Source organism: Salminus brasiliensis, chromosome 19 (assembly GCF_030463535.1).
Source record: "Salminus brasiliensis chromosome 19, fSalBra1.hap2, whole genome shotgun sequence".
In the NCBI taxonomy this organism is placed as follows: Eukaryota; Metazoa; Chordata; class Actinopteri; order Characiformes; family Bryconidae; genus Salminus; species Salminus brasiliensis.
In genome coordinates this window covers 2447930-2580270 of record NC_132896.1, presented here as the reverse complement: position 1 = coordinate 2580270, position 132341 = coordinate 2447930, and the positions used below count along the sequence as shown (strand labels likewise).

At 42.3% G+C, this 132341-nt stretch overlaps 9 protein-coding genes and 1 long non-coding RNA gene across 11 annotated transcripts in view; 4 read left to right on the top strand and 6 right to left on the bottom strand.

Moving 5' to 3' along the window:
* The window catches only part of LOC140541519 (uncharacterized), a 34904-nt gene extending 27115 nt beyond the window's left edge, over positions 1 to 7789 (top strand). The window contains exon 6 of the mRNA XM_072664192.1: positions 7082 to 7789. Coding sequence (XP_072520293.1) covers positions 7082 to 7208 — 127 coding nt within the window. The 3' untranslated portion in view covers positions 7209 to 7789. The remainder of the gene's footprint in view (positions 1 to 7081) is intronic.
* A 5858-nt stretch (positions 7790 to 13647) lies between these two features.
* septin15 (septin 15) lies at positions 13648 to 61605 on the top strand. Of its 2 annotated transcripts, none has more exons than XM_072664132.1 (13): positions 13648 to 13998; positions 24701 to 24797; positions 36420 to 36526; positions 41425 to 41525; positions 41725 to 41859; positions 45297 to 45414; positions 45509 to 45601; positions 47481 to 47577; positions 54106 to 54157; positions 54272 to 54397; positions 54614 to 54749; positions 55325 to 55470; positions 57052 to 61605. In XM_072664132.1, the coding sequence occupies exons 1-13, from the start codon at positions 13960 to 13962 to the stop codon at positions 57089 to 57091; spliced, it is 1287 nt and encodes a 428-aa protein (XP_072520233.1). In that variant the 5' UTR covers positions 13648 to 13959; the 3' UTR covers positions 57092 to 61605. The 2 variants fall into 2 exon arrangements, with proteins under 2 accessions (XP_072520233.1, XP_072520232.1); XM_072664131.1 differs by having other exon boundaries at positions 24698 to 24797.
* Positions 61606 to 61711: 106 nt separating this feature from the next.
* LOC140541259 (C-C motif chemokine 14-like) lies at positions 61712 to 62620 on the bottom strand. Its single transcript, XM_072663831.1, has 3 exons — positions 62457 to 62620; positions 62060 to 62177; positions 61712 to 61908 (listed from the first exon to the last, which is right to left on the bottom strand). The coding sequence occupies exons 1-3, from the start codon at positions 62524 to 62526 to the stop codon at positions 61851 to 61853; spliced, it is 246 nt and encodes an 81-aa protein (XP_072519932.1). The 5' UTR covers positions 62527 to 62620; the 3' UTR covers positions 61712 to 61850.
* A 1198-nt stretch (positions 62621 to 63818) lies between these two features.
* On the bottom strand, positions 63819 to 64332 carry LOC140541483 (uncharacterized). The gene is made up of 2 exons (XR_011977929.1): positions 64220 to 64332; positions 63819 to 64047 (listed from the first exon to the last, which is right to left on the bottom strand). It is a non-coding gene; the product is annotated as an uncharacterized lncRNA (long non-coding RNA).
* Positions 64333 to 65885: 1553 nt separating this feature from the next.
* On the bottom strand, positions 65886 to 66776 carry LOC140541260 (C-C motif chemokine 14-like). The gene is made up of 3 exons (XM_072663832.1): positions 66637 to 66776; positions 66234 to 66351; positions 65886 to 66082 (listed from the first exon to the last, which is right to left on the bottom strand). Exons 1-3 carry the CDS (start codon positions 66704 to 66706, stop codon positions 66025 to 66027), a joined length of 246 nt encoding a protein of 81 aa, XP_072519933.1. The 5' UTR covers positions 66707 to 66776; the 3' UTR covers positions 65886 to 66024.
* Positions 66777 to 70281: 3505 nt separating this feature from the next.
* On the bottom strand, positions 70282 to 71178 carry LOC140541198 (C-C motif chemokine 24-like). The gene is made up of 3 exons (XM_072663756.1): positions 71021 to 71178; positions 70630 to 70747; positions 70282 to 70478 (listed from the first exon to the last, which is right to left on the bottom strand). The coding sequence occupies exons 1-3, from the start codon at positions 71088 to 71090 to the stop codon at positions 70421 to 70423; spliced, it is 246 nt and encodes an 81-aa protein (XP_072519857.1). The 5' UTR covers positions 71091 to 71178; the 3' UTR covers positions 70282 to 70420.
* Positions 71179 to 72412: 1234 nt separating this feature from the next.
* LOC140541321 (C-C motif chemokine 14-like) lies at positions 72413 to 73995 on the bottom strand. Its single transcript, XM_072663904.1, has 3 exons — positions 73846 to 73995; positions 72790 to 72907; positions 72413 to 72617 (listed from the first exon to the last, which is right to left on the bottom strand). Exons 1-3 carry the CDS (start codon positions 73922 to 73924, stop codon positions 72575 to 72577), a joined length of 240 nt encoding a protein of 79 aa, XP_072520005.1. The 5' UTR covers positions 73925 to 73995; the 3' UTR covers positions 72413 to 72574.
* Positions 73996 to 80699: 6704 nt separating this feature from the next.
* LOC140541012 (regakine-1-like) lies at positions 80700 to 84182 on the bottom strand. The gene is made up of 3 exons (XM_072663517.1): positions 84018 to 84182; positions 83117 to 83234; positions 80700 to 81037 (listed from the first exon to the last, which is right to left on the bottom strand). The coding sequence occupies exons 1-3, from the start codon at positions 84094 to 84096 to the stop codon at positions 80983 to 80985; spliced, it is 252 nt and encodes an 83-aa protein (XP_072519618.1). The 5' UTR covers positions 84097 to 84182; the 3' UTR covers positions 80700 to 80982.
* A 6052-nt stretch (positions 84183 to 90234) lies between these two features.
* Positions 90235 to 104636, top strand: uba2 (ubiquitin-like modifier activating enzyme 2). Its single transcript, XM_072663172.1, has 17 exons — positions 90235 to 90435; positions 92563 to 92646; positions 92736 to 92806; positions 93216 to 93280; positions 93388 to 93488; positions 94032 to 94153; positions 94876 to 94943; positions 95191 to 95312; positions 95460 to 95559; positions 96404 to 96555; positions 97594 to 97687; positions 98810 to 98922; positions 100029 to 100184; positions 100551 to 100647; positions 101496 to 101601; positions 101711 to 101850; positions 104046 to 104636. Exons 1-17 carry the CDS (start codon positions 90295 to 90297, stop codon positions 104240 to 104242), a joined length of 1929 nt encoding a protein of 642 aa, XP_072519273.1. The 5' UTR covers positions 90235 to 90294; the 3' UTR covers positions 104243 to 104636.
* A 3333-nt stretch (positions 104637 to 107969) lies between these two features.
* ca5a (carbonic anhydrase Va) lies at positions 107970 to 124901 on the top strand. The gene is made up of 7 exons (XM_072663058.1): positions 107970 to 108260; positions 112474 to 112671; positions 113501 to 113619; positions 119490 to 119585; positions 121089 to 121151; positions 122623 to 122781; positions 124038 to 124901. Exons 1-7 carry the CDS (start codon positions 108101 to 108103, stop codon positions 124197 to 124199), a joined length of 957 nt encoding a protein of 318 aa, XP_072519159.1. The 5' UTR covers positions 107970 to 108100; the 3' UTR covers positions 124200 to 124901.
* The last annotated feature ends 7440 nt before the right edge of the window (positions 124902 to 132341 follow it).

The window sequence follows — 132341 nt, the reverse complement described above, 5'->3', positions numbered from 1 at the left end:
CTAATCTACTCTATATACTCTATAACTTTATAACTACTCTACTTTATATACTCTATAACTTTATAACTAATCTACTCTATATACTCTATAACTTTATAATTACTCTACTCTATATACTCTATAACTTTATAACTACTCTTCTCTATATACTCTATAACTTTATAACTACTCTACTCTATATACTCTATAATTTTATAACTACTCTTCTCTATATACTCTATAACTTTATAACTACTCTTCTCTATATACTCTATAACTTTATAACTACTCTACTCTATATACTCTATAACTTTATAACTACTCTTCTCTATATACTCTATAACTTTATAACTACTCTACTCTTTATACTCTATAACTTTATAACTACTCTTCTCTATATACTCTATAACTTTATAACTACTCTACTCTATATACTCTATAACTTTATAACTACTCTACTCTATATACTCTATAACTTTATAACTACTCTTCTCTATATACTCTATAACTTTATAACTACTCTACTCTTTATACTCTATAACTTTATAACTACTCTTCTCTATATACTCTATAACTTTATAACTACTCTACTCTTTATACTCTATAACTTTATAACTACTCTTCTCTATATACTCTATAACTTTATAACTACTCTTCTCTATATACTCTATAACTTTATAACTACTCTTCTCTATATACACTATAACTTTATAACTACTCTACTCTATATACTCTATAACTTTATAACTACTCTACTCTATATACTCTATAACTTTATAACTAATCTACTCTATATACTCTATAACTTTATAACTACTCTACTCTATATACTCTATAACTTTATAACTAATCTACTCTATATACTCTATAACTTTATAACTACTCTACTCTATATACTCTATAACTTTATAACTACTCTACTCTATGTACTCTATAACTTTATAACTAATCTACTCTATATACTCTATAACTTTATAACTTTATAACTACTCTACTCTATATACTCTATAATTTATAACTACTCTACTCTATATACTCTATAACTTTATAACTACTCTTCTCTATATACTCTATAACTTTATAACTACTCTACTCTATATACTCTATAACTTTATAACTACTCTTCTCTATATACTCTATAACTTTATAACTACTCTACTCTATATACTCTATAACTTTATAACTTTATAACTACTCTACTCTATATACTCTATAATTTTATAACTACTCTACTCTATATACTCTATAACTTTATAACTACTCTTCTCTATATACTCTATAATTTTATAACTACTCTACTCTATATACTCTATAACTTTATAACTACTCTTCTCTATATACTCTATAACTTTATAACTACTCTTCTCTATATACTCTATAACTTTAGAACTACTCTTCTCTATATACTCTATAACTTTGTAACTACTCTACTCTATATACTCTATAACTTTATAACTACTCTACTCTATATACTCTATATCTTTATAACTACTCTTCTCTATATACTCTATAACATTATAACTACTCTACTCTATATACTCTATAACTTTATAACTACTCTACTCTATATACTCTATATCTTTATAACTACTCTTCTCTATATACTCTATAACATTATAACTACTCTACTCTATATACTCTATAACTTTATAACTAATCTACTCTATATACTCTATAACTTTATAACTAATCTACTCTATATACTCTATAACTTTATAACTAATCTACTCTATATACTCTATAACTTTTTAACTACTCTACTCTATATACTCTATAACTTTATAACTAATCTACTCTATATACTCTATAACTTTATAACTACTCTTCTCTATATACTCTATAACTTTATAACTACTCTATTCTATATACTCTATAACATTATAACTAATCTACCTTATATACTCTATAACTTTATAACTACTCTACTCTATATACTCTATAACTTTATAACTAATCTACTCTATATACTCTATAACTTTATAACTAATCTACTCTATATACTCTATAACTTTATAACTACTCTACTCTATATACTCTATAATTTTATAACTACTCTACTCTATATACTCTATAACTTTATAACTAATCTACTCTATATACTCTATAACTTTTTAACTACTCTACTCTATATACTCTATAACTTTATAACTAATCTACTCTATATACTCTATAACTTTATAACTACTCTTCTCTATATACTCTATAACTTTATAACTACTCTACTCTATATACTCTATAATTTTATAACTACTCTACTCTATATACTCTATATTTTATAACTACTCTACTCTATATACTCTATAACTTTATAACTAATCTACTCTATATACTCTATAACTTTATAACTACTCCACTCTATATACTCTATAACTTTATAACTACTGCACTGTATATACTTTATAACTTTTGATAAACTCTACATACATCTGTTCTTTCACCTCTGAAACATAATTCAGTTGAACTATTAGCTCTGTGAAAGTGCTGGAATCTCTTTCTGTGGTGTTGTGAAGTTCTTTGGGTCTGAAACTCTGTCTGTTGACTCCTCTTAGCTACTCACGGCATTAACCGCCCGGCAGGATGCTGTGTTAAACTGAATACAGTGCCGATTCCCTTAGGATGCATCAGATCCTACATAAGGACCAGTAGCAGTTGCGCCTTAAAAGCTGTTGTGTGAGTATCAGCTGCTCAAAGAGGCTAAAAAACATCTGCAGTCAGACTGACCGACTCAGACTCAGCAGTGCAGTGATGGATTCATGACCTTTTCTATTAAACCTTTAGTCTAATGCTGTTTAGGCCACAACAAGCTTTGGTACCTGTTGGCCATGTAGGCTGTAAACTGTCTGTAAATGTAAATGTAGCTCTGAGGATTTCTGTACCGGAGGATAAGTTCTGAAGATTTTAGAGCACTATTTCTATTCATTCAATTAATCTGTTATATAAAATTTGTCATAATCAGATTTTATATTTTATTGTGTCTGGTATTTTAAAATCTACAAATAAACTGTAATAATGAGCAGTAAAATATGCAGATGTGATCTTTGAACTTAGAACATCATTAAAATCTGTATATTGATCAACTTTTTATACAAGACTGTAAAATTCTGTACATTTATTAGTTCATTTTCTGTATTAATGGATTTATTATTGTGCATTTGTCTTTTTCAGAATTCATACAGTTCATGGAAATCAGTTCTGCGTGGACCCGACTGCTGATTGGGTCCAGAAACACATGAAAGCAGTGGACCAAGGGAAAAATAAAAGAGGAAAATGCTCCAAAAAACCAAAAGCCTAGAGCTGACCACGAGGAAGCTGTTAATACAGTATAAATGTACATTAGTGCTGCACACTTACACACATCACTGTCGTATATTTTCATATATCATATATTATTAACTGAGAGAATCTCCAGGGTTTTCTTTTTTTCTTTTTTCTGACCTCCTAAGCTGAGACCATGGCATTTAAGTTTATCTGTAGGAGTCCTATTCTATTGTCAATACTTTTTAAGTCCTGTAAGGGTTTCATTAGAAGGGGTGTCCACAAACATTTGGACATATAGTGTAGAATTTATAGAAGCGCAATGTCTCTTATCTTTGTTATAAATGTATAAACAAATAAGAGATGGTATACTGTTGCAATTATTGAGATAAACAATTGTACATACAGTTGAAACTAAAGTACTGTAATCACCTGTAACCATGGATACATCACCATTGTTATTACAAGGATTGTTCATGTGTAACTACATAGTTAATAAAACATGGAATGAAGAATCAAATACAAGAGGGTTGTTTTTGAGAAGATAATGTGTGTATATATATATATACTCTTAACACTGCCACTTAACACTCTATACCTCTTTTGGCCCGTCGATGGGACATAGGCTGTTTAAAGGATTAAGGGTGTAGATTGTGGAACAAGCATGCTTATTGATTAACAATTGCTAATACCATCCATGTATTGAAAGCTGTTAACTTAATGACCTCTGCTTTGACACTTGACACTACTGGAGTCATTTATTAATACCAGTTATCTAAGGCCTAAGGTACTGTACCAGTGACGTTACCCTGTGGTTCTTTGGGAATGTATGTGTGGAGTATACCAACATGTAAAGTATATTTTAGTTATTTTAGTTTTCTTCAGAAAAAAACTTCCTGTAAGTAGATCAGAGTCAGCGGGTAATAGAAGCGGGGCCATCTAACAGAATCTGAATTCAACTCATGCAAAAAAGAAGATAATTGACCTCTTTTAAAACTCATTTAATAATCAATTTCCCTCTGAAAACTCAAATATCATACAACTTTCAGTGCATTTAACTGTTTGCATTTCTATAACATTTTAAACTACAGGTTTAATCTAAAACTAAATCACAGTCTTTTTCTGATCTAATAAAAGTGCATGATTTACAAGATACCCACTGGCTCATGTTACCCCCCTCTCCCCTACTTGTAGGCTTATGCAGCAACAACAGTCCAGACATGCAAGGGTTAAAGTAACTGTTCTCAGTAACCAATCCCAGCCAAGCTTACTGCAGGGGGAGACAGACAGACAGACAGACAGACTGTGGCGTAGTTTGGAGAGAGCACTTCCATTGTTTTCTTCGTGAAACAGCTCGTAGCCGGTCCAGTATCTGAGAGCACCAGCCTAAGAAACCTCTAAGGACTCGTTTAGCTGAATCCAGCGGAGAGTCGACCCAAAGAACCGGCTCAGGAGAAGCTTTAGTCACAGTGTAGTGTGTGTCGTCATGGGCTGAGAAAGTGGCTGTGTAGTCTTTACTGTAGAGCTGTGCACTTCTGCAGTCATCATGAACATTTAAGTGAACAACCATGAACAAGTAAGTGTATTTCTCAAACCAGCTCGAACAAACAGCAACATACACTGCATTTCCAGCCATAAATAAATAAATAAATAAATAAATAAATAAATAAATAAAGAGCTTAAAATCTTTAGTTTTGTCCTAAGTTAGTCAGGCCCGGAATCTAGAGGTGTCTTACTGATGGTTTTGGGCTGGTCAGACTTCCTCCTCACCTCCCTGCAGGACTTCATCATCATCATCCACCTCACATTTTCATCTTTTTTGCCTTGATGCCACATTTACCTTTTTATACCTTTTCTACTCACAAGCCATCAGGTTCCTGAACAAGCTGTGAATCTTTCACCAACACCAACACTGCAGTCGGACACTGTATTATTAATACTGTATATATCACTGCTATATTGATGCTCAGCTCTCTCTCAGACTACACCTGTCTCATAAATGTACATATCAGAGAATTTCTACAGATCCCTCCTGTCTTTGTATATTCTGTATTTTATGTGTACTTTGTATTTATTTAATAAAATTTTTATATAACTTTATTTTAATATGTTTAGTATGTATACTGTTTGTCCTCCTGTAGAGCATCAAGCTGAGCCTCACCACAAGCATTTCAATGCATAAATGTCCTGACATGTTGTGCAAATGACAACAAATAAACCTGAAACTATTTTTCTTAATTCAGTTTTAGTTTTTTTGTTGTTTTTATACCAATTTTGCTTTTATTATTATTATTATTATTATTATTATCGGGTGTCGACCTGAGGAGGATGGGGTTCTTCCTCTCGACCCGAGGGAGTTTTTTTCCACTGTTGCCACTGGCTGCTCAAAAGAGGCTCGGACCCGGATCTCTGTAGAGTTGCTTTGTGACAACATTTGTTGTTAAAAGCCTAAAGAAATCAAATTAAATTTAATTAAATTGAAATTCCATTTAAAAAAGGGTCTCAAATTAAACCCAAAGTAGTTTGGCAATGTGTTTTCAGATGTCTGAGGAGTGCTGAGTGGAGAAGACTGTCTCTTCTTTCTGAAAAATGGTCAGTAGTCACAGATAGATGGGAAAACATCCCATAATAAGGTATTTAATTCTTAGCACTCAGTGACCACTGCAATTCCTCCCAAAACCCCACAGCATTAATGCAGTTGGTCCTGGCACGATTTCATTTCCTATTGTTTTCCTACAGTGCACATGCAGAAGTACTACTTTTGCAAAATGTGAAATGGACTGTGAACTGTATCGTGAAATCTGTGTGTGTGTGTTCATGTCTGCTGTGACTGAGGAACATCAGGGGTCAACAAACTCGGACATGCCAGGCAGACTAGAGGTCAACATAACAACGCGTGCTGCTGTTTTAGATAATGGTTAATCTAAATCACCATGTTCCAAGCATTAGAGAGAGCATTTCTGTTTGTTCAGAGTGAATGAGAAACGGTAATATGAGAGGTGTCTGCTCCCTCTCTGTATAATGATGGCATGCTGGTCACTCATCCAGCACTCTCCCCCTGTCTCTATTTCTCTAAGGACTCTGTCTGCTCTGCTGGTGGTGCTGCTGCTGCTCGGCTCTCTCCAGCTGACCTGTAGAGGTGAGTGTCCATTTCCATACAATACAATAGAGTCTGGAGTCTGTGCTTTCCGTGGTGCTGTGATGTTCTGTGGGTCTGAAACTCTGTCTGTTGACTCCTCTTAGCTACTAACATCATCAACCGCCCGGCAGGATGCTGTGTTAAACTGAATACAGTGCAGATTCCCTTAGGATGCATCAGATCCTACATAAGGACCAGTAGCAGCTGCCCCTTAAAAGCTGTTGTGTGAGTATCAGCTGCTCAAAGAGGCTAAAAAACATCTGCAGTCAGACTGACCGACTCAGACTCAGCACTGCAGTGATGGATTCATGACCTTTTCTATTAAACCTTTAGTCTAATGCTGTTTAGGCCACAACAAGCTTTGGTACCTGTTGGCCATGTAGGCTGTAAACTGTCTGTAAATGTAAATGTAGCTCTGAGGATTTCTGTACATGAGGATTAGCTCTGAAGATTTTAGAGCACTGTTATATAATCTGTTATATAAAATTTGCCATAATCAAGTTTTATATTTTATTGTGTCTGGTATTTAAAATCTACAAATAAACAGTAATAATGAGCAGTAAAATATGCAGATGTGATCTTTGAACTTAGAACATAATTAAAATCTGTATATTGATCAACTTTTTACACAAGACTGTAAAATTCTGTACATTTATTTGTTCATTTTCTGTATTAATGGATTTATTATTGTGTCTTTGTCTTTTTCAGATTTCATACAGTTCATAAAAAGCAAATCTGCGTGGACCCGACTGCTGATTGGGTCCAGAAACACATGAAAGCAATGGATCAAGGGATAAATAAAAGAGGAAAATGCCCCCCAAAACCAAAAGCCTAGAGCTGACCATGAGGAAGCTGTTAATACAGTATAAATGTACATTAGTGCTGCACACTTACACACATCACTGTCGTATATTTTCATACATCAGATATTATTAACTGAGAGAATCTCCAGGGTTTCCTTTTTTCCTCAGCCCATTCTGACCTCCTAAGCTGATGTTGCTGAGACCATAGTTAGCTTTTAGAAGGCCACATTTGGACATCATCTATAACAGTATCTTCTTCAGCAGAGTTGGCAATAGTGGTTTAAAGACCAGGCTCATTTGGATGGGTCAGCAGGACTATCATCCTGGTCAACAGGAACAGTGACAGGTTTGCTTCCATAGTTCTGCAGATGTTTTCCATCACTGGGAAATCTTAAATCAGGCCTTTTTGATGGTTCATTCCTCTTCCATCAACTGAAGAGTGTCTTTGAGCTCCAGATCTTCAGCCACAAATGGAGGTCCATGTTTGTGGAAGAAACCTTGGGAGAAACCAAAACTCATCCTCCTCTGGTCAGAGTGAACGTTTGAATAATGAACGTAATGATGGTTAATGGTTGTAATAATAATCCTAATAAACTTGTTGGCTGTCTTTCCATCCATGATTCTGGTGTGTGATTGGATAAAACCACGCTCACTCTAAAGAACAGAGGCTCTGCAAAGGGTTCTTTGAGCAATACCATTGAAGAACCATCCATTGTTTCCTCTGAAATCAAGGGTATTAAAAGAGCTGATCCTGCTTCTGTTGGAGTGACTGTCTCTACTGTCCAGAGAAGAAGACTTTCTACTAGATTTTGGAGCAGGAGCATTGCTGTGAGGATTTGACTGCATTCAGCAACAAGAGTGTTAATGAGGTCAGGATGTTGGATGATGGTCACTACCACACCTCATCATCCCAAACTCCCCAACTCCTCACGTATTGGATGGAGCTCCACCACCATCAGCAGTTCTTCAACTGCTCCACAGCTCCTCAATGCTGGGGGGCTTTATACCCCTCTATAAGCCCACGCCTGGCATTAGGCAGCATTGAGCCAATAGGTTCATGATGTTGATCTGCTGCAGAGAGTCCTATTCTATTGGCAGTACTTCTTCTCTACAGGGACTAGACAAGCTGTGTGTGTGTGCATTTGCACATCTGTGTCAGCAATGGGTGCAACTTAAAGTAGTTGAATGCGTTCATTAGAAGGACAATCTCCAACATTGATGGAAGGCAGGAGTCCCCAACACCGCTCACCAAGTGCTGGAGTGGGCTGAGAACTGAGGACGTTCAGGTGATGTCATAATGTCCAACCACTGTAAGACGTGTGTGGGCAGCGACGATTTTGAGATTTCTACTGGATGTACTGCACCCTATACACTGTATGGACAAAAGTATTGGGACACCTGCTCATTCATTGATTCTTTTGAAGTCAAGGCTACTAAAAATAGTTTATTCTGCTTTCACTGAAGTAACTGTCTCTACTGTCCAGGGAAGACAGCTTTCCACTACATTGCATTCAGCCACAACAAGAGCATCAGGATGTTGAATGATGATCACCACCCCACCTCATCATCTCCTGCCAACCCCCCAACTCATCCCAAAAGTACTGGATGGAGCACCACCATCCATCACTCCAGAGAGTACAGTTCTTCAACTGCTCCACAGCTCAATGCCCCCTTTTTTCTCTACACGGACTAGACAAGCCGTGTGTGTAATGAATGGAACTTAAAGTGGATGAAGGCATTCAATATAAGGGGTGTCCACAAACATTTGGACATAAGTAGTGTGTATAGTGAGTGAAGATAGATGCTGGGATAGATGTGTGTGGTAGGGATAATATGCTGAATAGGGTTTACCCTAGAAAAGGGTAGTGGAGGTTCCTGTATGTGTGTGTGTGTGTGTGTGTGTGTGTGTGTGTGTGTGTGTGTGTGTGTGTGTGTGTGTGTGTGACCAGTTTTACAATGTTGCACTGGAGTAAAAGCCGGAAATTCTGAAATGATGACATGAGATTTGGTCATTGAAGCTATAATTGAAGTTTTGCTCAGACGCTTCAGATGAAGACATCGCTGTAGATCAAACACTAGATCAAAGGAAGCACTCTTCACAGTTTGGGACGCTGCTGGAGCTTCATCCTGCTGTTCGTCTAGACGTTCATTCTATACACTGGTGTGTGTGTCCCATCACGGATGGGATAAAAGTGATTCTGCCAATAAATACATGCTTAGGGTCCCTGTCAGTCACAGGCCCCTAGACCCATTTAGGCAGTGGTCAGTTCCTACCATGGAAGGACAATTGGACTGGCGACAGGGTTATGGGCACCCAAGGCCCATAAGACCACCTTCAGAGGTCTTGTGGAGCCCATGGACTTCAAAGGTCTTGTGGAGCCCATGGACTGGCGACAGGGTTATGGGCACCCAAGGCCCATAAGACCACCTTCAGAGGTCTTGTGGAGCCCATGCCTCGACAGGTCAGGGCTGTTTTGGCAGCACAAGGCCACAGGCCCTCACAGGCCCTTAGACCCATTTAGGCAGTGGTCAGTTCCTACCATGGAAGGACAATTGAACCGGCAACAGGGTTATGGTCACCCTGTTTTGGCAGCCTGAGGAGGGCCCACACGATAGGAGGCATGTGGTTTTAATGTTACGGCTGCTCGTGTGCGTGTTTTGGTGAGGGACGTGTCATTTTCAGGAAAGTCCCTGTTCAAGTTAAAGTTAACGGCAGCTGACGCTGCAGCATTGATCTCCGCCTCTAAAAATAAGCAGAGCAAAAACACACAGGGGAACTTTTCAACGAACAGTTTCATCGAATACCGGTTCACATGTGGTGTACCAGACAGTGGAGGAAGGAGGAAGTGATCTCATCAGCAGGGCGGCACATGTTCTGAGAAAGACATCGCCTCTGCTCTCGACTCCAGAGACACGGTGGACTTCTCTAATGATCTGTCCCTCCAGGACCAGACCAGGATCTCCCCGTACCTCCCATTTTAGGGGGAGTGTAGAGCTCTGAACCCAGCTTTCCGTAAAGGTGAAGTTCAGATGTGTCCAAAAGTTTGTGGACACCCCTTCTAACGAATGAATTCAGCTGCTTTATGTTGCACCCATTGCTACAAAAATGTGCACACACACACACACACAGCTTGTCTAGTTGCTGTAGAGAAGTACTGCCAATAGAATAGGACTCTCTGGAGCAGATGAATAATCATGAGCCTATTGGCAAGAACTGTGTTCTCTGGAATGATGGATGGTGGAGGAGCTCCATCCAGTACTTTTGGATGGGATGAGTTGGGGAGTTAGGGATGATGAGGTGGGGTGGTGATCATCATCCAACATCCTGACCTCACTAATCTCTTGTCATTGCATGCAATCAAATCCTCACAGCAATCCACCTCCAAAATCTAGTAGAAAGTCTTTTTCTCTGGATGGTAGAGACAGTTATTGATCTCTGATTTATTTGATGTTGATGCAGTTTACCATCATTTCTTAACCACAGCAAAAGGAGAGTGCTGTGCACAGATTTCAGCTGTTCCAAAAATTAATATGCTTTATAAATGCTGTATTACACATCTGAGACACTTTCTAATTGCTGTATTACACATCTGAGACGCTTTATAAATGCTTTATTACATATCCGAGATGCTTTATAAATGCTTTATTACGTATCCAAAATACTTTATAAATGCTTTATTATATATCTGAGATACGTTATAAATGCTTTATTACATATCTGCGATGCTTCATAAATGTAATATTCCATATCCAAAATGCTTTATAAATACTTTATTACATATCCAAAATACATTACAAATGCTTTATTACATATCCGCGATGCTTCATAAATGTAGTATTACATATCCAAAATGCTTTATAAATGCTTTTGTGAGTATCCAAAATACTGTATAAATGCTTTATTGCATATCTGAGATGCTTTATAAATGCTGTATTACATATCCAAAATACTTTATAAATGCAGTATTACATATCCAAAATGCTTTATAAATGCTTTATTACATATCTGAGATGCTTTATAAATTCTGTATTACGTATACAAAATGCTTTATAAATGCTTTATTACATATCTGAGATGCTTTATAAATGCTTTATTACATATCTAAGATGCTTTATAAATGCTTTATTACATATCTGAGATGCTTTATAAATTCTGTATTACATATCTGAGATGCTTTATAAATGCTTTATTATATATCTGAGACACTTTATGAATGCTTTATTACATATCTGCGATGCTTCATAAATGTAGTATTACATATCCAAAATGCTTTATAAATACTTTATTACGTATCCAAAATACGTTATAAATGCTTTATTACATATCCGCGATGCTTCATAAATGTAGTATTACATATCCAAAATGCTTTATAAATGCTTTTTTGAGTATCCAAAATACTTTATAAATGCTTTATTGCATATCTGAGATGCTTTATAAATGCTGTATTACATATCCAAAATACTTTATAAATGCAGTATTACATATCCAAAATGCTTTATAAATGCTTTATTACATATCTGAGATGCTTTATAAATTCTGTATTACGTATACAAAATGCTTTATAAATGCTTTATTACATATCTGAGATGCTTTATAAATGCTTTATTACATATCTAAGATGCTTTATAAATGCTTTATTACATATCTGAGATGCTTTATAAATTCTGTATTACATATCTGAGATGCTTTATAAATGCTTTATTATATATCTGAGACACTTTATGAATGCTTTATTACATATCTGCGATGCTTCATAAATGTAGTATTACATATCCAAAATGCTTTATAAATACTTTATTACGTATCCAAAATACGTTATAAATGCTTTATTACATATCCGCGATGCTTCATAAATGTAGTATTACATATCCAAAATGCTTTATAAATGCTTTTTTGAGTATCCAAAATACTTTATAAATGCTTTATTGCATATCTGAGATGCTTTATAAATGCTGTATTACATATCCAAAATACTTTATAAATGCAGTATTACATATCCAAAATGCTTTATAAATGCTTTATTACATATCTGAGATGCTTTATAAATTCTGTATTACGTATACAAAATGCTTTATAAATGCTTTATTACATATCTGAGATGCTTTATAAATTCTGTATTACGTATACAAAATGCTTTATAAATGCTTTATTACATATCTGAGATGCTTTATAAATGCTGAATTAGTATCTGTATCTGTATAAATGGCATGTCCTCGAGTACTCACAAGACCAGGCCACTGGAGGGCGCTCGTACACAAATGCTCTGCTGTTTTTCATCGGTTTGAAGCTTAAAAGATTAAAAGACTCGTTTGTGTTTAAAGATTTTCTTTTGATCTGATCTGTGTTAAATTCAGACTGGTTTGAACTGGTGTTTCAGCCCAAAGTCTAAGAAAAGGCCAATATACATTTCCCGTCTCGTGCACGTTACCGCACTGTCGGTTAAAAACTTCAACAACCACAATGCTTTGCTGTAGCTTTAAGCCAATCCGGACGCGCAGGCGGTGTACGCCCACATGACGCAATTCAAGTCGGTTCCCAATGAGCGCTTAGCTTCGCAGTTTCTCCTCCACCCGTTTTCGGGTAAAGCCCCGCCCACTGTAGGGAGAGAAGCTCGCTGATTGGACAGTCAAGCGGCTAAAATGGCCGGAGCAGAAAATAATAATAATAATAGAGATGTTCTGTTCATATTATTAAAATAGATACAATGAGTTATAATAATAATAATAATAATAATTATTATTATTATTATTATTATTATTATCATTATTATTATTATTATTGTTATCATTATTCTTATTATTATTATTGTTGTTGTTGTTATAATTATAATAATAATAAAATAATAATAATAATAATAATGATTATGTTAAGAATTAATAATACTAATCTATTTATTATAATATATTATTTTGTTTTGTTTAAATATCATGTATTTATTTAATTAATTGTATGTTTTATATCCTATTGGACTAGGTAATAATTGCTATTATAAAGCGACACGAGGCATTAAGAATAGTGCTATACCGGTGAAATTCCTACATTATTATTTTTAATAATAATAATATTAATAATAATAACGTCTAAATGACTATTACCTGTACTGTTAAAAAATACATCCATATTCATACAATATACATAAATATATTATTGTTTACAAAAGTCGAATACGAGTAAATATATATATGTATTATTTATTTAAGAATTTTGTATAATAATGTATAATTTTCTGCACATTACGGTAATTAAAGTATTACAATTAAAGTAATATTACACCTAAAAATAAATATAAACCAACCTGTAAAGATAACGGTATTATAACGTGGGCGGGATTGTGGAGGGGAACTGTCCAATCCCCTGCTCTCATTGCTCTAGAGCTCGCAGTCCCATCCAATGGTGGTGGAGGAGGCGGTGCTTGCCTGAAAACAGGTGGGAAATAAACCACCCTCACAATCCCGCCCACAGTCCGGCGGCCTTTAGTGCGGCGCTGCTGATCGCCCCCGCGGGCTGCATGGCATTCATACCGTCCTGCCGTCCACAGCGAGCGGTGTAGTGGAGCAGGCCCGTCCGGAGGCAGCACTGCACGGAACGGCTCGGCTCGTCTCGTCTCAGCTCGTCTCGTCTCAGCTCGGCTCGGCTCGTCTCGTCTCAGCTCGGGTCGGCTCGGCTCGGCTCGGCTCGGCTCGGCTCGGCTCCAGTGGTGGAGATCCGCCTGTTTCTCGCCGAGGCTCTGGCTGTTCTGCGCCTGATCTGTTCGCGTTGAGGCTGGGCGGAGACACGGCACGATGATCGAGAGACCCGAACCCGCGGTTTCCAGCGTTGCGGTGAGTCTCGCTCTGATATTCCGTAGCTGCACACATCCGAACCGGTACCTCCATTCATTCCTCGCGCGTTTGGATGCTGCAGTAGTGCGCTGGACGCCTCCCTGGATCTCATGGAGCTTGAACTAATCAGCCTTTATAAGCTGCTTGGTCCTGTTTACTAACACTACTGCTGGGACAGGCTGGGCAGTCCTGGCTGGCAGGGCTTCAGCATCCAGATCTGGTGAGATCCTGCATGTCCTGCTGAATGAGCTGCCTATACCTCTACCTTACATGTTTTCCTATAGGCAGATGCAGGCTGGCTGGGGGTCTGGGGTATGTGGCCCTGAGAGGGGTGGTGGGCAGCCTTGCACTCTGCTGTGGCTAATGAGGATGACAGGCAGGCCTGCAGAGGAGTGGGGATGCATATCAATGGGGGGATGAGGAAGGAAGGAGGAAAGAAAGGGAGCAGCCAGCAGCGAAGACCGAGCACAGTGGGAAGAACCGTAAGGTACATAGTAAAACACCCACAGAGTTGACACCGGCCCATCTGAGCACCACACATGAGCACCACAACCCTGCAACTCAACAACTATGCTCTAGAGCCAAGAGTCTTACCCAGGGACTCTTATTGTGTAGTGCGGTGGGCTTGCCTGGCCTAGGAACTGAAGCACAGTCTGCCAGGGGTCGGGGAGTGGTGTTATCCACTACACTGTGCCACCAGTTCTAAGGTTAATGCAATGCTATTTTACGAATTTGCAGTATTATATATGCGTATTTATGATAATTGTACAATCTAGGCCAGTAAACATCTCGAAAACGGCTTCCTTGGAGCCAAAGATACGTTTTTATCAATGTTCGACAACAGTAAGCTGATATTTTATGCAAATCTGCTATCTAACAAAACCCAAAACATGCAGATATCATATTTTCGCTCCAGAGCTCCCCCTGCAGTTGTGGAGAGTGAAATTTCCTTTTACTCCACTGCTGGAAATACAAATCACGCTTCAGACGCCCCCTCGTGGACAAGCTGAGAGCTGCAGAAGCTTGATCTGAAGGTAGAGAAGCATGTGGGCTGAGGCGGTAGAGAAATACTACTGCTGAAAAGCCCAGCTGAAGGCCAGCATTTGCTGGACCACCCTTAACAGGGTGCTTCAAAGGGTCATTTGAGGCATGCCATAGAAGACCCACTTTAGGATTCCGAATAGAACCATGTTTATAAGAGATGTGAGTGTGAAGAACCAGTGAGAACAAATATGGTTCTTCATGGAACCAAAAGTGGTTCTTCGATGGTATCACCTAAAGAACACTCGAGGCCTTTATTATGAAGAGTGTGGCTGTTTTCAGATGGTCTCAGCTGGACTTTGATGGTTGAGGTGGTTAAAAAGCTGGTGTGCTCAGTGGTCTACCAGCTTGACCAGTCATGGTGGTTGTCAAACTGGTGGAACTGGTTGGCTAGATGGTCTACAGATTTGGTCATGCTAGTCACACCTGTCCATTAGCTTGGTCAGTTTGGTCATGCTGGACAATCTGGTGGTCTAGCTTGGTCAGTTTGGTCATGCTGGACAATCTGGTGGTCTAGCTTGGTAAGGTTGGTCATGTTGGTAGACCACCTGAACCATAAACATACCCTTGGTCAGCATGGTCATGTTGTAGACCACCTGAACCATAAACATACCCTTGGTCAGCATGGTCATGTTGTAGACCACCTTAACCATAAACATACCCTTGGTCAGCATGGTCATGCTGGACAAGCTGGTGGTCCAGCTCTGTCAAGTTGGTCATGCTGGACAAGCTGGTGGTCCAGCTCTGTCAAGTTGGTCATTCTGGACAATCTGGTGGTCTAGCTTGGTCAGGTTGTTCATGCTGGACAAGCTGGTGGTCCAGCTTGGTAAGGTTGGTCATGTCGGTAGACCACCTTAACCATTAACACCTTAACCTTGGTCAGCTTGGTCATGCTGGACCAGCTGGTGGTCCATCTCTGTCAGGTTGGTTATGCTTGTAGACCACCTTAACCATTAACATACCCTTGGTCAGCTTGGTCATGCTGGCTAACCAGTTTGACCATCTTGAGCCAACCAGGTTGTTGTGGTGTAGGAGGTCTAGATTTCAGGTGACGCTGTGTGCAGCTCTGTATAAATCAGAAGCTTGATCCAGTCCCACACTAAAAATAGCTCGCTTCCTAGCGCACACTGAGTCACTAAACAAAAGGATGTCATAACTGGCATTATGGGAATGAAGACGATGCCGCTGCAGGAACTAATTCAGCATGGTAAGAGAGAGGCCGGTGCTGTAGGTGCTCAGTGTTTGCTGTGTATTGCCTTGGGCAGTGTATTGGGTGTAAACAGTAATCTGAATTTAGAACCCAGTGTAAAGCTAAAAGAACAATATCGATTTGTTATTATTATGCAAAATATGCTTTTCTGAGCATCTGCTGGACATAATCAGTACAGACAAATCACTGACCAACTGTTTATTTCATTATTAAGAGCACGGCAACGCAAAATAATATCAATAATGCGCTACATGTCCAAATACTTATGGACACTCTTCAAATTAAGGCATTCAGCCACTTAACGCTGCAGCCATTGCTGACACAGATCTGCAAATGCATGTGCACCCACACACAGAGTCTGTCTAGTCCCTGTAGAGAAGTACTGCCAATAGAATAGGACTCCCATCTAGAACCTATTGGCACCATGCTGCCTAATGCCAGGCGTGGGCTAGAGGGTGGGATGGGGTAGGAAGGACTTTGTTCTCTGGAATGATGGATACGTTTGACTGGGATGAGTTGGGGACATGAGGATGAGGTAGGGTGGTGATCATCATCATCATCATCCAGCATCCAGCATCTTAAAGACCTCACTGGACAGTAGAGACAGTAGAGTTACTCTAACAAGAGCAGGATCAGCTCTTTTTAATAGGCTTATTTTCAGAGGAAATGAGCAGGTGTCCAAATACTTTTCTTTTTTTTTTTGCTGTGTTACCTGGTGTAAATCGGAGTGCACACTAAACAAAAGGACGTCATAACTGGTGCTATGGGAATGAGTATGACGCCCATCACTTCAGTGCTCCTGTTGGGTTTATTCGGTGATGGGGGTGGGGGTGTTTTTATGGCCCTCTTGCCGTTAGGCGTGTGTTGGCAAGTCTGTCACTAACCATGAATCTGAAGTGGCTCTAAACCTTCCTCAGCCGAACAAAAGGCCTTTGTAGCTCATGTTATGGGAATGAGGGTAATATCAGGGTCAATTCAGCACTGGTAAGGGTTAATTCAGTGCTGTGGGTGTTAATCTGACACTGTGCATGTCCCGGTCCAGCGCCGGATTCAAGCCTGAACCTCGACCTGAATCTCAATCCAAATTGATGTCTGGAACCAGAAGAAGCTCTAATAACAGCTCCCTCCCAGAAGGTTCCTCCACCTAATGGTGATGAAGGCACTGCCAGATGCCTGAAACCCTGTTCTACCAGAGTTCTGAGAATATCTCCATGGCAGGGGGGGGGCGGTGGTGGATGTGGTGGTAAGGATGATGATGATGTCATCCAGGATGTGCTCGCTCGCTCTCTCTCTCTCTCTCTCTCTCTCTCTCTCTCTCTCTCTCTCTCTCTCTCCTGGTCTCTCCTGGTCTCTCCTGGTCAGAGGTGGATATGGAGTGGCCCAGTTCCCAGTGGGAAGTGCATGGTGGTATCGGTGTGTGTGTGCAGACATGCATCAGCTGCCCTGCATTAGTAATCACAGAGGTGCCAAAAAGGGGGTATTACAGTGTTCTAGAGGAGGTTCAAAACTTTAACATGGAACAGAGGCCAACAGTTAGATATTAAATACAATAAAGAAAGCATAGAAAATTCTGTAGGACATGACTGGGGCTGTAAATAATAATTATAATAATACAAATATAAATGAGATTGTGATGGATTGATGGGTTACTTTATTATTTTATATATGATTTATTTTATTTATATATGTATATATATATTATCGACTTTATTATTATAGACTTTATTATTAATAATAATATAAATATCAATAATAACAATAATAGTATTATTTATAATACCATAACAATGTATATAATAATTTAATAATTGATTTATATAATTGATGGGTTACTTTATTATTATTATTATTATTATTATTATTATAGATATAGATAATTTATATATATTATGCATTATGTTTATATACTTTATTATTTGTGGTTGGTGTGGCACAACAGATAAAACCACTAGCAGCTAGTGAGCTGTTACACCATGTGGGAGACCAGGGTTCGATTCCCAGTCTGGGTGACTATCCTGTGCTACACCAATAAGAGTCCCTGGGCAAGACTCCTAACACTACAGTTACCTTGTAAGTCGCTCTGGATAAGAGCGTCTGCTAAATGCTGTAAATGTAAATGTTATTATTATTATAGACTGTATTAATAATAACAATATCAATTATAACAGTAATAGTATTGTTAATAATACCTTAATAATTTATATAATAATTATAATTTATTTTTAATATCGATGTTACTTTATTATTTTATATATATACTTATATATACTTTATTATTATAGACTGTATTAATAATGATATCAACATCAGTAATAACAATAATAGTATTGTTATTAATAGTATATATATAATTTATATAATAAAGAACCACTTTTTGCTTCCCAAACAACCCCTTTCGATCAAAAAAGAACCATGTTTATAAACAAAACTTGTGTGGGCCATTCCTGTCCTTTATCGTAAGACATAAGTATTTGGACAGCGACAATTTCTGTTATTTAGCCTCTGTACACCACATCAATGGATTTGAAATCTAGGTCAGTGTAGATATGATTGCCGTTCACACGTTTGTAGAGGGCTTGGATCCATCAGTCTAATCTGTCTAGGGCCTTTCTGTTCCTGAGTGCTGCAGTGCTGCAGGGGAGCTCGGTGCTTTCTACTTCATCAAGCCGTCTCTTGACCGTAGACTTGAACAGCGCTGTACCCGGCGTCTCCAGAGTGTTCTCCACTTCACCAGATCTAGTGATCAAGCTTCTCAAGCGTTCTGCAGTCGTCTGCAGTGCGTTCCTTCTGTATGCGAGTGCTGTTTTGGCCACTCCTGCAGTTTCTGCTCTATTGGATTGGTCTGTTTTGGTTTCACAGATGAATAATACCTCCTTCACTCGCGCCGTCACCTCTCTGGACCGCATATCGACAGTTTCCGTGAAAAGTCAACTCTTGGAGTCAACTCTAGATCTTTTATCTTCATCTTGGCTCAGACGAACAAAGGAACAGGCCACAGCCGGTCATGGAGCTGCTTATCGGATAATTGCTCAATTACTTCTGGGCCTGTGAAAACGGAGGGACTGTGTCACTGCCATATTTCTGTGGAAGCCGCAGGTCTGCTCTGCCGCCGCAGCTCCGTTTAGATCCACTGTGGTGATGAACAGAGGCGAAATTACAAAAACCTATGTCGCTGTCCAAATACTTATGGACCTGGCTGTACGCGGCTTGTGCCATGGCCTCGGGGGTTGGAAGCGATGCAGTGAAGTCGATGTAGGGGCATCGATGTTGGTGTTATGTAAGAGCGCTGTGCGGAGGGAGAGTGTGGAAAGTGCCCTGGGCAGTGTGGAGAACGGGGCCAGGGCTATGAATAGGCCGCTCCATAGGCCACCCCCCCACCTCCCTCGCTCCATAGCCTGCACTCTCTATAGATCAGGGTATAAAACTGCTTTGTGTTTGGGAACCAATGCTTTGTTGATGTTTGCTTCTGTGGTTTACTTTCCATAGATCAGATTTGGTCAGTAGCCAAATAAGCTTTTCTGTAACAGATAACATATGTCTATTGTTAGAAAATAAGAAAATAATTGAAATTAATAATTTAAGTCATTTAAAGTAACTTTAAGAAACTTTTTAATTCAACTTTTGTCTCCAGATCAGATCAGAATTCGTCGGCTTTCCTTGCAAATAATTCTTGAAAAATAAGTAATACATTAAATTACAATTAAATAGAAGTGTCAAATGAATCATTTTAATTATGTACACATATCTGACATTTGCTCGTAGCTCTACCAGTGTGTACCAGGGCATCATTAACCTGAAATGCTCTGCAGAAGCTGTGTTTTAAGGGGAGCTCCACTGATTCATTCAGCGTGGGTTTGGTGGTGAACGGAAGCAGACGCCCAGACCTCTAACCAAAAGCTCCTCACAGAAAGTTCTTCACCTAATGGTGATGAAGACGCTGCCTGATGCCTGAGACACTGTTCTACCAGAGTTCTGAGAAGAGTTCGGCTCTAGAACCTGCTTTTAGAACCAGATCATTAAAATGGTGGAGGGATACATGCTGCAGGGTGTAGTGCAGCTACAGAAAGTAGTCCCTAAAGAGAACTGCATTAGTTCAGATTCTCTATTCACTGTTTTACCATCATCATCATCATCATCATCATCATTCCATATAAAACTCAGAAGACTCGAGTAGCTTCACTGGTGGGTTTGGATAGTTTGGATAAAATATGGGCTGTATCAGTGTCGTTGTCGTGGCGACCGACGCCTGGTTCTATTCAGCGCCACTGTAAAGAAGTCAGAATCGGGGAGTTTCTCTGCCGTGAAGCTCAATTTCACACCATAATAATATAATAATAATAATTCTCATCATCATCATAATAATAAACTATATTTGTGTCGCTGCTTTCATACATAAATGCAGCTCAAACAGCTTCACAGAGTGAAGGACAATATTCCCACAGATGAACGCATGCGTGTAAAAATCTGCCACTATGCAACACAATTTAGAGAAGCTGTGAAAGGAGCCGGAGTCGGAGGGAGCACAGCTGGCCTTGCACTCTCAGGGGTGGGCTGATGGCACTTCCTCCCCACAGCACAGGCGTCTGTCAGCTGCAAGGGGCCGATCCATTTTTACGGAACCGTCAGTATTCTAGGCTTCATAACTCAGAATCAGAGTAACCTACAGACATCATATATATATATATATATATATATATATATATATATATATATATATATATATATAAAATTATGTAAAATAATTATATATTTATATATTAGTGACAAATAAATAGTGTCAAATAAACAAATATATGTGTTTATTCATAACATATTGGGGTATATATAAATATGTGAAATATATTATAATTATATATTTATACATTAGCGACAAATAAACAGAAATTGGGTTCATTTATATCTGTGGTTATTTGTTATAGTTTAGTTAGTTAGTAAAGTAATGATTACATCAGTCCTGATGCCTTAAGTCTCTCCCACATGGTGAGATATATGTGATGTAGTAATTCAACGATGGTATCGGATGGGTATCGGGTATCAGCTGATATGCAAAGTTCATGTATTGGTATCTGTATCGGAACAGAAAAAGATGGATCGGGGCAGCGCTAGAAGCCAGTAGGCAGATGTGGAGGCAGAATTTGGGCCGGCAGGTTTCCTGATCTTCTCTAAGCCCTGATATCAGAGTTCAGCTTCATCGGCGCTGGACCTGTGTGACCTAACAAGCGGTGGAGAAGTTGCTGGTGGAGTTGCTGGTGGAGGTGGAGTTGCGCCTCCTGGATGAGGCTGTAACGTTCACAGAGGTCTTCCATCGCCGATATTCAGTCCGGCGTTTGTGCACTGGAGTGAAATACTGTCCGATCCAATCAGAGCCGAAGGGCTTAATTGGCAATCCGATGCCCCCCTCCCTCCTCTCAGCGTATCTCTCTCTCTCTCTCTCTCTCTCTCTCTCTTTCTCTCTCTGAATGATCACTGCTGGTTAGTTCGTTAGTTTGCCGTCGGGCCCGTGCGCACTGGCACTGCGGTCAGTGCAGAGTTGGGCGGCCGGTCGGTCTCGGTTGCATCTCCAGCTTTAGGGATGAGGTTAGAGGAGGATGAGAAGGAGGGAGAGGAGGAGGACGAGAAGGAGGCGGAGCTAAGGCGCTGTGAGAAGTTGGAGAAGGAGAGCATGCAGCTGGGCAAGGCGCTCGCGGTCATCTGGAGCGAAATCCACTGTCTCCATGACGACATCGACTTCATCATGGACTTGATACGAAATGTAAATACTGAAGACCATCAATAGCAGCTGCTTTAACCCTGTAGTCAGTCTGTCTGCCTCCCTCTCTCTCTCTCTCTACCTCACTCTCTCTCTCCTCCCCCCAAACCAACCCCACCCCCCAAATCTTCCCTCCTTCACTGTTATCTTAGCCGGCTAACTCCTCCTCCAGGGTTCAGAGGTCTATCTGTGCAGGCTTTTCAGTGTGTGTACTTTGGTGGATTCTCAAGCTCCAGATCCGAATGCTTGGTCCTGTCCCACGTTCCCCTCTCCCACGTTCCCCTGTCCCACGTTCCCCTGTCCCACGTTCTCCTATCCCCAATTAATTGAGGTGGTTCCAGAAATAATTGCAATAAACAGTAATATTGTAATGTAATTTTTCATATTTGAGCTTGACCGCATACATTATATGGACAAAAGTATTGGGACACCTGCTCATTCATATTTGTTTCTGAAATTAAGGGTATAAAAAGAGCTGATCCTGCTTCTGTTGGAGTAACTGTCTCTACTGTCCAGAGAAGAAGACTTTCTACTAGATTTTGGAGGAGGATTACTGCTGTGAGGATTTAATTGCATTCAGCAATAAGAGCGTTAGTGAGGTCAGGATGTTGGATGATGTTGATCACCACCCCACCTCATCATCATCCCCAACTTATCCCAACTCATCTCAAAAGTACTGGATGGAGCTCCAGCACCATCATTCCAGAGAACACAGTTCTTCCACTGCTCCAAAGCTCAATGATGGGGGGCTTTATGAATACCCCTCTAGCCCACACCTGGAATTATTAGGCAGCATGGTGCCAATAGCTGCTCCAGAGAGTTCTATTCTATTGGCAGTACTTCTTCTCTACAGGAACTAGACAAGCTGTGTTTGTGTGTGCCTTCACACATCTGTGTCAGCATCAATGGGTGCAGCTGAAAGCAGCTGAATGCATTCTTTAGAAGGGGTGTCCACAAATATTTGGACGTCTAGTGTTTCTGCAGTGGTCTTTCACCATAAGGCTGGAATGGCACTTTGGGAGATGTATGGTTTAGGAAACTGCACCCATACATAGATGGCGCTGCTGCGCACATGCTCGAGCCCCGCCTCCACTCGAGAGCAGCCGAGCCGAGAGAACGGAACAGTTAAGCAGGACGGAAATATTGGTGACGTTCGTTCTTATGTAAACAATCAGGCAAGTGGTCGATGACTGGGTCAGCGAATCTGATGGAGGTCATGTCTGTATTTTGTACAGTGAGTCAATCATGTAATCACAGGGACCGGCCTAGATAGAGGAACCACTTTTGATTTAGTAGAACCAAGTTCAGCCATGTTCAGCTGCCCAGCTCATCAGATTCAGACCCCTGACTCTGGCCTACAAAGCCAAGACTGGACCAGCCAGCCCCTCCGTACTTGATGGCGATGGTCAAAAGCCGATCTGCACCGAGAGCCCTTCCAGCTTCAAGTACGGCTCGGCTCGACCCGCCATCCTTTAAGATCCACAGAAGACGAGCGTCCAGACTTTTTACTGTCCTGCACCGAAGTGGAGGAACAAACTTCCCCTGGGTGTCCGAACAGCAGAGTCCAACACTCACTGTCTTCAAACCCAGACTGAAGACCCTCCTCCTCTTCTGAGAGAACTTGGGTGCACAGTGTAGAGTGTGTGGAGTACTGTGTCTCCAGACTGACCTCTGTATTTAGTAGAGTCTAAGATTAGAGGATCTTCTGGGTTCTAGCTAATACTGTACTAGCTAAGGGTGTTTATTGTCTGAGTGACAGTGAAGCTCTGCTGTGAGTCGCTCTGGAGAAGAGCCTCTGCTAAAGGCCTTCAGTGTCAATGTAAATGTACGATGCCTGGGCTAGAGAGGTGGGCTTGGGAGCAGACGGTCACTGGTCACTAGTGTGTGTGTGTGTGGCCAGTGAGTGGAAGCACAGGGTGGGTGTAAATATGGTGGGGTAAGTGGGTGGGGGATTAATGCCTTTGAAGGTTTAAGGAGAGGTGTAAAGCTGTGTCTTTGTTTGAGAGGCTAATAGGCTCTCAGGCTTTTTGGGGAGGGGTAGCTGCTGGGGGAGGGGCTTGTAGGAGTACGGCTGTTTTGTATGGACGCTCCTGTCTGAGGGAGGAAGTGGGCAGTGCTGTGTGACATTAAAAAAATACACCATTTATTTACTAATTTGGAGCGCTGTACTAATACTGTGTACTAGGGATGGGCGATATTGGTACAAATACTACATTGTGATATTTAAATATATAATTAATATCCATTTTTCACAATTACATGTAATTACAGACTAAATACATCAGTAGCGACTCTCTCTCTCTCCTGTACTGAATACAGTGATCTATACTCTTCATCTAATTAAAGCGGACTAATTACACTGTTAGTAATTAAAACCCTGACCCTAATAACTGGGGTTACTCATAGGGCCCGGCCCAGCTCAGCCCAGTCCGTTCCCCTCACCCTACTGCGCCCTACACTAGTGCACTAGGGGCAATGAGAGCACACACACACAGAGAGCGGTGGGCAGCCAACTCCAGCACCTGGTGAGCAGAGAGGAGAGAGGGTGAAGGGTCTTGCTCAAGGGCCCAACAGTGGCAGCTTGCCGGGTATCGAACCCACAACCCCCAGTCATCAGTAGCGTGAGTGTGTAGTGCTGTATTAGAGAGTGTGTTTCTGTGTGATGGAGTGTGTTTAATGATCTGATTGGTGTGTTCCAGCAGAGGAATCTGGAGGGATATGTGGGCTTTGCCAACCTGCCCAACCAGGTGTACCGCAAATCCGTCAAGAGGGGCTTCGAGTTCACACTCATGGTTGTTGGTAAGTCACACACCTGTCTGTCTGACTGTCTGTGTGTGTGTGTGTAGGGGATGGGGAGGGGGGGGGGGGGGGGGGGGGGGGGTGCACAGGTGTCCATGATTGAGTGACGCATTCTTGAAGTTTCTGTGTGTGTGTGTGTGTGTGTGTGTGTGTGTGTGTGTGTGAAAGCCTCTGTGTGTTCTGGGCTAAGGGGGTTTGTTTGTGTTCAGATCTTCAGTGTTGATGTTTGTCGGATGCAGCTGCTCTGTTAGGGTTCTAAAAGCAGCCGTGTCGGTTCTAGAGTGTGTGTTCTTCACCCTTCACATCTGCCTGTCTTGTTTTAGAGAGGCAGGCAGAGGCCGGACACGTCTACACTCCTCAGAATAGAGGTTCTAAAGGGGGTCTTTGGGCCAACGGCTCTAAATAAGCACTTTCGGTTTGAGGGTTCTTTAAGGAACCCATTTTATACATGAGAACCTTTTTCCCCCCTCACAGCAATGTTCCAACATCTACTGTAAAGCCGGCCCTGTAGAGCAGAGGCTGTTACTTCTCTGGGATGATGATGGAGCTCCATCCAATACCTCTGGAATGAGCTGGAGTGATAGCGATACACAAACCATCTGACATCAGAACCCGACCTCAGGGATGCTCTCATGAGGCTGAATGCAATCAAATCCCGCTCACAGCAATGTTCATCTCCATAATCAAACCCACTGTTTCTGTTACTGCGCCTTTAAGACTGATCTCCGCTCTGATTGGCTGTCCTCAACTGCGCCTCATTCAGAAAGCAGTCCAGGCTGCGATGCCCCTTATAGCCTCGGTGTGGGTGTGGGCGGGGCTAAACCGAACTAAGTTTGTGGACATCTGCTCATCCAGTGGTTCTGCGGATGTTTGCTGAAGCCTCTACTGCGCTGGAAGGCTTTACACCAGCAGTCGGAACATTGCTGTGAGGGGGATTTGATTGCATTTAGCCTCATGAGAGCATCCCTGAGGTCGGGTTCTGATGTCGGATGGTTTGTGTTTCGCTATCACTCCAGCTCATTCCAGAGGTATTGGATGGAGCTCCGTCATCATCCCAGAGAAGTAACAGCCTCTGCTCTCTGCTCGGCTTTACAGTAGATGTTGGAACATTGCTGTGAGGGGGATTTGATTGCATTCAGACGCGTAAGAGAACCAATGAGGTCAGGTATTGATGTTACATCCAAAAAAGTACTGGATGGAGCTCCTCCACCATCATTCCAGAGAACACAGTTCTTCCACTGCTCCACAGCTCCTCAATGCTGGGGGGCTTTATACCCCTCTATAGCCCACGCCTGGCGTTATTAGGCAGCATGGTGGCCTTAGGCTTAGCTTGTGTAGAAAGAGCAGGAAGCATCAGGCGACGGTCTCATGGAACTGGATAAAAGTTTACAGGGTTTAACACACACACACACACACACTCACACACACATTGTGGGCATATGGTGGGCTGCAGTGTCCTCGTTCACTATGATTAGTGTGAAAATACAGATCAGACCTCACCATAGTAACGAGAGAGGCTCCTCTTCTCTACAGCCTCCGTTTTGGAGTTCACACTCATTTTAGCTCGGCCTAACCCACATCTTGCCTGCGTCTGTCAGAAAAGCTGCACTAACACACACTCTCTCTTACACACACACACACACACACACACACACACATTGCTGTACTCTTTTTGACACTGTGTGGAGTGTGCTATTTTAACACTCCCACAAAGCTTTTGAAATGTGCTTCCACCCCCATTTCTCTCTCTCTCTCTCTCTCTCTCTCTCTCTCGCTCGTTCGTTCTTCCACACTCACACACTACTCTCTATTTTTTGGTGTCTTTCAACACACACCCCCTCCCACACACTCACCCACCCACACACTGTATGAGGAGTGTGTAATGAGAGACAGCAGGGTTCGCTCCAGCAGCTCCGTTGGAGTAGGCTGTTGGAGACTTCACAAGACCTCTGAAGGCGTCCTGCTGTGGTCTCTGGCACCAAGACTAACGTCAGCAGCAGATCCATTAGTCCTGTAAGATGTGAGGTGGGCGGAGCCTCCATGCGGATCAAAGACTAACCTTGGGTGCCCATGGTCCTGTCGCCGGTTCACCGGTTGTTCTTCCTTGGAGCACTTGTGGTAGGTACTGACCACTGCATACCAGCAGGGAACACCCCACAAGACCTGCTTCCTGATGTTCTGGAGATGTTCTGATGACCCAGTCGTCTATCTAGAACATCACAGTCTGGTTCTTGACAAAGATGTGGCTCAGATTCTTACGCTTGTTCATTTGTCCTGCTTCATCACCTTCATCAACTTGATGCCTAATATGTAGATCCACCCCTTGATAGGAGACACTGTAGATGAAGATAACATTAGTAGTGGTGCTTATGTTATGGCTGATTAGTGTTTGGGTACACCATATAATTTAATTGGATAAATAGGGTGCATTATTATTATTATTATTATTATTATTATTATTTATTAATCAATTACTTCATTAATACTTAATTAAATGTTGCACTTCTGAAATCTGGTGATTTTTTATTTTTTATTTTATTAAATAAAATGTATTACATTATTATAAAATCTTTTTTTTTTTTTACTTTTTTTTTATTATTATTTTATTATATATATAAATTTTAGTATTGTGCAGCCTCAGAGCTAACCAAATAATCATTTTTCACTTCTATTGATTAGACACGGCACAAGAGCACTGTTATCAGAGGTTCATGATGAACTGACCAGTAGAAATGCTCCACAATGACTTGGATTACAACGTTTCACATTGACCTCAATTAAAAGTGACGAATCTTTTCTCCTCCTGTTAAGCTGCTGTTCTGGAGATACAAGGTTTTTGCGCAACCACATGTGTGACAGTGTACAGAGGAGTGCAGGGGAGTGTTTGGAGGCCTTGTTGACCCCGGAGCAGAGGGAATGCCGTCTCTCAGAGCTGGAGGAGCCGGTGTTCACACTGTTCTGGAGTGGGCGAGGGTCCCGCTGTCGCTCACGGAGACGGACGCCGCAGCTTTTTGGCTCCGTTACATTTTTTCCCTCCGAAACTACAGAGAGGGGGAAAAATCTGTTTCCTGTCCCCTCTCTCTCTCCCTCTCTCTCTCTCTCTCTCCCTCTCTTCTCTCTCCTCTCTCTCCCTCTCTCTCTTTTTTTTTTTTTTGTTCCTCCCAAGCATTTCCGTTCCTTGGTTTTTCTATCTCCCCCCTCCTGCCAGCTGGCCCGGGCTGCGTTCGGGAGACTGGTGTGGAAAAATGTGCCGGGTTTATTGAGCCGAGCGATCAGCGCTGTACTCTCAGTCGAGCTAAAGGAGAGAAGCGCCCTCTCACAAACATCGCAACTAATGTGATGGAGGGACGCCTGGCCAGAAATCAAACCTTCCCCCAAATGAAGGCAGTCAGCCAAGACATGTTGAGCGTCTGAAGTTCAGCTCTTTTAGTTTTACGCTGGAGCTCCGAGGCTTATGGACAAAAGTATTTGGACACCCACTCTGGGTGCATTGATCCCTGAAATCTGAAATCAAGGCTATCAAAAAGAGCTGATCCTGCTTATGCTGGAGTAACTGTCTCTACTGTCCAGAGAAGAAGACTTTGGAGTAGGAGCATTGCTGTAAGGATTTGATTGCATTCAGCCAACTCCCTAACTCATCTCAAAAGTACTGGATGGAGCTCCACCATCCATTATTCCAGAGAACACAGATCTTCCACTGCTCCACAGCTCCTCAATGCTGGGGGGCTTTATAATACCCCTCTAGCCCACACTGGCATTAGGCAGCATGGAGCCAATAGCTTCATGATGTTTATCTGCTGCAGAGGGTCCTATTCTATTGGCAGTACTTCTTCTCTACAGGGACTAGACAAGCTGTGTGTGCCTTTGCACATCGTGTCAGCAATGTGTGCAGCTTAAAGTAGCAGAATGCATTCATTAGAAGAGATGTCCTTAAACTTAAAGGGGTGTGTCTGTGTGTGTGTGTATGTGTGTGTATGTGTGTGTATGTGTGTGTGTGTGTGTGTGTGTGTGTGTTATTGAATCTGATATAAAGATATGCAGGTATGCCTGAGGTGCTCACACCTGCTGCACTGAGGTGTGTGTGTGTGACTCAGCTGTTTGTTTTGAAAGGATCTGATAACAAGAAGTGGTCTCAACTTCTCAAGAAAAAGTTTTCCCCGATGTACACACACACACACACACACACACATTGACTTTCTGGTTCTTAAGCTTTCAGAAATCAATGTGAACAATGCAGACTATGCAGACGATCCTTCATGCAGACAAAAATCTGAAAAGGAGAAAAGAACAGTACTGTCAGCAGCTGAGGAAGTGTGTGTGTGTGTGTGTGTGTGTGTGTACATCGGGGAAAACCTTTTCTTGAGAGGTTGTGCATGCAACATTAGAGAGGTGGTCATAATGTTTTGGCTCAGAAAAGCATTGTATCACAATACCCTTAAATATCAAATAAAGTCCAGCCCCCGATCTGAATGGGACGTTACACACAGCGTTACAGCGTTTTACAGCGGTACACAGCTTCACTGTGTTACACACCTTTACAGTGTTACACAGCTTCACAGTGTTACACAGCTTCACAGTGTTACACACCTTCACAGTGTTACACACCTTTACAGTGTTACACAGCTTCACAGTGTTACACAGCTTCACAGTGTTACACACCTTTACAGTGTTACACACCTTTACAGTGTACACAGCTTGTTACAGCATTACAGCGTTACACAGCTTCACGGCGTTACAGCGTTACACATCGTTACACATCGTTATACAGTGTTGCACAGTGCTACAAAGCACAATTAAAATCTTTTTGATTTAGTCACGTTTTTTTTTGTCATTATTTACTGTCCTTTTTTAAACTCATAATTTTATGTTATAATATATCTTTGTTATATCTGTCTTTATTATATATATTAAACATTTGTTATTGTCATATTATTATTAATATTGTATTATCTGTTATTTTTATTTTATTTTCTTAAACTTTCCGCCTGTAGTGTGTGTTTGTGTGTTTGTGTGTATCCGATTATTGTGTCTGACTGGCTTAGCCTCCATGCCCTGGCCAGGTTGCCTGGTGACCTGTTGTCCAGGAGGGAAGCTTCGGCTCAGTAATCCACTAGATTAAAGTGTGGTGTGTGTGTGTGTGTGTGTGTGTGTGTGTGTGTGTGTGTGTGTGTGCTGTTCCCTCCATTCAGGCAGTGTTTAAACCCACTCTACTGTGAACTGCATCCTGTATAGACAGTGGTGTGAGATGGTTAGCTGTGTGTTTCTTCCTGTGTTTGAGTGTTTTGAGGTTCAGTAGAAAACACTTTTCTATTTAATTTAATTATTTTTGTGCATTTTGATGAAGCTTCCAGTCAAAAAAACACTGGCCCTGGGGCTATACATACCTGCAGGGTGTGTGATGGGGTTCTTAGATGGAGAAGAGAGCGGTGCAGTGCAGTGAGGGGTCTGGTTGGATGCAGGAAAATGGGTCACAAAGCAGATACAGTTCATGATTGGCTAAAAGGAGTGACTGCGTTTGGGCGTGGCCAAAGACCATAGTGTGAAGGAAGGAGCTGAATCTGCAGGGTGTGTGGAAGCTTACGGTCATACTGGTCTACCAGCAGTGGCAGAAATCCCAGCCAACAGGAGATTCACTAAATTGATGTGATATAAAATGTGGTGTGTATAAAAAAATATTCGGGAAAGGGGCGGGGTCACAGCGACCTGATTGGCAGCAGGGGCTCAGAGATGACACTAACACAGGGCTCAAGTGACGCACAGCTCACTCCCACCTCCTCATCGCCACAATATATATATAAATATATAAACAGCACTTATTTTGTTCTTCCACATAAATTCAATGTGTTCAATTAGAACAGGGGGTGTCCAAACTTTTGCGCACAGTTCCAATAGAAGAAAACTCATTCTACTGGGTGAACATCAACCTCTCTATGTGAGTGTGTGTGAGTGTGAGAGTGTGTGTGTGCTGTCATGCGTGCTGATTGTATCAGATGGTGGTTTGACTTGTCGCTTCCTAAGAGAACTGGTAAATGGCTCACTTTCCCAGCATGCCTTTCAGCGGTGTGTGGTTGTTTGTCCTCTGATCCCAAGCTTAATTAGAACAGATCGAAGGTGGTGGGTGTGTGTGTGTGGGGGGGGGCTGTATCTGGTGGCCATTAAAGGATAACCTGTGGACCCCGTGAGCACTTTCCATACAATGAGGCTTTTCACAACTACAAACTCTCCTCTCTCTCTCTCTCTCATCTCTCTCTCTCTCCTCCGATCCCATCTCTCTCTCTCTCTCTCTCTCTCTCTATCCTTCTCTCTCTCTCTCTCTCTCTCTCTCTCTGTCTTTCTCTCTCTCTTTCTCTCTCTCTCTGTCTCCTACTCCTCTCTCTCTTGTATTTGCCAAAGCTACAGGTTACAGGAAGTTGTGAAATGTGAACAGATGAAACATGACGGAACAGAGTTGAACTTTACATTTAAAAAAAAAAAATATTTTTTTCCCTGAGAACATTGCTGGAAGATTTGCATTGCTTTCAGAAACCACCTCATCCATCTCTCTCTCTCTCTCTCTCTCTCTCTCTCTCTCTCTCTCTCTTCCTTTTCTCTCTCTTTTCTCCTATCCACTCTCTCCTCACTCTCTGTCTCTCTTCTCTCTCTCTCTCTCTCATCATCTCTCTCTCTCTCTCTATGTCTCTCTCTCTCTCCTCTCTCTCTTGTCTCTCTCTCTCTCTCCTCTCTCTCTCTCTTCTCTCTCTCTCTCTCTCTTTCTCTCTCTCTCCTCTCTCTCTCTCTCTCTCTCTCTCTATCCTTCTCTCTCTCGCACTCTCTCTCTCTCTCTCTCTCTATCCTTCTCTCTCTCTCTCTCTCTCTCTCTATCCTTCTCTCTCTCTCTCTCTCTCTTTCTTTGTCTCTCTCTCTCTCTATCCTTCTCTCTCTCTCTCTCTCTCTTTTTGTCTCTCTCTCTCGCGCACTCTCTCTATCCTTCTCTCCTCTCTCTCTCTCTCTCTATCCTTCTCTCTCTCTCTCTCTCTCTCTTTGTCTCTCTCTCATCTCTCTCTCTCTATCCTTCTCTCTCTCGCACTCTCTCTCTCTCTCTATCCTCTCTCTCTCTCTCTCTCTATCCTTCTCTCTCTCTCTCTCTCTCTCTCTTTGTCTCTCTCTCTCTATCCTTCTCTCTCTCTCTCTCTCTCTCTCTCTCTTTGTCTCTCTCTCTCTCTCTCTCTCTATCCTTCTCTCTCTCGCACTCTCTCTCTCTCTCTCTCTCTATCCTTCTCTCTCGCACTCTCTCTATCCTTCTCTCTCTCTCTCTCTCTCTATCCTTCTCTCTCTCTCTCTCTCTCTCTCTTTGTCTCTCTCTCTCTCTCTCTCTATCCTTCTCTCTCTCTCTCTCTCTCTCTCTCTCTCTCTCGTCCATATACACTTGTATATTTAATGTCAACAGCTGAAAGGCCACTCGTTCATACACACACACACACACACACACACACACACTCAGTCTTTGATAATGCAGTGATATTCCGGGTGGATGGACTGCTGGTGAAACTCCATGTTCAGCATATTTGCAGAATTCACAGTCAGTTTCCTGTTTTCTCAGCAGACGAGGTGAGCTGGAGTTTCTCTCCCAGCTTCAGCTGTGTCTCTGTCTCTCTCTCTCTCTCTCTCTCTCTCTCTCTCTCTCTCTCTCTCTCTCTCTCTCTCTCTCTGTCTCTCTCTCTGTCTCTCTCTCTCTCTCTCTCTCTCTCTCTGTCTCTCTCTCTGTCTCTCTCTCTCTCTCTCTCTCTCTGTCTCTCTCTCTCTCTCTCTCTGTCTCTCTCTCTCTAAAAGTTTTGGGACACCTGCTCTGAAGTTCATCCTGCTTTTGTTGGAGTAACCGTCTCTACTGTCCAGGGAAATAGACTTTCTACTAGAATTTGGTGGAGGAACATTGCTGCTTTCAGCAACCACCTCATCATCCACAACTTATCCCAAAAAAATATTGGATAGAGCTCCACCATGCCCACGCCTGACATTATTAGGCAGCATGGTGTCAATAGGTTCATGATGTGGATCTGCTCCAGAGGGTCCTATTCTATTGGCAGTACTTCTTCTCTACAAGGACTAGACAAGCTGTGTGTGTGCATTTGTACATCTGTGTCAGCAATGGGTGCAGTTTAAAGTAGCTGAATGCGTTCATTAGAAGGGGCGTCCACAAACTTTTTAGTATTGAACTACTGGATTTCTCGGGATCACTGAGCCCCTTATTCACCAATATTATCTTAAGAACTTCTTAAGACTGATCTGCTCTTACAACGATGGATCTCCCTGTCCTCGTAAACTGGACAAATCCCCAAATAAGAACATCTTGGTGATGTCGGACTTCTTAGAGACTGCCTTGTCTGCTGACAGCTGAGGTTTGGCCTAGGCTTTGGGCTTTCCCTGTGTTTTGCACCCTCCATCAGTCCTTTTAAAAGGTGTGTGTGTGTGTGTGGCAGTAGGACAGGTCGGGGGGTGTTTAGGCCTGGCTCTGGTTCCTGCCCCTGCCCCCAAGTGATATCCATTAGCATGTAGACAGGAAGAAAAGGAAGAGGAGATAAAAAGGCAGGAATGTTTGGAATTCCTCGTGAAAGGAACGTGTCCATTTATCTCTCACTCTGCTCTTCATCTGCTCAGCTGTGTGTCCGACCCTGTCTCACACACACTCCTCGCCCATCTGCCCTGCCCCCTATTTTTCACTGTATGACTGTTCACACTCTCCAGCTGCAGGTCTTTCTTTCCTAACACTGATAACAGTACCGAAACCTGAGGCAGTGTGATCTGAGTGAGTCTACTAAATAAGCTTTTTCTTATGGACAAAAGTATTGGGACACCTACACATCACACCTACAGGAGCTTTCATGACCTTCCATTCTAAACCCAGCAGCAGCAGCAGCAGGTCTGGAGCTCTGCTGCAGTTACTGAGTTACTTTTCTGCACTCTGCTCTGAGCTCAGCACTCGGCCCTGACCCCGCTCTGTAACTTTACGTGGTCTGACAGACACTCGGTGGCTGAGCTGCTCTCTGTGAGCTGTTCCTCCTAAACTCTTCCACTGTTCAATAATAACACCACTCACAGCTGATGGAGGAAGATCTAGGAGGAAGGTCTAAATTTCACCAGCTGACTTGTTGTAGTTGGTGCAGCGGTGTCTCCTATTACATACAGAACCACGCTGGAGTCTGTTGGACTATATTTAAATTGAATGGGAAAGGATGAGGATAGCTAAATATACACACATTATATGGACAAAAGTATTTGGACACCTTCATATTCATTGCTTATTCTGAAATCAAGGGTATTAAAAAGAGCTGATCCTGCTTTTGTTGGAGTAACTGTCTCTACTGTCCAGAGAAGAAGACTTTCTACTAGATTTTGGGGCTGGAACATTGCTGTGAGGATTTGATTGCATTCAGAAACAAGAACATTAGTGTGGTCAGGATGTTGGATAATGATGATGATGATGATGATCACCACCCCAATTCATCCACCCCAACTTTTCACCCCTCTAGCCTATGCCAGTGTTCCCTACAGACACTAGACAAACTTGTCTAGTGTCTGTAGGTAACACTGGCATAGGCTAGATCAGTGTGTGCATAAACTAGCCTTATGTATTCATTTGAGGGGGGTGTCCACAAACATTTGGCCATATAGTGTATAAATACATCCAGTTCGGTCATTTTAGGTACTGATTTTAGGTCTTGAGAAATTAGTTTTACTGGATGCTTTAAGCTCTTGTTGTTGTTGTTGTTGTTGTTGTTGACGACAGTGTTGCATAAATTACAGACACTTTATAAATGAATATTCTGACAGTAATAAGAGGCTGTTTACCAGACGATGAGAAACGCTGCAACATGCTTACAGCTGTTTCTAACTAGGAGACTGAGCCCCCCACTCCACACACACAAACACACACACTCACACTCTCTCCTCCCCATCGTGACCCCCCTGCTGATACCCCCTAAGGGTTGAGAGTGACCCGATTAGCCTCATCCTCTCTTTTAATTAAATATCAACCCACGTGATCTCTCCAAACGACCCATACTCCGATCATCACCCTGAATAAACAACACGCTGAACTGCTTCACAGTGGCCGGTCCGTCCTGAACCAGCGCAGACGCACTGTCCGGTCCGGTCAGGTCCGGTCTGTTCTCCGTCTCCACAGATCAGACTGCTCTGTTCTCCCTCTCTCTTTCTCGCTCACTCAGCAAAGTCAGGATCACCGCTGTTCGACCTTAAGCCCGATCATCTGGAGGAGCTGAAAGGGCTCTCAGTGGGAGCAGCTGGGTTGTAAATTGTGGAAAGTCTTCCATCATAGAGAAGATCCAATCAACCCCTCGAAGGTTCTTTGAGTTGCTGAGTTGTAGATCTATACAGAACCAATACCAGTACCCAATGCACTGGTCCAGATTACAGCCACAGTGCTGATAACCACACAGTGGGTAGTGTAATAGCGACCCTCTATCCTCTGTGCATTTGCACATCTGTATCAGCAATGGGTGCAATCTGAAGTAGCTGAATGCATTCATTACAAGGGGTGTCCAGAAATATTTGGACATGTAGTGTAACTTACTTCACAGTGGTGTAAAACAGGTGTTTTTGTATGTGTACGTTTCTAGGAGCATTAATTACAGTAGTAAATGCATTGATGTTATGTGGACGTCTTAAGGACCACAGGGCTGGTCAGTAGGCCAGTCCAGCACAGTGTGAGGGTGTCGACGAGCAGCAGAGCGTAAAACTGTGTGGTGTGTTTAACCAGAGAGTTCATCAGAAGGTTGTATACTCAGGACATATGAGATTAATATACACACACACACACACACACACACACACAGACACACACACACAGACAAACCGCCGTCAGTCCTCTGTTTAGTCAGCAGATAACACACAGACATAAAACCCTCCCACTGTCTACTGAGTAAACGTAAACCTCCTCACACCCCCTCACACACACCCCCCTCTGGCTGAGGGGGGCCTACCAAAACACACAGGGGTGAGAGGTGTGTGTGTGTATGTGTGTGTGTCACTAACTGGCCTCGGGGAGAAAGACAGACATAGAGAAAGAGAAGTGAGGAAAGGGAGAGAGAGATGTAAAGTGAGATAGGTGAGGGAGGTGGCTGCGAACGCTCCCTCCTCCTCTCTGCAAAGGTTAAAACGTGTGTGTGTGTGTGTGTGTGTGTGTTTGCAATACTGCTATCACTGAAGACTATAATATGTAAATGAACTGAGAGAGTGTTGAATGAATCCATCTCACAGGATTGATTGACTGATGCTGTTTTAATATACGCTATATGGACAAAAGTATTGGGACGCCTGCTTTGTTCCTTGTTTTTTCCTCAACTGATCCTCTTCAAAAGTACTGGATGGAGCACCACCATCGTTCCAGAGAACGATGAGATCAGAGAGCTCAGTGCTGGGGGGCTTTATACCCCTCTAGCCTTTGTGCATTTGCACATCTGTGTCAGCAAATGTAGTTGAATGCATATACTGGAAGAGGCGTCCACAAACATTTGGACATGTAGTGTGAATTCACAGCGGTGTAAAACAGGTGTTGGTGTATGTGTACGGTTCTAGGTTTGAGGGTGTCAGTGGTTTAACTCTCTGATTGGTTGTTTCCTCTTCTAGGTGAGTCTGGATTGGGTAAGTCCACGCTCATCAACTCCCTCTTCCTGACGGACCTGTACTCCAAAGACTATCCCGGCCCCTCCCAGAGGATCAAAAAGACAGTGCAGGTATGCTCCCTCCCTCCGCCTCTCTCTCTCACAAAATCATTTAGAATAAATAAATATGATTAAATATGTAAATTAGAGTAAATTTAGAAGTACCCTCATAGCTGCATTGTTTGTTCTGAGACCTCCCCCTGTGATTGGTCCCAATCAACATATTATTTGTTCTGAGGCTCCTCCCTCTGGCTGTGATTGGTCCTAATCAACATATTGTTTGTTCTAAGGCTCCACCCCTGACTTTGATTGGTCCTAATCACCCCCTTGTTTGCGCTGGGACCTCCCTCTGACTTTGATTGGTCCTAATCATCCCCTTGTTTGTTCTAAGGCTCCTCCCTCTGACTGTGATTGGTCCTAATCAACATATTGTTTGTTCTAAGGCTCCTCCCTCTGACTTTGATTGGTCCTAATCAACATATTGTTTGTTCTAAGGCTCCTCCCTCTGACTGTGATTGGTCCTAATCAACATATTGTTTGTTCTAAGGCTCCTCCCTCTGACTTTGATTGGTCCTAATCAACATATTGTTTGTTCTAAGGCTCCTCCCTCTGACTGTGATTGGTCCTAATCAACATATTGTTTGTTCTAAGGCTCCTCCCTCTGACTTTGATTGGTCCTAATCATCTCCTCGTTTGCTCTGGGACCTCCCCATCACTGTGATATGAGAAGAAAGTGCTATCTACCCACCCTGGAGAGAGCAAGGCCAACTGTGCTCTCTCTGGGCCCTGGCAGCATGACCAGGACTAAACTAAGCGATCCTCTGGTCATAGTGGCCGCGCCTTATTCTGCTGGACCCTTTCGTGGCCCCATTGTTTGGGTTTTTTTGATGGTCACCCATGTGTGAGCAGTGGTTTATCAGCAGCTTTAAGTAGGAGAACCATTCAGAGGCCTGCAAGGCCAAAGATATCATGTGACTCTTGGCGATCATGATGGATGATGGAGGGTTTTACTGTCAGTCCTATAAAACCAGTCACAGCTGGCACTTGGAGCCTTCAGCCAGGCCTGATCAAACTCTCCCAGAGCTCCTGCTGCTGCCTGAGGAGCACAGGCCAGAGCAAACGCTCACAGACTCGGGAATGGAGAGGGACCGAGTTTTGCCCATATAAGGAGATGGTAAACATAGAGGACGGATTCTGGAGGAATCCCAGGGTTTTGAGGGGGGTCACTAGCTGGGAGTTTGAAGGAGAGTTGAGAGGTTTTGTCGTTTGCGTGCTTTTGAGGAAGATGGGGAGGGGGTGACGGAGTTGACATTCCAGCAGTGGCCAGCGGGGTTCGGTGAGAGGTCAGGAATGTTCCCACGAAACCCAACACCCAGCGACGACCACTATCCCAGCTTTCCCAGCACAGTGAGGGAGCCCAGCCCAGCTGGCGGTCCTTGCGATCGCCCTGTGACCTCCTCTGGTCGGATGGGTGAGGGTGGCAGTCAGACACGCCCCGTACGGAGAACAGCCGCCGGTGGTTTAGAGGTTGGAGTTCACTATGGTTCCTGTTGGAGACCATTGCCACCTTCTTCTGGGCTGTGGGCTTTATAGTGACCGCGCCTCATTCTGCAGGACCACTCTGGGCCCAATCGGTCACTTAGGTATGAGTAGATGAACCAATTAGATGTTCAGAGTCGACCTACACACCACTCTTAACTCCTCTGGAGGACCATTTACACCAGCATACACTCGCTCCAGCACCAGCAGTGGTGCCTTCAAGTACCGTGATGTTGTGTTTCTAGCTGCATCACCCACCTCTGTCCGTCTGTCTCTGTACAAGTGTCTGTCTGAGTCTCTGAGTGTGTGTGTGTGTGTGTGCAGACAGCAGCCAGTGTATTTTTACTCCCAAACAATCTCTTGAGTTTGTCAAAACAGCCGCGCTGTGGCCGCTGGGATGGCCGCGGATGGAAGGCGGACATTTTTGTGGTGTTTTCGTTGCTGGCGTGAGTCAAACGCGCAGTTAGACATGGCCCATAACCGTGGAGCGAGGCTGGGAGGAGGGGGCGAGTGTACTTAAGGTTGTTTATTGCTCTCGCGCTCTCTCTCTTTCTCTCTCGCGCCCTCTCCTTTCAACGTGTCCTGTCCTACATTTTGTCCCCTGAGGTCCAGTTATGACATTAGTGCGGCTTTAAGTCAGACATCGAAGACTGATACACACCATGTCCAAAAGTTTGTGGACACCCCTTCTAATCAGTGCATTTAGCTAGTGTAAGTACACACACGCACAGCTTGTCTAGTCCCTGTAGAGAAAGAAGTACTGCCAATAGAATAGGACTCTCTGGAGCAGATAAACTGGATGAACCTATTGGCACCATGCTAATTGAATTCCGCCTTGTTAGAAACCAGACTGTGCTGGAAATGCTCTGTTCTACCAGCGAGAGAACTGGGCTCCTTTCTTCGGTTCTAAACCAGCTCTGAACAGCATATTCAGAACCCAGGAGGAGGCTTATGCTAATGCTAATAATAATGCACACACACACACACACACACTAAGTGATCAGACTGCAGAGCTGTAGCGAAAGGAGCTGGGAGCTGAATGGTCAGGTAGGTCGGACAGTCAGACTAGACTGTAAGAATACTGTATAGCATTGCTGTGAGGATTTGATTGCATTCAGCAACAAGAACATTAGTGAGGTCAGGATGTTGGAGGATGATCCCCACTCCACCACCTCATCATCCCCAACTTCCCCCATTCTTCAGAAAAGCACTGGATGGAGCTCCACCACCATAATTCCAGAGAACACAGTTCCTCCACTGCTCCTCAATGCTGGGGGGCTTTATACCCCTCTACTAGCCCACGCCTGGCATTAGGCAGCATGGTGCCAATAGGTTAATGATGTTTGGAGGTTGGAGTTTACATGGTTCCTGTTGGACACTGTTCCTACCTTCTTCTGGGCTGTGGGCTCTTCTGAGTAAGCCTGAATATTATATTATATATAATAGAAACTGATATTCATGATTTTACTGCTGTTTACTGTTGACTAGCCTATCTAAAATCTGGGGCTGTATTAGTTACAGAAACTTTATTTACAGAGAATTAAGAGGCTCCATTTGGATCAACAGAAATCAGAAAGTCCCTGAAATCATGCTTTCCATGATTTGGGCCTTTTAACACTGTGTGTCAGCATTGTTTATCTGTATGTCTGCGATGTCTGTTGGTCAGATAACATTATTGTTGTTGCATGTCAGTGTGTGAGAGAGAGAAAAACAGCGAGCGCGAGAGTAAGAGAGAGACCGAAAGTGAGTCTGTGCCATAGAGGGTCAGCCAAAAATAACTGTGCCTGTGAGAGCGTAGTGTTGGAGAGAGAGCAGCTGAAATAACTGCAGGAAATGATGCAGCTGAGGTTTTACTATGAGGAACCAGAGATAACCATCTCGCCCTCAGGCCTGCACTCCAGCTTTTGACTTTTCGGTCACTTCGAGCAGACACACACACACACACACACACACACACAAAAACACAGGCAGACACGTACACACACTCACTATGTGTCCAAAAAGTTTGCGGACGCCCCTTCAAATGAATACATTCAGGTGCACCTATTGTTGAGACAGATGTGCAAATGCACACACACAGCTTGTCTAGTCCCTTTAGAGAAGAAGTACTGCCAATAGAATAGGACTCTCCGGGTCAGATATTAATTTATGAAGTAGGGTGGTGATCATCATCCAACGACATCCTGACCTCGCTAACGCTCATGTCCCTGAATGCAATCAAATCCTCACAGCAATGCTCCTCCAAAATCTAGTACAAAGCCCTTGCACAGTTACAGAGACCGTTACTCCAACAGAAGCAGGAGAACCTTGTGTTAATGCGCTTGATTTCAAAAGAAATGATGAATAATGAGCAGGTGTCCCAATACTTTTGTCCTTTGATGTACATACACATACACAAATACGCACCAGAGGCCCTCTGACCTTAATGCTTCTCCGTGCTATGAAACACTCTGCGGTTTTGTCAGACAGGCTGAGTTCTGAGGTGTTGGCAGTCGTTCTGTCTGCTCTGCTGGCTGTCAGTCTCTTAGATGTCTGGTGCAGTGCTTCCCACAGGAAACGCGACCAACCTCTGGGGTGCACCTTGGTTTATTTGAATATAAGGATATCCTTTAACATTAACATTAAAACCACTGGCAGCTGAGGAGAAGAACATGGATCGCCTGGGTCCAGGGGTGTGGATCTACATATTAGGCAGCGACAGTTTGTAACAGTCAGTTCTTGAAGGTGATGAAGGAGCTGAAGCAGTAGAAATAGACAAGCGTAAGAATCTGAGACACATCTTTGACAAGAACCAGACTGTGATGTTCTAGATAGACAATGACTGGGTCATCAGAACATCTCCAGAACAGCAGGAAGCAGGTCTTGTGGGGTGTTCCCTCACGGTATGCAGTGGTCAGTACCTACCAAATGTGCTCCAAGAAAGGCTCAGCGGTTAGAGCTCAGGACTATTGATGAAAGGGTTGTGGGTTCGATACCCGGGCTCGGCAAGCTGCCACTATTGGGTCCTTGAGCAAGACCCTTCACCCTCTCTGCTCTCCGGGCGCAACTCTTTTTAATACCCTTGATTTCAGAGTAAACAATGAATAATGAGCAGGTGTCCCAATACTTTTGTCCTTATGGCGTACATACGCATATGCTTCTTCATGCTATATGCTGGAGTTGGCTGCCTACTGCTCTGGGTGTGTCTGTGTGTGTGTGTGTGTTTACTACCACAGATGGGTCAAATGCGGAGGACAAATACGTGCACCTTTACCTTCTGTAACCCTACACACAATATTAGGCAGGTGGTTTTAATGTTATGGCTGATCTGTCTATGAGATGTTGAACCTCTTTATCTGGCGTGGCGGTGCGAGGCCATTTCACCCTGAACCTGGATGAAGCCTGTGTGGTAAATTTAGCATCATATCCTACTATTCTGATTGGTTCTTCAGGTGGAGCAATCCAAAGTGCTAATCAAAGAGGGTGGAGTCCAGCTCACACTGACCATTGTGGACACGCCAGGGTTTGGTGATGCCGTGGACAACAGTAACTGGTGAGTTGCACTGGGCCTTGTGGGGTTGGGGATTATTCTAAGGACCTTGTGGAGTTTCTGGGATGGTTGGAAACCTACTTAAAAAATCAGATAGTGAGACGGTCAGACGGTATGAGTTTGTTAGGACGTGCCACGATACCGGCCAGCGTCCAAACTCTGGAGCGGCTAACAAATGTCCCTCTCTCTCTCCCTCCTCCAGCTGGCAGCCAGTCATCAACTACATCGACAGTAAGTGCGAGGATTTCCTGAACGCTGAATCTCGGGTGAACCGAAGACAAATGCCAGACAACCGGGTGCACTGCTGCCTGTACTTCATCGCCCCCTCTGGCCATGGGTGGGTACTGCAGAGTGACAATCATCCACCTACTCCATGACACTGAGCTGCATTTAACACCAAACTGCGAAACGGCGACAATCAGCAGCCCTAAATCCAATAAATACAGGATAGATAGATTTAATAAAGCAGTGAACAGTAGACTAGACAACAAGGAGGTGGGGGTGGAGGTATACAGATAGTGGAGATGAGATGAGACAGTAGGTGAAGAAACAGTCAATTCTTGAAGGTGGTAAAGGTGAAGCATAAGAATCTGAGCCACATCTTTGACAAGAACCAGACTGTGATGTTCTAGATAGACGACTGGGTCATCAGAACATCTCCAGAACATCAGGAAGCAGGTCTTGTGGGGCGTTCCCTCTTGGTATGCAGTGGTCAGTACCTACCAAAAGTAAACCGGCATCAAGAATCATGGGCACCCAAGGCTCTCATTGATGCTCATTGAGGCCCCGCCCACCTCACAACTTCCAGGATCTGCTGCTAATGTTAGTCTTGGTGCCAGAGACCACAGCAGGACATCTTCAGAGGTCTTGTGGAGTCCATGCCTCGAGTTGTCAGATCTGTTGTGCCGGCAACAAAGGCGGCCTACTCGATGTTAAGCAGGTGGTACTAATGTTATGGCTAAGCTACAACCAGGAAGCAAGTTTTCGACTGAGGCAAAAGACCTTGTGGAATAGAGGACGAGGCCTTATCAGCCTCCAATGCTGCACCTATTAGCTTTTGAGGGCTGATTGGCTCATCTGAAGAGGCAGCCTCCGGTATTGATTATTGATTACCTACCGATTAATCTCAAAAATGTAATTTCCCAACAACATTACATTTACACCCCTTACTGAAGTAGTCTAGACTAGGACTAAGGAAATTAGCCCATTGACTCACAGTGAAGAGACTGTGTGTGTGTGTGTGTGTGTGTGTGTGTGTGTGTGTGTGTGTGTGTGTGTGTGTGAGAGAATTTGACATGGATGCAGCCTGCCAGCCTGACCCAAAATCATCAGGGGATGGTCTGTAGACTGAGCGCGCTCTGTGCAGGATGAAGGCTGAGACATGATGACCGGCCCTTGCTCACCCTTATTCAGATAATCAGCCAATCAGAGTCAGCCTCTCTCTGAATCCTCAGGGGTCAGCCTCGTCCACGCGGCCACTTTATTTTTAGCTGAGAAAGCTGAAGATATGCAGCTCTGACACAAGGCTTAAGGATGACTCGTGTTTACAACTTTGCATACAGATACAGTCATGTGAAAAAGTTAGGACACCCCATGAAACCCTTTGTCTTTTTGATCATATTTGTCATCACATCTGGAGGTTTGATCTTCATCATGTGATCCACACCACCTGTAGGGGGAGCCGTTTTGGTTTACTGCTGTTTTTTTGTTTGTTTTTTTCAGGGAAATAAGACGAAGGTTTTCATGGTGTCCTCATTTTTTTTCACATGTCTGTACCGGCCAAAGCGGTCACCGAGCGTTCTTCGGTCCAGTGCCAGTCCAGTGTGGCACATCAGTTAATGTTGTCAGAACATGTGCGGTCATTCCTGAGGCTTTACGATTGGGAACGCCACCTCAATGTGGAAAATTCAATAACTCTCTCTGGAGGCCACACAGAGCCACGCATCAGTCCGTCGGTCGTTAGGCAGAAACCGCGTCACCCTGCTGTGCTGTGGAAAACGTTGACCGTCTATGAGCAGCCTCGGTCAGCTGGCGGTTTTCCCACAAAGGCATTTTTGCCGTGACAGTGTGTACCGCAGCCGCTTCCATGTCTCTGTAACCTCTGTGGCTCTGCTTGATGCTTCACATTCCCAAGATGCACAAACTGCCCCTCAATTGCCCTCTATCTCACTGCTATAAACACACACACACACACACACACACTCTGAGTGCATGGAGAAGAAGAGTGTCTTTGTTTAAGTCCTACAGAAAGTGTGTGAGACACAGTGATGTGAACCAGGCGCTAGCTCTTCCAACAGTGACGTCATTTTGTGGAAAGAAAAAGAAAGCTGTGTGTGTGTGTGTGTGTGTGTGTGTGTGTGTGTGTGTGTGTGTTTTTATAGATCTCACCACATCAGACAACACATCAGCCTTGTGTTCTGATCACAGCAGACTCAGAAACACTCTCATTTCCACACAAACCAGCAGTTAAAATGTGCAGTTTACTGCATATCACCGCTGTCCAATGAAAAACACGTATCTCCAAAGAAGTGACTTTACAGGAGAAGGCAAAAATGGGCTTCTCTGAATGCGAGTCAGTGTACAATAAGAGTTTATTCCAAATAATTTGGAGCATTTCTGTTGGTCAATTCATCCAGAATTCCAGAATTATGAATATAGTGTACAGAGCAGCTACAGGCTGTAAATCATGGGGGAAAATGGAGATACATGGTTTTCACTGGAAAGCAGCGATATGCATGAAATTGATGATGATTTCCACATATATAAATACACAGCAGAGTAATGCTTAAACAGCTGCCTATCATATATATTAGAACAGTATAAATAGGGACGATTGTCTAAATGTAGATAAACAATAGAAATGTATAGAGAGAAGAAATATTAATATTTACATAAAACTGAGAATATAGAGCTAGAGGATGAGATTTAGGATGAGGTGTTTTATAAAATTATGATATGATGGTATTGTTCATTGTGTGACAGATTTATTTTTAGTATTTTGACATTTTGTTTTCTCTTGCAAAGTACTGGAGCTTTATTAATATTACTAATAATGTGTTTTTAAGCAAAATATATATATTTATATTTTTTATCACAAATAACAGTTTTTCAATAATAATGCTATAGCTAAAAGTCTATAGCTGAGTTTCCATTTATTAGACAACATTCTGTAGCAGTTCTACCGTAAATCAGCAGCTTCTGGAGCTCTCAGCTTGTCCAGAAATGCGTGTGTACAGCTGTCCATGAGGGGGCGCTCAAAGGTGATTTTGTTTTTATGGAAGTGAATTACACTCACCACCTGTAGGGGGGGCCTAGGAGCAGAAACGACTTGTTCTCACCCAATACTGCTTTAAGCACATTTCCAAAAATTCATTAAAAATAATAATAATAATAATAAATTGTGAACCAATCAATGTCTCCATTCTCTGCCTTCTTTTCACTGATTGGTCAAATCGTTAAATGACAAACAACAGCTCTTAACAGCTCTGATAGGCCGTAATACCAGACACACTCCCTCCACATCCTCCCTGTAAATACTGGGATAAAGTAAAAATGCTGTATTTAAGGTGCCATTAATTTTGCACACTCTGCGCTTAATGTTCATTGATTATAAATTCAGTAAATAAACCGTAATGATGATGGAGAATGTAAAGGATGTGACTTTTATTTACACCTAGAAAATCACCAGCACCTACTGTAGTTGGACCAGGGGTGCCCACACTTTTGCACAAGACTGTAGCTGAGGGTTCCTAAAACAGTGTTCTCCTTCTGCAGTTTGAAGCCTCTGGATATTGAGTTCATGAAGCGTCTACACGACAAAGTCAACGTCATCCCGCTCATCGCCAAGGCCGACACGCTAACACCAGAGGAGTGCCAGCTCTTCAAGAAACAGGTGTGTGTGTGTGTGTGTGTGTGTGTGTATATACGTGTGTGTGTGTGTGTATTAGTTTGTTCTCTAAACGTTCCACTTTTGGATCTTGCTCTAGATTATGAAGGAGATCCAAGAGCACAAGATTAAGATCTACGAGTTTCCGGACACGGAGGAGGACGAGGACAGCAAACTCATCCGCAAGATAAAGGTACGGGGAAGGAGAGGAGCGGCCAGGGGTCTCCACACAGCTCCGTCCACATCCCGTGATTAGTCCTCAGTATTCTGTACTTACTCAGTACTGTACAACATTTTTTCCAAAGCTGGCTCATGTCCAGCGCTCTCCTGGAGAAGGGTCAGTATTCCCACTTCCCCTCCTAACCCCTAGTTCATCTAATCAGTCCTTCAGTAGCGTAAATCAGCTGAGCTGCTGGTGGAGTTCACAGAGAAGCCTAGCACCCACACCGGTGATCTTCTGACCGGCATATCAGTTACTGTACTGACCTGCAGCACATTCTGACCACTGACTTTATGTTTATTTGGGTTTATTCTAATGTTATATAGAGTTAATTACAGGTAGACACTCTCACTGACCACTGACTTTATGTTTATTTGGGTTTATTCTAATGTTATATAGAGCTAATTACAGGTAGACACTCTCACTGACCACTGACTTTATGTTTATTTGGGTTTATTCTAATGTTGTATTGAGTTAATTACAGGTAGACACTCTCACTGACCACTGACTTTATGTTTATTTGGGTTTATTCTAATGTTATATAGAGCTAATTACAGGTAGACACTCTCACTGACTTTCTGTTTATTAGGGTTTATTCTAATGTTATATAGAGTTAATTACCAGTTGACACTCTCACTGACCACTGACTTTATGTTTATTTGGGTTTATTCTAATGTTATATAGAGTTAATTACAGGTAGACACTCTCACTGACCACTGACTTTATGTTTATTTGGGTTTATTCTAATGTTATATAGAGCTAATTACAGGTAGACACTCTCACTGACTTTCTGTTTATTAGGGTTTATTCTAATGTTATATAGAGTTAATTACCAGTTGACACTCTCACTGACCACTGACTTTATGTTTATTTGGGTTTATTCTAATGTTATATAGAGTTAATTACAGGTAGACACTCTCACTGACCACTGCCTTTATGTTTATTTGGGTTTATTCTAATGTTATATAGAGCTAATTACAGGTAGACACTCTCACTGACCACTGACTTTATGTTTATTTGGGTTTATTCTAATGTTATATAGAGTTAATTACAGGTAGACACTCTCACTGACCACTGCCTTTATGTTTATTTGGGTTTATTCTAATGTTATATAGAGCTAATTACAGGTAGACACTCTCACTGACCACTGACTTTATGTTTATTTGGGTTTATTCTAATGTTATATAGAGCTAATTACAGGTAGACACTCTCACTGACCACTGACTTTATGTTTATTTGAGTTTATTCTAATGTTATATAGAGTTAATTACAGGTAGACACTCTCACTGACCACTGACTTTAGATTTATTTGGGTTTATTCTAATGTTATATAGAGTTAATTACCAGTAGACACTCCATATAGTAATATTCTGGATAGTCCGAGAACATTTCCAAATAATGATCAGTATGTGAATTATTTGACAACACACACACACACACACACACACACATATATATATATAATGGTCAGTCAGTGCACAGAGCTGCTAAGCTGCTTCAAACTGGTCATTATTGATTAGGCAGGAGATGATACTGCTCTGATCTGCTTGCAGCTGATTGATTTTGAGCTCCAGAGATCAATACGTCCCGGTCACTGACACTGTCCACTCTGTGGACATTGTTTGTTTGTGTTTGTGCTTATATAGCTGTCTGTCCATCTCTAGGTACTTTCAGAATATCTGTGAGATGTGTATTTCACCCCCATTACCTGCTATGTGTGTGTGTGTGATCAGTAGGACCTCTCTGTAATTGCCTCTGCTCTGTTTGTGTGTGTGTGTGTGTGTGTGTCTGTGTGTGTCTGTGTGTGTCTGTGTGTGTGTGTGTGTGTGTGTGTGTGTGTGTGTGTGTATAGGAGCGGATGCCTCTGGCTGTGGTCGGCAGCAACGTGGTGGTGGAAGTGAATGGGAGGAAGGTCAGAGGGCGTCAGTACCCCTGGGGCGTGGCAGAAGGTACGTCCCTACACCAGCATGAGCTGTTTGGAGACTGTGTGCTTTGGACTATGCCATTTCAGGGGTGGGGGGGTGCACTGATGCTAGCAGCTGGACAGCAGTTCTGTGTACGAGTGCAATCAAAGCACACAAAGCCCCCTGACCCCCTCCCCTGCTCCCCTCAGTCGGAGTGTCTCTGAAAAAAGGGAGTACAAGTGCACCCTGGGTATTGTAGTTCTGTTAAAACTGCATAGGCGGCGGTCACCCCTCTTGCATCACCGTTGACTTGATGTTGTGTTGATGTTTTGCTTTTCTTTCTTGACCAAAGAATCCAACCCTCCCCACACACACACTCCACCCCACCACCACCCCGACCCCACCCCCACCCCCCCAAAGCTACTTTGCTTTTTTTTCAGTTTGACTCGTTCTTATGTGGTGGGTGAGTTCTTTTTTTCTTTCTTTCCTTCCTCAGTCGATCACGTCTCATTCTTTCTTTCTTTTTCTCTTGTTTTCTTTCTGTCTGTTCTTTTCCATGACTGACAGAGGGCATTTTTGGTAAACAAATACCATTTTCATTTTTATACTACCCCATCCCCTCCCTCTACACCCTCTCAAATCACTTAAAGCCCACCCCCTTACCCTCCCACCCCTCCTCCCCGTTCACTCTTTTCGTTGCTATGAGTTGTGCTGCTGGTTAAGGTGGTGCTCTGCCAAAATAGTCATGGAGAAACCTATAAGCAACACTGGCTGGTAGAAGTAGAGCGCTAGAAGGTCGCTCTCTAACTCCATGTTTATAGGTTCCTAATTATTACCCATGTCCCCAAGCAACCCCTCCTTACCCTTCAGAAGTGCATGCTTCACGTTCTCACATATTTGGTTCAAGCCCTTATTTTTGCGTTATGAAGATCCATTGACACGTGGGGTCGATAAATGTGGCAAGGCTTGCAGTAAAGTATGTTATATAGAGTTAATTATAGGTAGACACTCTCACTGACCACTGACTTTATGTTTATTGGGTTTATTCTAATGTTATATAGAGTTAATTATAGGTAGACACTCTCACTGACCACTGGCTTTATGTTTATTTGGGTTTATTCTAATGTTATATAGAGTTAATTACAGGTAGACACTGTCACTGATGTGAATGGTGCTTGGATATGGTTAAGGAGAAGGATACTCCTCAGTTCGGGATATGATAATACAGCATGGTGTATCGTATCACAGCGTATCGTGACTAGAGCGTTTGATTGGACAGTATTTCTTATTTAAAATACTATATTTAAGATTGTTCCATTCTCACCTTAAAAAAGCCATTCTGTGGAAAGGAAAGGCACCCTGTGTTTATTTCATTTCCAGTCAAAACCGCCGTTAAGTAGAACGTGTTCTTGTTCCCGTATTTCCTGTGTAGGTTAGATGTAAAGGTGAATGAAAACAGACATTTCAAAAACTAGAGTTTAAAGACTGGACCAGCCAGCCCCTCCATACTTGATGGCGATGGTCAAAAGCCGATCTGCACCAAGAGCCCTTCCAGCTTCAAGTACGGCTCGGCTCGACCCGCCATCCTTTAACCACAACAGCTGTGATTTCCACCTTAACCACCACTTTTAAATCCCGTTAGATGAACATAGATCATGGATTTTGTGATGAATGTCTCTCAGTGGCCGGACAAGGCCCGAAAACACCCCCTGCCTCGGTTCAGAGGCTGTACAGACCACAGTGGCGGTGCAGAAATCTGCGTTGACTCATCCTTAAGCCCTAAGAGCTTTTGGAGGTGTGGGGAAAGCTCCCTGCAGGGTTCACAACACACCCACCACCATGTTTAACAGATTTTAGTTTGTTTTTTACTTCTGTATCTCAGTTCAGTCAACAAAACATGCTGGGCTGAGCCGTAAATACATACTATATGCGGTGCAGCTCTGAAGAATTCTAATGTTTAGTCTGAGGTTCCTCCCCCTTAATCTGTTTACTGTTTATTTCCATCTGTCCTATCACATGAGGGGTGGAGGCCTTCCTAATCTCACACTCTAGACTATGTTCAACCTAAGTGAGTAATTTGTGCTTAATGGCTTAATGTTTTGGCTAGAAATGAAATAAATGAAGGGTGCTCTCTGACTTGCACAGGACTGTAGATCTCTCTTACGATCGTGATCATGCTTTTATTTATTTATTTATTTATTTATTTATTTTAATAGAACTCCACTCTCCTACAAACCGCATCAACATCCTTTTATATGTATACGCAAACCCGTAAAACATCCACTCGTCAGCTACAAGGTAGACGGCTTCTAGTATTAAAGGTGTTTGCTGCTGCTGTGCCATCCAAATGCGACCCCCCTTCAGTAGAACTACAAATTCCATGTTCCCTCATGGCCCTGTGATCCCTCCCCTGACCCGCCTCCTTCCGGCTCCATCAGTCTGGCTGGTTCCTCTCCGCTTGTCATCGCCACGCCATGTAACCCCACCATTCTTAGCTGTAGTAGTCAATCAGGGTCGCAGGTCTCCTGCTGGAGAGTCTTTGAGCTCCAAAGCCCCGCCCCTTCACCTGCTTCCTCACAGGTAGGTGGTTGTAGCGGATGGTTAATGCGGAGTGGTCGATCAGCACCCGTTTCTCCTCCTGGGTAAGGTGGTCCACATGGACAGGTTCTTGCTTTACAGCATGTTAGTTGCCGTATATAAGTAGGTGTTGTTGTAAAGGGGTAGGATGAGGCTTAACAGAGCCAGTGTAGGCGGAGCCTGCCCAACTTTTCATCTCATTATAGTACCAAAAAAAGAAAACACTAGCGGGTGCAGGAACGAGTGGGAGGGAATTGAGCTTAATGGATGGGAATGTTTAGGAATGTGTTCCTGGGTATTTACTTTGAATTTGTTTATTTTTAATCATTTAATTAATTATTCTAATCCAAGACATTTCTATCAGACTTTTTATAGAGAATTTTTCTGACAATTTTTTATATAGCATTTTTCAGACAAAGTGGCATTAAAATTTTGATGCAATTTGAAATTTGCTAGATTATGCAAAGTAAAAAATGTTAAATAAATAAAAATGTTAATAAAAAATTAAAAGTAAAAAAGTAAAGAAATAATAAAAAAATATATACAAGCAATGCAAATTAGATTGAAATTTGCTGGATTATACAAAGTAAAAAATGTTAAATAAATAAAAATGTTAATAAATAACATTTATATTAAATAAAAATTAGATTTAAAACTAAGATCACCAGTAATAAATTATAGAAATAAAATAAAGAAATAATAGTCAGAATATATATATTTTAATTATCAGTACTTTCCCTCTGTCAAATAGACTTTTACTTATTTGTAATGCTCTAGCAATACTGCTGCTGATTGGTTGACAAGCTGATCAGCTCACAGTCGACTTTTTTGCCATAATTAAAATAAATAAACCAAATTTTCCAAAATTCTATAAATAGAGTTTCTATGAACAGAGGTGTTTACAATCCTCAGTCTGCAAATAACTAAAAATAATGGCCCAAACAACAGTTTTGCACCCAAGCTTCATAGACCTCCATTTATTTGGAACTCTCTCATGAGCGCCCTCTAGTGTCTGATCAGCCCAGAAGTGCTCACTGAGTTTAAGTCCAAGTTCTCTGGCCATAAGCAGCACATCCACCTCAGCCTCCTGAAGGAAACGGCGTCTATGCTCTTTTCCAGAATTCCAGTCGAAGATTGAAAGCATTTGCTGTTTGTTTGTTTGTTTGTTTGTTTTTGTTGCTGTTTGTTTACCCAGTTAACGGTCCAGACTGCTGCTAACTAGCCCCTGATGTCTGTCTGACCGTTTAACCACGTGCCTGCGTTTCTCTGTGCTGAAAGCTGTTTAAACATTGACTCTGTGAACATCTGCGTTTGTTTGTTTACCTGTTAACCACCTGACCAGGACGGGGTTCTGTCTGCATTAGCTGGAAGTGCTAATAATGGTTTTCGGCTGTGTAAACTCTGGACGTCTGAAATGTTTGTCTGCTTTTAAAGAGGAGGAACTGTCGCTCTCGTTTTGTGTGATTTCATTAATGTATTAATTAATTAATTAATTAATTTTTAAAGCTTTGTGTTCAGTGTCTTCATCCGTTCGTCAAGTTTAACTGATAATTCCCCTTCAGTTAACGTCCTAAGAAAACCTTCAGCTCCAGTCTTACAAACATCACACTAACGTTTATAGCCTCAGTGTTTTAGAAATGTTTGCAGTTGTCACAGTACAGTTGACAAAACTACTGGAAATGCAAAAGACAGTTCCGAAATACAGCAAATGGAAAAGGCATTTCTTTCTGACCTTCTTCATTATATAACTCAAAATGCTCAAAATTTGAGTTATAGATAATCTTATCATTTCCACAAATCCTGTTTTGTGGAAATATTACCTATAACTCAAATAATATTTTTCACAAATACTATTTGAGTTATAGGTAATATTATAGTTTCCACAAATACTATTTGAGTTATGGGTAATATTATAGTTTCCACAAATACTATTTGAGTTATAGATAATAGTATAATTTCCACAAATACTATTTGAGTTATAGGTAATATTATAGTTTCCACAAATACTATTGAAGTTATAGGTAATATTATAGTTTCCACAAATACTATTTGAGTTATAGATAATAGTATAATTTCCACAAATATTATTTGAGTTATAGGTAATCTTATAGTTTCCACAAATACTATTGAAGTTATAGGTAATATTATAGTTTCCACAAATACTATTTGAGTTATAAGTAATATTATAATTTCCACAAATATTTGTAGAAATTATAATATTACCTATAACTCAAACACAATTTGGAAAAGGCTGATAGGAAATTCTGCTCGACATGGAAAAGGGCATATAGGACACATCATCAGTACTCCATATTTGGAAAAGGTATATGGGAAGTACTGCTGGACATGGAAAATACATATAGAAAATTCAGTACCATCTGGAAATTGGAAAAGGCTGTTAGGGAATACAACTGGATGTGAAAATTGGGAAATGTGATTAATTAGCAATAGAAAAAAACTATTGGGAAATATAAATGGAAAAACAACAGTCTGGGAAATTTGACTGAATATGCTGTTGGACATGGAAAAGGCTTGTAATTCTGTACCGTTGGAAATGGGGAAAGGCAGTTGGGAAGTACAATTGGGTGTGGGGAAAAAAGACAATTGGGAAATAAAATCAGGAATAAAATATTGGAAAATTAAAAACACTGGAAATTACTCTATATTTGGAGATGGTATATGAGGAGTACTGCTGGACATGGAAAATATGTATAGGAAATTCGGTACTATTTGGAAATGGGGAAAATACAGTTGGGAAATATAAATATGACTGAAATTGGGAAACTCATTTGGATAATATCTGTGGAAATTTGCCTTTTACACTTCCAGTTGTATGTTCAGCTGTATTGTGGCACAGAGCTGATGGCCAACATCCAGACTGAGACACAAGAGCTCCTTTGAAACTGAGCTGATTCTGGAGACGCTGTGTTTTCTTAGGGCAGCGCTGATCTGCATGAGACACATCAGTACTGAGGGAGCTTTACTTCCTGTGGGCAGCATGATATAACAAGCTGTATGACCAGACATGTCCAGTCCTGTCCTAACTGACCCTCAGACAGGCTATATCTGCTATACTGTGGCACCAACACACCTGAGCCAGGTAATCTTGAGTTACTGAGTCAGTGGTTACCTGGTTCAGGTAAGTGTGTGTGTGTGTGTGTGTGTGTGTGTGTGTGTGTGTGTGTGTGTGTGTGTGAATGCTGGTACCAGTTAAAATCCAGGCTGCTTGGAGATCCCTGAGGGCTGCTTAAGCTAGTATGCATGTTTTACACATGGACCGTATTATACAGAACTATCAGAACATTACACATACACTGTATGGACAAAAGTATTGGGACACCTGCTCATCATATAATCAGTCAAGGGAATTAAAAAGAGTTGATCCTGCTTCTGTTGGAGTAACTTTCTCTACTGTCAAGAGAAGAAGACTTTCTACTAGATTTTGGAGAAACATTGCTGTGAGGATTTGATTGCATTCAGCAACAAGATAATGAATGCAATCAATGAATGCACCTCATCATCCCCAACTCATCATCCCAAAAGTACTGGATGGAGTTCCACCATCCATCATTCCAGAGAACACAGCTCTTCCACTGCTCCACAGCTCAATGCTGGGGGGCTTTACCACCCTCTAGCCTACACCTGGCATTAGGAGGCAGCATGGTGCCAATATGTTAATGATGTCTATTTATCCAGAGGGTCCTATTCTATTGGCAGTACTTCTCTACTAGACAAGCTGTGTGTGTGTGTGTGTGTTTTGTATTTGCACATCTGTGTTAGCAGCAATGGGTGCTTGAACTTAAAGTAGCTGAATGTATTCATTAGAGAGGGGTGTCCACAAACATTTGGCCATGTAGTGTATGGAAGATCAGTGAAAGCACATGTTGGAAAGAGAAGCTGTATAGAGTACAGGGCTGTTCCTGCTTGCTCAGTCAGTGATGCTAAGCTAACAAGCTAATGTGTGTGTGTGTGTGTGTGTTTCTGTTGCTGTTTCAGTGGAGAATGGCGAGCACTGTGACTTTACTGTTCTGAGGAACATGCTCATCAGGTGAGACACACACACACACACACACACACACACACACACACACACACACAGCTGTCTACAAAGACAGATCCGTACCCGATCACGTTTCACACCAGACGCTCCACCTCTCCTCAGGACCCACATGCAGGACCTGAAGGATGTGACCAATAACGTCCACTATGAGAACTACCGTAGCAAGAAGCTGGCCGCTGTCACCTGCAACGGAGTGGACGCCAGCAAGAGCAAGGGTCAACTCACCAAGTACGCCCCCCTCTGACCATTCAGCCTATTGCAGCTCTCAGTGTTACGGAGCAGTGCAGTATCAGTAATACAGTAAAGCTGATGTTTGTTTTACTGTAGTTATAAGGACCCATATAAACCTTGTTTCTGCTTATTTTAGCTGTTAAAAATGATAAAGCAAATGTGGGTAGTGTGTGTGTGTGTTAGTGGTTTCTGATGGTGTGTATGATTTGTCAGGAGCCCCCTGGCTCAGATGGAGGAGGAGCGGAGAGAGCACGTGATGAAGATGAAGAAGATGGAGACAGAGATGGAGCAAGTGTTTGAGATGAAGGTCAAAGAGAAGAAACAAAAACTGAAGGACTCTGAAGCAGAGGTGTGTGTGTGTGTGTGTGTGTGTGTGTGTGTGTGTGTGTGTATGTGTGTGTGTGTGCGTGTGAAAGAGAGGGTGTGTTTTGTATATATTACAGTGCCTGTAAAAGTATTCACCCCCCTGGATATTCTCCTCTTTTATGGCTTTTAGAAATGGATTCATATATTATATAATTATTTAATCTATTTAGACAAATTAGACTTTTAATATTTCATCATATTCTTAATAGTAATAATAATAATCTACAAAGGTATTTGCATAACCCCCCCCCCCCCCCCCCCCCTTAAAAAGGACTGACCTAATTTACCAGAGGTGCAGCAGGCAGTTGGTACTGAGAATCGAACCCCACTCTCCCACATGGTGCGGTAGCTCACTGGCAGGTAGTGGTGTTATCTGTTGCTCCACACCGACCATTTTTTTACATAATTGATATAATAATTACTTTGTAGACCTTTGGTTTCTGGTGAGGGTGGGGAAAATACAGCAGAGCTATAAACAAGCTGTAAGAGCTGAAATGCAGTTGGTAATAATTAGTGTGTGTGTGTGTGTGTGTGTGTGTGTGTGTGTGTGTTCTGCAGCTGGAGCGACGGCATGAACAGATGAAGCGGAACCTGGAGGCGCAGTATAAAGAGCTGGAGGAGAAGAGGAGGCAGTTTGAGGAGGAGAAGGCCAACTGGGAGGTGCAGCAGCGCATTCTGGAGCAGCAGAAACTCGACGCCTCCAAGTGAGACACACACACACACACACACACACACACACACACACACACACACACACACACAGCTGGCCTAGGGATTTCTCTCACTGATGCCTTTATGTTTGTTTTCTTTCTTATCTTTTACTTCGTTACTTACTTCTTCTCTCTTCTCCTCTTCTTCTCTTCTTCTCCTCTCTTCTTCTCCTCTTCTTCTTCTCTCTTCTCCTCTTCTTCTCTCTTCTCCTCTTCTTCTTCTCTTTTCTCCTCTTCTCCTCTCTTCTCCTCTTCTTCTTCTCTTTTCTCCTCTTCTTCTCTTCTTCTCCTCATCTTCTCTTCTCCTCTTCTTTCTTCTCCTCTTCTTTCTTCTCCTCTTCTTCTTCTCTTTTCTCCTCTTCTTCTCTCTTCTCCTCTTCTTCTCTCTTCTTCTCTTCTTCTCCTCTTCTTTCTTCTCCTCTTCTTTCTTCTCCTCTTCTTCTTCTCTTTTCTCCTCTTCTCCTCTCTTCTCCTCGTCTTCTCTCTTCTTCTCTTCTTCTCCTCTTCTTTCTTCTCCTCTTCTTCTTTCTTCTCCTCTTCTTTCTTCTCCTCTTCTTCTTCTCTTTTCTCCTCTTCTTCTCTCTTCTTCTCTTCTTCTCTCTTCTTCTCTTCTTCTCCTCTTCTTCTCTTCTTCTCCTCTCTTCTCCTCTTCTCCTCTTCTTTCTTCTCCTCTCCTCTCTTCTCCTCTTCTCCTCTTCTTCTTCTCTCTTCTCCTCTTCTCCTCATCTTCTTCTCTTCTTCTCCTCTCTTCTTCTCCTCTTCTTCTTCTCTCTTCTCCTCTTCTCCTCTCTTCTCCTCTTCTTCTCCTCTTCTTCTCTTCTTCTCTCTTCTTCTCCTCTTCTTCTCTTCTTCTCTCTTCTTCTCTTCTTCTCCTCTTCTCCTCTCTTCTCCTCTTCTTCTCTTCTTCTCCTCTTCTTCTCTTCTTCTCCTCATCTTTTCTTCTCCTCTTCTTTCTTCTCTTCTCTTCTTCTTCTCCTCTTCTCCTCTTATCTCTTCTCTTCTCCACTCCTATCTTCTTCTCTTCTTCTTCTCTTCTTCTCCTCTTCTTCTCCTTTCTTCTCCTCTTCTTCTCCTTTCTTCTCCTCTTCTTTCTTCTCCTCTTCTCCTCTTATCTCTTCTCTTCTCCTCTCCTATCTTCTCTTCTTCTCCTCTTATCTCTTCTCCTCTTCTTCTCCTCTCTTCTTCTCCTCTCCTCTCTTCTTCTCTTCTCCTCTTCTATTCTTTTCTCTTATCCTCTCTTTTTCTTCTCTCTTCTCTCCTCCTCTTCTTCTCCACTCTTCTCTTAATACAGTTTTTCTAGCTAAAACTAACCCTGATTTTATCCTCATCAGTCAGTTAGAGAAATGAAGGCTGAGCAGTGTGTGTGAAAGCACTTTACAGAGTCTTTAGTAGGTTACTTTTGTTCATGTGGTTTTCCTACATGACGTTTCTGTGCTGAATACCAACCAAGTAAACACACACACACACACACACACACACACACTTGTCTTTCATTAAAACCCCACTCTCAACAGAAGCCGTCGTCTCGCTCTCAGCACTAATTTCCTTCTTCTCTCGGCTGGGTGTGTTTTTCAGGACCATGGAAAAGAACAAGAAGAAAGGGAAGATCTTTTAACGAGGCCGGAGTCCTTTCCTCCAGATCAACAACACACACTCCTTTTTACATCCCCTTTTGATGCTCGCATGATTTATGACCCCCTGGTTAAATACAAACACACACACACACACACACACACACACTCACTCTCTCTCACTGTCCCGTTTCCTTCCCACATTCCATTCTAACATTCCAGACAGGCGTTGGTCGTTCTTCAGCTCGGCAGTTTTTAGTTCAGCAGTTTTTGTACATACGTTTTTAAAAGCTTCAGTGTAACTACATTGTGCATAAACACACACACACACACTCACTCACACACACACTCCTGCTCTAGTTAATCAGTTTGCAGTGCCCTCTCGTGGACAGTGGCTGCTACTGCACTCCTGTCCTGAGCGCGTGTCTGTTAGACGCTCTCGTGACGAAGAGGTTAGTAAAACACGTCCCTCTGATGACTAATGGAAACAAGCATCCATCCGCTCTGTGATGACGCCTACTTTCAACCGTTTTCACACACACACACACACACATACACACACTCTCTCACACACACTGTAGCTCTAATCTGATTACAGGTGTTATGTAAGTGCTTTTTCAGAAAGGTTGCGCTCTCATGATTATGATTCATGAATCAGAAGGTTGAGGATGTGGCTGCGAAAGTGAGAAACAGGGTATCGTCTGATGGTCAAAGGCTGTAGTGACTTTACCCAACGGGGGCTGTGTGGGATTGACTGTGGTGTAATGGAATTGTGTACATGGTATATATTGAACGCCTTACGAGAGTTTGATGATGTTGCAGTGTCTCTGGTGTGTGTGTGTGTGTGTGTGTGTGTGTGTGTGTGTGTGTGTGTGTGTGTATTGTGTGTTTTAAGGGGGTCATAGATAGTGTCTGATGTCCCACCCTGTGTAACACATCTCTGTACAGCTAATGCACATCTGATTAAACTGTAATACTTTCATTTTGCCGGTCTAATAATAATGATAATGAACCCTTGCTGGATGATAATTTTTATGTATTCAGATATTAGTGTCCCTATAATGCATAGTGTTATGCAGCATCGGCATGGGTGTCCAGATGTCTTCAATGATAACAGTGATGACTGATGTGGATGGTCATGATAATTATGGTAATGTTGATACGTCTGTAATGGTTCCATAAATGCCCCCCCCCCCCATTTATTTCTCTTGACTTTTACTCTGTGCCCCTATTGACCTTTGGCACCCTCGTGACCCTATTACTATTATGGACGAGACGTCTCCTCCAGGTTGTTCTCACTGGAAGATTGCTGGTCTCTAGGTACCATGCCAAGAAAGTAGTGAGATCTTGTCGGTGAGCTAGTCTGAAGAACAGAGCTCGGTTCCTCCAGGTTTCTCCTGGACGCCCCCCAGTCCAGCCAGCACAGCGTGGAGGATGTGTTCACCTCCATCAGCAGCAGCAGCAGCAGCAGCAGCTCACCTGATTTACCATCATTAAGCCCTGATTTACCACCAAACCACCAAACCTCCAGCACTTCTTTCTGGTCATTGTGGTGATTACATAATATACTATAAATAATCAAATTAATTAATTTATAGTAATTACTGTTAAATTACCTGCCTTGAGATCAACAAGTTAATTAGGCATCCTGGATATTAATGCTTCATAATTCTGGACTCTTCTTACATTCTATCTAACTGATCTGATCCTGGATCAGCAGTCTGTCTGTGAGACTGGAGGAAGCGTCCGTCCCACTCACTGAAAGCTGCTCTGACCCCCTCTCTCAGTGTCCCACTCAGTGCAGGTTTAAGCTCCTTTTGTTTCTGTGAGGCTCGCTAACAGCTAACAGCTAACCGGCTCTAAGATTAGACTAAAACTGGCCACACACACTCACACACATACTCTGAAAGCCACACACATTTAGCCACTAACATCAGCTCTTAACACAACCAAGAGCTAACACACACACACATACACACACCCACACACACTTGTCCACTATGCAAGCTCAAACTCATGCGTTCTTCCGGCTGTGATGTAGAGTCAGTACAGCCACTGCTCAGATCTCAGTAGAGCAGAGCTCCGAGTCAAGCTTTTACTCTTTATTGTTCTCAAGACTTTCCCTGACCATTCCCAAACCTTCCACTGACCATTCCCAAACCTTTCCATAACCATTACCACACTTTCCCAAATAATTCCCAAACCTTCCACTAAACCAGGCCTGGGCAACAGGGGCTGGAGTCCAGCACAGTTAGCTGATTTCCCTGCTGTCCCAGACCTACTAAACCTGCCAATTAACAGGTGAGCTGAATAATTACAGGTGTGTTTGAGCAGGAAGAGCACAAAACCGTGCAGGAATCCACCCCTCCAGGACCGGATTTGCCCACCCCACCCCTTTCCCTATCCTTCCCTAAATCTACCTCTATCCACTCTCAAGCATTTTCAAAACCCTTACCAGACCTTTCCCTAAGCTTTCCTTAGCCTTCCCTAAATCTGCCTCTAACCGTTCCCAAAACTGAGGACCTTAAACTTTTCCCTAACCTTTCCCAAAGATTTCTTTAATCATTCCCAAACTGTTCTCCCAGCCTTTGTTCTAACTATTCCCAAACTGTTCACCCAGCCTTGCTCTGACTATTCCCAAACTGTTCTCCCAACCTTGCTTTAACTATTCCCAAACTGTTCTCCCAGCCTTTGTTCTAACTATTCCCAAACTGTTCACCCAGCCTTGCTCTGACTATTCCCAAACTATTCTCCCAGCCTTTGTTCTAACTATTCCCAAACTGTTCTCCCAGCCTCGCTCTAACTATTCCCAAACTGTTCTCCCAGCCTTTGTTCTAATTATTCCCAAACTGTTCTCCCAGCCTTTCTCTGACTATTCCCAAACTGTTCTCTCAACCTTGCTTTAACTATTCCCAAACTGTTCTCCCAACCTTGCTCTGACTATTCCCAAACTGTTCTCCCAACCTTGCTCTAACTATTCCCAAACTGTTCTCCCAGCCTTGCTCTATTTATTCCCAAACTGTTCTCCCAGCCTTGCTCTGACTATTCCCAAACTGTTCTCCCAACCTTGCTCTAACTATTCCCAAACTGTTCTCCCAGCCTTGCTCTGACTATTCCCAAACTGTTCTCCCAGCCTTGCTCTAACTATTCCCAAACTGTTCTCCCAACCTTGCTCTAACTATTCCCAAACTGTTCTCCCAGCCTTGCTCTGACTATTCCCAAACTGTTCTCCCAGCCTTGCTCTGACTATTCCCAAACTGTTCTCCCAGCCTTTGTTCTAACTATTCCCAAACTGTTCACCTAGCCCTGCTCTAACTATTCCCAAACTGTTTTCTCAGCCTTTGTTCTAACTATTCCCAAACTGTTCACCCAGCCTTGCTCTGACTATTCCCAAACTGTTCTCCCAACCTTGCTTTAACTATTCCCAAACTGTTCTCCCAGCCTTTGTTCTAACTATTCCCAAACTGTTCACCCAGCCTTGCTCTGACTATTCCCAAACTATTCTCCCAGCCTTTGTTCTAACTATTCCCAAACTGTTCTCCCAGCCTCGCTCTAACTATTCCCAAACTGTTCTCCCAGCCTTTGTTCTAATTATTCCCAAACTGTTCTCCCAGCCTTTCTCTGACTATTCCCAAACTGTTCTCTCAACCTTGCTTTAACTATTCCCAAACTGTTCTCCCAACCTTGCTCTGACTATTCCCAAACTGTTCTCCCAACCTTGCTCTAACTATTCCCAAACTGTTCTCCCAGCCTTGCTCTATTTATTCCCAAACTGTTCTCCCAGCCTTGCTCTGACTATTCCCAAACTGTTCTCCCAACCTTGCTCTAACTATTCCCAAACTGTTCTCCCAGCCTTGCTCTGACTATTCCCAAACTGTTCTCCCAGCCTTGCTCTAACTATTCCCAAACTGTTCTCCCAACCTTGCTCTAACTATTCCCAAACTGTTCTCCCAGCCTTGCTCTGACTATTCCCAAACTGTTCTCCCAGCCTTGCTCTGACTATTCCCAAACTGTTCTCCCAGCCTTTGTTCTAACTATTCCCAAACTGTTCACCTAGCCCTGCTCTAACTATTCCCAAACTGTTTTCTCAGCCTTTGTTCTAACTATTCCCAAACTGTTCACCCAGCCTTGCTCTAACTATTCCCAAACTGTTCTCCCAGCCTTTGTTCTAACTATTCCCAAACTGTTCACCCAGCCTTGCTCTAACTATTCCCAAACTGTTTTCTCAGCCTTGCTTTAACTATTCCCAAACTGTTCTCCCAACCTTGCTCTAACTATTCCCAAACTGTTGTCCCAAAAAATCCCTTAACATTCCTCAACCATATGACTCCCAAAACCATTCCCAACCCTTTCTTTTACAATTCCCAACCATTACACCTTCATAACGCTAGAGCCCGGAACCCAGCCCCACTCCTAATGTGTGTTTTCTGTTTTTTTAACTGGTTTTGATATGTACGCTTTTCAGTCTATTGCTTTCGGTCTTCATTTTATGATGGTCTCTCTTCTGTCTACCTAACTGTACATTATTCCAATTAAAGATGAAATGGGTTACTCATCATCCTCATCATCTCGGCTGGCTGCTTTTATGGTTCTGCATGTGAACAGAACTCACCCAGATCAACATCTGCGCTTCTTAAATCAGGGAGACAGACATCGAGCAGATCTATAGGCCATGCTTTCTTTATTATTTCAATCCACAACATAAGCATCGGAGAACACACTGAGAACACACTGAAGGAAGCTAATAGAGTACAGAAGCACATCAAGCCCTTCTTTGAGCTGCGTCTGGATGCTGGTCTGAATCTAACTCTGCTGCAGGATGTCTTCGTGCTTACAGAACCTGGCCCGAGGCGTCGTGACCCTGAAAAAACACAGGCGGCACAGTTGAGCTACGCTTTAGGGGCTTAGAATTGACAGCTGAGACGTTCTCAGGAAGCTCATGTAACGTAGAGATGATGGTTGTCCTAAATGCAGGTCATTTAAACTTAGAGCAGTTGAAGGTAGATACTCACACATAGCCGGACTTCGGGCAGTTGGAATCGGTCTTTTCGATTTTAATGATATTTTTGGGTGGAATTTTAAAATTGACAAAGTTGAAACAGCACTGAATCGGGTGACTGAGGGCGTTTGCTGAGGAAGAGGAGCAGAAGAGCTTTTTAGGCCATTTATTAAAACGGATTCTCGCAAAAGAATGAGTTAGTTAATAGTAGTTATAATACTAGTAAACATGTTACTACAGCCTCCTAAATTGTTCATGTTTTATTATTTATTATTATTAGTAGTAGTAGTAGTAATAATAAGAAGATGAAGATGAAGATAAAGAAGAAGATGAAGAAGATAAAGATGAAGAAGATGATGAAGATGAAGATAAAGAAGATGATGAAGATGAAGAAGAAGAAATAAACTCACTGGTATCTGAGGAGGCCTCCATCAGCAGGACCAGCCCCAGGGTCATACACACACAGCAGCCTATCTTCATCTCTTCAGGGGTCTGAATTGCTGACTGTTGTCGTCTCGGATCTGTAGCTGAGTCTGCTGAAGTTCCTTAGCGCTCTTTAAATTGTTTTACTGAAAATTCTTTATTTTGGGTGGGTCACCCGGCCCCCGTCACCTCCTGTGTTCACCGCATCTTCCTCTCAAAGCGCAGAGCAGAAGCTTGAGTGTGATGGCAAGTCTAGTGTGATAGATCCCCCGTGATAGCAAGTCTGATGTGTGAACCAAGTATGAGTCATCGGAGAGTTACTGAGGGTAACCAGTTAAATAAACGGTTATAAACGATTGGAACCAACCCTGTACTGTAAGGGTCCAGCAAAACGTGGACCACCTGAGGCCTCCTGTGTGAGGAGCATCTCCCTGAAGAACTCTAGATGCCAAAAGAGGCTCAAATACAGAAGAAACTCGTTTGGTTCAAAGCTGTGGTCCTCAGGACCCCCTCGGTGGAGCAGATTTTTCCACTTTGTGCTGGGAGGTGGGGTCGAGCGAAAATGTGGACCATCTGGGGGCGCCTGAGGGTCACTTTGAGAACTGCTTCTGTAAAGAGCTGACCTGCTTCAACTTCCTGAATTCGTTAAGAAGGTGGCATCCTGTTGAGCTTGATTATCAGCAGTGCCACAGTCTGATGGGAACACTGAGTAAGTACACTGACCTGAGATCAGGCCTCATCAGTCCATGCAGTCCTACCCAGCAACTGTGTAGGCACATAAACGATTGGGACAAAAGTATTGGGACACTTACTCATTCATTGCTCCTTCTGAAATCAAGAGTATTAAATAGAGCTGATCCTGCTTTTGCTGGAGTAACTGTAATCTCTACTGTCCAGAGAAGAAAAGGCTTTCTGCTAGATTTTGGAGCAGAGCATTGCTGTGAGGATTTGATTGCATTGAGTGTTAGTGAGGTCAGGATGTTGGATGATGATGATGATCACCACCCCACCACCTCTTCATCTCCAACTCCCAAACTCCTCATCCCAAAAGTACTGGATGGAGCTCCACCACCATCCATCATTCCAGAGAACATGGCTCAATGCTGGGGGGCTTTATTTATACCCCTCTAGAGCCCATGCCCCATCACCCCCACCACCCCCCACCTCCAGCAACTAATTAATTTATCATCCTCAAAATTCAGCAAATTGGAAAAACCCAAAGTTCACAAAGACACATGCATTATTTAGAAGGGGTGTCCATTAATATTTGGACATACAGTGTATATGCACACAGTATTTATTAAACTCTATTTAGCACTCTCTTATGTAACATCCAGACAATACAACTGTTTGTTTTTAAGCCATTCATTGTTTTATTTGACTCCAGAACAGAACAGCAGTGCTGATCATGCTGAAAGCAAGCGATGAGTAAAGGCTCATGTAAAGTCTGATGCGTCTGATAATGCGTCTGATGATGCGTCTGATGATGCGCCTGATGCTCGTGTGGAAGCTACGGACGTTTTCATTTCTTCATCTCACAATTCCTTCACGCAAAGCCTGCATTTAGGTGTCGTAACCCTAAAGAACACAGTCAGATGTTACAGTCAGCTCACTTTCCTCTCAGTTCTGAGACTCATCTCCTGACATTCAGCAGAAAATCATCAGGATTTAATATAGAAACAAACTCCTTTATATATTCATTAATCCATCCCTCACATACTGCATATGTTTCAGAAAGGTGGGCACTCACACATAGCCTGGCCGGGGGCACTTGGGTGATATCTTCTCAGCTTTTAGGATGTCTTCAGGGCGGATTGTAGAAGTGGTGAAGGTGAAACAGCACATGTCAGGATGACCAACACTATGAGCTGAAGAAGAGCAGAGAAGAGCTTATTGTGAAACACTTGGACCTTTATTACTGCTTATAACCACTGTTATAAATAGTACTTTTATTATTATTATTATTATTATTATTATTATTATTATTATTATTATTATTTAAATTAATATTATTATTATTTAAATTAACAGTTAGCTGATTTCCCTGCTGTCCCAGACCTACTAAACCTGCCAATTAACAGGTGAGCTGAATAATTACAGGTGTGTTTGAGCAGGAAGAGCACAAAACCGTGCAGGAATCCACCCCTCCAGGACCGGATTTGCCCACCCCACCCCTTTCCCTATCCTTCCCTAAATCTACCTCTATCCACTCTCAAGCATTTTCAAAACCCTTACCAGACCTTTCCCTAAGCTTTCCTTAGCCTTCCCTAAATCTGCCTCTAACCGTTCCCAAAACTGAGGACCTTAAACTTTTCCCTAACCTTTCCCAAAGATTTCTTTAATCATTCCCAAACTGTTCTCCCAGCCTTTGTTCTAACTATTCCCAAACTGTTCACCCAGCCTTGCTCTGACTATTACCAAACTATTCTCCCAGCCTTTGTTCTAACTATTCCCAAACTGTTCTCCCAGCCTTGCTCTGACTATTCCCAAACTATTCTCCCAGCCTTTGTTCTAACTATTCCCAAACTGTTCTCCCAGCCTTGCTCTGACTATTCCCAAACTGTTCTCCCAACCTTGCTTTAACTATTCCCAAACTGTTCTCCCAACCTTGCTTTAACTATTCCCAAACTGTTCTCCCAGCCTTGCTCTAACTATTCCCAAACTGTTCTCCCAACCTTGCTTTAACTATTCCCAAACTGTTCTCCCAGCCTTTGTTCTAACTATTCCCAAACTGTTCTCCCAGCCTTGCTCTGACTATTCCCAAACTGTTCTCTCAACCTTGCTTTAACTATTCCCAAACTGTTCTCCCAGCCTTGCTCTAACTATTCCCAAACTGTTCTCCCAACCTTTCTCTAACTATTCCCAAACTGTTCTCCCAACCTTTCTCTAACTATTCCCAAACTGTTCTCCCAACCTTGCTCTAACTATTCCCAAACTGTTCTCCCAGCCTTGCTCTAACTATTCCCAAACTGTTCTCCCAACCTTGGTTTAACTATTCCCAAACTGTTCTCCCAACCTTGCTCTGACTATTCCCAAACTGTTGTCCCAAAAAATCCCTTAACATTCCTCAACCATATGACTCCCAAAACCATTCCCAACCCTTTCTTTTACAATTCCCAACCATTACACCTTCATAACGCTAGAGCCCGGAACCCAGCCCCACTCCTAATGTGTGTTTTCTGTTTTTTTAACTGGTTTTGATATGTACGCTTTTCAGTCTATTGCTTTCGGTCTTCATTTTATGATGGTCTCTCTTCTGTCTACCTAACTGTACATTATTCCAATTAAAGATGAAATGGGTTACTCATCATCCTCATCATCTCGGCTGGCTGCTTTTATGGTTCTGCATGTGAACAGAACTCACCCAGATCAACATCTGCGCTTCTTAAATCAGGGAGACAGACATCGAGCAGATCTATAGGCCATGCTTTCTTTATTATTTCAATCCACAACATAAGCATCGGAGAACACACTGAGAACACACTGAAGGAAGCTAATAGAGTACAGAAGCACATCAAGCCCTTCTTTGAGCTGCGTCTGGATGCTGGTCTGAATCTAACTCTGCTGCAGGATGTCTTCGTGCTTACAGAACCTGGCCCGAGGCGTCGTGACCCTGAAAAAACACAGGCGGCACAGTTGAGCTATGCTTTAGGGGCTTAGAATTGACAGCTGAGACGTTCTCAGGAAGCTCATGTAACGTAGAGATGATGGTTGTCCTAAATGCAGGTCATTTAAACTTAGAGCAGTTGAAGGTAGATACTCACACATAGCCGGACTTCGGGCAGTTGGAATCGGTCTTTTCGATTTTAATGATATTTTTGGGTGGAATTTTAAAATTGACAAAGTTGAAACAGCACTGAATCGGGTGACTGAGGTCGTTTGCTGAGGAAGAGGAGCAGAAGAGCTTTTTAGGCCATTTATTAAAACGGATTCTCGCAAAAGAATGAGTTAGTTAGTAGTTATAATACTAGTAAACATGTTACTACAGCCTCCTAAATTGTTCATGTTTTATTATTTATTATTATTATTATTAGTAGTAGTAGTAGTAGTAATAATAAGAAGATGAAGATGAAGATAAAGAAGAAGATGAAGAAGATAAAGATGAAGAAGATGATGAAGATGAAGATAAAGAAGATGAAGAAGATGATGAAGAAGAAATAAACTCACTGGTATCTGAGGAGGCCTCCATCAGCAGGACCAGCCCCAGGGTCATACACACACAGCAGCCTATCTTCATCTCTTCAGGGGTCTGAATTGCTGACTGTTGTCGTCTCGGATCTGTAGCTGAGTCTGCTGAAGTTCCTTAGCGCTCTTTAAATTGTTTTACTGAAAATTCTTTATTTTGGGTGGGTCACCCGGCCCCCGTCACCTCCTGTGTTCACCGCATCTTCCTCTCAAAGCGCAGAGCAGAAGCTTGAGTGTAATGGCAAGTCTAGTGTGATAGATCCCCCGTGATAGCAAGTCTGATGTGTGAACCAAGTATGAGTCATCGGAGAGTTACTGAGGGTAACCAGTTAAATAAACGGTTATAAACGATTGGAACCAACCCTGTACTGTAAGGGTCCAGCAAAACGTGGTCCACCTGAGGCCTCCTGTGTGAGGAGCATCTCCCTGAAGAACTCTAGATGCCAAAAGAGGCTCAAATATAGAAGAAACTCGTTTGGTTCAAAGCTGTGGTCCTCAGGACCCCCTCGGTGGAGCAGATTTTTCCACTTTGTGCTGGGAGGTGGGGTCGAGCGAAAATGTGGACCATCTGGGGGCGCCTGAGGGTCACTTTGAGAACTGCTTCTGTAAAGAGCTGACCTGCTTCAACTTCCTGAATTCGTTAAGAAGGTGGCATCCTGTTGAGCTTGATTATCAGCAGTGCCACAGTCTGATGGGAACACTGAGTAAGTACACTGACCTGAGATCAGGCCTCATCAGTCCATGCAGTCCTACCCAGCAACTGTGTAGGCACATAAACGATTGGGACAAAAGTATTGGGACACTTACTCATTCATTGCTCCTTCTGAAATCAAGAGTATTAAATAGAGCTGATCCTGCTTTTGCTGGAGTAACTGTAATCTCTACTGTCCAGAGAAGAAAAGGCTTTCTGCTAGATTTTGGAGCAGAGCATTGCTGTGAGGATTTGATTGCATTGAGTGTTAGTGAGGTCAGGATGTTGGATGATGATGATGATCACCACCCCACCACCTCATCATCTCCAACTCCCCAACTCCTCATCCCAAAAGTACTGGATGGAGCTCCACCACCATCCATCATTCCAGAGAACATGGCTCAATGCTGGGGGGCTTTATTTATACCCCTCTAGAGCCCATGCCCCATCACCCCCACCACCCCCCACCTCCAGCAACTAATTAATTTATCATCCTCAAAATTCAGCAAATTGGAAAAACCCAAAGTTCACAAAGACACATGCATTATTTAGAAGGGGTGTCCATTAATATTTGGACATACAGTGTATATGCACACAGTATTTATTAAACTCTATTTAGCACTCTCTTATGTAACATCCAGACAATACAACTGTTTGTTTTTAAGCCATTCATTGTTTTATTTGACTCCAGAACAGAACAGCAGTGCTGATCATGCTGAAAGCAAGCGATGAGTAAAGGCTCATGTAAAGTCTGATGCGTCTGATAATGCGTCTGATGATGCGTCTGATGATGCGCCTGATGCTCGTGTGGAAGCTACGGACGTTTTCATTTCTTCATCTCACAATTCCTTCACGCAAAGCCTGCCTTTAAGTGTTGTAACCCTAAAGAACACAGTCAGATGTTACAGTCAGCTCACTTTCCTCTCAGTTCTGAGACTCATCTCCTGACATTCAGCAGAAAATCATCAGGATTTAATATAGAAACAAACTCCTTTATATATTCATTAATCCATCCCTCACATACTGCATATGTTTCAGAAAGGTGGACACTCACACATAGCCTGGCCGGGGGCACTTGGGTGATATCTTCTCAGCTTTTAGGATGTCTTCAGGGCGGATTGTAGAAGTGGTGAAGGTGAAACAGCACATGTCAGGATGACCAACACTATGAGCTGAAGAAGAGCAGAGAAGAGCTTATTGTGAAACACTTGGACCTTTATTACTGCTTATAACCACTGTTATAAATAGTACTTTTATTATTATTATTATTATTATTATTATTTAAATTAATATTATTATTATTTAAATTAACAGTTAGCTGATTTCCCTGCTGTCCCAGACCTACTAAACCTGCCAATTAACAGGTGAGCTGAATAATTACAGGTGTGTTTGAGCAGGAAGAGCACAAAACCGTGCAGGAATCCACCCCTCCAGGACCGGATTTGCCCACCCCACCCCTTTCCCTATCCTTCCCTAAATCTACCTCTATCCACTCTCAAGCATTTTCAAAACCCTTACCAGACCTTTCCCTAAGCTTTCCTTAGCCTTCCCTAAATCTGCCTCTAACCGTTCCCAAAACTGAGGACCTTAAACTTTTCCCTAACCTTTCCCAAAGATTTCTTTCATCATTCCCAAACTGTTCTCCCAGCCTTTGTTCTAACTATTCCCAAACTGTTCACCCAGCCTTGCTCTGACTATTCCCAAACTATTCTCCCAGCCTTTGTTCTAACTATTCCCAAACTGTTCTCCCAGCCTTGCTCTGACTATTCCCAAACTGTTCTCCCAACCTTGCTTTAACTATTCCCAAACTGTTCTCCCAACCTTGCTTTAACTATTCCCAAACTGTTCTCCCAGCCTTGCTCTAACTATTCCCAAACTGTTCTCCCAACCTTGCTTTAACTATTCCCAAACTGTTCTCCCAGCCTTTGTTCTAACTATTCCCAAACTGTTCTCCCAGCCTTGCTCTGACTATTCCCAAACTGTTCTCTCAACCTTGCTTTAACTATTCCCAAACTGTTCTCCCAGCCTTGCTCTAACTATTCCCAAACTGTTCTCCCAACCTTTCTCTAACTATTCCCAAACTGTTCTCCCAGCCTTGCTCTGACTATTCCCAAACTGTTCTCTCAACCTTGCTTTAACTATTCCCAAACTGTTCTCCCAGCCTTGCTCTAACTATTCCCAAACTGTTCTCCCAACCTTTCTCTAACTATTCCCAAACTGTTCTCCCAGCCTTGCTCTGACTATTCCCAAACTGTTCTCTCAACCTTGCTTTAACTATTCCCAAACTGTTCTCCCAGCCTTGCTCTAACTATTCCCAAACTGTTCTCCCAACCTTTCTCTAACTATTCCCAAACTGTTCTCCCAACCTTTCTCTAACTATTCCCAAACTGTTCTCCCAACCTTTCTCTAACTATTCCCAAACTGTTCTCCCAACCTTGCTCTAACTATTCCCAAACTGTTCTCCCAGCCTTGCTCTAACTATTCCCAAACTGTTCTCCCAACCTTGGTTTAACTATTCCCAAACTGTTCTCCCAACCTTGCTCTGACTATTCCCAAACTGTTGTCCCAAAAAATCCCTTAACATTCCTCAACCATATGACTCCCAAAACCATTCCCAACCCTTTCTTTTACAATTCCCAACCATTACACCTTCATAACGCTAGAGCCCGGAACCCAGCCCCACTCCTAATGTGTGTTTTCTGTTTTTTTAACTGGTTTTGATATGTACGCTTTTCAGTCTATTGCTTTCGGTCTTCATTTTATGATGGTCTCTCTTCTGTCTACCTAACTGTACATTATTCCAATTAAAGATGAAATGGGTTACTCATCATCCTCATCATCTCGGCTGGCTGCTTTTATGGTTCTGCATGTGAACAGAACTCACCCAGATCAACATCTGCGCTTCTTAAATCAGGGAGACAGACATCGAGCAGATCTATAGGCCATGCTTTCTTTATTATTTCAATCCACAACATAAGCATCGGAGAACACACTGAGAACACACTGAAGGAAGCTAATAGAGTACAGAAGCACATCAAGCCCTTCTTTGAGCTGCGTCTGGATGCTGGTCTGAATCTAACTCTGCTGCAGGATGTCTTCGTGCTTACAGAACCTGGCCCGAGGCGTCGTGACCCTGAAAAAACACAGGCGGCACAGTTGAGCTACGCTTTAGGGGCTTAGAATTGACAGCTGAGACGTTCTCAGGAAGCTCATGTAACGTAGAGATGATGGTTGTCCTAAATGCAGGTCATTTAAACTTAGAGCAGTTGAAGGTAGATACTCACACATAGCCGGACTTCGGGCAGTTGGAATCGGTCTTTTCGATTTTAATGATATTTTTGGGTGGAATTTTAAAATTGACAAAGTTGAAACAGCACTGAATCGGGTGACTGAGGGCGTTTGCTGAGGAAGAGGAGCAGAAGAGCTTTTTAGGCCATTTATTAAAACGGATTCTCGCAAAAGAATGAGTTAGTTAGTAGTTATAATACTAGTAAACATGTTACTACAGCCTCCTAAATTGTTCATGTTTTATTATTTATTATTATTAGTAGTAGTAGTAGTAATAATAAGAAGATGAAGATAAAGAAGAAGATGAAGAAGATAAAGATGAAGAAGATGATGAAGATGAAGATAAAGAAGATGAAGAAGATGATGAAGAAGAAGAAATAAACTCACTGGTATCTGAGGAGGCCGCCATCAGCAGGACCAGCCCCAGGGTCATACACACACAGCAGCCTATCTTCATCTCTTCAGGGGTCTGAATTGCTGACTGTTGTCGTCTCGGATCTGTAGCTGAGTCTGCTGAAGTTCCTTAGCGCTCTTTAAATTGTTTTACTGAAAATTCTTTATTTAGGGTGGGTCACCCGGCCCCCGTCACCCGGCCCCCGTCACCCGGCCCCCGTCACCTCCTGTGTTCACCGCATCTTCCTCTCAAAGCGCAGAGCAGAAGCTTGAGTGTAATGGCAAGTCTAGTGTGATAGATCCCCCGTGATAGCAAGTCTGATGTGTGAACCAAGTATGAGTCATCGGAGAGTTACTGAGGGTAACCAGTTAAATAAACGGTTATAAACGATTGGAACCAACCCTGTACTGTAAGGGTCCAGCAAAACGTGGACCACCTGAGGCCTCCTGTGTGAGGAGCATCTCCCTGAAGAACTCTAGATGCCAAAAGAGGCTCAAATATAGAAGAAACTCATTTGGTTCAAAGCTGTGGTCCTCAGGACCCCCTCGGTGGAGCAGATTTTTCCACTTTGTGCTGGGAGGTGGGGTCGAGCGAAAATGTGGACCATCTGGGGGCGCCTGAGGGTCACTTTGAGAGCTGCTTCTGTAAAGAGCTGACCTGCTTCAACTTCCTGAATTCGTTAAGAAGGTGGCATCCTGTTGAGCTTGATTATCAGCAGTGCCACAGTCTGATGGGAACACTGAGTAAGTACACTGACCTGAGATCAGGCCTCATCAGTCCATGCAGTCCTACCCAGCAACTGTGTAGGCACATAAACGATTGGGACAAAAGTATTGGGACACTTACTCATTCATTGCTCCTTCTGAAATCAAGAGTATTAAATAGAGCTGATCCTGCTTTTGCTGGAGTAACTGTAATCTCTACTGTCCAGAGAAGAAAAGGCTTTCTGCTAGATTTTGGAGCAGAGCATTGCTGTGAGGATTTGATTGCATTGAGTGTTAGTGAGGTCAGGATGTTGGATGATGATGATGATCACCACCCCACCACCTCATCATCTCCAACTCCCCAACTCCTCATCCCAAAAGTACTGGATGGAGCTCCACCACCATCCATCATTCCAGAGAACATGGCTCAATGCTGGGGGGCTTTATTTATACCCCTCTAGAGCCCATGCCCCATCACCCCCACCACCCCCACCTCCAGCAACTAATTAATTTATCATCCTCAAAATTCAGCAAATTGGAAAAACCCAAGTTCACAAAGACACATGCATGCATTATTTAGAAGGGGTGTCCATTAATATTTGGACATACAGTGTATATGCACACAGTATTTATTAAACTCTATTTAGCACTCTCTTATGTAACATCCAGACAATACAACTGTTTGTTTTTAAGCCATTCATTGTTTTATTTGACTCCAGAACAGAACAGCAGTGCTGATCATGCTGAAAGCAAGCGATGAGTAAAGGCTCATGTAAAGTCTGATGCGTCTGATGATGCGCCTGATGCTCGTGTGGAAGCTACGGACGTTTTCATTTCTTCATCTCACAATTTCTTCACACAAACCCTGCCTTTAAGTGTTGTAACCCTAAAGAACACAGTCAGATGTTACAGTCAGCTCACTTTCCTCTCAGTTCTGAGACTCATCTCCTGACATTCAGCAGAAAATCATCAGGATTTAATATAGAAACAAACTCCTTTATATATTCATTAATCCGTCCCTCACATACTGCATATGTTTCAGAAAGGTGGACACTCACACATAGCCTGGCCGGGGGCACTTGGGTGATATCTTCTCATCTTTTAGGATGTCTTCAGGGCGGATTGTAGAAGTGGTGAAGGTGAAACAGCACATGTCAGGATGACCAACACTATGAGCTGAAGAAGAGCAGAGAAGAGCTTATTGTGAAACACTTGGACCTTTATTACTGCTTATAACCACTGTTATAAATAGTACTTTCATTATTATTGTTATTATTATTATTATTATTATTATTTAAATTAATATTATTATTATTGCACAGTATTTTTATATATAATGTATATAAGTTCTGAATAATATATTCTTTATTTCTATCATAATTAAGTAGTAGTAGTAGTAGTAGTAGTAGTCCTTTATAATATTAATAATAATAATAATTATTATTATTAGGACAGTTTCATAAGGAAGCATGTGTGTAATAGAGATTAGAGTGTTGTTATTATTATGATTATTGTTGTTATTATTGTTGTTGTTATCATTATTATTGTTATTAATAATTATTAATAATGTATTCTTTATTTCTATCATAATTAAAAGTTATTAGTAGTGGTAGTCCTTTATAATATTAATAATAATACACATGTTTCATAAGGAAACGTGTGTAATAGAGTTTATTAGAGTGTTTTACAATGATTTAAGGTTCTTTACCAAATTAAGGTTCTTCACAATCTCACACACACTATATATATCATTATTATTATTATTATTATTAATACTATATTATTATAGTAATATAATAATAATATAATATAATGTTATTCAACGGCACATTTTAAGGACCTTAAACATGCTCTAAACATCAAAATCTCCGTTAATCCCTTTATTTAGGGTGGGTCACCCGGCCCCCGTCGCCCCCTGCCCTTTGGAGCACCGTTATTTTTAAGCATGTAAGTACAAGTGAAGCATATCTACATTCAAAATAAATCAAATTAAACTAAATGAAATGATCCAGTTTCAGGAATACTCACTGGTCCAAACTAATACTAAAGTACAGTAAGTATTTACCTAGTTTCCTCCTCTGGTTATTAGTCAAAGCTTGAAAATGTCAACTTACGCATGGCATCTGAGGCGACTGCAATCAGCAGGACCAGCCCCAGGATCAAACGGACCCCGCTCATCTTCCCTGCAGACATTTGAAGCTCTGGCTGTCTCTCTCTTGTTTACTGGTCTGTCTGAGTGTGAGTCTGTCTTTATATTCACTGTATTTCTTATCAATTGTGTAAAAGTGGGTCGCCCAGCTTTCCGCCTCCTCCGTTCAGCACATCCTCCTCTTAGAGCAGGGCTCTCGTTTGAAGATGATTTCTGATAGCGTATCTGATGAGGTTGATAAGCTCAGTGCTCAGTGTTATGAGACAGTTACTGAAGGTATTTGTGACAGTGTTGTTATTTCGCAATAGCTGATTAAACACAGCCCTTACCATTGCTGCAGTCCCCTGGACAGACACTGGCAGTAGGACAGGCCGTACATACTAAAAAGCTCAGCCACTTTGGTGTGGGATGCCACCTGTCCTGAAAGGCAGGCCCAGTGGTGCCCCAGTGGGGTATTTTACAAGTCAAGTCAGATTTATTTGTACAGCTTTTTACAACTGTTGTCGTCACAAGGCAGCTTTACATAATTAGTAATTAATAAAAGACAGAGACATGAAGGATCAAAGACCCCCAGTGAGCCCCAACGCCGACAGTGGCAAGGAGAACCTCCCTCAGAGCTGGAGGAAGAAACCTTGAGAGGAACCAAGGGGGACGCACAAGGGGGACCCGACCCGTCCTCCTCTGATCAGAACTGTTAATAAATTATTGATAAAAATTACCAACCAGATACAGCAGATAGTTAATAGTGGTGATATTAATAGTGGTAGATAGTTACGAGTCCATTTAGGTCGTATCATGGTCATTAAACAGGTAGCAGTGGTAGGTGGGTGTGCAGCTGGTCTGGCGTGGGTGGTGAATGTGTTCAGTAGAAGGGGTGTCCACAAACATTTGGACATACAGTGTAGTTTACCACCAATGGTGCCATTCCTATTGTGAAGATGCTAGGCTACTAAGGGTGGTGGTGTGTGGATGGAGAATTCTTCAGCTGGGAGCTGGGCTGGTTTATTGTTGGTAGGGTGATGGGGATAGTGGCACCAGGAGGTTTAAACAAATCTGCTTTATCTGCGTTATTTATTTTCATTTATTTCATCTTACATCACCCCCCATAACCCCCCATAACCCCCACCACCCCCCACCTCCAGCAACTAATTAATTTATCATCCTCAAAATTCAGCAAATTGGAAAAACCCAAGTTCACAAAGACACATGCATGCATTATTTAGAAGGGGTGTCCATTAATATTTGGACATACAGTGTATATGCACACAGTATTTATTAAACTCTATTTAGCACTCTCTTATGTAACATCCAGACAATACAACTGTTTGTTTTTAAGCCATTCATTGTTTTATTTGACTCCAGAACAGAACAGCAGTGCTGATCATGCTGAAAGCAAGCGATGAGTAAAGGCTCATGTAAAGTCTGATGCGTCTGATGATGCGCCTGATGCTCGTGTGGAAGCTACAGACGTTTTCATTTCTTCATCTCACAATTCCTTCACACAAACCCTGCCTTTAAGTGTCGTAACCCTAAAGAACACAGTCAGATGTTACAGTCAGCTCACTTTCCTCTCAGTTCTGAGACTCATCTCCTGACATTCAGCAGAAAATCATCAGGATTTAATATAGAAACAAACTCCTTTATATATTCATTAATCCGTCCCTCACATACTGCATATGTTTCAGAAAGGTGGACACTCACACATAGCCTGGCCGGGGGCACTTGGGTGATATCTTCTCAGCTTTTAGGATGTCTTCAGGGGGAATTGTAGAAGTGGTGAAGGTGAAACAGCACGTGTCAGGATGACCAACACTATGAGCTGAAGAAGAGCAGAGAAGAGCTTATTGTGAAACACTTGGACCTTTATTACTGCTTATAACCACTGTTATAAATATTACTTTTATTATTATTATTATTATTATTATTATTATTATTATTATTTAAATGAATATTATTAATATTGTACAGTATTTTTATATATAATGTATATAAGTTCTGAATAATATATTCTTTATTTCTATCATAATTAAGTAGTAGTAGTAGTAGTAGTCCTTTATAATATTAATAATAATAATAATTATTATTATTAGGACAGTTTCATAAGGAAGCATGTGTGTAATAGAGATTAGAGTGTTGTTATTATTATGATTATTGTTATTATTATTGTTTTTGTTATCATTATTATTGTTATTATTATTGTTTAAATCATTATTAATAATGTATTCTTTATTTCTATCATAATTAAAAGTTATTAGTAATGGTAGTCCTTTATAATATTAATAATAATACACATGTTTCATAAGGAAACGTGTGTAATAGAGTTTATTAGAGTGTTTTACAATGATTTAAGGTTCTTTACCAAATTAAGGTTCTTCACAATCTCACACACACTAGTAATATATCATCATTATTATTAATATATTATTATAGTAATATAATAATAATATAATATAATGTTATTCAACGGCACATTTTAAGGACCTTAAACATGCTCTAAACATCAAAATCTCCGTTAATCCCTTTATTTAGGGTGGGTCACCCGGCCCCCGTCGCCCCCTGCCCTTTGGAGCACCGTTATTTTTAAGCATGTAAGTACAAGTGAAGCATATCTACATTCAAAATAAATCAAATTAAACTAAATGAAATGATCCAGTTTCAGGAATACTCACTGGTCCAAACTAATACTAAAGTACAGTAAGTATTTACCTAGTTTCCTCCTCTGGTTATTAGTCAAAGCTTGAAAATGTCAACTTACGCATGGCATCTGAGGCGACTGCAATCAGCAGGACCAGCCCCAGGATCAAACGGACCCCGCTCATCTTCCCTGCAGACATTTGAAGCTCTGGCTGTCTCTCTCTTGTTTACTGGTCTGTCTGAGTGTGAGTCTGTCTTTATATTCACTGTATTTCTTATCAATTGTGTAAAAGTGGGTCGCCCAGCTTTCCGCCTCCTCCGTTCAGCACATCCTCCTCTTAGAGCAGGGCTCTCGTTTGAAGATGATTTCTGATAGCGTATCTGATGAGGTTGATAAGCTCAGTGCTCAGTGTTATGAGACAGTTACTGAAGGTATTTGTGACAGTGTTGTTATTTCGCAATAGCTGATTAAACACAGCCCTTACCATTGCTGCAGTCCCCTGGACAGACACTGGCAGTAGGACAGGCCGTACATACTAAAAAGCTCAGCCACTTTGGTGTGGGATGCCACCTGTCCTGAAAGGCAGGCCCAGTGGTGCCCCAGTTGGGTATTTTACAAGTCAAGTCAGATTTATTTGTACAGCTTTTTACAACTGTTGTCGTCACAAGGCAGCTTTACATAATTAGTAATTAATAAAAGACAGAGACATGAAGGATCAAAGACCCCCAGTGAGCCCCAACGCCGACAGTGGCAAGGAGAACCTCCCTCAGAGCTGGAGGAAGAAACCTTGGGAGGAACCAAGGGGGACTCACAAGGGGGACCCGACCCGTCCTCCTCTGATCAGAACTATTGATAAATTATTGATAAAAATTACCAACCAGATACAGCAGATAGTTAATAGTGGTGATATTAATAGTGCAGATAGTTACGAGTCCATTTAGGTCGTATCATGGTCATTAAACAGGTAGCAGTGGTAGGAGGGTGTGCCGCTGGTCTGGCATGGGTGGTGGTGGGTGGGGGGCCTGCTGGTTGGACTGGTAGGTGGCAGCTGGTCTGACGCAGGTGGAGGGGACCTCAGCAGGCAGTCTTCCAGCAGGTCGGGCTGGGTGACCATTTGAAAAGAGAGAGTTAGCTCTACAACACATTATATAACACCTCGTGAGCCACATGGGACTGATTGCTGACACCTGTTTTCTATACCTGGTCAAAATGCTGGGCATGCAGGTCCCCTCGCTCCCAGTAGTGTAGGACCAATGACAGTGTAGAGGACTGTCATTGGCTTTCATTTTTTCGTTATAACTTAAGGACCGTCTTCAGGACCCCAGCGGCTACTGGGAGTATTGGGTGCTACCTTTTGGACTCTGTGACTTTCCAGGGCCTGGAATATTTGTGTATTTTTGAGCTCTACTAAATCTGTGGATAGAGGATGCGATCATTCATTTGGAGAGCTGAGCAGGCGGAGCTCCTTGTGCAGCACTGGAAGGTCTATGTGGCCTCTGATGGAGACCAGACCACCACAGTAAAGGCCCAAATCATACTGACTGAAGCCCACTAGCTTAGATTCCTAGCTGAGCACTGCAGAAATGAAATCATTAGCCTCCTAGAGCTTCAATCCTTTCTATGATATCTCAACGTCTCATATGTTGACAGTATAACTCATCGTTTAGTTGAGAAAGCTTTGATAATGAAGCTCGTCTGTGTTTGTGGACGCCTCTTCTAACGTATAATTCAGGAATTCAGCTACTTTAAGTTGCAACTATTGCTGAGACAGATGTGCAAATGCACACACACAGCTTGTCTAGTCCCTGTAGAGAAGAAGTACTGCCAATAGAATAGGACTCTCTGGAGCAGATAAACATATACCTATTATCACCTTGCTGCCTAATAATGCCAGGCGTGGGCTAGAGGGGTGTATATAAAGCCCCCCAGCATTGAGAAGTTGTGGAGCAGTGGAGGAACTGTGCTCTCTGGAATGATGGATGGTGGTGGAGCTCCATCCAGTACTTTTGGGATGAGCTGGGGTAGGGTGGTGATCTTCCAACATCCTGACCTCATTAACAATGCTCTTGTCACTGAATGCAAGCAAATCCTGGACAGTAGAGACGGTCACTCCAGCAAATACCTCAACACCTTTTGAGGTCTCGATACCTTTGTTCATTTGCTGTATTCATATTTACAGTGTTGGTTTCTTTCCTGCATCACTACGTATTGTATATTGCCACTGTAAGCACTTTGTCCTTCTTATCTTTCTCATCTCTGACACACAGTTTTTGTGGTTCTGCATGTGTGTGCATAACGTGATCTGCGCCACAGTTGCAAAGCCACGTTCATTAAACACATATTTCAATGTTGTGACAATCAAAGATGTTAGAATTCAGATCTAGAAAGTGGGAAATCCTCCCAAGCTGAGCAGGCGGAGCACCTTGTGAAGCACGGATGGAGACCAGACCACCACAGTAAAGGCTTAAATCATACTGACTGAGGCCCACTAGCTTAGATTCCTAATCAGCTGAGCACTGCAGAAATGAAATCATCAGTTTCAATCCTTCTTAAAATATCTCAACGTCTCATATGTTGACAGTATAACTCATCGTTTAATGGAGAAAGCTTTGATAATGAAGCTCGTCGGTGTTTGTGGACGCCTCTTCTAACGTATAATTCAGGAATTCAGCTACTTTAAGTTGCACCTATTGATAATACAGATGTGCAAATGCATACACACAGCTTGAAGCTGGAATGATGGATGGTGGTGGAGCTCCATCCAGTACTTTTGGGATGAGCTGGGGTGGGGTGGTGATCCTCCCAAGCTCTTGTTCTGTGTTTCTGGACGGCTTTATTTCACTTTACCCAGCAGATATCCAGATATCCAGACCTTCATGTAAAGAATCCTAGAAATCTTGACGTGTTTCTACGTCTGCTTATAATATGAATTAATAAAGTATGAAGCAAAAATGAAGCACTGAGTAATAATAGTTATAATGATGAAGCGTTCATATGCATTTAATCAACTATTTAACCAACAGTATTGCCTGAAAGCAGCACACTGTCTGACGGGAAATGAAATGTGCTGAATAAAAGATCGTGGAAGACCTGAAGACCTGCACGTAGACCTTTCTCTCTGATCACTTCTGATCTGCCTTTGCTTTTCATTCATGCAAATATCTAATCCGCCAATCATGTGGCAGCAGTACAGCGCATAAAACCATGCAGATGTAGTCTGGCAGTTTCAGATAATACACATATCATCCATCAGAATGGGGCCAATATAATCTCAGTGATTTGGAGAGTGGCGTGATTTTTGGTGTCAGATTTGAGCATTTCTGGAACTGCTGATCTTCTGAGATTTCAGCACAACAGCTTCAGTTTCTGAGAGTCTACATCAGATGTCATTTTAATGCAAGCCATTAAGGACAAGCTGCAAACACAGGAGGGCAACAACAGGGGTTTTAGGAGGGCAACAACCCAGCAGCAGGACCGCTACCTCCGCCTTTGTACAAGGTTTGGCAGTGGGTCAGTAATGGTGTGGGGTGGCATTTCTTTGGAGGGCCGCACAGCCCTCCATGTGCTCGCCAGAGGTAGCCTGACTGCCATTAGGTACCGAGATGAGATCCTCAGACCCCTTGTGAGACCATATGCTGGTGCGGTTGGCCCTGGGTTCCTCCTAATGCAGGGCAATGCTAGACCTCATGTGGCTGGAGTGTGTCAGCGGTCCCTCTAAGATGAAGGCATTTAAGCTATGGACTGGCCCACCTGTTCCCCAGACCTGAATCCGATTGAGCACATCTGGGACATCATGTTTCGCTCCATCCACTAGCGTCACAGTTGGCAGATGCTTTAGTCCTGGTCTGGGAGGAGATCTTCAGGCGTTGTAGGAAGGTCATACAGGCACGTGGAGGCCAAACACAATACTGAGCCTCTTTGGACTTGTTTTAAGGACATTTCATCAAAGTTGGATCAGCCTGTCGTGTGTTTTTCCACTTTAATGTTGTGTGTGACTCCAAATCCAGGCAATTTTATATTCAAATTTTTATAAATAATGAACTATTATAATAATAACTTTAATTAGCCTGACCCAGCAGCACTGTCCAGACCTTCCAAACTACAGAATCCTGGGGGTGTTTTTTTTTTTACTTTCTAAACCTGGGTTAGTTTCTATCTCTAGAAATAATAATTGACACTCACAATTTTTAAGCCATATTGTTTATTTTATTCCACTGAACAAAAATGAAGCACAGAGTAAAACACTCATGATGATTAAAAGTGTTAAAAAGTGGAAATCTTGCATAAAAAAAAAACATTATGATTATATAGGATTATCATAACCCTTATGATTGATTATATTGCCAATAAGCAGAGCAGAGACTGCTAGAAAATGTGAGGAATAAACGCTGAGGGTGAAATGCTTTTTAGGCACAATGTGCTGCAGGTGGATTATGTGGAAGCTGCAACACTGAAATCGGACGATTTCTACATCTTCGGGAATTCCTTCACACAGAACTTTCTCTCAGCCATTGTTGTAATCCTGAAAGATACAGAGAGCACAGTTAGCCAGTCCTGTCTACACACACACACACACACACACACACACACACATATATACCCAGCTAGCAAAAGAACGTTACAGAAACATTCAGAAATGTCTTTTTAAGGTTCCAGGAAGGTTCATCGGTACAGAAATGCTGTTCCAGGAACCTTCTGAAAACCTGTGATGTTATAATGGTTTTCATCGCAGCGTTATTACAACCCTCCTACAGCTATTTTGCACTCTGCCTATTTGCACTCTGCCTATTTGCACTATGACTATTTGCACACTGTACAGATGTTCCTTTTCTGTAAATATCAGCTCTTTATTACCTTTAGTACTTTTTACTTTTTTAATTTATCCCCTGTCCTATTTATTGTTTAGTGTCATTTTTCCTTTAGTTTAAGACCGTGTTCTGTGTTTCTTTGTTACTTGTCATACGTGTTGCTCTCACCAAGACGAATTCCTTGTATGTGTAACATACTTGGTGAAATAAAGAGATTCTGATTCTGATTCTGATTCTGATTCTCACACGACGGCCCTGTTCCTGTAACACCAGGGGTCTGACTCACAAAAGCTTTTCTAAGAAAGACTAACTAAGATGAACACAAAGAACTTCATAAGAAAGTAATTCTTCAAAAAAATCTTCAATCTTCTTTAGATGCTCAAGGTTGTTGTTTCCCCTTTTTAGACCAACTGTAGCATAGACATATAGTCCTATAAACAATGTAAAAATATCATTTAAAATTCTCTAATGTTCAGTTAAACCCTTAAAGTGGAGAGAGAGAGAAAAATGTAGGAAAAACATAATCAGAATCAGCACTTAAACATTTTCAGTGAATAAGAGGCTTAGAAGTAGAGTTTCCTGTTTTAGATACTAACTGTAATTTATGAACATTATTCACTTTAATAAACTTAACTTATGTATTTTACCTGTTACCTATTTTGGCAAACTCTTCAAGTGTGAGGCCATCATAAGGTTACAGAAATATTATTTAAAAAAAAGAATATATATATATATATATTTTTTTTTTTTTTTTTTTTTTTTTCATAACTTATATACAAGTTATGGAAAAAAACGAATCTAAGAAGAAATTCTTAAGACTTAAGGAGAAATATTATATATATATATATATATATACAAATACAAATATATACAAATTCTTATTAAAATCTTATTACAAACTAAGATGAAAAATTATGAAAGGCCATTTTTTAAGAATATCAATTATATCAATTAATCAATTATTCTTATTCTTATGTATAATCTTATATTATTATAATCTTAAGCATAAGGTTATGAGAAAAAACTAATCTAAGAAGAATTTCAAAACATACTTTTGTAAATCCGGCCTCTGAAACCTCCTCTCAAATTTCAATATTCCTCTAAAACTAAAAATTCAATATTATAAACATGTTTCCTAAAAAAAAAAGGCTGCTTTTGGGGGTAGGGCTAAACAGAAACATTGATTTAACTGCATAATACATAATCAAACTGATACATAACAGTTAATGATAAACCTAAGAATTTGAGCATTAATGTAAATATTTCAAAATATGAATATAATAATTTATATTTTCTGAATTTACACTCATAATCAAAAAATGTAAACAATGAACTTGTATGACTTTTTGGAATTTCCAAAAAACCTGCCAGGCCGTTACGTTCAGAGCTGGGTTTATGTTTGTAAATCCAGTAAAAAGGAGAAACAAGAGCTTCTCATTCTGAAGAAAGAAAGTAGTGAGATCTTGTCGGTGAGCTAGTCTGAAGAACAGAGCTCGGTTCCTCCAGGTTTCTCCTGGACGCCCCCCAGTCCAGCCAGCACAGCGTGGAGGATGTGTTCAATCAACTCCATCAGCAGCAGCAGCAGCTCACCTGATTCATTAAGCCCTGATTTACCACCAAACCAGGTGTTGATCTGAGGAGAACTCTAAATAATACTAGACTCCATGAGAGAGGAGAACTTTGGAGATGTTCTACTGATGAACACAGTGATGGAGAACCTCCACTTTCTGTAGGACTGATATTATTAGTGTTTATTCTAATATCAGTGTTTTACTAGATAAAAAGACACTTACACAAAGGCAGACGTCGGGCAATTGTCACTCGTTTTCTCCACTTTTTTGATTTGCTTGACGGGAATTTTAATATCAGTGTAGCCGAAGCAGCACTGATCAGGATGACCGACACTTTGAGCTGAGAAAGAGAAGAACAACATATTTCAGCTTCTGCTTTAATTACTGCACAAATTTAATATGCCCACATGCCCGTGTTAAATATCACACTATATGTCCAAATATTTGTGGACACCCCTTCTAATTCAGGCATTCAGCTACTTAGTAAGGTATAATGAGGTGGTGGGGTGGTGACCACCCAACATCCTGAGCTTACTAACAATGCTCTTGTCGCTGAATGCAATCAAATCCTCACAGCAATACTCCTCCAAAATCTAGTAGAAAGCCTTCTTCGTCTCTGAACAGCAGAGACAGTCACTCCAACAAAAACAGGACCAGCTCTTTTTTTTATTTTATACTCTTGATTTGTAAATGAGTGGGTGTCCCAATACTTTTGTCAATTCACATACTGTATATAATGTTAAATAGTTATATGCCCACATCACTCCTCCTTTTCCTAAAATAACCTTCTTAAACCTTCTTAGCTTTCAATGGATGTCAAGGTAAAATATTTTTAAGCATTTTGGAGCATTTCGATTGGTCCATCATCATCAAATTTGGACAAAATATAAGGAACGACTGGTAGGCTCACAGTATGTGTATATACACATTAGTGAATAATGTATAATAAATATATTGATACACATAGACTTGCTTGCAGCACTGATTAATATTAATATTAATATTAATATTAATATTAATATTAACATTAATATTAATATTAATCAATTGTTATTAATATCACTGTTATAAAAACAGGCCTCTCGCTGTCCCCCTATCTGCATTGAATCTGTTATCAACTTACGCTGAGCATCAGAGAACACTGCAAGCAGGACAAGCCCCAGGGCCAAACACACAGCGCTCATCTTCATCTTGATCTTCATCTCTGCGGGTATCTGCTGCTCTGGCTGACGCTCTCTCTCTCTCTACCTCTATCGCAAACTCTCTGTCAAGGGTAGGAACTGCTGAGCTTTCTTTCCTCTTAAAGGATAGATGGCTTAGACCCCTGCACCCCTCAACCACCCCTCCACCCTCGTGCCTCATGTGTTGACCACATCTTCCTCTCAGAGCAGAGAGCAGAAGCTGTGGTGTTAAAATGAGCGTGTTTAATGAATCTGATAAGAGAAGTGTGAGTTACTGAAAACCCAGTCTATGTAGAGGGAGTCATGATTCACTGCATCCGAACCAACATAAATTGACATTCATTCCTCAGATAGAAGTGAGTGGAGATACGAGGGTTTAAAAGTATAAGACTTCTATAGAAGCTGAAGTATCAGCTGAAGCTTTTTACTCCAGTAAAAGTGTAAAAGTACTGGTTTCAGAACGACTTCAAGTAGAAAAGTAAAAGTAATGGAAGGAAAACAAAGGCTGAAAGCTTAGGCCGCGCCACAGGGGTCTATAGTGCACTACCCCCCCCCCCCCAAAACCCATTTCTCTAAAAGTCATAATGAGGAGAATGTTCTATTAAAATGTTGATGTTAAAAATGTTGGGCTGCACTAGGCTCCTGTTTCAGCTGCAGATCTGCCCATTGAAAATGAAGCATTTCAGTAATATCAGCTCTATTAAAGGAGCGTCTCTGTGCTCTACTGAGCATCAACATGAGCTTCATGGAGGAAAATATGAGGAGTCGTTGTCTAGAAGTTCTGTAAAGCTGCAGAAAGTCAGACTTCAGAGGCGTGTGATCAATAAGCTTTATTGGAGTGTAAATGTGGGGCTCAGTCGGGACGTTTCACTGCAGCTCTCTTGAGTCTCTGCCACGGACACAGTCTTCATACTAGACTACAGACGTCTGCTGTGAGCTCGCTGAAGAGTGACGGGACGGGTGCAGGTGTGATGGATCTCTTATAAACCAATAGGGAGTCAGAATGGTGTCTGTTTATACTTCTCATCCAACCACGATCAGACTCACACTTTCAGGATGGAGAGATTTATCTGGACAGGGTTTAGAGCCGGAATGAAAACTAAGGGAAATGAAATAGGAGGAACGAGGCTGTTTTTAAAATGTAAGGAGGAGAAAGTTCAGATAATTGGGTGAAAATGTGAGAAGTAGAAGTAAAAAGTCTGAAAAATAAAGAATTACTCCAGTAAAGTTTAGAGAACCAACATTTCTACTGTAGTAAAGTGAGTGAGTGGTGAAGATCACCAGATCCAGAGAACTCTCTGAGGCCTTCAGAAAGAAGTATTGGGACACCTGCTCATTCCTTGTTTCCTCTGAAATTAAGGATATTAAAAGTCTCTCCTGCTTATGTTGGAGTAACTGTCTCTACTGTCCAGAGAAGAAGACTTTCTACTAGATTTTGGAGCAGAAGGATTGCTGTGAGGATTTGATGGATTGCATTCAGCAACAAAAAGTTGCACCCAAAAGTACTGGATGGAGCTCCACCTCCACCATCATTCCAGAGAACACAGCTCTTCCACTGCTCCACAGCTCCTCAATGCTGGGGGGGCTCTATACCCCTCTATAGCCCACGCCTGGTGTTAGTGTGTCAGCAGTGGATGCGACTGAATGCTACCCACACAAACTGTTACCCAGAGTCATCAGTTCTGCTGGCATTACCGTCACTACTAATCTGACTGAACGCTGTGTGGAAAGACAGCAAAATGACACCTGCTGAGTCGACGCCCACACGTGAGGCTGCATCAGACAAACAGGCTGCGTGTAAGATAGCAGCCGTACGGAGGTCACAAGCGAGGCCCTCTGTCATACTGCTACTGATTTATCTGATTGTTAGATCATCACATGACCTCAGGAGGTGTCATGTTGAAGTTGCACTTTTCTGTCCTAACATTAAAACTAAATAAGCATGAAGTCCACAAGAAGGCGTCCTGCTGTGGTGTCTGGCACCGAGACTAACGTCAGCAGCAGATCCTTTAAGAAGTCCTGTAAGTTGTGAGGTGGGCGGAGCCTCCATGAGCATCAGTGAGGCTTGGGTGCCCATGACCCTGGCCACAAAACTAATACATGCCCCAGATAGTGAGAAATGAGAATTTACCACAATATAATAATACCACAAATTACTGACACACAGCAATCCGCCATAACATTAAAACCACTGTCAGCTGAAATGAAAAACCTGATTATTCAGGTTCCAATGGTTCCTGTCAATGGGGTGGAGATATTAGGCAGCAAAAGTACTTAGTTAGCAGAATGTTCTTTATAGTGTATGAATGGTCCTTATAGTGTTCAACTTTTTTTATTATCAGTGTAAATTTATTTATTTATAATTTTACCCAACGTTTTTTACCCAATTTGGAAGGCCAGTTAGCCAAGCCATGTTTATGTGAACTCCCCTGATCACTAGCAATGCCCCCAACACTAGGAAGGTGAAGACAAGCATAGGCCTCCTCCCCTGCCAGCCACACTAGAGACAATTACTCCAACAAAAGCAGGATAAACTCTTGATTTCAGTCAAAACAATGAAAAAGCAGGTGTCCCAATACTTTTGTCAATGTGTACTTTTAGACTATTAGCATCCAAAGCATCGATATAACAGCTAACAGATGCCTGTGCTGACCAACATCTCACTAAAAGTGCTGCAGAGAGGATGGGCAATCAACCCACCCCTGAGAGAGCCTCGGAGAGTCAGAGGGAGCACAGCTGGCCTTGCTCCGTCAGGGGTGGTTTGAAGCCAAAAATGGTTCTTCTATTGCATAGCCCCTTTAAGAGTTTTAATAGTGTAAACATGACCCCCTTCATCACACTGTTGTTGGGTAATCTGATAGACCTCTGTGAAATCACTGAGCACAAGAAGTTCATGAAACGTTCATAGATAATTGCTCCCTGAAATCTTCAGCTGGGTTTCCTCCATAACCATAAAGCCTCCACGACAACATCTGGTGGTCAGCCTCTGTCTATGATAATGCCTGATAATATCTGGTGACACATTCATTAAATGTTACTCAGGAGTGTTTTTATTGTACTGTATTTTATTTATTGCATTTTTAATTTGGAGAACGTTCCTTCAGGTCTGTTCGTTTTTGAGAGCTAACTATAGGAACATTAAAAGAACGTGCAAACCATCACGACTTCTAACGTTACGAGCTGACCTTAAAAAAAATTGCTGAACACTCCTTTAACGTCCTCTGCTAGCTGAGACATCGCCGTGCAGCATTCTGAGCGTCCTCGAGCGAAAGTACATCAACCCTCACCCACAGAGCAGCGAGGGAAGTGGGCTCGCTCCGGCCTGCAGAGGCGCATGCCACAGCCGTCGCTGTGCAACATGCAGCTGGACTGATTAGATCTGACAGCTTCTAATAATAACCGTAACTCAGATGACTTGATTATACTGCAGACATGTTAAAAGGAAGTACTGTACTGAGAAGGCAGTTTCCAGTGAACCACAGAGCAATGTTCAGAACATCCAAAAGCGCGCACGTAGTCCTGAGGTGGACTTCAGGTGCTAGTTCAAGGGTTCACTCGGGCTGGGCTAAATTACATGACAGTGAAAACCTTTGAGGGCAGAAGCAGATCAGATCAGCTTGTGAGAACAGAAAGATGTGAGGTTTACGCCCTTTACCCCAACCACACAAAGAACTGTGGTGAGGTTCTGCAACAGGCTGTTCCACACAGACAAGGCAAATATCGCTTAAATGATCTGAAATGTAAGAGCACTGTATGTCCACATGTTGCCTAATAATGCCAGGCATGGGCTGGTAGAGGGGTATTATAAAGCCCCCCAGCATTGAGGAGCTGTGGAGCAGTGGAAGAACGGTGTTCTCTGGAGTGATGGTGGTGGAGCTCCATCCAGTACTTTTGGATGGGATTAAGAGTTGGGGATGATGATCATCATCCAACATCCTGACCTCACTAATAACACTCTTGTCGCATAATGCAATCAAATCCTCACAGCAATGCTCTACTCCAAAATCTAGCAGAAAGCCTTCTTCGTCCCTGGACAGTAGAGACGGTTACTCCAGCTTTTTTAATACCCTTGAATTCAGAAGAAACAAGGAATGATGAGTAGGTGTCCCAATACTTTTGTCAATATCATGTATTCTTAGACTATAGCAGTAGCGTTCAAAGTAAGGGGTGCACGAGAATTTGGTAGTTTATTAGTTGAACCTTGGGCAGTTCTAACCTGGGGGGGTGGGGGGGTTGTTTAATCAATGGTGGGCTACTATATCCGGGCTGCTGTGGTAATGACGCCCCCCACAGGACAGAAAAGATAAAGCTGGACTGCTCAGTTCATTTACTACTACTTTCAAACCCAAAACCACATCAAAAGCTACAAAACTAATAGATGTTCCAGATCAGATAGTGAGTACTGACATTTATTATTCACTCTATAAAACCACAAACTACTGATATACACCAATCAGCCATCATATTAAAACCACTTTCAGCTGAAGTGACTAACACTGATGATCTGCTTCCAGCGACTCCTGCCAATATTAGGCATATTAGTCAGTGAGTAAACGGTCAGTTTTTGAAGGTGATGAAGGTGCTGAAGCAGGAAAAATGGACAAGCTTAAGAGTCTGAGCCACATCTTTGACAAGAACCAGACTGGGATGTTCTAGATAGACAATGACTGGGTCATCAGAACATCTCCAGAACATCAGCAGGCAGGTCTTGTGGAGTGTGCCCTCCTGGTATGCAGTGGTCAGTACCTACCAAAAGTGCTCCAAGGAAGGACAACCGGTGAACCGACGACAGGGCCATAGGCGCCCAAGGCTCAGTGATGCTCATTGAGGCCCCGCCCACCTCACAAAACACAGGATCTGCTGCTAACGTTAGTCTTGGTGCACAGCAGGACACTTTCAGAGGACTTGGTGGTGTCCATGCCTGGAATTGAGTCAGATCTGTTGTAGCGGCACATGGGCGGCCTACTCAATGGTAGGCAGGTAGGTGGTACTAATGTTATGGCTGATTGGTCTAAATAGACTTGTTTTGTTTGGTCAGGAAATCTTGATTCCCGGCCCTTGGGCAGGACTCTGGATACCCGCACCTGCTGATACGGGTAACTTCGTTAGTAGCTCTGAATAAGAGCGTCAGCTAAATGCTATAAATGTTAGAGTCTCTGCAGAGAGAAACACTGGCATCTTCTGGATGGAGACAGGAGTGCGTTTTATTGATCCATTAGTTTTGAAGAGTAAAGAAGTTACTCTAAACTTGAGGAGCAAGATCACAGATTCTATCAATACTTTAAAAATACTCTTTATTTATTTTTACATTATTTATTAAAAAATTATCTTCTCATCCACCTGTCCTACACAGGTGCACGGTGGGTCCAGAGCCTACCTGGGATCACTGGGAGCGTATTTGGAAAGCCATCAGTCCACTGCAGGGTACCACACACACAATTTAGCCAATCCAACTACTGGCATGTTTTTGGGGAGTGGGAGGAAAGACAGAAACCACAGACAGAAGCCAAAGCAAGACTCGAACCCACAGGTCCAGTAGGTCCAGGCACCTGTGTGCATCACAGACTACCTGCGGCATCATTATACTGCCCTAAACACTGTTTCTGAACACAAAATATAGTGATATTACACTGTATTCATTTTTTCTCCAACTGTCAATGCCCTAAAATGACCCCTGTGTATTGTTGTTGTTTATTGTTTGCACAATTATTACATAAATAATTAATATTATTTTATTTAATTAATAAATTGTATTAAACATTTTATACTACTACTACTAATAATAATAATAATATTAATAATATTAATAATAATAATAGTAGGGAGAAGTGGTGGTGGTGATTTGCACAACTTAAGGGGGATCACTGATTCACAAGTTAAGCCAAGGCTCAATCCTCATGAGTCTACTCACTTTTTGACTCGGAATCGAGAGTTAATAAATCAAGTTTAGAATGAATATTTTGAGATTTTGACGCACTACCGCCACAAGTAAAAATGGATAAATACATGAGTGTTATTTTAGTTGTTTCAATAATAATATAAAAGAAAAAAAGCACATTTTGGCTGAATCTGAATCTGTTCCATTGATTCGCTAAAAAGAACCGGTTCAACTAAACGAGTCTCTGGCGACTCGTTCTTCGCTAACAGCGGCGGGCTGACTGTGTATGTGTGTGGATCTACCGGCCGAGACCTGCGTGTCCAACCGCTTAAACCTGAACCATGGTGCAGCTAGAAGGACCTCTCCAAAAAGAGCTCGCTGACTCGGTGTCGTCCTGCAAGGTTCTGGTGGTCGGAGCTGGAGGAATCGGCTGCGAACTGCTGAAAAACCTCGTCCTGACCGGCTTCAAAAACATTGAAGTGGTGAGAGAGCGGAGCGGAGCGGTTCCTCTGCTGCCCCTTTGTGCTCAGGGCCTGGGCTCATTTCTCCCAGTTTAAGCTCAAAGCAGATGTCTGCCAAACTAACTGCCAGCATTTTTAAGCCACTGCAGTTCATTAAAAATAAGCGGCTGCTGGAGTTATAATTATTTTAATTTAATTAAGGTCGTGCTGTGTTGAATGTGCGGCTCTCTGTTCTGGCGCCATGCTTTGTGTTAAATTAACTAGGCTAGGCTAAGCTAAGCTAGGCTAAAACTGCTGTAGTGAGCTCAATACATGCCTTAAACACTTTTAAAGGCCGAAATAAGACTGTAAATCGGGGCTGCTATGAAATGATTTAGTAAAGAGGATAGAAATAGGCTCCTAAAGCCTCTGTTGAGGGGATATCCGCCCTGTTGTTGGCTAGCTGCTGCTGCTGCTGCTGCTGCTGCTGGATGCTCAGACGGGGAGTCGAGGCTCTTACTTATTAAAAATAGGAGGTTTATTTTTTTTAATGTTTTTTTGTTTGTTTGTTTGTTTATGCACGCCGTGTTTGTTTACATGGTTTTGTGCCGGTGATTTTTGTGTTTGGGGGGAGAAAAAAAAAAAAAAAAACACAGATGTGGTGATGAAGTCCACAGGTTGTGATGACGTTCTTCACAGGTTTACTCCAGTGACGTTGTGCGCACGTCTGTCAGTTTTACAGCATGGCCCCAAACAAAGCTTCTGTACAGGATTATAGTGTGAAAGAGGAACCCCTGTTTGAGAACATGAGGTAGAACCACTGACCGAGAGTTTCTTCTTCAGAGTCTTGGTTCCTCTCAGTGGTACTGATCCATGCTCTTGGGGGGGGTTATCATTGAGTCTTGGTTCCTAAGAGCATGAGGAAGAACCACTGATGGGAGGCAAGACCCAAAGCTCTTAAAGAACATGAGGTAGAACCACTGATGGGAGGCAAGACCCAAAGCTCTTAAAGAACATGAGGTAGAACCACTGAGAAGAACCAAGACTCGAAATGAGAAACTGTTTGAGAACATTAGGTAGAAACTCTGACCGAGAGTTTCTTCTTCAGAGTCTTGGTTCCTCTCAGTGGTACTGATCCATGGTCTTGATCCATGGTCTTGATCCAGGGGGGGGGCATGAGAGGTGAGACCCAAAGAAAAAGCTCTTAAAGAACATGAGGTAGAACCAAGACTCGAAATGAGAAACTGTTTGAGAACAGTAGAACCACTGACCAAGAGTTTCTTCTTCAGAGTCTTGGTTCCTCTCAGTGGTACTGATCCATGGTCTTTGGGGGGGGGGGGAGGGGGACATGAGGTAGAACCACTGATGAGAGGTGAGACCCAAAGAAAAAGCTCTTAAAGAACATGAGGTAGAACCAAGACTCGAAATGAGAAACTGTTTGAGAACATTAGGTAGAACCACTGGCATGGGAGTTTCTTCTTTAGAGTCTTGGTTCCTCTCAGTGGTACTGATCCATGCTCTTGGTGGGGGAGGAGTTTATCATTGAGTCTTGGTTCCTGAGAGCAGGAGGAAGAACCACTGATGAGAGGCAAGACCCAAAGAAAAAGCTCTTAAAGAACATGGGCAAGAACCGAGACTCAAAAGGAGAAACTGCCTGAGAACATTAGGTAGAACCACTGGCATGGGAGTTTCTTGGATTCCTTGGAGAGTCTTGGTTCCTCTTAGTGGTACTGATCCGCGCTTCCGGGGGGGTTATCATTGAGTCTTGGTTCTTGAGAGCAGGGGTTAGAACCACTGTGGAAGCAAGACCTAGAAGGTGAAACTCTTAAAGGGTGTGAGGTAGAACCACTGTGACTGAGTTTCTCCTTTTGAGTGTTGGTTTGTAAAAGTGCAGTGAGGAACCACTGATTGGAGGCAAGACCCAAAGAAAAACCTCTTAAAGAACATGAGGAAGAACCACTGAGAAGAACCAAGACTCAAAATGAGAACATGTGGTAGAACCACTGACCTGGGAGTTTCTCCTTTAGAGTCGTGGTTCCCTTCAGTGGTACTGATCCGCGCTTTTGGGGGGGGTTTATCATTGAGTCTTGGTTCCTGAGAGCAGGAACCCCAGTGAGATATCTAAACGCTCTGTCTGTGTTTCTCTCTGTTTTCTGTCTGCCTATATAGATCGACCTGGACACGATTGACGTCAGCAACCTCAACAGGCAGTTCCTCTTCCAGAAGAAGCATGTGGGCAAGTCCAAAGCGCAGGTACGGCTCTCCTGACCTGCCGAGGTGTCGTTCAGTAGAGGTTTGGGTTTGTGTGTTGAGACTGTGGAGCAATGTTGGTTCTGTTTCAGGTTGCCAAAGAAAGTGTTCTGCGCTTCTGTCCTTCTGCCAATATAACAGCCTACCATGACAGCATCATGAAGTACGTATACGCCGCTTACGCCAATCAGCCATAACATTAGCACCACTGACGGAGGAAGTGATTTTCTGGCACCTGTCAGGGGGTGGATATATTGGGCAGCAAGTGAACAGTCAGTTCTCGGCTAGACGGCTAGACGACTGGGTCCCGAGCACCTCCAAAACATCAGGCGGTGCTCCAAGGAAGGACAACCAGTGAGCCGGCGATTAGGGTCATTGGCGCCTATGGCTCTTTGATGCTTATGGGGGTGCCGCCCACCTCACAGCTTACAGGACTTAAAGGATCTGCTCAGTATTAGGCAGGTGGTGCTAATGTTATGGCTGTTGGTGTATATTTGTCTGTCCTAAAAGACTTCCAGTGTAGGTCAGAACCCTAATTTTATTGAGCTAAATGGAATTTCTCTCCCTTGTAGTCCAGACTACAATGTGGAATTCTTCAGGAATTTCCAGCTGGTCATGAACGCGCTGGATAACAGAGGTTTGCGTCTTTACCAGTTTCAGAACCGTGCTTCTCTGTGTGGTGTGTTAGCTTGTTTGTTTTCTTTATTAGATAAAACTTATTGCTGCTTGTGTTTTCCTCCCCAGCGGCCCGGAATCATGTCAACAGGATGTGTTTGGCTGCCGATATTCCTCTAATCGAGAGCGGTACAGCAGGATACCTCGGCCAGGTCACGGTGATCAAGAAGGTGAGGCACACCTATGCTTTTATTAAGGATTCATGCATTTACAGGACTGCATTTTTTTATTGTTATACGTTTTGGCTGGTAAAATTGTCTGTAATAAACAGAAATTGATATTATATAGATTTTGGAAATAAGCTAGTTTGCCATATTATGCATAATAATGGGTCCAGACTAAATACACCTACAAGTTGAGTACCTTTTCAAATAGCCTACCGTTTATAAAGGGTTCTGTTTCCTATAAGAATCTGCCAAATATCACTAATATCTTTTTATGTGTGTGTGTGTGTGTATATATATATATATATATAAAATACCAAATAGATAGTCGGTTCCAACGGGCAATAATACACTTTATAATTGAACAGTAGTTGCACTAGGGTACTAGCTATTGCATTTAGTTCAGCTTGTGTTTATTTACTCTGAGCCCATTAATATACATAACACCAGAGTCAAATCTAGCTTATTTCCATTTGGGCCAAAGGTCACAAATGCACGTTTGAAACTTGGGAATTATAGAAGACTTGTTGGGTTTTTTTTCGCCCACAGGGCGCAACAGAGTGCTACGAGTGCCAACCCAAACCCACACAGAAGACCTTCCCTGGGTGCACTATCCGCAACACCCCATCTGAACCCATCCACTGCATCGTGTGGGCCAAATACCTCTTCAAGTAGGTTTTAAGATGCTAGCTGTGGATTATTTTTTTATTTTTTTTAAGAAATATTTGATGCTTTATTAAATCCAGCAGCATGCTGTTAGCATGTCGAGCCCTAATCTATGACTGTATGTCCCCTGTATGTTTGTTTTAGCTGTGTATAGATTGTCTGTATAGAGCACTGAAAGCTTGTTACAGTGCAGTGTCTGAATGTCGCCTGTTAGGTGGGGGATTTTCTTTTAATAGGAATTTTAAATATGTTGGAAAAGCAAGATTTTAGAAGACGTCCAAGATCATCAGCTTGGATATTATAAAACGTTGACTGAGGTTCCTCTCTGGAGCAGATCAACATTATGAACCTATTGGCACCATGCTGCCTAATAATGCCAGGCGTGGGCTAGTAGAGGGGTATTGAGGAGCTGTGGAGCAGTGGAAGAACTGTGTTCTCTGGAATGATGGATGGTGGTGGAGCTCCATCCAGTATTTTTGGGATGAGTTGGGGATGATGAGGTGGGGTGGTGATCATCATCATCCAACATCCTGACCTCACTAACAACGCTCTTGTCACTGAATGCAATCAAATCCTCACCGCAATGCTCCTCCTCCAAAATCTAGTAGAAAGCCTCTTCTTCTCTGAACAGTAGAGACAGTTACTCCAACAAAAGCAGGATCAGCTCTTTTTAGAGTTTCATTTCCATTTCCCATGTGCCTAATATATTGTCGTGCTGTAATTTCAGTCAGCTCTTCGGAGAGGAGGATGCGGATCAGGAGGTGTCTCCGGACACGGCTGACCCCGAGGCTGCATGTGAGTGAAATGAAGTATTTATTCTGAATTTGCCTGAATTGAGAGCTCCTGTGTTTTCATGTCAGCTGTAGACCACCGGGCGCACCGACACCACAATACCACAAGGGTGCGTCTGTTAGCAGTTTGTGTGGTTAATTACTAAAATTAAACTAATCCAGCTCTGACCTTCATGTAAGCCTTTATTTTCTTCAGTTTTGTAAAGTGACTTGGAGAACTGTGGGACTTGATTTGTGTTCCTGTGTTTTAGGGAACCCTGAAGAGACAGCAGCGCGAGCTACAGCCTCGGATCAGGATGGAGATATCAAACGTGTTTCTACCAAAGACTGGGCTCGCTCCACGGGCTACGACCCTGTCAAACTCTTCAACAAGGTGAGACGTGTGGCCTTTTGTAATTTTTATTTCATTATATATATATAATATAAATATATATTATTCTTATTTATTTATTTATTTTTTTGGCTTGTTGCCTTGTTGAAGAGTACGGCTATAAGGAGGATTATGCCTGTTCTGTTGCAGCTCTTTAAAGATGACATCATGTATCTGTTGACTATGGATAAACTTTGGAAGAAGAGGAAAGCCCCAGTGCCGCTGGACTGGTCCGAAATGCAGCAGCTTGGTGAGCAGTTCTGTCAAATCTGTGACCCGTTTAGCTGTCCTCAGAGCCCTCCAGACTGACCATGCTTTGCTCCCACAGAGCTAGTTTAGCTGTAGCTACTTTAGAGAACGTAAACAATGCACAGGCACGTTCTGTATCCTGTATTCTCGGTACGGTAAACCAGTGTCTCCCAATTTGGGCTTTAAAGCAGACCGGAATCACTCATCTCGGCTCATCTCACTTCTGCTTGTGTTGGTGTTCGAAAGGAAAACGGTGAAACAGTAGTGCTGAAACTAAAACTTAGTTTTAGTCCAGATTTAAGACCAAAAATAGACTAAGACTGGGAAGGAGGAAAAGCAAACCCCCATCCACCTTATTTTACAACCTAGAGTGTGTGAATGTCCTGTATACAGGTGGACTATTGCTCCTGTTTAACAGACCACTGGCTGTAGAGACAGAGAACACCTTGTTACCTGGTTCTTCCAGCCAGCATTCCTAACGCTGGTCCTAGTATGTTTTAGGGTTACTATACTTCCTCCACACCTGATGTAGCGAATTAACAAGCCTTTCTTGAGGAGAGGGTAGGGTGTTGGAGCAGGAAACCACTAAAATGTGCATAATTGCCATTTATCCAGAGCTGATCTCATTACCTAAACGCAATTATTTGTTTATTTACTAATTTATTATTGTTAAATTATTTATTTATTTATTATTATATTATTATTATATAAAGGCTTTTATCACTGCTGGTGTGAGGCTTAATAGATGCTTCCTAAAGTAATCATCCATTCATTCAGATTTAAGGAATGAACGGTAGTGCCTACCGGTTTGCTCATCTCTGTCCGTCTGCTTGTGTGATTTTTAGTAAACCCTCAGGATGAGGGGTCTGGGACTGGGCTGAAGGATCAGCATGTGCTCAGTGTGGGCGGATATTCCCAGCTGTTCCAGCACAGTGTGGAGACGCTCCGAGCCCAGCTGGCAGACAAAGGGGATGGAGCCGAACTCGTCTGGGACAAGGTAAGCTCCAGATGTAAAGTCTGCATGTTTTACAGGTACAGGTGGGCAATATGAGCGTGGTGTATCGCATCATGATGCATTTTCTCTCCTGAACAAAACAAAAAATTAAATTGCGATATTTAAAGACCTATTTTACGAGATATTTCATGTAGACTAGTAAAATGCACCAACCGTGTAAAAGTTTTTAAAACAGCTATCCAAATACTCTCCCATACTGAGTACTGTGATTTTTACTCAAATTATGCTGCACCCCTTTGAAGTAAATAAGACTGAGTACAGTGTAAGCACTGACTATATTATCAATACACTTATAAAAGCATATTGTGTACCATGATAACAAAATTTACCATGGTACGGTGGGATGCACTAGTGTTAGGTGACAGAGGGACAGCAGGTGAGAGGCAGGTTGGAACAGAAGTCTGGAGGAGTGTAGATCAGTAGTCAGAAGGTTGATGATCACTGATAAAGTCTATAGACCTAGTCTTCATATAACCCATTAGGGCCCATGGGTGTCACAGACCCTTTAAAAGATGTGGAAACTTTCTTACAGCACTTTGTCCTAACTCATAAGGCCCGGAGTGATATACTGCGGCTTATGTGACCTCATTTACAAAACCAGCTCATTTTAAAAGTGTGATTTATTAATTAATAATAAAAGCTCTGTTCTATGCATTTTAACAATTAATAAAATGTCATATTGTATAAGTTCTATCATTATAAAATTGTTGTTTTACCTTACAATAATTAGAGAAGTCATGTGACTTCTATCACTAATGAGCTGCTTAGTTAATTAATTTTACAGAACTCATTATTTTAAACCAATATTCAAAACTAATCTGGGATCTTGTGGCTTACGAACCACAAGGTGGCGGCGTGGCTTCCTTCTGCCTCTTACTGTGTGCAGTCTGACCAATCACAGGATAGAAAACGGTCAAACCGATCACTGTGAATCATTATTGATTATTTATTTATCTGTTTGTTTGTTTTTAATTCTGTATCTCTTGCTTTCTCTTTCTCCCTCTGTCTCTGGGTTGCCAGGATGATGCTCCAGCTATGGACTTTGTGACCGCAGCTGCTAACCTACGCATGCACATCTTCAGCATGAACATGAAAAGCCGCTTTGACGTCAAATGTGAGTGTGTGTGTGTCTGTGTGTGTGTGTGTGTGTTGCAGCTCTCTCTTTTGATAATATTTAACAGTGAGTTAATATTTACTGATTTAAATGGTTCATTGGGCCACAGGGACGCTTTACAAAAGCAGGATTTCTCAGGTAGCCAGACTGAAGCCTGACCTCAGGACTGTTTAAGAGTGAGGAATGGGGGACAGTCTTATTACAGGCTGTACAGTGGACCAGCCGTAGCTGTTTTCCCTGTGTATTGTTCATAGTTGCTTTTTTTTTATTTTATTTTATTTTTTTTATTCAATTATTTTATTTTTTTTATTAGTTTTACCTATTCTAACATTATTTCTGTTGTTTAGAAGTGTATATGGTTTGCTAAACTTTACAAATATATTTTATACAAGGGCTGTGCGATATGGTGTGTGTATATATATAATAATATTTATAATAATATAATATTTAAAGACATTGTGACGATACACAATATTATCACAATATATGATACGTAATCACAGACTAAATGTTGTATCTATGTTCTATTGATATTATTTAGGTCATTTGATGTCACTGTTATGTCTTGTATGTGTGTGTGTGTGTGTGTGTTTTTATAATATATATATTATGCAGAAATATATTTTAATATTATGAATGTAATTTAGAAAAATAATATGTTTGGGTGGAGGCTTAATATAGTGTGTTTTGCCTCTGTTAGTGAAAGCAAAACACAGCTTTTATGGTTTTAAATGGATTTTTAAATACTGAACCTGATTTGGGGTTTATTAATGTTGTTGTTATTATTATTAATTAGAGACAATATGCTTTTATGTGTATCGTGGATATTATCACTGCTTAAAAACTGCATGTTTCATTACAAAGAGTACTCAGTCTTATTTAATTCCGTGGAGTGAAGCGTATTTAAGTGAAATCTACGGTACTCAGTATGGGAGAATATTTGGTGGCTTTGCATTTTGGTGCATTTTGTGTACATGGCAAAATATTGTGATAAATGTCTTTAAATATCGTGATAATTATTTTCCATATCACCCAGCTCTGTTAGGGAGTGAGTTTTAATTGATGCTCAATGTGCATCTGTGTGTTTGTGTGTCTGTGTACATGTGCTGCTCCCTCCTTCAGCCATGGCTGGAAACATTATCCCTGCGATCGCCACCACTAATGCGGTCATTGCCGGCCTGATCGTGCTCGAGGGGCTGAAAGTGCTGAACTCTGACTTCCAGCAGTGCCGTACGGTGAGAGAAACGCACAGTAAAGGTCCAGTTACACACCTGTAGCTCTTGCAAGTTTGTAAATCAGGGATTCTAGCCTAGGGCTCGGGACTTCCTGCACTCCAAATCATTAGTCCATATTTGTCTAAAAGTCTTTTACAGATTTAGGGCCTGAGAAGTGTTCAGTTGTCCTGACTGTGAAGCCGCATGCCGTGCGACACTGAGCTGCTCTGTGGTGTTTAATAGCCTGGAAACCTCTGCATATAAAAGCAGCAGTATGTCCAGGATTCGACAGCACAGAAAAGTATCCACAAGTGAAAATCCGTCCCCACGAGAGAGCGTTTCTTCTCCGTGAGCGCACAGCGCAGTGTCTGTCAGTGGAAAAACAGCCTCACAGGGAGCATTTCTGCTGTGCATACACAAACATGGGGCCCGCGAGGAGTGAGAGCTTGCTCGTCAAATTGACTTTCGGGACTTTGGAGGCGGGACGTCGGCTGATTTGATCCAATTTGATTGGCTGTTTACACTCGTAATCTCCTGTTCCACAAACTCCTCCAGTCCAGATCGGCCAGTTGTTGGCAGTAATGCAGCTCCGAGCTGGTCCAGCGTTGAGCAATGTTGAGCTTACAGCCCCCCAGCACTTTGGGGACTGAGTTTGTACATGAAGAAGCAGAATCTATCTCTCTCTCTCTCTCTCTCTCTCTCTCTCTCTCTCTCTCTCTCTCTCTCTCTCTCTCTCTCTCCTCTCTCTCTCTCTCTCTCTCTCTCTCTCTCTCTCTCTCTCTCGCAGTGATTTGAGGTCATATCGTCTAGCACTACTGCGTTGTGTGTGGTTTGGACACAGCCCACAACCCCTCACCGTGCTCAACGTCCATTTAGAGCCCATAACTACTTTAGAAGCAGACCGCGACCCACCTGCTCAGACGGTCTCGGTTTGCTTGTCTGGTGCATACCAGATTTGGAAAGGCAGCGTTGACTCTTACTCTAACAGCCGTCACACCAGGGTTCGTTTTCAGCGAACCAAAGCTGACGAGTATAGTGGCTTTAGATGGAATGGCTTAAAAAAAGGTCCTAAATATTTTAAGTAAACCTAATTAAATTGACTAATATTCTTCATTTTATCTTCCCAGATTTTCCTGAATAAGCAGCCGAACCCCAGGAAGAAGCTGCTGGTCCCGTGCGCCCTCGACCGGCCTAATCCCAACTGCTACGTCTGCGCCAGCAAACCTGAAGTAACGGTCAAACTCAACGTGCACAAAACCATTGTACAGACCCTACAGGATAAGGTACGCAACCAGTGCAGCTGTGCAAGTAAGAATGTTCTCTTTTACTGGAATGAAAAATGAACTGGCTATATTTTGCTCTTTATTTATTGAATATTAATATCTGACCTGAGTTTAGCATGACCCTTACGAATGAGGTGTGTGTGCATGTCTTTTTACCCCATGTATACTTGCTTTCAAACATTCACTAATCTGTATGAATCAGACATGCAGCTGGGTACTGTAGAGATTGCTTACTATACCTTTAACCCAGAGATTTCTGCAGTTATTTACAATAATTAATATTGATTAATGCAACCTCCTTCATTCAGTAGTACAGTACTGGTGTGTTATCAGGACTATTAACCCCTCTATCTGTTTTGTTGTCAGATATTGAAGGAGAAGTTCGGCATGGTGGCGCCGGATGTGCAGATAGAAGATGGAAAGGGTACTATCCTCATCTCCTCAGAGGAAGGAGAGACAGAAGGTGAGACCTCAGTTCCTCACGAGTTCCTCTGTTTTTACCCTTAAAACAGCAGCTTCAGGGGCTCTGAGGGGTCCAGCGGACTGAGGCAGCGCTGGTTAAGAATCCCGGGTCAGGCTGCTCGCCATCAGCAGCCGAAGTCAGAGAGAGCACAACTGGCTTTGCTGGGCACATGTGATGTGTCGCTAGTCTTCGCCCTCCTAGTGTTGAGGGCATTGCTAGTGATGGGGGAAGTTCCTGTGGACGGGATTTGGGCAATTGGCCTTTCAAATTGGGTAGAAAATGAATGTAAAATTAGAAAAATACAAAAATAATAAAGTGAAAATACTTCACTGACGCTCCACTGACTGGAACAGGGGGAGAACTAACAGGGCGTCTCCGTCATTCCCACTCCGGGCCGGAACGCTGCTGCTGCTGCTACTGCACTATGGTTAGAGCTTTGGTGGTGGAGCTGCAGGAGGAGAACCTCTCTCCAGAACTGCTGCTGTGTAACTCTGCAGAACCCATAGAGTCATATTAGTGTAAAATCCTGTAGTGTTACTCTACCACCTCAGCCCACATGCTGCTACACCTTCAGATCAAGCTGCTTCTGGAGCTCTCGGTGTCTCCTATAGGGGGGGTTAAACGGCAAATTACACTTCTCACCTGTAGAGGGAGCCCATGAGCAAGAAATGCCATGTCTGATGTCTGAACATTTAATATGTCTAAGCTGTTAGATATCAATTTTGTAGCAGAGTTCTCCAGGGTAAGATTTTATTATTTATTTATTTATTTTTACTGGATAATCATCTCCCAGAGCGCAGGATAAAGGTAAATCTGTGTGTGAAACATCTGTGGTTTTTGTCTTGCAGCGAACAACGGCAAGTTTTTGTCCGACTTTGGGATTCGGAACGGCAGCCGCCTTCAAGCTGACGACTTCCTCCAGGACTACACTCTCCTGGTTAACGTGCTGCACAGGTAGGGCACTGTGTCTCCAGGTTTGTGTGTTTATTAGCGGTTTAGTTAATTAATTAATTAATTCATTTTTTTATTTGTTTATTTATTTCCTCTCTGTCTGCGTCTGCAGTGAAGAGATTCCAAAGGATGTGGATTTTGAGGTCGTGGGCGACGCCCCTGACAAAGCTCCACCCTCGAACGCACCAGAGGAGGAGAAGAGCATCACCAATGGCAACAAAGACTCCGCCCAGCCCTCTACCTCATCTAAAGGTAAAGCTTTGGAGCACTGTTACAGAGCCCACACACACTTACCCTCTTTTAAAGCATTGTAGTCAGGGTGCTGCGCCAGACCTGGTGGTGGACCTGAACAGTGGTTCCCTGACCTGGTCCTGGAGGACCCTCCCAGCTCTGCAGGCTTTAATGGTTTTATGCTGCTCTATCGCACAACCTTCAGCTCAGGAATGGCTTGATAATGAGTCGATTAGCTGTATCAACTGGGTAAACGCTAAAACATGCAGGGCAGGGTGCCTCCAGGACCAGGGTTGAGAAACGCCGCTTCAGATCTGGAAGGGCTCGATAAGATGGATCGGGTGGGTTGGGAGCAGGGTGAACACTAAAATGTGCAGGACGGAGGGTCCTACAGGGCAAAGGTTGGGAACCACTTGACTAGACTAGTAGTGAAGAAGGGTCCAAAGTTCCAACCGCTTCAGCTTTTATTGCAGTGGATTCTGCTGGGCCGTATCAGCCTGTGTAGCTTTTGATGTCTGGTCGAAGGCAGACGTCTGAAATCTCAACTACTGATCGTGACCTGTCTAAATGTCTTCCTTTCATGTTATTTTTCTCTTCCCTTTGCACAAATTTGTTTGTTTTTTTTATGTGTTGGTTTAATTAATGTATTATTTTTATTTATTTATTTGTTTATTTATTGAATTAGTTGCACTTGAACAAAAATTTGCAATCAGACCAGTACTGTCCGGTGCAAAAAGGGGTCCGTAGTTCTTTGTGGAACGGGCTAATTGTGGCCTTATTTTGGAGCAAGAAGCCCTTTTTCAGGAGCTCCACCCCCTCCTTCAGAGCGTTTGCATATTGCTCAGATGTCTGAAACTGCTTAAAGCATTGCACAAATAAATCGCTTACATGAAGAAGACTGAAGTCAAACATTTACAGCATTTGTCGGACACTCTGATCCAAGACAAGACCTCTATGTTCACCATTAGTGATGGACACAGTTGGAATTTGGCTTTAACCCATCTGTGCAGTGAACATTTATTATTATTATTATTATTATTATTATTATTATTTATCATTTGTCCAACAGTAAGTATTAGGGAAGCACCGATCCGACTTTCTTTTTGTTCCCATGCGACACAGAGACATGCACCTTGCGATCCGATACCGTTGTTGAATTAATAAGCCATATACCTCCCCATGTGGGAGAGACCTGAGGCATCAGGATTGGCTTAACCATCACTTTCCTAACTTTATAGAGCTAACTGTAACAAATGAACACAGATATGAATGAACTTAATGATCACTCAGTTAAATAACTGTGCTGGACCTCGACACCGTGCTGTCTGAACTGCTGGCTGGGCTCTGGACCTTGGAGTCTGTGAGACCAGAGCGAAGCTAGCAGCTCCTCCCTGTACTAGTGTATCGGTGCGAAATAAAGAAATTATATTGGGCAGATATAATCTGCCTCTGGTTGATCTGTCGTGGAAAGTTAGAACAGTGCAAACTATTGTGTATCAGACAAGTCTGTCTTCTGTCTCTCACGAAAGAAATTTGGCAGAAACCACAAAGCTGTGTGTTTTAAAAGCGACAGCTAGTTAAATCTGGAATTCACTGATATTTAGTGAAAAATACATGTAATCTGTGGAATTTGGACTCTTCTGGGATGCAGAACAGTGTTTTGTTAGTATTGGGTCAACATCCGATCCTCCCGTATCAGATCGGTGTATTAGGAAAATATTCAATAATAAAATATTAGTAAATATTAGAAAAAATTGACTTTTGCGGTATTAAAAAACAAAGTTTTTATATTCCTCCAGAAGTCACTGATCTAACGTCATGATATTAATAATGCCCTCTGTGTATCTAGGATCAGAGTGAAATAAATGATATTGGGAAGATATAATCTGCCTCTGGTAGATCTGTCATCATTTTAAATTTTTTATGATTTAATTTGCATGTGTGAAATTGCACATCCTGCAGTGTGACTAAAGGGCATGTGCACATCGTGATAACGTAGCTGAAAAGACATATATAGTGCATTCTAATTCTATGGAATGATATTTAATTTTATTTATATATATGTGTGTGTATGTATATCTGCCATAACGGGATATGGCACTGAGTCCTAATGCAAGTTAATTAATTATATGTAAAATAGCCCTTTGGTTTATAATGATGTAGTTGATCGCATGTAAGGAACCTAAACCCCCCCCCCCTTCTGATTCTGTCCTTAGCTGTGGTCGAAGATGATGACCTGCTCATCGTGGACTCTGACGAAGAGCCGTCCTCCAGCACCGCCGACGCTTCCACTGAGACCAGCAGCCTAAAGAGGAAGCTCCAGGACGCAGAAACGGGCGAGGCCGCATCCAAGCGCAAACGCCTCGACCAGCAGCCCGCAGACGATGACGATGACATCATCGCTCTAGACTAGCGTCCTCCAGCCGTCCCTCCTTCCAGAGGGGATTCGGTCGTTTTTTTTTTGTTTTTGTTTTTTTGTGATACTGTTCCCATTTACCAACCATATGTAAATATATCTGTACAAAAAACTGCTGAGAGCTGGATGGATGTCTCTTCTTCTTTTTGTCCTTTTCCTGAGCAGAACAAGCAGATTCGGGGGGGGTGTTCAACATGGACTGTTCTCAGGTGGCTGAGAGGCTTTCCGAACTTTGTATTTTTTTACAACAGCGTTCACGTCATGGATATTCTGGCTGATTGAATTGCGCCGTGTGTTTTATCATCATTGTTAAAAAAAAAACGTTCCATATTTATTGTGTTTTTGTAAACTTCTATAAAAGCAGAAAGGCGGGCAGTCGTTTCTCAGTAAATGGCGTTGATTTCTCTCTTCCATCCGTTCAGCGGGTTTATCTTAACCAACAAAAGAAATGTAATCTTTTTTTCCCCTCTTTCTTAAATACATTTTGAAGGCATCCATGTGTTCTTTATTCTCCTGAAGCAGAATTACCGAGCTTCCCAAGTCTATAGTCTCAGGTTTATAGTTTATAGTTGATTATTCATTTCAGTTGTTTTCATTGAAGCAGACAAATCTGATCTAATCGGCTGGGATTATAGTCCAAATATTTGTGGACGCCCCTTCTAATGAATCCATTCAGCTACTTTAGGTTGCACCCATTGCTGCTGACACACACAGCTTGTCTAGTCCCTGTGGAGAAGTAACCGTAACTGCCAATAGAATAGGACTCTCTGGAGCAGATAAACCCATGCTGCCTAGTAAAGCCAGACGTGGGCTATAGAGGGGTATAAATAAAGCCCCCCACCATTGAGATGTGGAGCAGTGGAAGCAGTGGAACTGTGTTCTCACTAATGCTTTTGTTGCAGAATGCAATCAAATCCTCACAGCAATGTTTTCCTTTTTTTATTTGAAATATAAGTACTCAGGATTTTGGAAGAAGCACAGAAAGAGCAGGTCGCAGGTGTCCCAATACTTTTGTCCGTATAGTGTATCTGTGATCCATAAACTCATTCAAGCTCATTCACTCAAACACGGACTGATAGCGTCTTAGAGGCCTGAACGAGGTCATTCCTCCAGCTAAAGGACACTGTGCTCTGGCTGGGCCGTGACCTTGCGTAAGGCTGATATCGTGATAGCGAGGCCTTCTCGTCCGTGCTCGGGTCGGGTGCTACTGATGAATGAAAACACCCTGTTTTTCTGAGCATGTGGGCTAATGTTTACATGGGGGAGGTCAGGAGTCCAACCTGTCCGCTTATTAACGTCGTAAGGGTTCATCTGAGTGCTCGGTTGGCCGCTGCCTATCACCTAGTTGGCATGGCCGCGGCGCGTGATGTCAGGCGAGATGTTTGTCGTCATTCATTTGGATCTGGGTAACTGCAGTGTGGAGAGGAGGACTGACGGGGGGCTTTTCCACATGTTTACAGTATTTCTTATTAAAGGCCTCAGGCCTCTGTTTATATGATCTGCTGTTGTGTCCAAAAACTTTCAACAATTCCCTGAGCTTAATTCACTTAAGATCTACTGCGATATAAAAGAATACATTTATTAATAAAGTTTTATATCTTGAAAATATTCAGCTGGTATCCATTAAGTTCATAAACCTTCATAGTTTCCTATAATAAATCAATTCCACAATGTATATTATGTGGACAAAAGTATTGGGACGCCTGCTCATTCCTGGTTTCTATTAAAAGAGTAGTTGGAGTGACTGTATCTACTGTCCGGAGAAGAAGGCGGCGTTCTACTAGATTTAGAGTAGAGCATTGCTCTAGGTCAGGCTGTGGTATCATCAGATCTCTACCCCACCTCATCCCCAAAGTACTGGATGGACCTCCACCACCACCATCATTCCAGAGAGCACAGCTCTTCTTCCACTGCTCCACAGCTCCTCAATGCTGGGGGGCTTTATATATACACCCCTCTATAGCCCACGCCTGGCATTCATGTTCATGTGTATCTGCTCCAGAGAGTCCTGTTCTTTTGCCAGTGCTTCTCTAGGGGGACTATGTGTGTGTGTTTGTGTGTGTGTGTATGCATTGATTAGAAGGGGTGTCCACAAACATTTGGACATCTGGACAAATACAGACCTTTGGCCTTTGGCTTCCTTACACAGGAGGGTCAAGTGGGTCAGTAGGGGGTGTTAAAAGGGTTAAAACGTGCAGCTCGGGGTGGGGGGCTGGGGGGGGGGGTTTAGACAACAAACGAATGACGCTGCGTAAGCAGAACGCCACGGTAACGCCCCTGAAAGGAGGGCGCTGATTGGCTTACACTCCGACCCCTTCCCCCTCTCTCACTTCCAGCGCAGCTATGCTGCTCACTTTTAAGGCTGCGCGCGAGGACCTCTGCTGACGTTTTTGTGACGTTTCGGACGAAATAAGACGTTTTGCTTATTCTCCCTCAAATACTGGGAAATAAAGTCAAGCTTAAAGAACGTTTCCGAGGAAAAGTTTGAAAAACTGCCTCGACATTGCGATGCGGGGCTGAAGGCCGCGTCCCAATAAGCGCGTTGGTGTTCTAGTAACTAGCCCTTGCCCCGTTTAGGAAGGGCAGAGCAGGAGTCCTGCAGCACCCAGGTTGGGAAGCACTGCAGGAAAGGGAACCCTCACTATTTTTAATAATAAATAGAAATCACAAACTAGGCTACAAGTAAAAAATGCTGATCAGTTTTGCATCATGATGCCAAATGGTTGCACTGGACTGAAATTTTAAGTCCCTGTGAATTATATAGCTAATCTAATTCAATTAAATTTAACCTAAAATTGGACATTAACACCATATTGATCTCTGCACGTCTTAACAGTGAGGTTTTCCCCCTATAAAACATCCTGTTCTCTTGACACCAGCTTAGCTAATCTCTATAGTTTGTCGTCTGAGAGGTTTGGCCACCTCTATAACCCACAAATGTAGGTTTCTGCTCCTTAGTAAAACTACATTTTATACATTTTCAGACGTTTCTCTTATCCAGAGAGACTTACAAGCTGACTCGCATTACACAGGAGGGCTAATGTAGTGTTAGGAGTCTTGCCCAGGGACCCTTATTATTGTAGCGCAGGGTTCCCCAGTTCCCCAGACCGGGAGTCGAACCCCAGTCTCCCACATAGTGTGGTATCTCAGTGGCCAGTACCACCACTACATCCTATCACACATTTGTAAAGGTGGTACACAAAAAAGTAGAAATAATAGAAATATTAAATATGTACACATTCATTTATACTATGCATAAACACACATTATACACACTCTCTCATCTAATCTGAATGTTTACATTATTTACAAAAGGCACTGGAGTGTGTTTGTGTGGGGAGGAGGTATGATGGCACAAATGAGGCCCAGTCAGTCAGCGATCCTGAGCGGTATCGGTCATCTTTGCTATTCCCGTCGTTATTAAGGGGTGTTTAGGGTGTCTATTCTCACATGTAGGTGTGAAAAGCGCTCTCTGATTAAACCGAGGAACCAAACCCATGAAGCTGAAGCTGGGCAGTGGCTGACAGTGGGCTCTATTTTAGAGAAAAGGCCTAAATTCAAACCTAGTAAAGGGGCGGAATGCAAGGCACTAGGGAATATTGGAACGCGGCCTCTGTAGTGCACGCCTCTATTGAGGGTGCTGGGGGCTATTTTAAGCCCGCCCCCTTTTTGTAAATCGACCAATCAACGGCGGGTTCGTCCCCTCGTCACACAGCACAGGGAACATGACGCCTCTTGCGAAACGTTAAAAACAGCTGGGCGTGTTGTTTTACATGTGCATTCAAGTCAGCTTACAAGACCGGACCGACCGTCGCCTTAACCCGGGTTGTTTTCTAGACGCGTTCCTGCGGAGCTATGGTGAACCTAGCCGCGGCTATAGCGCCTCTCGGACGGCAGCTCCAGCGCCGCCTGGTCGGGAGGATCCGGTTGCAGCAGCAGCGGCAGCAGCAGCAGCAGCAGCCCGTCCGGAGATGCAACCTGTCCGCCTGCTCCAGCAGATATGTCCTGTCTCAGAGTAAGTTCAGGGCCTGTGGCATGAAGTGTTTATTTATATATTTATATATATAATATAATTATATGCAATTATTATATTATATAATCAAGGATAACAATACTATTATTGATCTCAGCTGATCTGGTGCTGGTATATGCTGTTGAACGATGATCTCCACCCCACCTCATCACCCCTGTCCCATCCAAAAGTACTGGGTGGAGCTCCACCACCATCATCATCATCATTCCAGAGAACACCCTTCCTCCACAGCTCCTGGGGGGCATCATATATATATATATATATATATATACCCCCCCCTCTCTATATAGCCCACTCCTGGCTCATTAGTCCTATTCTATTGGCACTTCTACTTCTCTTCTACACGGTCTAGACAAGCTGTGTGGCTGTGTCAGCACCCGATGCGTTATTAGAAGGGGTGTCCACAAATATTTGGCCATATTAAGTAGTGTATGTGTTTTCCTCTAGCGGTCCTCAAAGCCAGGGTCCCTTCAGAGGGAGCTAGTGCTGCCTGCCGCAGCCCCTGTGACCTAGCTAGCTGGAGGTTGTGGGTACCCGGTGAAAACGCATGAAATGCCGGTAGTTAAGCCTTTTCGAGGCGTAAAAATGCTGAGAGGAATGTCTTTAAGTGTTTGAGACATTTTTCCCTGCACTGAGTTAAACCTACAGGGTTGGACTGAGGCGATAAAGAGCCCAGAAGACTGTTATAGCCATGCTAGCGCTGCTAGCCGCGCTGCTGCAGAAGTTCTCAAGACCAGTTGGACCAGTTACAGTAATAAGCTGCGAGTTTAGTGGGTTGGTAAAGGCGAAAGAGGAGGAATTCTGAATATTCAGACGTTTTTCGGTGTAGTTATTACGATCTTTCTGGTGTTCCCGCCGTCAGAGCTCTGATAACCTGGCTGAAGTGTTGGGGTACAGTGTTTTTGCTCACTTCCGGCTTCATGGCGCGCCCGCATGGCTGTGTTTACCTCCTCTCAGTGGAAGCGAGACGTGTGTGAAATGGTTCACTGTAGCTCAGTTGAGAGCTAGCCAGGCTAAAGCACAGCTTCCAAACATGGTGGAGGTAGTTTCACACACTGTTACAGCTCACAGTGAGAGCTGGCCAGGCTAAAGCACAGCTTCCAAACATGGTGGAGGTAGTTTCACACACTGTTACAGCTCACAGTGAGAGCCAGTCAGGCTAAAGCACAGCTTCCAAACATGGTGGAGGTAGTTTCACACACTGTTACAGCTCACAGTGAGAGCCGGCCAGGCTAAAGCACAGCTTCCAAACATGGTGGAGGTAGTTTCACACACTGTTACAGCTCACAGTGAGAGCTGGCCAGGCTAAAGCACAGCTTCCAAACATGGTGGAGGTAGTTTCACACACTGCTACAGCTCACAGTGAGAGCTAGCCAGGCTAAAGCAGAGCTTCCAAACATGGTGGAGGTAGTTTCACACACTGTTACAGCTCACAGTGTCCATTTGGTTATTTTTATATAATGTCTGGACAAATTGAAATGCTCTTCACAAGGGGAAAAACGTAGGTGTCTCGTCCCTCACGGTAGTAAAAACAGATATTTTTACTAAGTATTTACATTAATATTTACAAAAGACACTGGATAAGGTGTGAATTCAGGTGGAGTGGAGTGGAGTTAAGTTCTGTTGAGTGGATTTTGAAAATTTGGTCCCCATTTTAGTCATTAATTATTAGTCTGAAGTGAAGTTGTATACTGTATAATATCTTACCACCCATCCAACCCCACTAATTACATTTTTACTTTATTAAATTGTCTAAATCAGTAAGTCCCATGTGACTGAATTACCAAATTTATTGTAAACGTATGACAAAATCTCACTTTGTAGCCTGATAGTTTGCTGTTTTTGTGTTCGGAGAGCATGTGGACTAAAAGAGAATGTACAATGCCAGGTACGGACGTTAATGTGTCAGCGAATCTCCTTTTTTCCCTATGATTTCATGACACTGTCATAACACTGTACTCTGACCCTTCGTTTTGGAAACCAGTTCTAGCCCACGTCCTGCTCTGGAAGAACCGTTGTCTTGTTTATGGTTTCCACAGAACAGCATAGAGCGTTGATTACACCTCCACAGCACGGGGTTAACTCTTACCGTGGTGAATGTGCTCCTTGTGTTTTGTTGCCGTTCACCTGGATGAGATTAAGCTGGGCACGCTCGAGTCAGCCCTGGGTCTGATGGCTTAGGTTACCTAATACCTCGCATTACCTAATATCTCCAAAATGAACGGGCGAGGGCTGATAAGATGTTTCAGCAGCTTGCTCGGCGCAGAGCTGTTTAAATATCAACATTCCCGATGCAGATTACAGAAGCTGGTGTGACCATGAAATCAAGCCCAAAGCAAATTCTGCTGCCCTTATCTGATTAATCAGTATAAGCTGCTATCTGACTCTTTGTGATTTGATACTAGTTGATAACGGATCCCAGAGAGATGCCTTCTGCTGCGGGGTAGAGCAATTAGTGCACCCCTGACCCCCAAATAATGAAATTATTGTGAGTATCAGTTTGTGAGCAGAATGAGTGCAAACATCATAACTTGCCTCATACCAGACTGAGGGGGGTGCTGTAACGCTCACTAAACATTCTGGTAAACTCTTAATTTAATCAATACAATTGTATACAGTTTGAAGCAGACCAGCTTTCCCATCTAAACCCATCAAAACATATGCGTCCAAGTAAATATGGCCAGTGTAAACTGAATATAACTAAAACAGAAATAAGTTTATTAAATTAAATATATATTTTTAGACATTTTAGAGTGCCATAAAAACAGTCAAATCTGATTCAGATGAACCGGCTGGGCCTTCTTCCTCCACTTCATTCAGGACCCCCAGGCCCTTAGAAACGGCATTCCAAGGATTAGGGCTGTAATTGGAAAATGCTGCCTTTCCACTTTCAAGCCCGGCCGAATGTGCATGTGAGGGATTAGGGTGGGGCGTTTTATTTAGCTGTAACAGTGTGTGAAACTACCTCCACCATGTTTGGAAGCTGTGCTTTAGCCTGGCCAGCTCTCACTGTGAGCTGTAACAGTGTGTGAAACTACCTTCACCATGTTTGGAAGCTGTGCTTTAGCCTGGCCAGCTCTCACTGTGAGCTGTAACAGTGTGTGAAACTACCTCCACCATGTTTGGAAGCTGTGCTTTGGCCTGGCCAGCTCTCACTGTGAGCTGTAACAGTGTGTGAAACTACCTCCACCATGTTTGGAAGCTGTGCTTTAGCCTGGCCAGCTCTCACTGTGAGCTGAAACTGTGTGAAACTAGCCTGGCTTTACAGCTTTATTTAAAAAAAAAAAATCTGTCAAAATAGAACGATACATTTCTTCACTTTATTATACGTGAAAAATTTGCTATGCACGTCATCTGACCAAGCGTTAACCTCAACCTCGTCCTACCACTGTAGATTGATGTGGTTTGAACACCACATCAGAAAACGCTGCTAAACGTGTTATTTTTTTTGCATTTAGGGACGGTCATGGTGGGCTGGAGTGTGGCTTTCGACCAATTACAGCACTGCCTCGTCACCAGCAGGCCCATAAAATCCCTTTTTTCGGATTTTCAGGTCACATTCCTGACATCTAATTTCGGAAAGCCGCGCTCCGAGCGGAGCCACACGTGTCTTTACTTTACGACCATTGTGTTTATTAAGGAGTTTCTTAAAACGTAGAAGGGCTTTCTTCAGCCTTCCTCAGACGACTCTCCTCGGCCGCTGAGCTTTTCCACAGAGAAGCTCATTCATGACTGGGATCAAAGCCCTGGAGGATCGTATTCCCGTATCCCCGCTGTGAAAGCCAGCACATTCCATATGACAGCTTCCTCAGTGTTTCTGCCGTTTGGTGGATTCCTCTGGAGCCTCTGAAGGAAGCGCTTCCTTCTCGTCTGCTTCCATTGGTGGATTCAGACATCGTGACCAAGTTTTATTACTCTCTCCGTGGCAGTTTGAGTTCGACGGTAGAGCTCAGCGGTGCTTTATTACGCTGTAATGATGTGTAGCAGCGCTTGCGACGCGGGGGAATGGATTAGGAAAAGTAGGTCAACATCTTTTCTCATTTCTGTCTTTTTTTCTTTCTCCTCTGTGATACAGAATCGCTTACCTTCAGTGAGAAGAGTGTTTTTCCATGCTCAGACCTCTCCGCCGCCTCTCTTTCCTGTCTGCTGTTCTGTCGGCTGTGTAACGATGTGGACTTTGTCTTTCTTGTTTCAGTGCACCCGATGTGGCAGGAGCCTCTGGCCGTCCCGGGCGGGGAGCGCCAGTCTCCCATCGACATCTCTGTGAGGAAGAGCATGTTTGACCCACAGCTCAAACCGCTCGTCATGAAGTACGACCCCAGAACCTGCCAGCAGATCTGGAACAACGGCTACTCCTTCCTAGTCGAGTACGACGACACTACGGACAAATCAAGTAAGATCTATTCCACAGATAATACAGAATCAGACTACCTCTGTTACTGTGCCTTTAAGACTGAGATACACTATTTGGACAAAAGTATTGGGACACATCCACCCTATTCCTCCTACTGGGGTTTTTATTTTTATGACGTCCCATTCTAAAACCCATAGGCATTATTAATAAGGAGCTGGTCCCCTTTTGCTCTAAGCTCTACCAGCAGCAGCAGCAGGTCTGGAGCTCTGCTGCAGTTACTGAGTCAGTTGGAGGCTTTTCTGCAGTCTGCTCTGAGCTCAGCACTCGGCCCTGACCCCGCTCTGTAGCTTTACGTGGTCTGACAGACACTCGGTGGATCACTGAGCTGCTCTCTGTGAGCTGTTCCTCCTAAACTCTTCCACTGTTCAATAATAACACCACTCACAGCTGATGGAGGAAGATCTAGGAGGGAGGAGATTTCACCAGCTGACTTGTTGTTGTTGGTGCAGCGGTGTCTCCTATTACATACAGAACCACGCTGGAGTTCAGTGAGCTCTTCAGAACCTCCCGTTCTTTCACTGATGTGTGGAAGAAAGACAGACTGCAGGACTAGGAGCTGGATTTTACACACCTGTGGCTACATTGGGGCTGATTGAAGCACCTGAAAATTAGTGATGTTGATTGTGTCCCGATACTTTTGTCCATTTATATCTGTATAGATGTACAGAACACCATATGGGAGTGTTACGGCAGTTTAAGGTCCAGTGTGAGTGAACAGTGGTTACATAATACGGCTGGTCTGTCATGAAATGGGTATTTTAATTCATCTAATTAATCTGAGGTGTGTGTGTGTGTGCGCGCATTTTAGCACTGCATGGGGGCCCACTGGAGGATCAGTTCAGGCTGTGCCAGTTTCATTTCCACTGGGGCGAGAATAATAAGTGGGGCTCGGAACACACAGTGGACCATCGCCTCTACCCAGCTGAGGTACCTGTACAGTCTGTGTCTGTGTGTGTGTCTGTGTGTGTGTCTGTGTGTGTACTGAAGGCATGTTACCACAACCACTCTTCTAGTCGGTCAATCAGAACAATGGCCAGTGTCTCAGTTCTGCGCTGGGTTTTCAAAGCTAGTGGACGTCTGAGTCACCCCCAGTCTTTTTCAGTGGCTTCCCAGTGGCCGGCCACCAACGTGGATAAACGTTATCTGGTTGAATGTTGGTCGTAACGTCGGATTACCAAAATTTACCAAAGTCAGGGCAAAGTCTGACATATTTTGGACCAATTGTGTTGGTTTTAAGTTGGGATGTTTAGTAACCAAAATCCAACATCTTCCAAACGTGATATTAACGTCAAAAAAGACGTTTATTTATGAGGTTTGGTGACCAAACCCCAACGTCTGCTAAACTTTATATCATAACAGTGTTTTACCGTTGTTAGACATTTGAAGTAACAGTGTTAAGTATCCAAAATTCAACGTCTGTCTAATGTTAATGTTTGATGTCTACCCAGTGTTGGTTTTTGACTTCAGAATTCAACATCAAGCAGGTTTTCATTTTCAGGCAAGATTCAACATCTTTCAATGTTAGATATTGACATCAGTGTAGTGTTGGTTTTTAATGGATATGTGACTTTGATCTCCAAAATTCAACATCTGTACAACAGTGGGTTTTGAGGTCAACCCCATCTCCATTTTCAAACAAATTTAACGTCCGTCTAACGATAGAGTTGGATGTCTTTGACGATAATTTGACTTTGATTTCCAACCAGAATTCAACTTCTGACACCCGATTTGTTCAACAAGTTCAACATCTATCTAACGTTAAGCTTGATGTCAACCTAGTGTTGGTTTTGGGCATAAAAGCAACTTTAATTTTCAAAAACAATTCAACGTTTGTTCAATGTTGGGACTTTTTAACCAAAATACAACATTTGGGCTTGATATTAATCTAGTGTTGCTTTTTGATGAATATTTGACTTTAATTTCCAACCTAAATTCAACATCTGTCTAACATTGGAGCTAGAGGTCAACCCAGAGTTGTATTTTGATTGACGTGTTACTTTGGTTACTAACCAAAATTCAACATCTGTCTAACGTTAAGCTTGATGTCAACTCTGTGTTGGTTTTGGGCAGAAAAGGGACAAATTTTCAAAAACAATTCAACGTTTGTTCAATGTTGGATTTTTTTAAAACCAAAATTCAACATTTGTCTGATGTCAGGGTTTGATATTAATCCCGTGTTGCTTTTTGGTGGATATGTGACTGTAATTTCCAGCCTAAATTAAACGTCTGTTCAATGTTTGGGTTTGAAGTCAACCCTATTTCCATTTCCAAGTTCAACATCTATCTAACGTTAAGCTTGATGTCAACTCAGTGTTGATTTTGGGCAAAAAAATGACTTTAATTTGCAAAAACATTTCAAGGTCTGTACAACGTTTGGGTTTGAAGTCAACCCTATTTCCATTTCCAAGCACAATTCAACATCTGTCTAATGTTAAAGCTAGAAGTCAACCCAGAGTTGTTTTTTGATTTGAACCAGAATTCAACATCTGTACAATGTTGTGGTTTGATGGCACTCGAATTTCCATTTTCAACCAAAATTCAACGTCAGTCTGACGTTGTGGCTTGTTGTCAACTCCATGTTGGTTTTTAAAAGATGTATGATTTTGATTTACAACCAGAATTCAACACCCGTCCAACGTTAAATTACTACAATCAAACGTATGTTAGACATTAGAGCCCATCGACTGACGTCAGATTGACGTCTGGTGCGTACTGAGAGGGACTGAGAACAGAACATCTGTCACTGTTTTTAGCTCCTGAGGATAACTGGGCTGGAGAACGGCTCTGGTTATATCTGACCCCTGGCGACTGGCACACTGTGAGGTTTCTAATAATGTGACCGTAACACACACGGTCAGCAGTACCCTCTGGAGCACTGCCAGGCCAGAGTGGCAGAGCAGAGGCCTGGCAGTTAGGCAACGCCTCTCTTTAGGAAGTGGAATGTTCCTAGTGAGATGCTTTCACCTCCCATCCTGCCATGTCCTGAGTTAACCTCACACACCCCTCAGAGGCGTGGAATCACTAGCTGCTCAGTTGCATGCACTGACTTTCCATCTTCAGATCATAAAGTACAGTCAAATCACACACATACATATTCATTGATCAGGTGATTAAACCGTGCCCCCCAGAGTAGTGTGTGAGCTGCTGGTCCTCACGGGTCAGTAAAATGGACCAGCATGTGGAATTGTTTGTGTATCACTGTATAAAAGAAGCTCTGTGCTGTCCTTATTGTTGGATGCGCTGCAGTAGTTTCTGAGCCAGTGCACCCATTCAGAGCACCATTCACATCACTATAGAAGTGACTATGGTCAGAGCTGGACGGGGACCCAGACTAAGCCCTGGACTTTTGTCCAGACCGCCCGAACCCTCAAAGCACAGTGATTACTTGGAACTGTGCAGAGCAGTGGATCTCCAGGACTGGAGTTGAAAACCACTGGATTAGACGGGAGGAACAGCTGCTTTGTGCCCTGGTCAAGACGTCATTTCCTTCTGATTTACTGAGGCTCCCATCGCTTATTTTGGAGCTTTAGAATTTTAGGATCCCAAAGGAGAAGAATAGAGTGCAACATTCAGCTCCTGATAGATGCTGGATGGACTTTCATCTTCTTTCTTTTACTTTCTTCTCTTCCTTCTTTCTCCTTCTTTCTCCCTCTCTTTCTTCTCCTTCTTCTCCTTCTTCTCTTTCTGCTCCTTCTCTTTCTTCTTTTTCTTCTCCTTCTCTTTCTTCTCGTTCTTCTCCTTCTTTCTTCTTCTCTTTTTTCAATTTATTTTCTCCTTCTTTCTCCTTCCTTTTACTTTCTTCACCTTCTTCTCCTTCTCGTTCTTCTCCTTCTTTCTTCTTCTCTTTTTTCAATTTATTTTCTCCTTCTTTCTCCTTCCTTTTACTTTCTTCACCTTCTTTCTCCTTCTCTTTCTTCTCCTTCTCTTTCTTCTTTTTCTTCTCCTTCTCTTTCTTCTTTTTCTTCTCCTTCTCTTTCTTCTCCTTCTCTTTCTTCTTTTTCTTCTCCTTCTCTTTCTTCTTTTTCTTCTCCTTCTCTTTCTTCTTTTTCTTCTCCTTCTCTTTCTTCTCCTTTCTCCTTCTCTTTCTTCTTCTTCTTTCTCCTTCTCTTTCTTCTTCTTCTTTCTCCTTCTCTTTCTTCTTCTTCTTTCTCCTTCTCTTTCTTCTTCTTCTTTCTCCTTCTTTCTTCTTTTTCTTCTCCTTCTCTTTCTTCTTCTTTCTCCTTCTCTTTCTTCTTCTTTCTCCTTCTCTTTCTTCTTCTTCTTTCTCCTTCTCTTTCTTCTTCTTCTTTCTCCTTCTTTCTTCTTCTCTTTCTTCTTCTCTTTCTTCTCCTTCTCTTTCTTCTCCTTCTTTCTTCTTTTTCTTCTCCTTCTCTTTCTTCTTCTTTCTCCTTCTCTTTCTTCTCCTTCTCTTTCTTCTCCTTTCTCCTTCTCTTTCTTCTCCTTTCTCCTTCTCTTTCTTCTCCTTCTCTTTCTTCTCCTTCTTTCTCCTTCTCTTTCTTCTTCTTCTTTCTCCTTCTCTTTCTTCTCCTTCTCTTTCTTCTCCTTCTCTTTCTTCTCCTTTCTCCTTCTCTTTCTTCTCCTTCTCTTTCTTCTCCTTCTCTTTCTTCTCCTTTCTCCTTCTCTTTCTTCTCCTTCTCTTTCTTCTCCTTCTTTCTCCTTCTCTTTCTTCTCCTTCTTTCTCCTTCTCTTTCTTCTCCTTCTCTTTCTTCTTCTTTCTCCTTCTCTTTCTTCTCCTTCTTTCTTCTTTTTCTTCTCCTTCTCTTTCTTCTTCTTTCTCCTTCTCTTTCTTCTTCTTCTTTCTCCTTCTTTCTTCTTCTTCTTTCTCCTTCTTTCTTCTTCTTCTTTCTCCTTCTTTCTCCTTCTTTCTTCTTTCTCCTTCTTTCTTCTTCTTCTTTCTCCTTCTTTCTCCTTCTTTCTTCTCCTTCTCTTTCTTCTCGTTCTTCTCCTTCTTTCTTCTTCTCTTTTTTCAATTTATTTTCTCCTTCTTTCTTCAATTTATTTTCTCCTTCTTTCTCCTTCCTTTTACTTTCTTCACCTTCTTCTCCTTCTCATTCTTCTCCTTCTTTCTTCTACTTCTCATTCTTCTTTCTTCTCCTTTCTTCTTCTTCTTTCTTCTCCTTCTTCCTTCTCTTTCTTCCTTCTTTCTTCTTCTCCTTCTTTCTTCTTCTCCTTCTCATTCTTATTTCTTCTCCTTTCATCTTTTTTTTCTTCTCTTTCTTCTCCTTTCTTCTTCATCTTTTTTTTCTTCTCTTTCTTCTCCTTTCTTCTTCTTCTTTTTTCTTCTCTTTCTTCTTCATTCTTCCTCCTTTTTTCTTCTACTTCTTATTTTTTCTTTCTTCTTGAAACCACTTCAGTTGTGCCGTTATACAGTGTTTCTTTCAGGAACCACAGTTTCCTATTTATAAGCTGAGACATTTTGTACTTGGGTTCCTATTTCAGTTAAATATCAGCCCTTTCACTTCTCTAAAGGATTAAACTTCTCTACTCACACCTGACAGGCTCATGCATGTCTGTTACACAACTGTGTGTGTGTGTGTGTGTGTGTGTGTGTGTGTGTGTGTGTGTGTGTGTGTGTGTGTGTGTGTGTGTGTGTCTCTCTCTCTCTCTCACCTGACCATGCCAAGTTCTTTTGCCTGTGACTGAAACTGTGACCCTGTTGAATGCTCTCAGCACTCCCCAGTTTGGGAGTAAAGGCTTGTCATTATTATTATGCAGAGAGAGTACGGTGTCCTGGAGACGGCAGTGCTGAGAATGACTGACTGAATAGTGTAGGACTTAGAGAGAGCGAGAGAGCGAGAGAGAGAGAGACTCAGTTTCCAGCACTGTGATGTTTCTTTGTGTGATTAGAGTCTCCCGGTGTCGGTTTTCACTCTCAGCCCAGATGAATAGGTTCCAGTTAGGGTGTGTTTCAGAGCAGGACGTTTCAAGACGACTGGAGCCACAGCAATGTTGGCCAGGGAGAGCTTGAGAAGCTAAGGAAGGTTCTTTAGTTTTACACTGAAGCTTTCTGAAGCTCTGATGCCTTAATATACACACTACCAGTCAAAAGTTTTAGAACACCCCAAATCTCACCAGTTGAACTAAAATGTCAATTATAAGAAAGCTGGCCTTTTTAGGAACGAGGTCATTGATTAACAGATTACAGCTGGTCTGTACCAATGGAAATAAATAAATCTTAAAAATGTGCATCAATTTTTAACCTTTTATCTGTATAAAAGCAGAGATAAGCAGACTCTCATAATGACTAGAAAAAGACCCCCCAACACAGAACCACAGGCAGAGCTGCTAACTCTTCTAACCAGTGCAGCTCTTTCCTTTAGAGAAGCTCCAGATAAAGCCAGAGTGAGGTGAGAACCGTCTCCTACACCATCAGAAGACTCTTAAAACTGGAGGAAACTGAAGAGGTCTGGTACAGGAAGAGGTCTGACCCACTCAAACCCACACCAGCATCAGAAGACCAGTTTCTGAGGGTCAGCAGCTGCTTGTGAGATCGGTAGCTCACATGACCACACCTTGTAGCTCAGCAGCTTAACACTGGAGCAGGAGGTGACCTGGAGCTGCATGTTGGACTTGCAGTGAGAAAGTCATTGATTAGATGGTAAAATAAGAAAAGCAGGTGTGCTTCGGCCACTGAACACATTGGAGATGTTCTAAAACTTTTGACTGGCAGTATAGTGCAGTATATGTGCTATAAGACTATGGATTTACACTTGAATAATGTGCTGTAAAGGTGTGACATATCTGTGTGAGAGAGAGAGAGAGAGATTATCCTGATGTGTCCTCTGCTCTGTCTCCAGCTCCACCTGGTTCACTGGAACTCTGATAAGTACAGCCTGTTCGAGGAGGCAGTCATGGAGGACAATGGCTTGGCTGTCATTGGCGTTTTCCTGAAGGTACCTGTTCCTGTGATCCTGCACTTAAAAGCACTTCCTGTTTTATAGGGCAGTTTTATTGCTGCCGAGCTCTCGCTATCTCACCCCACATCTACCCTGATTCCTTTTAGGAAAAGTGTCTGAGTCATGGTTGGTTCACTTCTTTTAACACCTCATATGTTACATCTAACAAACACTAAAAGCCTTTCTGTACATACATGCTCCCACACTTCTCTCAACCCATTTAAACTGCACTGCATGGACAAAAGTATTGGGACACCTGCTCATCACATAATGTTTCTTCTAAAATCAAGGATATAAAAGAGTAACTGTCTCTGCTGTCCAGAGAAGAAGACTTGAAGAAGGATGGCTGTGAGGATTTGATTGCATTCAGCAACAAGAGCGTTAGTGAGGTCAAGATGATGATGATGATGATGATGATGATGATGAGGATGATGATTATGATGATCATGATCACCACCCCATCTCATCATTCCCAACTCTTCATCCCAAAAGTACTGGATGGAACTCCACCACCATCATCCCAAAGAACACAGTTCTTCCACTGCTCCACAGCTTAATGCTGGGGGGCTTTATATATATATATATATATATATATATATATATATATACCCCTCTGGCCCTTGTCTGGCATTAGACAGCATGGTGTCAATTGAAGGGGTGTCCACAAACATTTGGACATATTGTGTATATTGAAACTAGCTCGTTTGGTGCAACTGATTGAAGTAGCTTGTAAACTCAAACGTAAGGACAGTTTACAGTTAGTGCTATGATATCCCAAATGGTTGCTATGATGTTGCTAAGTAGTTGCTAGGTGTTGCTAGATCGTTGTTAGTGTTTACTAGATGGTTGCTGTGGTTGCTATAGTGTTACATGTACTTACTTAATGTTAAAAGCCCCTATATATCTCATACGCTATTTAGACAAAAGTATTGGGACACCTGCTCATCATACAGTGTTCCTTCTGAAATCAAGGATATAAAAAGAGCTGATCCTGCTTTTGTTGGAGTAACTGTCTCTACTGTCCAGAGAAGAAGACTTTCTAGTAGATTTTGGAGAAGGATGGCTGTGAGGATTTGATTGCAATCAGCAACAAGAGCGTTAGTCAGGTCAGGATGTTGGATGAGGATCACCACCCCACCTCATCATCCCCAACTCCTCATCAAAAAAAGGACTGGATGGAGCTCCACCAGCATCAAGAACACAGTTCTTCCACTGCTCCACAGCTCAATGCTGGGGGGCTTTATATATACCCCTCTGGCCCTTGTCTGGCATTAGGCAGCATGGTGTCAATCGAAGGGGTGTCCACAAACATTTGGACACATAGTATAGTAATAAAGATACAGAAACATTAGAAATTGATCAGGTCACTTGGTGTCCAGTAAGCTCCTTCCTGCATGTACAGAAAAGATGTGGGTGGCTACTTTCCTCTAGTGTTTGTTGGTCACGTTTGTCTAATCTTGTGATCGGTTTGAGCTGATGAGTGTTTTGCTCCCCGGTCAGGTTGGAAAGCGGCACGAGGGACTGCAGAAGTTGGTGGATGCTTTACCTGCTGTTCGACACAAGGTAGGAGATGCAGAGAGGGCCCCTGTACAGAACGGCAGTCTGCACAGCAGGAGCTGCTTTAGGAGAGAAGGTTCTGTAGTGTAATATGCTGGATGATTCCAGATGGGACAAGAACTTCGCACTGCAGATTCATACTGGATTAAATCACACTGATTAGATTCACACTGATTATTACTATCAGAATGTCAAAACACTTCAGACACTTTAGATTCATGCTGGATTACGATCCAGTCATAATTTGTAACGTTGGCCTACACAAGCTACACAAACAGATTCATACTGGATTACAAGCCCTGCACCATTGTGACTGTCCGACTGTAGAAACTACAGATGAATGCAGATTCATACTGGATTAAAATCCAGTCACAGTTTGTATTGGTGGACAGTACAAACTACAAATGCTTCAGATTCATACTGGATTAAAATCACTCCAAGGTTTATAATGTTGGACAGTTAAAAAAAACACACCACAGATTCATACTGGATTAAAATCACTCTACAGTTATTGGTATCAGACTGTGACAACCACACACACTGCAGATTCATACTGGTTTGAAATCCCTGCACAATTATAACTGTCCCGCTGTAAAAACTACACACACACTGCAAATTCATACTGGATTAACAGCCCTGCACAATAACAAATGTGCAACTGTAACAGCTACACATACTGCAAATTCATACTGGATTAAAATCCACTCACAATTCGTATTGTTGGACTGTACAAACTACTAATTCTGCAGATTCATACTGGATTAAAACCTCTCCATGGTTTGTACTAGCAGACTGTTGAAAAGAACACACCGCAAATTCATACTGGATTAACAGCCCTGCATAATTACGACTGCCCTAGTGTAGAAACTTCACATGCTGCAGATTCATGCCGGTTTGTACTGTCGGACTGAAAAAAAGAATCACAACACCGATTCATACTGGATTAAAACCTCTCCACAGTTATTACTGTCTGACTGTGACAATTACACAAATCTTAAAATTCATACTGGATTAAAATCCAGTAACAATTGTATTGCCAGACTGTACAAACTACACACACTGCAGATTCATACTGGATTAAAACCACTCCACAGTTATTACTGTCTGACTGTGACAATTACACAAATCTGAAAATTCATACTGGATTAAAATCCAGTCACAATTGTATTGTCAGACTGTACAAACTACACACACTGCAGATTCATACTGGTTTAAAACCTCTCCACAGTTATTACTGTCCGACTATGAAAACTACACAAACTAGAAAATTCATACTGGATTAACCTGCACAATTGACTGTCCTAGTGTAGAAACTTCACATGGTACAGATTCATACTGGTTTGTGCTGTCGGACTGAAAAAATGAAAGAAAAATCACAACACAGATTCATACTGGATTAAAACCTCTCCACAGTTATTACTGTCCGACTGTGAAAACCACACATGCTGCAAATTCATACTGGCTGTCTGTCTCCCAGGACAGTGTGGTGGAGTTCACCCGGTTCGACGCCGCCTCCCTGCTGCCAGATAATGTAGACGACTACTGGACGTATTCGGGCTCTCTGACCACGCCCCCTCTGACTGAAGCAGTCACATGGATCATCATGAAGCAGCCCATTGAAGTCAGCCATGATCAGGTAGGACTGGTAAAACCCTGTTACAGAGAGCCTGAGGGAGCTGCAGAAGGGGAGGCTGTACAGTTTCTTGCTGTGCAGCTAAAGCTCGGTAGCTCGGAGCTGTGGAGCTGTGGACTCCCTGAGCTTGTTAGTAAATTACTGGGTTAAATATAATTCCAGTTACTTCCTAATTACTGATGGTGGCTGATTGCTAGTCATGAGTAATTTGGGCTTTCCATTTTAAGGCCCAGTGATGCCAGATTTAGGACAAGGTTTTGTTCCCACCATTATTCCTCCCTCTCTCTCTCTGTGTGTGTGTGTGTGTGTGTGTGTGTGTGTGTGTGTGTGTGTGTGTGTGTGTGTGTGTGTGTGTGTGTGTGTGTGTAATGTTCCATTGCTCCCAGCCAAAAACAGTGGGACTTCTCTATCAGCAGAGCCCCAACTCGTATTTTCTGACATTACTTCTATTATAAAGAACACACAGTAGATCATCAACTCCATCAACTGCAGCTTTAACAGTCAGTTTGGAGCATTTCTATTGGACCATTCATCATGAAATTCTAATACAGTATAAAGAACAACTGCCAGAAAAGTGAGATTTATCTTTAGGTCTATGCATGAAAGTGACTGTTTAAACAGTACTGTACTAAAGATTTAGCCCCCTCTGAGAATAAGAGTGGAGAGCTGCTTATCTGGTCAGTAAGTGTTTATATGCTGATATTAGAATGACAACTAAAGTGGTGGTGGAGGTTCTCCATCCCTGTGTTCATCATTAGAACATCTCCAAAGTTCTCCTCTCTCATGGAGTCTAGTGTTATTTAGAGTTCTCCTCAGATCAACACCTGGCTGAACACATCCTCCACGCTGTGCTGGCTGGACTGAGGGGCGTCCAGGAGAAACCTGGAGGAACCGAGCTCTGTTCTTCAGACTAGCTCACCGACAAGATCTCACTACTTTCTTTCTTCAGAATCAGAAGCTCTTGTTTCTCCTTTTTACTGGATTTATGTTCAGCTGCTTTATCTGTTCTGATGGGATCTGGAGCTTCTACAGTAAAACCCTCTCACTGCTGAGAGACGGGGGGTAGAGTGATGGGGTTAGGGGGGTAGAATCTCTGTACAGTGCTGTGTGTGTATATAGAAGTAGGTATACTTATAGGTACTTATGCTCTCTCTCTCTCTGTCTCTGTCTCTGTCTCTCTCTCTCTCTCTCTCTCTCTCTCTCTCTCTCTCTCTCTCTCTCTCTCTCTCTCTCTCTCTCTCTCTCTCTCTCTCTCTCAGCTGGCGGTGTTTCGGAGCTTGCTCTTCACTTCAGCAGAAGAGGACGTTCAGAAGAGCATGGTGAACAACTTCCGAGTCCAGCAGCCTCTTAAGGGGCGTGCGATCCGCTCCTCATTCGTCCCCTTCCTCCAGGATGCCCCCCCAGGGGATGAGCCACAGTGACACCCCCCTATACCCCAACCCTAAAGGTCTGGTCTTCAGAGACCTGACTCAAGTAGGGTCATCGTCCTCCTCATCTACATCCTCATCCCCCTCCTCCTCCTTTTTCTACTACTAATGCAGGACAGGTTTGGACTATAAGGGATCACAGAGGTCAGTTCTAAAAAGGTCCGAATCCGGCTGTTTGCGGTTTCTGTTGGAGAGGGTTTGGGGGGCTGACAGTTAACTGAATCCGCCGGACATGTTGTAGGACCCGTAGATGAATGTACAACATGGCTGTAGATTGTTTAGGAGACAGAGTGATTTGCCTTACTGTAGATCCGAGTCTGCGTCGTCACTGAAATGCTGTTGCAGACGTGGAGACATGCGCCCTCTTGGGGCCAAATGGGGATCATGCTCATTCCTCATAACTGATGGCACACTATACATAATGTTTACTGCCCAGGAGAATTCATCTATAACTTTGACTGCACAATTACTTTAACACACTTTTATTAACTAAGATTATTGATAGATTTTGACCAATTAGGGCTATATTAGAACTTTAGACATTTATTGGTTGTAAAGACCATCACATTAGAAACTCTTAAGCACACAACTGAACTGTAATAGCCATTTTTAATACTGAGTGCAAATGCAGTAAAATTTGGACACAATACTGGAAACATCAGAGATATTTTAGACTGACCAAAAGAGAAAAGGTACTCTCGTTTTCTTTTTAAGGATTGTTTACTAATAAACTTACAGGACCTAAATAGGGTAGTAAAGACAGTGCTCAAAGTACAACAACTACTGCTACTAGTAATACAAATAAAAAGTATATACAATAAACAATAATTAATAATAATGATTATGATTATTATTAGCATTATTATATTATTGTTATTATTATTAGCATTCTATTTTTTATAAATAAATATTTATTTGTTTAACATAGTATAATAATACTAGTAGTAATATATTTACTATTTACTGTACTGAACAAATATATATATGGTAATGGTATTTATTATATTTTGTGAATATAAGTAAAATATAATTACTGTTTGGGAAACAGAGCTCCAAATATTTACTATACCAAACAAAAAATGTCTATTTCTAAAAAAAAAAAAAAAAAAAAAACAATTATAATTTATTAAAAATGTATTGTATTTTGTATTTGTATATACATTAGATTTTACAAATAAATATTTCTTCAGTACAGTAAATAAGTATAATAATATTAGTAATAATATATTTACTATGCTGAACAAATAAATATTTATTCAAAACAAATATATATAAACAAATGTATCGCTTTGTTTTTAATTATAACAGTAATTTTATTTTACGTATATATACAAAATATAGTAGAATTTCTTTCTTTATTTTTTATAAATATTTATTTGTTCAGTACAGTTAATGGTATACAATTAGTAAAATATATATTTACTAGACTGAACAAATAAATATTTATATATAAATAATAATTATTATTTATTTTCTTATTAGAAATAAACATTTATTTGTTAAGTATTATAAATATTTAGCTCAGATTCTCAAACCCTGGCCAAACTTAGACTTAAAAAACTAGGCTTGATCACTGACCAAGATCCCAGCTCTTGATTAGTGTTTAATTGCGTGTAGTTTTGTTTGATAACGAGCACAGTAATACTGTACCTGATATCCGGATCAGAAGTCTGGTATCGTAACAACCCTGCTGCAGATATTTGAACACTTACAGTAGCTCAAGTAAACACTCTAACTTCTGTACCACCTGACTCTATATTACTGATATCACCTTATATCCTTCTGGTGTTTCCAATATTGTGTCTACCCGTCTCTGCTTTATGTCAGTAGTGTATACTGTGTACGTTTCATTTAGCAGCTGTATGAGCAGCCAGTGGCCGTATGATCTAGTATTAACCCTTTAGGCTTAAAACGCACACTAGATCAGTTCCTGGTTCAGAGCAGACGCTGTGCAGTCTGGCACCACGGTGCCCTCGCTGTCTGGAACGGCTTCATCTATGCATTTACAAGAATCCCTTCACCCTGGCCTGGAACAGCAGGCGTTTTTCCATGTTGGTTTTTTACTGGTACTGTAGCTTCCAGCAAGCACAGGTTAGAATGGGACCTCTCCTTTTCCAGCAGTAGAGGGCGCTAGAGCCCACAGTGTTACAGTGGGACCACAGCGGCAACTGCGTTTGAGTCTAGTTCAATAGTTCTTGCTGATAAAACGCTGAAGAAGACACTGCAGGTTGGAGAAGTACGGCTATTCTTAAAGGAACGGTTCACCAAAAAAATCCTATTTAATCAGGTTCTCTCTAAACCCACACACACTTAATCAGATGTCTGAAATTTGGGTTTTGATGATATTCTTAATTCTGAAATCAAATTCTTAATTTCTTTAAAAAATCCTTAAATTCCTTCTTAAAACCTAATTACACTTTTTTTGTTTAGTTTTTTTATCCCACATATTTAAGATTTGTTTAGTTTATGTAAATTTTATGTTTGGACTTTTCTCAAGATTAAACGTGTAAGGAATATGAGGCCTGTTTTATTTATACATTTGTCAGATATGTCCCCTTTTTCACCCAGTTAGGTACAGCCAATTAACCCACCTATTTGTAGCGCCCCCTAGCCCAAGCACAATGCTCCCGACACTAGGGTGAGGGTAAGGACTTAACGCACGCCTCCTCCGATACATGTTGTGAGGTCAGCCTCCGCCTCTTTTCTAACTGTCGCTGACACACTGATAGGAAAGTGCCCGGCCCACAGCTCCACCACTCCAGCTAACACGCTGACGCCTGATGAGGGGAGAGAGCGCCATCTACCCAGTTGGAAAGAGAGCACGGTTAATTGTGCGTTCTCTGACTCCGGCTGCTGATGGCAAGGTGGCATAGCCCAGGGCCATAGTGGTAGTGCATGAGACCGCTAAGCCACTCAGAGTCCGAGGCCTATCGTTCTTCTGCTTTTTTTTTTTTATTTTTTTTTTTTTATAATCATTTTTTTAACATAGAAATTTATTCTTAAACTCCACTGCTGCCTTTTCTTCTTTTTTTTATTTTTTTTTTATACACATTTATGTATTTTTTTCCTCCCATTCTTGCCCAGTTTTGTCCTGCCAATTAACCCCCTGGCACTAATTGTGACCCCTAGGCTATACTGGTAGTACATGAGACTGCTGAGCCAGTCCAAGGCCGTCACACGACGAGGAACAAACAGTATCTTTTTTTTTTTTTAATTATTATATATTTTTTTTATTTTATTATTATAAAAAATACCTGTTCATTTATGGATTAAATTTTTTTTTGGTAAAATAAATATTAAGAGATAAAAGAAAAGTCTTAAGAAGAGTTCATCTTAACTCTGTATCTGTGAATAACCTCTTTCTTAAGACACAGTAACAGAAATTTAGGCCTGGGGGTCCCAGACCTTTGCAGACCCCTGTATTCCATCAATACCCAACCCAAAGAAGAAGCTCAGCTTCAGACACTGAACTTGTCTTGGCTGATTGACTGTGTGTGTGTGTGTGTGTGTGTGTGTGTGTGTGTGTGTGTGTGTGTGTGTGTGTGTGTGTGTGTGTGTGTTGGGGGAAGGTAATGTGATTACAGTGAATATGAGTAAAATATTACTATAGTGTAGTGAAAGGTATTTGTGTGTGTGTGTGTGTGTGTGTGTGTGTGTGTGTGTGTGTGTGTGTGTGTGTTTGCATTTATAAAAGACTGGGAACAAAAGCAGTGTGAGAATCAGGGGAAGCGCTGTGTGTTTTGAGGGAAGTGGGCCGGGCCGCTCGCTCCGAGATGAATAAGTTTCAGAGGACAGTGGGAATGTGAGGTGGGAGTGTATATTTTGGGGGGGCCTTCGCTGCGCGAGAGGCCTCAGCCTGGAACAAAGGGTCTCCCTCAGAGTGTCCGCGCTGATCTCAGGCCAGCTTTTACGGCTGTTGATTTTCATAACCAGGCAGAAGACTCTGGTCCTAGATTGGCGCTCCTGCACTGGCTGTTCTTTGTGAGCGCAGGCCTCTGGGGTTTGGCGCCCATCTTTTCAGAAGCAGCGATTGGACGTCCAGCTCTTTGTGGCTGGATGGCCGTTTCTGTACGCAACACCCCCCCCACACACACACCCCCGCCCCCCCTGCGGTGGCCTCTAGCGTGAATGGGCCACCTGGCTGCTGAGACTGAGCAGTACTAACCAGACTGGAAGGGCTGGATTAGAGCTCTCCAAACACGGGGTGCAGAGAGTCCCCCTCCTGCCTCATACGGTCGCCCACTGTCCATCTCCAGTGGGATGCAGAGCGAGCCGGGAATAGTGTTCGCTAATAGTAGGAAGGAGTGCTTCACAGCTAACTACACAAACCTCATCAGCTGAGACGTGTTTGGTGTCTGAAGTCGTTTCTAATTGCCACCTTTCCTTTAAAAAAAAAAATATAAATAATCACAGAAATGGTGCAAATCAACAGTTTACACTGAACTCAATTTAAACACAATCCTTTCATTTAATAAAAAATTAATTAACTATTAACCAACCCAAAAAAAGTAATAAACCACAATAATTTTAATAATTATTACACATGACCAACCTAAAAATGTAATAAATGCCCTAATAGATATTCTAATTATTATTACATTATTGGCAAAAGTGGTTTTACATTGACACTCAAGGTGTATTACACCTAGTATTACATAATTAGGTTTTATAATTTTTTTTCCTGAGTAAATACACAACTTATTATCATTTCTGAGTGTTTTTCTATTATTGGGAAATTCTAACAATATTGCGCTACATAGATCACGTGTAGCTCCACCGTATCTTTTCAAACCGCAGCTTAAACAACACCGCTGGAGCTCAACACGCTTGCAGGAGAACACTAACTGCTAATTCTGTCACATTAGCTAACAGACCCCACGCCGTGGAGGGAGCTCGGAGAAAGGCTTCCTGATTACGTATGGCTGTGGCATCACATCTGCAAGCTTTTGATGATGGGCTAAAAAGGTCCCGCATAAACGAAACAAGCAAATTTCTATCTAAAAAAGTCTATCAGCTCGAATCCGTTTAACCTCTTCGAACAGCAAACCTTAGCGAACGTCCAACACCGATGCCTGGACTGCTAGTGGTGATGATATGATGATACTGGGGGTAATTGTGTATTTTGGTGAGCCGTTGCTTTAAGGCTGAGTTTAGGCTGTTTACACCTGGCATCAGCTTTCCTTCATTTCCTTTCTACTGATTGGATCACTGTTTGATTGAATTTGCACATAGAAAAAGCCAAACACGCCCCCAGAATGGCACCCAGGTTAAATGGGAAACAGAAAGACATCTGACTCAGCAGTTCGGACGATTCGTCGGCCCTTGGAAACAGTGTCTTCTGATCCCTGGCAGCAAACATTGGGAGGAACAGGTGAAAAACCATCACCTGATTTTTTTATTTTTTATTTTTTAATTTTTTTAACATGGGACCAGACCTTACTGGTCATACTGGGGACTTTAGTTCAGTAAACCGTGTGAATGGAAACCAGTAAAAGTGCATCCAGATAAAATCCAGCTAATGCGAGGTGTAAACCAAGAGTCTAAAAATCAGCTTTCTTCAGCGTTCTACTCCATTTAGACATCTTCAGCAACTCCAAGCGAACCTTCGTCAGTTCCACACTTCCATTCTTTACTCCTATACAGCCTTGTGCAAAAGTTTTGGCACCCCTGGTCAGATTGCATGTGTTTATGAGCCGCGTCCTCTACAGATCTGCACTTCTGCACATTTACTTCTGAAGCATAACTACTGTTTATTTGAGTAATTGAACATATGTACACATACATACACGTAATTGTACATATTTAACATCAAAGGTGGCGTGCAAAAGTGATGGTACGTTAAATATGTTACGTTTTCCCAATTTATATCCCATTAAATTCTGATATTTAATAGGAATTGTGTCTAAAATGTGCAGAAATGTTCACTTACTAGCACTTAGGACATCAACAAAATGCTCGCCATCACGTCGTTTGACCAGGGGTGTCGCTGTACCTTAGTGTCCATGTAGTTACTGTACAATAACACCTGATGGTTTAGATGTTAAGGAACATAAGAGATCAAAGAAGCTGTATCTAATATTTGTTGCTTGTTGAGAGACTGTTCTGTGATTTTGTTGGGAAGCATATTCACTATATGGACAAAAGTATTTGGACACCTCCACCCTGTTCCACCTACTGGAGCGTTTATGACGTCCCATTCTAAACCCATAAGCATTATTAATAAGGAGCTGGTCCCCCTTTGCTCTAAGCTCTACCAGCAGCAGCAGCAGGTCTGGAGCTCTGCTGCAGTTACTGAGTCAGTTGGAGGCTTTTCTGCACTCTGCTCTGAGCTCAGCACTCTGCCCTGACCCCGCTCTGTAACTTTACGTGGTCTGACAGACACTCGGTGGCTGAGCTGCTCTCTGTGAGCTGTTCCTCCTAAACTCTTCCACTGTTCAATAATAACACCACTCACAGCTGATGGAGGAAGATCTAGGAGGGAGGAAATTTCACCAGCTGACTTGTTGTTGTTGGTGCAGCGGTGTCTCTTATTACATACAGAACCACGCTGGAGTTCAGTGAGCTCTTCAGAACCTCCCGTTATCTCACTGATGTGTGGAAGAAAGGCAGACTGCAGGACTAGGGGCTGGATTTTATGTGCCTGAATTCATGGATTAAGAGGTGTGTCCCAATATTTTTGTCCATATTGTGTATGTGTGGGTATTTCATGTTTTTTCTGTTGTTTTCTCTGTTTCTCAGCCACTTCATTGTTTTAGATTGAATGTAAATGAATGAATCACACTTTGCCTATTTTTCTAATATTCAATATCATTTCCATATGCAGAACGACTCTATCTGCCAGAACTGCCTGTTTTAATATAGACTAATCACGCACAATCTTTTCGGAAGGATGTTTGATTCTTGTATTTGGTGTGGAAGGTTGTATTTGGGTGGTGTTTCCCAGGAGACTGTTTGTGTAATATAGTGAATGTATGAATTGTTTGTTTTTGCTGTTGGGCGTCCACGGCCCGGTTCCCTGTGGACCTGAACTGGACGAGCGGGCGTTCCCCGAGGTTTCTGGATCTTTCCGGAGGCTCGCTCTCAGCATGCAGTGTTGTAGCAGGTGCTGGTCTGAGCTGGTCTGGTTTGGTCTAGGCCCGGCCCGGGCCTGCTGCACTGGTGGCCTATCAGGTGCTCTTTCTTCTGGCTGTGTCAGCGGGGAGAGCATCTATGAAAACACAGGCCAGACGTCTACATTACAACTGCCCATTCATGCTGTCCACAACATTGTGAGGTTTCTTTGATGTAAAGGATTAAATAAAACAAAATATAAACAACTTGACCGACGATTCTGGGTCATGTGTTTCCAGAACCTGAAAGCCTAAGACTGTGACAGTGTTAGTTACTCTTAAAGGCTTCAGGAGTAATATTGATTTATGCTTAATTACATGCCTTAGTTGGGATTGATGGGTTTGGAGTGAGCGGCTCGGTTCTAGATAACCCTTAACCAGACGTCTGAAGCTCTAATAAAAGCTCCATCACAGAAGGAGGTTCTTCCACCTAATGGTAATGAAGACACTGCCTGATGCCTGAGGCACGGTTCTACCAGACCTTTGGTTCAAAACAACTTGGTGGAGATGACCCCTGACACCAAGGTTGGTGTTATCTAGAACATCAGTATAATTCATATGATTCATTTCATTTAACTTATATTGAAATCGAGCTTAGGAAATGTGTTGGAGAAGATGTAAACTGATTAGCCATTACATTAAAACCCCTGCTTGGTGATCGTGATCCGGGTCCAGTGGCTCCTGTGGATCTACATATTAGGCAGCGAGTGAACAGTCAGTTCTCGAAGGTGCAAAAATGGACAAGCATAAGAATCTGAGACGCTTCTGTGAAAAGAACCAACGACTGGGTGAGAACATCTCCAGAACATCAGCAAGCAGGTATTGTGGGGTGTTTCTGGTATGCAGTGGTCAGTACCTACCAAAAGTGGTATATCAGTGACCGGGTCATGGTTGCCCAAGACTCATTAATGCTTATGGAGGTCCCACCCACCCACCCACCTCAAAACTTACAGGACTTGAAGGTCTTGAAGTCTTGTGGAGTCCATGCCTCAATGAGCAATTTAAATTATCTAACCCAGAATTTGGC

Coding starts and splice junctions, on each gene's coding strand:
- septin15 (XM_072664131.1), top strand. CDS start 13,960: ATGATCGAGAGACCCGAACCCGCGGTTTCCAGCGTTGCG. Junction 47,578..54,105: donor CCCCTGGGGCGTGGCAGAAG/GTACGTCCCTAC, acceptor TTGCTGTTTCAG/TGGAGAATGGCGAGCACTGT. Junction 54,750..55,324: donor TGAAGGACTCTGAAGCAGAG/GTGTGTGTGTGT, acceptor TGTGTTCTGCAG/CTGGAGCGACGGCATGAACA.
- LOC140541259 (XM_072663831.1), bottom strand. CDS start 62,526: ATGAAGATAGGCTGCTGTGTGTGTATGACCCTGGGGCTGGTCCTGCTG. Junction 62,178..62,456: donor GGAGGCCTCCTCAGATACCA/GTGAGTTTATTT, acceptor CCTCTTCCTCAG/CAAACGCCCTCAGTCACCCG. Junction 61,909..62,059: donor TGCCCGAAGTCCGGCTATGT/GTGAGTATCTAC, acceptor GTGTTTTTTCAG/GGTCACGACGCCTCGGGCCA.
- LOC140541260 (XM_072663832.1), bottom strand. CDS start 66,706: ATGAAGATAGGCTGCTGTGTGTGTATGACCCTGGGGCTGGTCCTGCTG. Junction 66,352..66,636: donor GGAGGCCTCCTCAGATACCA/GTGAGTTTATTT, acceptor CCTCTTCCTCAG/CAAACGACCTCAGTCACCCG. Junction 66,083..66,233: donor TGCCCGAAGTCCGGCTATGT/GTGAGTATCTAC, acceptor GTGTTTTTTCAG/GGTCACGACGCCTCGGGCCA.
- LOC140541198 (XM_072663756.1), bottom strand. CDS start 71,090: ATGAAGATAGGCTGCTGTGTGTGTATGACCCTGGGGCTGGTCCTGCTG. Junction 70,748..71,020: donor GGCGGCCTCCTCAGATACCA/GTGAGTTTATTT, acceptor CCTCTTCCTCAG/CAAACGCCCTCAGTCACCCG. Junction 70,479..70,629: donor TGCCCGAAGTCCGGCTATGT/GTGAGTATCTAC, acceptor GTGTTTTTTCAG/GGTCACGACGCCTCGGGCCA.
- LOC140541321 (XM_072663904.1), bottom strand. CDS start 73,924: ATGTCTGCAGGGAAGATGAGCGGGGTCCGTTTGATCCTGGGGCTGGTC. Junction 72,908..73,845: donor AGTCGCCTCAGATGCCATGC/GTAAGTTGACAT, acceptor GCTCTTCTTCAG/CTCATAGTGTTGGTCATCCT. Junction 72,618..72,789: donor TGCCCCCGGCCAGGCTATGT/GTGAGTGTCCAC, acceptor TGTGTTCTTTAG/GGTTACAACACTTAAAGGCA.
- LOC140541012 (XM_072663517.1), bottom strand. CDS start 84,096: ATGAAGATCAAGATGAAGATGAGCGCTGTGTGTTTGGCCCTGGGGCTT. Junction 83,235..84,017: donor AGTGTTCTCTGATGCTCAGC/GTAAGTTGATAA, acceptor TCTCTTTCTCAG/CTCAAAGTGTCGGTCATCCT. Junction 81,038..83,116: donor TGCCCGACGTCTGCCTTTGT/GTAAGTGTCTTT, acceptor TGTATCTTTCAG/GATTACAACAATGGCTGAGA.
- uba2 (XM_072663172.1), top strand. CDS start 90,295: ATGGTGCAGCTAGAAGGACCTCTCCAAAAAGAGCTCGCTGACTCGGTG. Junction 96,556..97,593: donor CCGAACTCGTCTGGGACAAG/GTAAGCTCCAGA, acceptor CTGGGTTGCCAG/GATGATGCTCCAGCTATGGA. Junction 98,923..100,028: donor ACTTCCAGCAGTGCCGTACG/GTGAGAGAAACG, acceptor TTATCTTCCCAG/ATTTTCCTGAATAAGCAGCC.
- ca5a (XM_072663058.1), top strand. CDS start 108,101: ATGGTGAACCTAGCCGCGGCTATAGCGCCTCTCGGACGGCAGCTCCAG. Junction 119,586..121,088: donor TCATTGGCGTTTTCCTGAAG/GTACCTGTTCCT, acceptor CTCCCCGGTCAG/GTTGGAAAGCGGCACGAGGG. Junction 121,152..122,622: donor TACCTGCTGTTCGACACAAG/GTAGGAGATGCA, acceptor TCTGTCTCCCAG/GACAGTGTGGTGGAGTTCAC.